Source organism: Colius striatus, chromosome 2 (assembly GCF_028858725.1).
Source record: "Colius striatus isolate bColStr4 chromosome 2, bColStr4.1.hap1, whole genome shotgun sequence".
Classification (NCBI taxonomy): Eukaryota; Metazoa; Chordata; class Aves; order Coliiformes; family Coliidae; genus Colius; species Colius striatus.
The window spans coordinates 15,121,326-15,243,221 of NC_084760.1; the positions used below are offsets into that span (position 1 = coordinate 15,121,326).

The 121,896-nt window shown below is 39.8% G+C and overlaps 1 protein-coding gene across 1 annotated transcript; it reads right to left on the reverse strand.

Moving 5' to 3' along the window:
- Positions 1 to 42,352: 42,352 nt before the first annotated feature.
- CD109 (CD109 molecule) lies at positions 42,353 to 120,840 on the reverse strand. The gene is made up of 33 exons (XM_061989786.1): positions 120,757 to 120,840; positions 120,160 to 120,320; positions 105,409 to 105,437; positions 101,223 to 101,453; positions 100,963 to 101,088; positions 92,148 to 92,187; positions 91,456 to 91,540; positions 89,031 to 89,127; positions 87,861 to 87,999; positions 86,882 to 86,991; positions 85,023 to 85,262; positions 84,569 to 84,670; positions 84,411 to 84,473; positions 82,407 to 82,583; positions 79,462 to 79,614; positions 78,672 to 78,746; positions 78,189 to 78,249; positions 77,514 to 77,649; positions 76,656 to 76,773; positions 72,663 to 72,776; positions 72,251 to 72,469; positions 70,337 to 70,481; positions 69,190 to 69,366; positions 65,115 to 65,196; positions 63,249 to 63,477; positions 62,548 to 62,713; positions 60,632 to 60,822; positions 57,050 to 57,205; positions 56,897 to 56,962; positions 51,841 to 51,977; positions 47,296 to 47,452; positions 46,774 to 46,876; positions 42,353 to 44,310 (listed from the first exon to the last, which is right to left on the reverse strand). The coding sequence occupies exons 1-33, from the start codon at positions 120,825 to 120,827 to the stop codon at positions 44,120 to 44,122; spliced, it is 4,347 nt and encodes a 1,448-aa protein (XP_061845770.1). The 5' UTR covers positions 120,828 to 120,840; the 3' UTR covers positions 42,353 to 44,119.
- Positions 120,841 to 121,896: the final 1,056 nt, after the last annotated feature.

Consider the following 121,896-nt stretch of genomic DNA (forward strand, 5'->3'; position numbering starts at 1 on the left):
TACAACTTAACAGAATACTCAAATTTATTCAAAATTCTGTCTCATTTCAAGGTAGTATCTGAAGACTTTTCAAAGAATGTTTCCCTGACTGTTTGAAAAAGAAAACTCAAAAAGGTTTGAAGGAGATAATAGTATTACTGTGAGTGAAAATTCAGTCCAGGGAAAGAGTGGATGAAAGAGCAGTGATAAATGCTGGTTTGATTAAATTTACTCAGACATCATTTTAAAGTCATCATTTTGAAGAGTTTGTGGAGGACAGCTGAGGATCCAGAAAGATGGTGAAGGGCAAATCAAAGGTCTTCCTTTGGAAAATGAGGGAAATGGGAGTTAGAGGATTAGAAGACAGTCAGTCTAACCTCAGGTTAGTACTATGATGAAAGTCTGTGTTATTTGAAATAATTTGAAATATTCCTATTGGTTGATAGGGCTGGGACAAAGGCTGGACTCGATGATCTTAAAAGTCTCTTCCAGATGAAACGATTCTATGATTCTATGAAAGCATTTAGAAAATAGTTAGGAGATGGTCATAGTCAATATGTTGCTAACAAATATATGAAGGAAAAGATGGTTATTAGGGAGAGTCAACATGGCTTCACCAAGGGGAAATCCCCTTTGACCAACCTGATAGCCTTCTGTGAGTGCATAACCGGCTGGCTAGATGAGGGGAGAGCAGTGGATGTCATCTACCTTGACTTCAGCAAGTCTTTTGATGCTGTCTCCCATAACATCCTCATCAGAAAGCTCAGGCAATGTGGCTTGGATGAGTGGACAGTGAGGTGGATCGAGAGCTGGCTGAATGACAGAGCCCAGAGGGCGGTGATCAATGAAGCTGACTCAAGTTGGAGGCAAGTGGAGTTCCACAGGGGTGGGTTCTGGGGCCAGTCTTGTTCAAAATCTTCATCAACGACCTGGATGAGGGGATGGAGTGTATCCTCAGCAAGTTCCCTGATAACACCAAACTGGGAGGACTGGCTGATTCCCCAGAAGGCTGTGCTGCCATTCAGCGGGATCTTGACCGGCTTGAGAGCTGAACCAAATTCACAACCACAACTACACTAACAGTTTATAACTAGTACAAATGTGTTAAATGATCATAGAATTGTTTTGGTTAGAAAAGACCTTTAAGACCACTAAGTCCAATCACTAGCCCAGCAGTGCCAAGCCCACCATTAAACCATGTCCCTAAGATGATGGAGTCACAATCCCAGGACCATTCCTTTGCATGCTTAAATTTTTCATGCAAATGTACCTGGAGACTACTTATCAGAGATTAATTGTGGAAATGGAAATCGTTAAGAGGCAGTAGAATCTCTGCTGGATCTACAATTGTTACCCTTATGATCTCAATGACAAAGAGAGCACTGCCACTGAAACTGCAGGTGATGTTGGAGTGCAAAGCACTCCTGGGAAGCTGGGAAGGCATAAAAATGCTGGAGTTATGATTGAAGTGAGTAGAATGGGAATTCTAATTATCTCCAAAAAATTAAAAATTGAGCTTAAAAAAATAAGATGCACCTCAGTAAGAAAAGCATTATGCATTTTACTAAGTCTAATTGGCTTCACAAAAGCTCAGCTAGTCTGTGGTTCTACATAAAAGAAATGAAAGTTTAAAATGATCTACTAATCATTTCAAATTTAAGTTGTCATCCAACTAATCATTAAAAAAGACAGGGCCAGTCTCATGCCAATATGTCTGAGTCTATATCACTGCAGCAGGAGTCCCTGTGTTCTGGTGTTACAGTGCAAGGGACCTTGGGGTAAAATTAGCCAGTGCAACACTTGAATATGCTGCCAGGTTGGCTGAGAAAATTAGACCATATCTCCCTCTGCTGCACAGAAACATCCTGTGTCACTTTTATTCTCAATACAGTTACCTTTTCAAGGCATTTATTTCCCTACTGCTTTCCCACTATTTTTTGATCCCTCCAATACCCTTCAGGCATCTGTGCATCTGAGCCAATGATTCATGCCTCTTTCCCAGGATATCCTCAATATGCAGCAGCTTTGTGGTTCCACTAGAACCATCTGAGTCTAGAATACCACAGCATATGAAGAAAAGACATGGAAACTGAGGAACGGGTAATGACAGACTGTATCTGATCATCTGCGCCAATAGCTGCTGGCTGAGGCACCATTAGCTCCTGGCTTACCACACAACTACACTTTTTAGTGACTACACAGTATATTCCAAGCTCTTTAGCAGATCTCCCATTAGCTATTATTAAATAGCAGCTCAAAGCTCACCATTCTGTTGATTCATTTGAATGGAGAATTTGGCTGCCTGGGCTCCAGTCCTAATATATTTAGCACACATCAGTGCCTTAGAATCCTGGCCCCCAGTATAGGGCTGGACCACAAGGGACATCTACCTGCCGGTGGGAGCTACACAATACCCTGAGCTCCACAGTTTAGCAGTAGCCTTGATGACCCTCTGGTTTTGCTCATGAGAAATATGACTGAACTCGCTAAGCAAGGAAGGAATGTAATCCACACAACTTCATTCCCAGATTGCCAAAGAACTCTGTAAATCAGATGTAACTGTACCTAAGCCCATTCAACAGACTAGAAACAACATTCTACAGATAATACTATATATTCTGAACTTACCAAAATCATTGGTTTCACCATGCCATTCGTACCATAAGCTATACCTAAAATGGAGAATCCCGTGAATAAAATGAGCAACTATTGCATGAAAAAATATCCAAATTTTAAAGGCACTCATCCTACCAGAAATTAATATTAAATATTCAAACATGTTAGTTTCAAAACACCATTTATACTCAGTACCAATGAAGTCCTGATACAAAATCCCTCTTCTTGCAAAGTATGGTTTTGTGTGAAGAAAAACAAAGCAAAACAAAACACAGGTGGAGGGAGGAATGTAAAACATCTTCAATGACTGTCATAGACTGTGGCAATATACTTTAAAACTATTACTATTTATTATTTATTTTACTATTATTCATTTTATTATTTATACTATTCATTCTATTGTATGGAATTTAGCATTTTCTGTCCCTCTAAGATGACTGTATTTTACATCAAGTAGGAAACATATGTTCTTCCATGTTTTTTTTGTTAGATTCTTTTGTATGACTAATAACTCACATAATTCATACAACTTCCAGTAAATATACAACTTCAGACTTTTCCCAGTGGTCATTCAGAAAAAGCTGCAGAATGTTTTGCAAACATCGGGATGACAACTACAGAGAATGTTTTCTTTTCTTGAAAAATAAATAGAAAGGGAAAAAAAACCTAGATGGAGACAAAACAGGAATAAGCATTTCTTCAAGTCATCAATACAAATGTCTCATTCAATATATCACACTCTTTTATAGTGCTTGAGAAATCTGCTAGAGAGGAATTCACTGATTCAGCAGTTTATTATTTCTTTCCATAAATGGAGCACACAGGCTAAGGACTCTGACCCATGTGCTTTTTGATTTTGAAAGCATAGGAACATTTTTAGTTGCATTCCTCCTTTAGCTTTTTGTTCCTGGAGTGAGATATAAAACTGCCATGGCCCTGGAGTTGCAGCAACAGGACAATCTGTTCTACAGGAGCAGAAGGGAGCCTCCAGACACTGGGACTGGGCAATATAGCAGTGGCAAATCTGCCAGCAACATCAATCAGTACACTGTAGAGTGGGAACAAAAAAGAAGTCCAAGTTCAGACCAGCCTCACTGGCAGCTCAATGGTAGGAGTGGCTCAGCCATTGATGCCTTGAGCCACGGGAAGCTGTGTTTGTCTTGCAAGATGCCCTTAAAGCATCTTTTTGCCAAAATTCCTGAGATACAGGTGATGGAGTGTCAGCAGTTCCTTGGTAGCTTTTTTGTTACTGCAGTCTATTCACAGAATCACAGAATCTTAAGGGTTGGAAGGGACCTTGAAAGATCATCACCCTCAGGATGTGACAGTGTGAAAATAATGTTTGACATTAATTGACTTTCCTTGTTGATATTTCCATGGTTCACATCAGGTAATAAAACTCTTCAATAACATTCACTTGAAATCTCATGGCTACAGAAATGCAGCATTTAGTCCAGATGGGTTCTGCTGCATCACATTCAAATTTCTACTGATCAAGAACAAACTCTGACAAATCATATGCAGACAAATGGCATATCACCATGCACAGAATTCACAGAAAACTCGTGACGATTCAATGTCTAAGCAATTCAATGTCTAAGCAAGCACAAATTCTAAGCTGTCTGATTAGTCATGAAGCCAAGGTAAGAAAAAGTTTAAAAGTCACCCACTTCCCTCTGAGTTCCTAGAAACACAAAATCATTAGTTGTGTACTTTACAGCAATTTTCTTAGAAATATTAGTTATTTGTGGCATATTTCTTGTTAAAACACAAAACATAAAATGCATGTATAAGTAGTTTTGGTTAGAATAACTTTTTCACACAAAGAGTCAACATGTTAAAGATCATACCCATTCAAGGGTAAAGGTGCTACAGAAAGATATATGTACTGAAAAATAAAATGTGACTGAGTTCTCCAGCCTTGTATAGAAATTGGACTCAACTAGATCATTTTATCATTCTCATAACCCTTTTCAAGTGCTTCAGACGAGCAGTGATGTGTCAGAATAGTCCCAGGTCCAGACCTTCAGCAATTACTGTTTCAGAACCCTTAACTTCCCAGTGCATCCATGGAAGTTTGGAATTACCTCCAGAGAAGTCTTGGAAATAGCATGGCAGAGCTGATGTGCTATTTTTAACATCATTTCAAGATATCATCTAGCTCCCTATATACCTGATACACTTGAGATACTGCAGAAATCTCTGAACAGTTGCTCATATGTCTCATGCTGGTTTCTGTTGCAAGACATGCTTTCTACTGTATCTTGGGTAGATACCGGCTGTGCTGCACTGTGAATGTGACATGAGACTGGATTAGCTCACAGAGACAAAAAAGAGAAAGGAAACTTTAGAAGGGACACCTCAAAAAAAGTTGTGATTTAGGATATAGCATTCATGTGGGCTTCTTCTGTGGTCAAAATAGAGCTATCTACCTGACTTACAATAAAATGAGATTAAGTACTCTCCACCTCTCTAGCAACAATTAAGAGAGTCTGAACAACTAATTTTCAGTAGATATTTTTAGATGGCTAGAAATAGTCAGATGAATCCCTCCTGGGCTGATAATTTCTAGCACAGAAGAACTCACATGTAACTAGGCTTGCTCGTTGTGTTAATGCAGAAGGGAACTAGGAGAGAGGTCAGGTGTATACAGTGAGACCTTCTCCTAAATTCAGGCTTCGGCTGACAGAGAGGACTGAAAATGGAAGAACAGAATATATTCCCTTCTGCTAATTATCTGTTCAAAGGCTGAAATACAACTCAAGAGCATCACCAAGTGACTGCAAATTAGAAGTGTATTTTAAACATAGCTGCAGTGTGTATTCAAAGGTTTCCCTCTGGGTATTTTCAGACATCCCCACCCATTTGCATTCTCTTTTTGATCATAGAATCATAGAATGGTAGGGTTGGAAGGGACCTTTAGAGATCATCTAGTCCAACCCCCCTGCAGAAGCAGGGTCACCTAGATCAGGTCACATAGGAACATGTCCAGGCAGGTCTTAAAGATCTCCAAGGAAGGAGACTGTACAGCCCCTCTGGGCAGCCTGTGCCAGGGCTCCCTCACCCTCACAGTGAAGTAGTTTTCTCTTGTATTTAAGTGGAACCTTTTGTGTTCCATCTTCCTCCCATTACCCCTTGTCCTGTTGCTAGCTACAATAGAAAAAGGGGATGTCCCAACCTCCTAACACCCATCATTTAGATATTTGTAAATGTTAATAAGATCTCTCCTCTGTAGCAACCATTCTCTAAACTGATTCCACTGTGACTTCATTCCTCTAGCAATACTTACAATACAGATTTGAGATAAAAAGGATAAAACATCAGAAGAGTTTTTTATCGTGTCACATAATCATTCATCTGTCACTGCAAGACATGACAAAGCTACATGTAGCACCGAGGCAGATATCACTTTACCTTGCAGTTGGCTAGGAAACTGGAAAAAAAAATCAAGGAGAAAATCCCAGATTTGAAGGAAACTCCCAGAGTATTATTCCCTCACTTCTAACTAATTCTTCTTTTCTGTTATATTAACTTCATTGCTTTCAACAAGTAAAGAAAACTTGAGCAAATTGACAGGACATTTAATAGAAAATCTGTGGAAAGCTCTTTCATGCATGTGAGCAGTTCAGTTTCCTCTCCGTTAATGCTGAGGGAATCAGCAGCTTATTATGTTTTGACCTCCTTGGATTTTCACGCAGTCATGTTGTGAGAGCCTCAAACTTTTAACACTGCTATTCTTAATGCAAATGGCTTATGATGTATGTTTGGTGATGAATAAGTATGTGCGAAAATTAATGAGATCACAGATATATCTCAAGTAACTTCTCTAATGCCAAGAAAACAAAATTCAGTTTTGCCAAGTTGTGCATCTCACTACCACAGAGAAAAGGGGGAAGTATTTTTCATTTTTTTATATAGTAAGATTCACTAAATAATACCACTTTGAAAATGTGTGCAGTGACAAGAAAAAGCTGCTAACAAAAATAAATTAACAAAAAAGGTAGAGGAAATTTAAGTTTGTAAGGTTCAGATCCTGCCGTCATTGTACCAAATCAACTCATCCTTTCTTGGTTGTGCTAATAGCTTTTATGAAACATATCACCTTAACAGGAATCTCTGGAGGGATAATGTCCTTGCTATAGAAAGTCTTTACTATACTTATTTACTAGCTGCTTACAGTCCACCCATAATCAAATCTGAAGTCTGACTGAGCAAAGTTGCACACAGGGATGAGAGAGGAAAGCAGCTACAATGAGTGGAAGCAGAAAGGAGAGTTGCTTAGAAGTAAAAACTGGGCTATTCAGCTCTCTGGGCAAATAAAGGTCAAAACTACTGATGACAATGTTTGATTAACTGTTTAGTCTTGGACAGTACAAGGCATATTTCTTGACCCTAAGGCTGCTCTGCTATGACTTACTTAACCAGGCAGAGAGCTTGTGAGGAGCTGCCACAACTCTCCTGACAATGATGACACTGTTGGAAGGGCATTACTCAACACACACACTAAAAATGGGGAGAAATACAATGTTTTCATTTTTCTTCCGTGTCCCAAACACAGCATGCTAAGAAAAATCCCCTGTATAAAATACACAACTGACATACTCTATGGAATTCCTTGGTATCCTGCTCACTTCTAAATTAATTAGCTTAGCTGCACTTTGCCATCCAAACAAGAAAAATGTTGGCGTTAGTATGCTGGAAAGTGAGAAGTGAATAAGCAACAGCTAGAACTCAGCAGAGAGCAAGAAGACACTGTCCAGACTGTCCTGGCGACACTGACTTGCAGGATTGTGCCCTGAGGCTGCCAATAATGATGAATTTTGGCATTCCCCTGTTATTTTTATATGGGCAAAACAATCTCATTCATTTCTTTCTGTGACTTTCTTAGAGCTTGTGTCATAATTTCCCATTCTGAAAAAAAATCTCAGAAGGAACAATTGATTCCTGGACTGTGGTTCACAAAAGATAACCTTGCTGAACATTGCCCTGACAGTTGAAAACTCATCCTTAAACACTTTATTGCCCTGGACTACTACTATCAAATGACAAGATATTCTTAAAAAATACAGTTAATATGAATAATCAGTTACATGGATACTACACATCTTATTTCAGAGCATAGAATCATAGAATCATTGTGGCTGGAAAAGACCATTAAGATCATCAAGTCCAACCACTAACTTAAATTCACACCTTGAAGAGGAACCATACTTAATCTGCCAAGCATTGCTTAGGGCAAAAACAATGTTTGAAAAGTCTCTCAATTTTGTGTCCATATCTTAGGCATCTTTGATGTTCAGACATGAAATCTTTCACTCCCAGCCTGACTTCAATGGGAAGTTACTGTAGTCAGCCCCTTACATGTTTCTTTCCAGCTGTCTAAATGCAAATTGTCCTGGCAAAGCAATTTGTTTCACTCTTAAACATCTATCCAGATATTTCTGCCCCCTTTTCTCAGTAAAATGATTCAAAGGGGATTTGTAGCTCATATCTTAGAAGCATATTACTGCTTATGCATAAAATGTTCCACTCTATTTCCTTTCTGTGTCTGCAGTCTGCAACATCACAGTTTCTGCTGCAAGGTACACGGCATTTCCCTAACCTCTGACAGCACCAACTTGTAGTATTAGACTGTCCAGCACCTCTGGAGAGTGCTGCCATCATGGTCTCCCATCTTTCCTGTTTTCTGCACCCTCTCTGTTACCAAGAACAAGCCAAGTAGTGCAAGCATGGAACTTAACAGCTAATTGAGCTGATAAGTGTTTTACTATTATCTTTCAACATTTGCTTCAGCTCTCCAGTGATACCATCTCCGTGTTCCATCCATTTATCATCTTTTTGCTATGTCCTTTGTTTTATGCAAATTTCTTGCTGCTTTTCTTTCTGAAGTTGATGTGAGCAATTGTTGCTTGTGGTAGCTGCTTTTCCTCTAGCACATCTATGCATTACTTTGCTTATTCAAACTCTAGAGTTGATCATATGGAGACTGTCAGCATTTGCTGCAACAGTTTAACAACATCCATCCACTCTTTAGAGGTTTGGCCATTTCATTTATTGTCCCCAGACTGCCCATCACAACATTTCACATAGCATTCAGGTGTGGTCCTGACACTGTGGCAGGATCTTCTAGAGCACCAAAACAAGTTTCACAGTTCCCCAAAAGTACATAATGCAGTCAAGTGAAGATTATGTGTCCCAATTCAAGAACAGGACTGTCATCTGTGTCATATGGGATATCTCTGACTCAGGCTTTCCTTTCCTGGGCTGACAGCCAACAGCTTCTCCCTTAAGAGACTTCTTGTCTCCTCTTGGTCTCCCTATTTATTACATCAAGTTAAGATGGAGCATCTGAGGGCAGTGGAATTCCTCTTCATCTTCCCTATGGAACATGGGGCTTTGTAAATCAGCATTTTAACTGCTGCTGATCTAGTCTCTTCACTCACAGTGTGTGGCAGTGCATAACATTTCCTAATTTTAATTTTCAAGAATGTTTTCAAGAATGGAGAGAAATAACTATATGATAATTGGCTTACATCATAGACGTGGCATTTCTCTTTCAGGAGACATAATTAATGTTCCTTTTCATGGAAGCCTCCCTAGACTGAGTGAAAGTTTTTATCACTTTCCAATCAGTCACTTTTCCTCAATACAAAATCAATGCTATATCTCAGTTTTCATTTTTGGATCACATTTGTCATTGCAGGCTTTTTACTAGCATTTTGGAGACCTATTCCTATAATTTATATCAGTTTGCTTCATCTTGGACTTCTCAGTCTTTACTCTGCTTTCTGATGCCTGTTCCAGAAAAGTCTTTCCACAACAGAGTAATTTTTAAAGAAATTGCCACCTGATGAGACTACATCCCTGGGCTGAAACATTTCTTGGGTTTCTCTACAATACAATGTTGTTATTCTATTCACAGCTTGAAGGACCTCTTGGACCTTCAGAGAAGGATTTCACCTCACCCTCATTCTTTCAACTAAGCTAAAGTAGTCTTGTAACATGAGGCAAAATCTACACCAGATAGTTCCTAGGACTGTGAGAACATCATTCTAAGGACACTTGTCAGGGAAAGGGATATCAAAATAAATCCTAAAGATAGCTTACATAGCAAGATTATTATCTACACATTTTCTAGCAGATTGTTTCCATGTAAGTGGTCAAAAAAAGCATAAAGAAAAAAAAAAAAAGAGGATTTTTTTCAGTTGTTGTCATTCAGGAGTGTTTAATAAACTATTTTGTGCTTCCTAGCACCAGACCCAACTCTAAAAGAAAATTATATAAAAGGAAGTTATACATTCTTGCTGAAAGGAAGAGCCCAGAGTACTTGTCTTGAGAAAGTCTTTTTAAATGCAAAGCCTAACCTTGCTGGCTAGCTAAAAAAGAAGCATGCTTTGGCAGCACATTGAAAAGACTTTAAAGACAAAAGCACTGTTATTTCCCAGGGGAGAAAATGGGACCAAAAATGCTCCAGAGGGACATAGAGTACTACGTGAGAACATCTAAAGCTTTCTGGTGACCCTTTAAGCTAAAGCCTGTGCAACAGTAAAACTGCAGAGGGATAGAGCAGGGTTGTGTTGTCTCCCTTGATGTTTTCACTGCTTAATTACTGTGTGCTCACAAAGACCTAGGAGAAGTAACTATCACCAGCAGATAGTCTAATGATCCTGAACCATCTGAAAATCAAAAGTGATCCACCTCTGAGATGTCACAGCTCATATAAATTGTTGCAGTTACAGGAAAAATCCCGCTGATGGTTTGAAGGTTAAGTGTTAGACAAGAACAAATTAAACAACAGTTTTCCAGTGAACCTCTTTAAATATGTGTGTGTTCCAACTTATGAATAACTACAGAGGATCAAGGGTGTTGTATCATATCTTCCAGCACACATATGTGTTAGGTCTCAATAGGCAGATTTATCCAATTTTGTTTGATCTTTGCTGTCTGGAACACACTACACCTGTGAGACAGACCCCATGTGCAAAGACTTGTAAATGAAAGCCAAATGTGACTGCAAATAGTGCTTGCAAGTCAGAACATGTATTTAGCTAGTGCTTTCTCCCAGACTTTTGCTGCTTGTTTCTTTAGGCTGCTTTTAAGTGAGCTATGTGTGTAGGTTTTCTTGAGTCTCATTACTGATCATTTTCTTGGTTCTAAAGTCCAATTGACACCGAGAGATGCAACTTACTAACTACCTATTTGGACCTCTCTGTTATGCCAGCCTTCTCTCTTAGAAATAAAAGTTTAATTTGTACACCTCAGTCACAGCAGCCTGGGGGAAGATGAGGCTTCAGTATTTATCAAATGTGGCCCTCTCATTATCAGCATAAGGTCAGTGGCCACCAAAAAAGGGTCCCTTGGTTTCTCCCTAAACCTTTATCATGAAGCATGTCTTGATGTCCACCACCTAGCAAAACAGGAGCGTATTTAATATGAGGAGTCACGTTTCTCATTATTCACTCCTGCATTCTGTAAGGAAGGTGAGGCTTCGAAGTTTTATGACTCTGCAGCCTCTTTTTTTCTTTCCTGTTTGGTCCAGTCTTCTAAACACAAATCTGATACACATATTTTTACTTCCACCAGCTGATTATCTGTCTCACAATAATCCAGTATTAAAACCTGCAGGAGCTATGCAAGCCCATTAAATTCAGCAGCAAGTACTTGGGGTAAATTAATTATACTAAAAAAATTTGTTCAGAAAAAAATATAACTTTTCTTAAGACAGAGTTTCTTCTAAGCATGAAGGTATTGTCATAGAATCATAGAATGGTAGGGGTTGGAAGGGACCTTTAGAGATTATCTAGTCCAATCTCCCTGCAGAAGCAGGTTCACCTAGATCAGGTCACACACGAACGCGTCCAGGCGTGTCTTGAAAACCTCCAAGGAAGAAGCCTCCACACCCTCCCTGGGCAGCCTGTGCCAGGGCTCCCTCACCTCAACAGTAAAATAGTTTTTCCTTATGTTTAAATGGAACTTTTTGTGTTCAAGTTTCTTCCTATTATCCCTTGTCCTGTCACTAGATACAACAGAAAAAAAGGGTGTGTGATTGCAACTATCATGAAGAAAATGCTCTAAACCAGATGCCCTAGCAGGTTTTGTATTTAAATTATTGCCCAAATGTCTCTATGTGCTGTTTAGAAAAACTGACTTGTCGTACACAAAAAGCTTCAAGTCTGAACTGCCCTTGTTAGTGTAGTTGTATGTGTACATGAAAGGAAGCCTCAATATTCTGAAAATCCTGGTTCTAATTCAGTAGGAGAAGTATGTGAACAAGCCTCCTAAAATTATAATTTTGCAGCAAGGAAAGGAAGAAACATTCTAATCTAGGGTCTAAATAATTTCTCCTATTGCAGCCCATGCCAGAGTTAAATCCTACATATTTTTCTTAGAATAAAATCCATATGAAGAAGGCACAAAAAAAGCTGATGAAAATACAAGCAGCAGAACAAACTGAAACAACTGGCCACCCAGACCACAACTTTTAGAAACTGAATAGAAGCCATTTCAGCAATGAAAGTCAACATGAGAAATGTACAGTATCACAGCATCTGCCATACGTGGTGGGAAGAATACCCTTTTCTGTCATCGCTATGTCCAGTGGCCTTTTTGGCCTTTGTTTGAATCACCTGCAGCCCAAAAGGAATGATTGCTGAGAGCAGGACAACTGCAGAAATTTTTTAAAGGCCATGTTTCATGGAATATACTTCAGTTGTCATCACAGGTTGATATCAGGGAGAAAGACATTTACTTGTGCTGTGTAAAATATTGCAGAAATAAGTTTTTTGCTGTATACACATACCTCAGCTAGATAATGTGCTTGTTTCTTTGTCTCTGGGAAATCAGTAAGACTATGAGATGAAGGGGGAGGCATGGGGGGATGGAGGAGTCAGGGGGGATTAATCTCTCTTTATAAGCTATTCAGACATTGCTTGAAAGTTTTTAAAGCTCTGGTGAATCGAAGGTCAGTCAGGGGTTAGATGCGGTAGTGGAAAAATATCTGGCTGGCATCGTCTGTGGAATGTGTTGCAATCGTTTTGAAAAACTCTGGAAATCCAAAGCCGAGGAATGTTATAGAAATGAAGGAGTTATTGGCAGCATTGTTACCAGAAGATGTCTGAGTGGAACGTCCTCACCCCGTGAGGCTGCGGCTGTGGCTGTGGCAGCCACTCCACGCGGCATCAGGCTGACAACCAGCGAGTGCGTCCCCGCAGGAGCGCTGGGGCCTGATGGGCTGACAGAGAGCACCTGGCCTGCTCTTGTTAGTTTTTAATAGAAAAGTACATTTTTGACTAGGTAAAAACTTTCCTGGAAATTTTTCTCTTGCTTTTTCACAAGAAACCACAACTCTTACCTCATTCACCTTTTTGAAGCATTTCCTCCCAACGTTTGACATTTTTGGCTGAAACCTAACCTGCAGTTTTCTTTTTTTTTTGAGGACTTTTTTTTTTCAGCTTTATTTTGACATTTTCCAAGTAGCTATATCCTCTGTCTCTGTCCCTGTGAGTCATCCATTGTTGCTCTGCCATGTAGATCTTCCTCATTACTCTGACAGTTCAGGAAAACAGAGCAGTGCGCCACATTGAGGAGTCACAGCTATATCAATTATTATTTGCCTTTGCTTATATCCATGGGCAATCTTTGGTAATATGCTTTCAGGTTGGACATAAGTCACAACTTCCAACCTGGGTGCCTGTGAAGAGGGTGAGGATTTATCTCCCAGAGAGAGGTTAACGGGCAGAGCAGCACTACAAAGCTCATTTCTCAGCAGCCAGTATGTGGCAGAGCTGCACCAGGGCACAACGTACCCTGTGTAATCTCTGCTTAGCGGCCCAAGAAAAACACATGAAAATTAAAGGTTTCTCTCCTCCCCCCAGCAACACATCTCTTCCCCAGGTGCTGGGTAACTCTCCAAGTGATGACTTTATGAATCCCCTTATAATCAAAGCCATCTTTTCTCTTTGTTCTGTACTTTACATCTGCCATTCTCATCCCCAAGTGTGACTAATTGCTTTGCTTACCAAAGGGTTTTTCCTCTCAAAGCCCTCTTCTGTGGCATGGTGGGGAGTCTGGCTGAGACCTCCAGCCACCCTGCTGCGGCAAGGCTGGACCTCCCCTACAGCCACCTCTGGAGAGGAGCCCAGTGCACACCATGAGAGGATGAAGTTCAGCTTCCCTGGCATCTGTGAACAGGAGTGATTTGAGGTTTCTTGTTTTCCAGTGAGCATTTTGCTATATTAAACCATTAGAGACACTAGGCAAGGAAAAGGAAAAGGAGTCATCAGTGCTGTAAGGTAAGAGATTGGGAAGTCTGCAAGCAGCTATGGGAGGGTGTACAGTGTGGGACAACAGGAAAGCCCTCCTCATCTCCATCATCTCTAAATTGGGCACTATAACAGATTGAGAGCTGTCTGTTGGCTTGATTTGCTGGCATAAGAGATCAATGTGCCTGACAGAAGAACAGACAAGTAATGGTCATCCCTGAAGGCAGTAAGTCCCTTTCTATACCAGTGAAACACCACCAGCAATGATATCCAGCTGTGGTGATGGCTCAGCAAGTCAATTTCTGACAATATAGGCCATCAACCAGAAGATCCGAATGCCTGGGTATAAAATTGGAGGAAGGCTGGTGGGACTGAGAGTTGCCTGCCATCCTGCCATCAGAGCCACAGGCAGTGAGCCCTGGGCACAGCTGCATTGAGGGCTGTACTTGCTCATTCAGAAACAAACTTGCAGGATGGCTCTTACCAACTGCTTTACTCTTCTTCCTTTTGCAAATGCCAACCATCCAGTATTCAATTGCTTTTACTTCATCAGGACCTCTGCTTGAAGGAAATAACATGTATTTAAGGCTGGGGCTGTAAAATGTATACTCTGGGTAAGGCTGTTTACAAAGCCTGAACAAAAGAGCTTCATTCAGCGGGAAACTGAAATATTGTTGAGAAGTTTCACTCAGCCTCAGATTTATTCATTCATATTCATCATTTCATTCTTCAGATTTATTCAACTAATAATATTATTCAGCCAATTGATTTGACCATAAACCTGTGTTGTTTTAAGAGCATCTGGGACAATAAATTGCATCATGTATAAGAGTTACTGAAGAGAGAACAAACAAGACCTATCTCAGAAAAAAAAGCACACAGATATTACACTAAATGACACAGGAGTTCAACTGTTGAAGAAAAATACATCTGGAAGAAATAATATATATATTGACAATAAATTTTTATTTCATTTGAATACATATGCACAGAAATTGCTGTGGTTTGCAAGTGTTCTTTGTCTCCTCCTTTCTGTACTACAGCAGATACTTTTTCCAGGCTTGTTTTGATGCATTTTTCATAGTGTAATTTCATTCCTGGAACTAGAGGAAAAATGAATGAGGAGCAAAATTCCAGCCCTGCTACACCAAGGAATTTCACCTTGACAGTGAAAAGCAGTTGGATCCAAGCTTGGACAGAGACCGACAAGAGGTCTAACAGGTGCTCAGACACATTATTTGTAAACCTTGCTTCCTTCAGCCAAAAAAAGAAACCAAATCTGTCCAGAATGTATTTTAAACCATAAAGAAATGTGATATTACTGGGCCATTGCCATTTTCCTGTTACACATTGGTCGCAGTCATTCAAAGTAAATCATCTTCTGCAGGGGAGTTGGACTAGATGATCTCTAAAGGTCCCTTCCAACTCCTACCATTCTATGATTCTATGACTATATTAATGAGAATTAGCAGTAGTAGACACAGTTTAAATACCTTTTAAATACAGGAAGATCAAATGTCTTGGCTGAAAAACCTTCATCAAACTTCCCAGCACTTTGTGGGACAGGGGCAGGCGGCAGTGGCTGAGTGGTTCTGTACAGTGTGGCATGCTGCCTGTCTGCAGGCACAGACATCCTGTTACCACTCCCGTTGTCCTCCTGGCATTTGCCCCCCACCAGTCTTCTGAGTTGAATCACATTTGATTGCATTCAAAGGCAGATTATCTTTGCTTCCTTGTCCCTCTGCTTGCAGCATCAGAATACCGTGATCATTTTTGCAGACTCAGAGCAGAGCTCCTTTGCCATGGCGGTAGGCCTGAAGTCTGGCTGTCTGAGAGGCAGTGTACAGGTGAAGTTAGGCTATTGTACATGCCATTTGTCTTTCTCATAGAATCATAGAATGGTAGGGGTTGGAAGGGACCTTTAGACATCATCCAGTCATACAGGAGTAACAGTGAACATTGGTGGTCTAATCCTCCCCAAAAGTTCCATGGTTCTTTCACTGGTGACAAATTCCTTAACACCTCAAAAATTCCTCAACAGTCTCATCAAGATCAAACAGGAGCAGAGCTTTCTTGGCTTGGAAGGAAAAAAAAAAACAACCAACCAAAGCCCAGCCAAATGCTGTGTCTGGTGTAGTTCCTCCCTAAATCCCCATGGGAATAAGATGGGAAATCACAGGAATGTAATGCCAGTTTTTGCAGTTACTCCACCCTCCATAACTGTAAAATGCTACAGATAGAACACCCATTTAGAGAGATACATAAGAAGCAAAAAGCAAGAAAATAAAATTTCATTTGTGAAATTTTATGAAAATTATTATTTTAATGAATTTTTCATAATTATGAAATTATGGGGTTTTTTCTTAAATGTCATGTATGAAAGTCTATAAACAGACTCTGTTTCACTTTTTTTGCCTTCAGTGCATATAATTAGAAATTTTTTAAAGGCCATCCAAGCTTTTCCTGTGGCACATGGACCTCCACAGGAAATTATGCCCTCCTGAAGAAGATGTGAGTTGCCTACTGCACTGCTGTTCCCTGGGCCAGGCTTCCAGAAGGTTGCAGCTCTGGAGGGCACAGTCCCCAGCCAAGAACAGCACTGGCCTATGGTGTACTGCTCTGGGACAGAGCAAAGGCAGAGGCAGACACAGGGTCTGCCCAGACCCAGCCTTGGGGAACTTGGCTGAGCTCTGCTATGGTCTTGAGTTTCACCTTGAGCTGCAAAGAAAGTCAAGAAGAGCCAGGAGCTTCCAGTTGCCAGCCTTGCTCAAAAGGCAGACCTGTCACTCAGAAGACTTTGAAAAGGGATGGACTGTTTTTTGTTGGTGGTACAGACTGCAAATGACATTGGTTCTCTGGCACCTCTCATCAGATATAAACTGGATATGCATAAGGATTAAGTCCAGGAAAAGTGTTCTGAGCCTCACAGGATCCAAATTTTAGGCATCTAAATTTTAGTTCATCTCACGATGCATGAGGTGGGCCAGGCACATCAGGACAGAAGCTTTGAGAAATATTCATCACTGAGTGAGGAACCAACAAATCTCACCAGTGATTTCAGGACAGGGCCTTCTACTCTTCCCCCATTCCTTCTGGTACTGCACCTTGACTCTTAGGATTTTCTCCCTTCTACCCAGAAGTCATAACCCTGAAGAAAGGAGGCTAAATGTTTTATTTTTTTTAAAAAGGAGCAATGGGTCACTTGCTCACTCCCTTTACCTCTGCTCCTCATTCCTACCTCTTTCCAGAGATGGAGGAAACGAAAGCCAGTTTCCTTCTCTGCCTCCCTCCCATCACACTGTCCTCTCACTGAGGATAGGACGCTCATAAAAGAGGGTCCGAGGTGTTGCTTTGCCAGTGCTATTTTCAGATATGTGAAGCACTCGCAACTCTGGTGGCCTCCAGACTGCATTAATGAACAACCATGGGATGTGGTGAGGGCAATGCAACCACGACAGTCAGCTTTAAAATCACTGTCCCTACTGGCCAGAGCTGTCAGCTGCATCTCATCAGAGCTGCCTTAGCGATGTGCTATTGCTGAGCCCCACTGTTGTAGGAGCAGGAGCTCAGCAGGAAATTCTCTATTAGGGCTCAATGTCTTGGAAATTATTTCCCCCGAGTCATATTCAGCCACTAGTCTCTGAGAGAGAATCATATTCCTCTCCTGTGAGGAGGTGGACGAGGATTGGAGGGACATAAAACTCTGTAGATGGCAGAGGGGTGAACTCATTTCCTTTCTCCTGATCTGGCTGTTTTTGGGGTTACGCTCAGGGAAATGCAAAGTGGCCACTTTTATACACTTCAAAGTCTGCCAAAGGTGCCAGAGCATTGGCAGAGTTTTGTATTATGAGCATCTATATAAACAAAAAGTCATACATTAAAAGAAAGGAGAAGCGGATTCTCAAGACTTTTGAAAAATAGATTTCTACCCTTGTTGTTACTGCATTTGAACTGTCATTCCAACATCCATTTCATTAGGGGCACGGGATGTGAGCTTTGGGGAGTAGGAAAACCTGTTGTTAGGGAGCGGGACTGGTAATGGGGTGGTTATTGAAGGACAACTTTGGCTTAGCTGTGAGACCAAAGCAGCATAATGGCTGATGTGAAACTGTTAAGAACAGGTTAGAATCTGTCAGGCACGACAAGTAGTCATGGAAGCAATGGAAATAATGATCAGCTAAAGTTCCTAGCAGCCCTGTTTTCTATCATTTCTGGGATGCTCTGCGATTCTTTGGTCAAACATATAGCACGCTTTTTAATTATGACTGTGTCAAATCTAGACAAAATCAATAAAATAGGATTATAATAGTAGAGCTGTTTGTATAGTAATTGGCTAGAATAGAGCTGGGAAGATATGTGTGTAAGGGAAATATGTGATATGCCGGGTGGTCTTTGCTCATCCTCCAAAAATGCCTTATGTTCCCAATTTGTTGACTATCTCTAATAATTATCATATTTATCTGAAATGGTTTTAAAAGTATAAAGCATTATGTCAATGGAAAAAGCTACTAGAGGTCTGTTGGAATCTTTCCATTTATGCCTCATCTACAAAAATTACATCAGACTGAGGAAAAGGAAAATGAGCTAAACAGAAAGGAATGCACAACAGGTGAAGAACAAACAGGGTAGCACACTACTGATCCCCTCTGTCAGTTACGGGACATGCTGCAGTGTGCCCTGAAGGTCTGTCTTTGCTGATCTTGGACCACAGAGGGGAATGGCACTGTCAAAGGGTCCTGATGGGAAATGATTTTGCTTTTTATTTCCATGGGGCACCTATCCATCTGCCTTCATTGCTCACATCTCCAACAGCATAGCAATTAATGGGGCAAGGGATTTTCAGCTGGGACCAGTGAATGACTTTTGAGTAATATCTGAACTGTTCTGGAGCTTATTTATTACCTCACTGTTATCTCTAAAGTTCAGTCAATAGAGCCTCCCTGTTACAAGCAAGTCTCTGTCTCTGAGACTATCAGGTACGCTCCCGTGTGTCCAAGGGCAGATGTCCTACATAAAGTGTGTTGCACTGAGTTCATCCTATGATGGCACGGAACACAAAGTGATCATGACAGATAGCATTGTTTAATTGTTTAGGAAAAACTAAGCATTGAAGACCCATTAAAAAAAAGTCAGTAAACCACACCGTTGGTGATCATCTCTTCTTGGAGTTGTTTCTGTCTGCTTTCTGCAGCCCAGCCCATATGCATAAATGGTGACCTTAGGCTTGATGTTAAAAGACTTCTAACAAGCAGATACAATATGGGTGCAAATGAGACTCCTGACAAAGAGACTATATGAAATGAGGGATGGCAAATTAAGTGAACTCCCACACTGTTCTTCAGGGAGTCCAGTCACCTGGCAGAAGGGATTATCAATGCAGTTAGCCGTAGATCAATGATCTAGAATACTCCCTTTCAGGGCTGTGTCCCCATCACCCTCTTGGTCTCAGTGCAATCACAAGGATATCTCCCAATCCTGCAAACCTCCACGTGCTCATCCCCAAGGAGATACAGACCAGGCTGTTACCTCCTCTCACCTCAACTAAAGGCAGAAGAAGATATAGTGGTTTGATATTGCTAGAAACCTCACCCTAAAGTAACCTCCATGACTTTAACTGCTCTAAAAGCCAGCAGGTGCAATATCTTTCACCCCTTTCTCCTTCAGAAACTAATCGTTCTGATTGTGTCTTCCTTGAAAATGGATTCACACTTATCCTCATGGGGTCTCTAGCCTGATTACTGTTTAAAAATAAAACAAAAAGAAAAAGGGTAGTGCATGGATGACAAGAATTAAGATAAACGATGTGAACAATAGAACAGCATGTGCTGGGAAAGAGAAGCATCCAGGAGCTTCTTCAAGTTGGCAATTATGCAACTTAGCAGAGGATGCTGACGACAGCACAGTATCATTAAAGAAAAAGAAGAAAAAATCCCACACCGTTTCAGCTGGATGAGGGAAGAGGAACAGAGATTTTTACTATCTATTCAAAACTTTCAAATCTGAAGAGAATAGGCTGAGCTCAATTGCTGTAGATATAAGAAGGGAAGTGAATAATCATTATAGGTGTCCACTTTAAAATGGTAAGGCTTGCATTGTCTTCATCACAGATGGCAAAAAAAAAAATGAGGAAAGTAAAAGAACTCTGAAAAGAGAAAATAAAGACAATCAATGGTCCTCAAAGCACTGATAACCCATTGTTTTTTTTCAGAGTCCAGCAAAATGAGTTAGAGGGAAAAAAAGCATGCAGTGACAGAAATAAACAAATATATGTTTTCCAATTATGTCCTAAAGAGAAAAATCCCCCCAATGGAAAGGAAAGAGAGGGAAAGAATATGAACTGCTGAGAGTATGCCAAAATATTAGTCATCCCTTGAGTCTACCCTGAAAGGTTAGTGTTATTTTTAAGAACACATTCCTTTAAGGAAAAGAATAATTTCCTAGCAGAGGTAATTTCTGGGTAGTCATAAACTCTCTCAAGAGAAGCAGAAGCCCCAGCAATGAAGTCAACAAAAACTAGGCAGAGGAAGAGGATGAGGAAATCTGCACAGGAGTCCTCAGGGTAACCCCAAGAGTGACTGACTACTGGAAAGGAAGAGATACAGAAAAGTCTGTCAGAGAGCAGCTGTTGAGTAGGTAAAGATCTGGGTGGGAAAATGCCTGCAAGGAAAGAGAACATAAACCATGTATATGCTTCCTAGAGACCACCTCAGGTTAGAAGGCAACAGAGAAGGCTGACTCTGTTGTTCAATTTAGCTTCACTTAATTTTAACTCTATGAGACTTTCATGAGGCAGGTTAAAATGTTGGCACCCATCCAGTGGCCCACAGTAAAGAATTTGTGAATTTTCAGCTTTAAAAATATTGAGGGTATGTCTAGAAACACTTGGTCAACTAAGGGCTGTTATGGAGACAAGTACCCCACTTCTGGCTCCATACCACACTCCCAAGCCAGTGCTCTCTCCAGATAGCCTCAATAGTTGTACTGAACCCTGACTAGTTCAGTGAAGAAAACATCACTGAATTTGTGACTTGAAAGCATCATTTTTTTTCCACATATTTTAATTTACTAAAAGACTATGTGTTTCATTAATCTGGAATTGCAAGTGGCAGCATGTTGCTCAGAAGGGATTCATGAGCTAGAGGGCAGATCTTTCCATCCCTGAAAGGAAATAATATAAGTAATATAATAAGCCCTATGCCAGTACCTCATCTAGAAGCCTCCAAAGTCACAAGTTTTGAGGACTGCTATGCCCTTCTGACATGCCTAAGAGTTAAAACTGACCAGCATCTCTGGATTAACCTCCAGGTACCATGAGAATTTGATCCATTGTCACTTGGAGGATACATCACTCCTCTCATTGAGTGACAAAGGCTGATATTTGTCTCACTGAGACCCCTTAATGTGATAAGTTTGATGGGAATTCTTTAAAATTGGGGAAAAAATAATAAGCTCAGTTATTTGACGTGCTATGAGGTAATGATGCTGCTTCTCAAGGTAACTGAAGACATTTCATATGAGTTTAGGAAGGAAGAAAGAAATCCTGTAATGTTAGCCTATGAATTCAGTTTATCAGTTCTAATAGGTCACTGCTAATACGAATAGACATGGAGACTCCTAAATAACAGATGTCATTCATTGCAAACTTACAGTTAAGTCTTTTTAATATGTTCAAGTTTCTTTTGCTGTCTGCCTTCTCAATAATTAACCATCTCTCAGTCTGCTTTTCAGTCTACAGTGAGCTGAAGGGAGGGAGTATTTTATGAGACAGCATACAGAGTGCTGAGCCCATTTCCAGTACATTTTCAGTATATTCATATTGTGGGAATTGGTGAGAAAATCTTCTTTGTGCAAGGAAATACAGTTTGTGGCTCCATTCCTTTAGCTTAATCCATAGAGGCAGTCCTGAAATGTGATCCATGTGACTCCTACCTTAGATGGAAACATTTTGTTGTGTAGGGACTAACTTGAGTTAGAACTTTTAATTTAACACCACTTCATTCGTACTCTTGAGAAGTCAGATGATGACATTATGTGATGTTGATACAACAAGAGAATTGAGACCAATTTCTAACACGTAGTTCATCAATAGTCTGACTGGAGCTGCCAGTTGAGAGCAAAGTATTCATCTGCTAATACTAAAGATGGTCTTCATTTTTTTTTGAGTTTAGAGCCATGAAATTGGAATTTTATGAACTGATAAACACATACTAGGCCAAAACCAACTCTTTCTGCTTGGGAGGTTTTGGGATTGGGGCTTTGTTTTTCAGTCGCTGTTTCTTCTGAAGCAACTACCTCAGTGCTGCCTCTCACCAGAATCCAAAGCTTTGTTTAATTTGAATGCCATTTCTTCCAGTCCTCTTGCGACTTTGATGCAAGTCTTGATTTCTTTGAGGTTTTTAAGGACAAAAAATATTTGTATTACTATAAGGTACAACTTTTGTCTTAATGGTTTTTTACAGAGCTCAGAAATTCAAAGAGCTCTGGAGGAGAAAAGTTTCTTTAATCCTCAATTACAATTTCTGGTCCAAAGAAAATGAGTCTATAAGAGGATAACAACAGCCAAATATTTAGTCATTTATTTGGAGATGGAGGTTGCATGTGATGTAGGTCTTAAAACTCATCCTTTTATATAACTGATGTATTTAGGGTTCCATCATATCAGGCATACCATCAGGCACTACCATAACTTTAATCTTCTAGATAATATCGTGAGAAAAAAGAGTATCTTTTTCAATATTTTCAAAAGGGTTCAAGGAAGTAAAAATACTCACTCCATCCTCAGCCAAGTTTCTGAAATATCAAAGATGAAATTGGTCTTGAGTTCATGATATTTTTATTGAATGAAGTCAGGAAGATCATTTCAGGAAAACTACCACAGCTTAGTGTATCTGGAATATTTGAATCAAATCCGAACCTCAGCTCACTGAAATTTCCAAGCTTCTGCTAGGTACGTTAGACTTCACAATTTTTCAAAAGTTCCAGCAATGTTTTATGGTCTTTTTTTAAACTTTATGGTGAATGACAACTTTTACAGAATGAAGTCACTGCCATAAAGTGCCGAACGATGATATTGCAAAGGTATGTAATGCACCCATGGTGAAGTGTTCTCAAAATAGAAACCTCTCAAAAATATCTTGGTTTGATAATTCACGTTCAGCATCAAAGCTGAAAAGAAAAAAGGGAAAGGAAGGGGAAGGGGAAGGGGAAGGGGAAGGGGAAGGGGAAGGGGAAGGGGAAGGGGAAGGGGAAGGGGAAGGGGAAGGGGAGGGGGAGGGGAAAGGAAAGGAAAGGAAAGGAAAGGAAAGGAAAGGAAAGGAAAGGAAAGGAAAGGAAAGGAAAGGAAAGGAAAGGAAAGGAAAGGAAAGGAAAGGAAAGGAAAGGAAAGGAAAGGAAAGGAAAGGAAAGGAAAGGAAAGGAAAGGAAAGGAAAGGAAAGGAAAGGAAAGGAAAGGAAAGGAAAGGAAAGGAAAGGAAAGGAAAGGAAAGGAAAGGAAAGGAAACCAGGATATTTTGATAAATTTCTGCAGATATCTCCTGGACTTATAAAGACATGACCAATATTCCTTTTATCTTAGTGCATTGGCAATAATAAACCCGAGACCAAAACAGCCATCTGAACCAGCATGAAATTTTGAAACTAGGCACTCAGGAGGCCCTCATGCTTGTGCCTCAGCTTGGCAGGTAAACCTCTCTCCTGAATATGTATGTCTGGGGATCTATATCCACTTCTTGCTTAATTTTCCAGTCGTTTCAAATTTCAGTCCTCATATACAAATACTCAGCTTTTGTAACACCTTCTAATAGACCTCCAGGCTTGGGAAAAAGTAAAAAATGATTGTCCCACCAATAGTATCTACTAGTTGTAGATGATCATACACATCACACACCGAATGCAGAGCAGTACCTACAGCATTCTGAACTACAACCAGACAAACACACATCTTTTTTACCTATACAAGAATATATGTTACCCTTCACTCAGATCCAAACATTTCCCACTACAGTTGGCTGCTAAAAATTTTCCCAGTCTTAAATTATTTTGTTTCCTCAGCCTTTGAAATGAAATAGGAGGCATAAAGCTGTTGGCTTTATAACATTACTCGGCAGCATCTGTGCCTAAGATAGAGGAGCTCTTTGAAGCTAATTCTGAACTCAACAGCTTTATCATCAATCCCCAAGTTGCAAAAAGTTGAGCATTAAACCACTGGAGAAATTATTCAGTTCTGATATTTCCAAATTTCAGGACAGGAACTCAGAAACTTTAATGAAGTTCAGGTTTAATTCAAATTTTCCAGTGTTATTAAATCTGGAATTCTCCCTTTCCTCACCACTCTCATCATTCTTCTGGACCTCCTCCATTCCTTCTGCATGGCAAGGCAGTTCCAAAATACCATAGTCATCCTTTCTATTTTTGAAGACAGTATTTGCTGAATAGCAGACGGAGACAGCAATTTTAGGGTGCTTTTAATTTTTTTCATAGAGTCATAGAATGGTAGAGGTTGGAAGGGACCTTTAGAGATCATCTAGTCCAACCCCTCTGCAGAAGCAGGTTCACCTAGATCAGGTCGCATAGGAACATGTCCAGGTGGGTCTTGAAGACCTCCAAGGAAGGAGACTCCACACTTTCCCTGGGAAGCCTGTTTTTCATTTCTCAGTTTGTTGTCTGATTTTTGACTCTCCAGTTCTGCACACAGAAGTGGAGCAGCAGTCATCCAAAAGGGACAAAAGCAAACCAGAGAAGTGTCATATATATTTAACCAACTTTATCTTTTAAAAAATACAACAATTACCTCTGCAGAAGTTGGACATTCAACTACATGCAATACCTAGCTTTGCATGGAGAAAGTTGAATGCAGTGATGAAACTTCTCTTATGGGTGACATTTCTTTTTAATCCATTTTAATGATATTTCCAGGATAACTATTTAGTTACATGAGGGAGTAATAAAAACAAAAGAAGGACATTTCTTTTAACATTCAAACCCAGAGGTATCTGTCACCCCAAACTTGCAATCACTTCAAAAGTTTATAGCTGAACTCGAATTCCATCACGGTTCTTCCTCTGAGCCTTAAAACCCACCATGACAACACTAAGGGGCCTAATTAAAGCAATCTTAATAATCGTTATGTGCATTTAAGGTACCAGGCAGACAAAACAGCACAAAACTCAACATAGCTAAATTAAGTTTATAGTTGTCAACTCTTTGTAGCTTTAATGAGATTCAAAGAGAAGATGTGAGGATTTAGTCCAGAATTTTGTCTACACCTGGGCTCTACCAGACACATACTATGGATCAAGATTGATCTCCCTGCTGCTTTGTATGTTGTCTCACTATTTCCTCATTTTCCTTCACCTGTTCCCATCCTTCTGTGTTGTCTCTGTTTCATATGTTGATAGTGAGTTTTCTGGAGTAGGGACCATATTTTTGGTCCATGATTGTACAACAGTTGGCATAGGTGGGTTGAGGCCACTGAGTGCTATTTAGATGTCTTACCTAAAGTAACAGTACAGTCAGTGACAATTGCATGTACAATAAGTCTTGACCTATCTGAGCATGCTGGAGTGACATCTGCTCCTCCACCTCACTTTTTAAAATTGGAAGTTGTGTATTCATGATTGAAGTTTTACAAATCTCAGGAAAAAAAACATGAATCATCCTATCTATGATCTGTCTAGAAGATTTCTGTTTGACAAGTTTTTTATTAGGTTACACTCAACTGAGGCTGGACATCATGTTCCATTAATTTAGCATCTGAAGGGCTGTCCAGAAGGCTGACCTGAAGTAGAATTTAGTTTCAGAATATTTATTTAGTAAATTAGTGCTTTTACAATCAGTTACAGGAGATTTTTCAAAATGGGAGTTTGCTGCTCATGGCAGCTGGGGAATAAACTTCTTGAACTTTTGAAAATCTTCTCTTTGCAAATTTTTTTAATGAGTGTATCTGAAATACTTCATCTGATATTCCTTTATAAAACCAGCTAGAAATTGTTTTTACAGTTACATTAAAAAGAAAACTCTGTTTAAAAAAAATCTTTGAGTACCAAACAGCATATTCTTTCTTTAATTAAGGGATCTAATTTTGTATCAGGAGTCTACACAAGGCTTACTGAAGTACTTGTAGCTCACCTGGAAGCTTGAAAGGAAACTTTATAAGTTCCTGTGGCTTCGTGACTCTGTGATAGGATGGTTTGCTTTAAATAATAAAAGGAAAAAAAAAAACCTAACAGTGTTGTCATTTGATCTTCCTACCGCCTTGATTTTTCTCTGCTTAACTTCATGTATGGAAAGACTTGCACAAAAACTGACTACTCTAATAAAAACAGATAAAATCCAATACGGGATGCTGAGTAGCACTAGAGTCACATTGGGCTATTTGATGATGTCAGGAGAAAGAGGATTTAAAAAAACCTTTTGTAACCTGTTTCTCAGACACTGCCAGGCTCATCTTCTAGGCATTACCTAAGCTATATCGACACTGCTTGTGTAGATCTTTTTTCCTTTTGACTATTGGCAATGTCATTTCCAATGTTAATCTGCCAGTAAGCCCTTACAATCATAGTTAGGTCACTGTACAGCAATGACCTCATTTTCAAAGGAGTAGATCACTTAAAGATCCCTGGGAGTCTGGGATTTTTAGAAACCAAGAACTGAAATTCATCTCCATTTCTGAAATATTCAATGTAAGTACTTGAAGATGGCCTAAAAAGTACATGTAACTGGCAGCTGAGCAGTACATCCACACTTTGAGAAGTGATTGGTGGTCTCCAAATAAAATTCCTCATACCCTGGCTCTGTGCTCTAATGCTCAAGCACACATGCAGCAGTTTGTGTTCATGTTTAGATTACTGCTCTCAGCAAGAAATAATATTTTTTTAAAAAAAAATTAATAAGAAGGCAGTTGATTTTTTTAAATGGCTGCAATCATTTGTTTCCCAGATGGTAAAATTACAATGGCCCAAGGGCAGTAGTTCTGGTATTTGTGGCTTCTTTCATGGGCATCTGCACCCCAGAGGAATGGAAACACAGAAAGTATCTGATGAGTGTGCATACCTTATCAACACTCGCTTGGAGATGTCCAATTGAACTCCTGCCAGGATATAGGACCTGCATCTCTTGGCATTTCACATGTTTGAAGGGATTTCAAATTTACATGCAGTTGCAAGCTGTAGAACAGAAAATAACAAACTGCTGTGCTTCTATTCCAGCCATACACATGTGAATATGCAAAGATAGTAACTCACAGAAATCAAAAATCTCTCTCTACAGTTATCACTGCTCCAATATAATCCTGCAAGCTTGGTTTGGTTGATTTCTGCTCAACAAGTATGTATTACCAGCTACATTTTCTGTTGTTCTCTCAGTCACCTGAAATGGTGACTAGCAGCTCTAGCAAGCAGTGATGCTGAACAACCACCACAGACTTTCTTCAGTTAATGACAATGGGATATTAGAAAAGACATAGAGCACTGCCAAAGAATTCTTCAAGAGAAGATTAGAGATGTCAGAAGATTTCTATATCCTTCCTCTTTCTGTCTCAAAGATGTCTTTGTGGAGGCAGTGACTATTCTCACCAGGAGTAGTGTCCTATTTGTTTTATTACTGAGGCCGTCAACTTCCTTCTTGCAATTGTGTCAGTATCTCAAGCAGCAAGTGTTGTTTCTGGTTTGAATAATTAGGCCAATGGTTGTCAGCTGTCATTGCCAATACCTATGTCCAGCAGCCAGCATCTCCTTCAAAGAGTGATTGAATGGTTGCCTTCATCAAAGGTCAATTCTCAATACAGTCTTTCTTGGGGAAGAATCTTCTTGATAAATATGAAACAATTACCCATAATAGTGCACTTTCCAGTACACCAGTGAATGTATTACATGTGACAGATATTTAGTCACTTAAATAATGGGCCATTTTGCTCAACTAACTCTATGTCAAGAAAAAATAAAAGCTGAAAGTTCATGAGGACTCCTAAGATTGAGGCATCCTAGAAAGGACCTGAGTCTTGAGGTCTTGCGCAGTACTGGACTCCTAAGGCCCCAGTCACAGCAGTTAAAACATGGAAAACTGCAAGTAGAGCAAGAAATAAAAGAGCAAGCATTGGGATCATGCCAGCCTCATCTATAGATGTATTTTAAAGGTACTGGGTGTAGAGCTGTGTTTCTGCCCAACATCCTGTCTTCAGCATACACTTAATTCACTGATAAATAGTTCATTTGTTCAACATGTGTTTAGACAAGCAAACATGAGCTTTGGTTTCATGAAAAAGTGTAACTAAAAATCAAAAGTGTTCTTGTTATCTGGATTATCACAATCTTGCTTTCTGTGAGTGTTATTATGTGCCAAAGGTATATTCAGTATCATTTTTCTGGTTTTGTAATCTTCAGCATTTTTATTTTGTCCTTGGGGAAGAAAATGGTGAAGAAGTAGGAAAGTTCAGCAGAAATATGATATGGAGGATAAAGCTTGGCACAGAATTGCAGACACTAATGAAAACACTCCCCGGGTAGCTTGCTCGTACTCTGCAAAGCTGAATCTGCACAGTAATATAGCAATACAGCTGTAAGCAGCACAATCACAAAGACATCATTTAAATCTTGTTATAATAAATGAAGATCTGGACTTTGAAACCTACAAAATCTATGATATGATTCAGTTTCACCTTAAGAACAGAAAGAAAGGTACCTGGCATGTGTTTATGGAATCATACATCATAGAATCACAGAATGGTTTGGATTGGAAAGGACCTTAAAGTTTGTAATTTTGGAATCCCTCTACCAGAGGCAGAGACACCTTCCACCAGACCGGGTTGCTCAAAGCCCCATCCAACCTGGCCTTCAACACTTCCAGGGATGACGCATCATAGCTTCTCAGGGCAGCCTGTTCCAGTGCCTCACCATCCTCACAGTGAAAAACTTCTTCTTAGTATCTAATCTAAATCTTCCCTCTTTCAGTTTAAAGCCATTGTCCCTTGTCCTGTCCGTGTATACTCTTGTAAAATGTCCCTCTCCAGCTTTCTTGTAGCCCCCTTTAGGTCTCCCTGGAGCCTTCTCTACCACAGGTGGAACAAGCCCAACTCTCTGAGCCCATCTTTACAGGAGAGGTACTCCAGCCCTCTTCTGATCATCTCCATGTCCCTCTTCTGGACTTGCTCCAAGAGGTCCATGTCCTTCTTCTGTTGGAGTCCCAGAGTCAGACATGGCACTGCAGGAAGTGTCTCATCAGAGCAGAGTAGAGGGGCAGAATCAACTCCCTTAACCTGTAGATCACACTGTTTTTGATGCAGCCCAGGATACGGTTGGCCTTCTGGGCCACAAACACACATTGTAAGGTCATGTTGAGCTTCTCATCAACCAACACCCCCAAGACATTTGCCTCAGGACTACCCTCAATCTCCTCATCCTCCAGACTGTATTTGTGCTTGAGACTGATTTGACCCATATACAGACTCTTGCACTTAGCCTTATTGAACTTCATGAGGTTTGCACAAGTCCACCTCTCAAGCCTTTCCAGGTTCCTCTCTGGATTTCATCCCCTCCCTTCAGTATGTCAGCTGCACCACACAACTTGGTATCATCAGCAAACTTGCTGAGGGTGCACTCAATCCTACCGTCCATGTCACTGACAAAGATGTTAAACAGTGCCAGTCCCAATACTAACCGCTAAGGAACACCACACATTACTGCTCTTCACTTGAGCATCAAGTCACTGACTTGATCCAGCCGTTTCTTTTATCACCAAGTGGTCCATCTGTCAGATCTTTAGTTAAGTTGCCTGCTCACATTTATTAGACACAGACAATCCCCGAAAGATTCGAAACTTCAGACCACTGTATCTGATACGTCCTTTAGAGGATGCTTGATCCAATACTTTCCAAGGTGGCATTTTCAAGAGTGGTTGTTTAATTCTGAAAATACGGAGAATCTGTTATAAACCAGAAGTCTGATGTCCCAGCAGTCCCACTGTGCTTTAAAGAATCAGCATCGACTGATGGAGGGAATTAGAGGATGGATTTTCATTTACACCGTGCAACCCGTTGTAATTCCAGTGAATTCAAAGCAGTTTTTCAACACCTACCTTAGCATCAGGAGAAAGTTACACCTTGCACATCTCAGTAGGTCTCTCATAAAAGCTGGACAAAGCTGTGTCCTTGCAGTGGAGCTTGCAGACATCAGCTCATAACAAAACAACACTGTAAAGGACATGGAGAGATTATTTATTCCATCTCCACCAGCTAGACAGACTTGTGTAGTCTCAGGACATGACTAGCAGATGTTTGTCTCCCACAACAGCCTATCCCACAGTTTATGTGTACTATGAGAAAGGTTCTCCTTGATGTTCAAACTGAAATTTTTTTTTCTGCAGCTTAATCACCTGCTTCTAATCTTACCCCTCATGATGACAGCAATTTACTGTCATCACTTTTCAAGGGTTTTTGATATAGCCAGACATAGTTGACAAAGAAATGTCTTATCCCACACCCCTACCTCCAGAGGCTTCAAACAATCCTGTATCATTTAACCTTCCCATGGTGACTGTGCTTTCTAGACAGTCCTTGCTGTCTGCCCTTGGGAGCTCCACAGCCAGATCACTGGTTTCCTGTTGCAGACCTCAAGAAAACATAGCCACAGCATTCCCAGCAGCTGAGAAGTGGAAGAGCATCACGCATCTCCCAAATGTCCTCAGGTTTAGCCATCAGACTCTGGTTTTTGCTTTTTTCCACTGCAGCTTGATGTTGTTGACTCTTGTTGGGCTTGTTTATGCTAGCGTGTCCTGCTCCTTGACATCCTTCACAGTGATCTACGTTATACACACACTGCACATGATGCAGAGCAAGAGATTCCACTTCAGGCCAATAAATGTGTTTGCAACCTGTAAAACAGATCATGTAATGTCAGCCTGAAGAGTCTATTTTGCTGCCACTAGGACAGAATAAATACTGCTCTGTACATCGATTTAGCATCAATAGCCTAGCATTAGCTTGATTAAAGTTTTGCTCCTTCTGCCTCTCTAGCTTTCCTCTTTCCACATAGCCAGCTTTCCCTATGTCTCTCAGAAATACTCACTTGCCATTACCAAAGGTATTTTTTGGCCAGCAAGCAGGCAGAGAGGCTGGCTGCTGCCCCAGATGGGAGACTGCCACTCTCGTGCCTGGGTGATGGGATGTGCAAACAGTAAATATTGTCTGCCAGGCTGCTTTTGCTCTGTGCAGCCACCCTGGCTCACTGTCCCTCCTTTTCTCACCCTGTGCCTGCAGCTGCTCAGGCTTGGGGAGCACAAGGTGGCACTTGCCTTTGTCTGCAGGCCACACAATGTATTTTCAAGCACTTTTGATAAAAAGGGCTAGGTATGAACATTCTGCAAGCCACATCTGCCCCACCAGTTGCCACGCTAAACTTTCTTGTCTAAAGGGATCTGAGGTTTAGGTTTGTATTTGAGAGAGTTCTTATATTGTCCCAGTCTTGCTGATTGCAATTGTCGAAGAATAAAGGCATTGAGTAAAAGGAAAAAGAGTGAAACTAGAGAAGCAGTTGAGGTAGAGCTGGGTAGGTCACACTAGGTTATGTTTTCTTATAACGTCCTGTTTAACGTCTCACACTCCTTTAGTAAGAGGTAACATTTTAAGACCACATGCTGTGCTTCCTCATGAAGAATTCACACCTTTGTTTTGGCTTTGCTTCTCCTATATCCTGTAATAAAAGTCTTTTAGACTGTGGTTGGTCTCTGTGTGTTGGAAAAATGGTGGATGGAGTTGAGGAAGGAACTGTGAAAGCTATAGCACCTCATTTTAAATGGAGCAAGTAGAATATGTAGCAACAGCCAACCCACTCCTTACAATTGTCTCAATATAACTTAATGTTGTTCAACATTACAAGTGTTCATATTTGTTATTATTTTAACTAAGATCAAATTAAAACCAGGGACAGAGAAACGAGAGGCTTTAGCAGCATGTGAACAACTGACCGAGGAAAATGATCGTGCGTGGAAACAAGACACACTCATCATATTGACTCTAGTCTAACATCCAGCCAACCCATTCATCTTTAAATAATCATGATGATGCATAGTTCATTCCTGAAATCAAACTGCAAACCATAAAGAGAAAAATCATATGGTACCTTGCTGATATATGCTCTTGTACTGGACTTAGAATACAATGTACAGAGAGATCTCTGGCTTAATTAGTTGCCCACTGAGCTAGAGTTGGCTGCTATCTTTTTTCTCCATATGAAACTGCAAAGCTTTGTCAGTACATTATTTCCACATGTGCTTATATTACTCTCCCTGCCCCTTGATCCAGCTTTTTAATAAGTGTTCATCTCTAAAATATATATATATATAAAGAAATGTTTATCCACTTACCTAAAGCACCTCTCAGCCCAGTCCTTCCTTTCCATCAAAATGAGCCAGAAGAATCCCCAAGGAAATCCATAGAGTCTTCCTGGCAGGTGGCTGTTGTGAATTTGATCAAGAGGCTCCTTTTTAGATCACTTTATTCCTCTTTATTAGGGATAAGATTTCTCATTCTTTGCTCTCGATATATTAAAATCTTCTCTTGCCTAAGTAGCAGTGTCTAAGGTCTCAGCTGGTTTCAGGACACGGACACCCTGCTAGTGCCAGACAGATGTGTGCTACCACAGCACAGGGAATGGGATACCGAGGTCTGAAAATCAGCACCATCAACTTGTGCTTTCTCAGCAAGTGGTCCCAAGTATTTTAAAGGTGTCCATGGGTCAGAAAAAAAGAAAGCAGTCGATACTTCTGCACCACTTACACATGCACCTGCCTGACACTTCCAGGACACCTCATGTAAGGAAAGACAGTATGTTTACACTGATATTTACACTTAAGCTTTGGTTTCTTCTCTGTTTTAACTTTTAGCCTGCACAAAAGCCACCTTTCTAGGAACTGGTTCATAGTCTACGTGTCTCATTTTCCCAGTTGGCTTTCTCTAGGGGTAAGGTCATTAGTAATTAATAAATAAATAATTAGATAGATAAACAAATAAATAAATGTGATGCTTTGATTGACAGTCAAAATTGATTTCAGATGTTTTTCCATGTTACAGTTATACAATCTCTTTTTGTTCATAGAATCATAGAATTGTAGAATGGTAGGGGTTGGAAGGGACCTTTAGAGATCAGCTAGTCATGTTTAATACAAAAATATTGACATATTATATAATGATTCACAAAAATGAAATTAACATTTACACACAAGTGACTCAGTATGGAGACCACATCAGCCTCCCATCAGCCTTCCATCAGACTGCAAAATTAACCTCCTATTATCTATGACCTGACAAATTTTAAACCATCTGAAAATGTAAATGTATATTAATTTCTTCTAATAATAAAATATTCTGAACAGTATTGTAATAAACTCAGTGGGTTTCCCGTTTCTTACATGCTTTCATGAACAATGAATCAGTTTTATTACAGTCATTGAGAATGCAATAAAAGTGTTGGCCCAGAAGATACATTTCTTGGTTTATTAATCTGTTCATGTATCATCTGGGAGATTATGGCAGACAATAGTGCATAAAACTACACAAAATGTAAGGTAAAACTACAAAGCAATCCTTGTAGTCAGCTTGGAAGGAATCAGCAGTATGGATTTCATAAAAGACTTCAATTGAAGGAAAATTAAGAAAATAAAACAGAGTACCAAATGTAACTGTCTCTACAATACAAGAGAAAAACTGAACATAAATTGCCAATAGAAATATAAACACAAAGCAAGTTTTGCATCTAAATAAGCCTACTCTGGTACACAACTGTTTATTCAAGTACTTGCTATGACCTTATAGAAGTAGAGTCAGTGAGAGTTTTCTGGACCCAGATAAATAACGGTGCCAGTAATCATGTTCACGCCTCAGGCGGTATTTAAAACAGCTCTTCCATGAACTTCCACACTGTCTAATCTCAGCCTTTGTTAGTCTTTGTTAGTTAGCACAGCACAGGCCTTCCTAGTTCATTTGTACCCAACTGCTCAAAAGCCTCACCATCAGGCTTTGCACTCTTTCACTTGTCCAGTTACAACAGCTGAATTTCATATCTTAGGCTTCCACAATACTGTTTAGCCAACAAGCTATTTTCAGAAACTTAAGTATTCAAGACCCTTTGACTCTTTTATTAATATCTAAACTATCCGCTCCTTGGTGCTGTTTAAATCTCTTTACTGCTTTTACTGTTACCATCAGAACCTTTATGATAAACTGTTACCACACTAAACTCCATTGCCCCTTCTGTAGACTAAACCATTGCTTTCTTTAACCCCTTCCCCATGAATCCTGTCCTTGAGGTCCCTGACCATTTTGGCTGCCCTTTGCATTCAGAGCCCCTTGTCTCTAGAGCTCCATGCCCAAGCAGGAGCAGCTACTCCAAGCCAAGACTGACACAGAGTTGGGTGGAGAAAGCACTGCTTCTCAGACAATCCTCCTGTTTACAAAACCCAGCACGTTTGCTTCTTTTTCGATAGCTTGACAAATGTTATCAGATGCAATAGCTTGGCTTCCATTCAGTGAATGATCCATTTGCGTCCCAGCTCTTCTTCAGCAGAATTTCTAGCTCATTAGTCACTCTCTGCTTTGCATCTGTGCAGTTCAGCACGGTCTGTCCCGAGCACCAGGCTCTTTTGTTATCTCTGCTAAAGTGGAATCCAGTTTTTTAGAGCATTTCTCCATTTTGTTGAGGTCAACTTGAATTCTGGTCTCTGCAGTGATGGAAGGCCCTGTAGTCTATTGCTCCCTGCAAATTGAATAAGGTATTTTTCTAGCTTTCCGAACAGGACCCCAACACAACCCTGTGAAACTAGACTCGGTGTAACTTTTCCTTCTGGGACTTCAAAAGATAATTCTTCTTCCACTGCAGCAGTCATTTTAAGGCTTTCAAATCCCAGTGGAGAATGGTAAGCAAGTGACAGTTCCCTCCACAGATTCTTGCACCATAACGACTTAGGGGTTGTGTTATAGCAGATAACAGCAGAAACACATCCAGCCTAGTCATGAAATCAGCAGAGGATGCTTCCAAAGAAAGGTATGAAAATTTAGCTGCACAGTAGTCTGTGTTACATCAAATTTAGTCCTGATCGCTCACAGTACAAGGCTATCTTTATCTCTGAGGCATGAGGTTTTAACTTCTCCTTTGCCCATGTAAGTACAGCTGCACTTGGTCACAGTGTCCTCGGAGGTAAAATCAATCCTGGAAGTCACAGCTGTGTTAGATTGCTTTTTTTTTTTTCACATGGAAAAAAATCTTACCACAAAGGTGGTCACAAGGCACATCTTGTTCAGGGGCTGCTCTACCTCTGACAGTCCCAGGACTGTCATGCCAGGGACTTGGGTCATTCCTAAGAAAAGCCAAAGCATGTGCTGGTGGTTTGTAACTAACCCTTTCTTTCCCTTACAGATATAACTCATCTCTCCCCCAGAATTACTGATCTTGATGACTGTGAAGATACTTTCACTAAGGTATCAGTCTCTAGGCTCCCTCTATAGCAGAAGCACAAATAGAGAGATAACTGAGATGTCTTGACTTCCTTGTTTCAGAAACCCATCTTCTTCCATCAAATATAGATTCACCTTCTCAGTAACTCCCCTGAGCTCTCAGTGCTGTCACCCTGCTGGAGTATGCTGTGTTTACTGGGACATGCTAGCAGTAAGGAGTAAACTCAAATGAAAGGAATCAAAGGGAAAACATGAAACAGGTCAGTTTCAGAGCATCCATCATTTTACATAATTACTTTATATTCTCCACGTTCAGCATTCAACAGTCTGCTGTATTAAAGATTACCATTAAAGACTACCACTTCTCAGTCCCTAACAACAGGGAGAAAGGAGGCAGAAAGGAAGCAAGAACAAATGGCAGACATTGGGCAAACATTGTTCTGAGAGCAAGGGAAAAGTATTTTTAGAAAACAGAAAAAGCATGACACTGCTTTCCACTTTGCAAAGTGCTTTTCTATTAACCGACCATCACCATAAGTTATGTGTTAAGGATAAGAACAAGCAGCTAAAACATATGGCAATAAGATTAAGCAGAGCATTTTTATTGCTTTACTATCTTCTCACACTGGGCAAAAATAAAACATAGACCCACAAACCTGCAGCTCTTAAAGCAGTTACACAGATGGGAGGAAAAAACCAAGAAACAAGACTGAAACATTCCATCTCTTTGTCATCTGCTGCCATCTGGAAATGGGTGTACTTTCTGCAAGGTCTGAGGATCGCAAGGAGCTCCAGGGGAGCAAAACCAATGATAGGATTTTTCTCAAAGCTAACTGACACAGTAATTTTCCTTCAGAGGATTACTGATCTGCACAAGTGAAGTATTTTAAATGCTATCAAAATATTTCCAAATGTATATTCCAAGGCTTTCCTGTATTTCCCCACAAAAGGATATTATTAGAATATAGAGTGAGAGGCCCTATTGCAACAAACTTGTACCAAGGCAGGAAAAGACAGAGGTGTTACCTAGGCTGCAAGAGGTCTGCTCTCTCACTAGAAGGGAAAACAAGATACACACAGGCAGAGGACACAAGAAACTGAAAGATGTTGGTCATCACAATAGCTCTCAGGTCCATGGAAGCACAAGGCTCGTCACACACATTATCACATGAGAAGACATAGCAAGGGAGACCTGCTGGAGGGGGTTGTGGGTGTATTGATCTGGCTGGTATGGAGTTCCTTCTCTTCACAGTATCCCATATGGTGCTGTGTTTCAGATCTGTGACCAAAACAGTGTTAATAACACACCTCTGTTTTCGCTGTGCCAAGATCTTCTCCATTCTTCACGCTCTCCTCCTAGCAAATAGTTCTGGGGTTGAGCATGAGGCTGGGAGGAGACACAGCCAGGACAGTCGACACAAAGTGACCCAAAGGGATGTTCCACACCATACAACATCACGCTTAGCACTAAAACTGGTGATACTTTCCAAAGTAGATACTGCTCAGACATTGGTCTGCTGGTGGGAGGTGGTCAGTGACTACCTTTGTATCATTTGATTTTTCTTTTCTTTTTTCCTATTTTTCTCCTTTCCCAATTAAACTGCCTTTGTCCCAGTCCATGATTTTTCTCATTGTCTTCCTGATTTTTTCCCCAACCCACTGTGGGCTGTATTACGTATGTACTGACCTCTGAGGTACCCCACAGGTGACTGCTCTCCTGCTGATCACAATCCTTTGAGTCCAGCTGTTCATAGAGTTTACAATCTGCCTCAGTGCCAACTCATTTAGCCCACACCTCATCAGTTTATCTATGAGAATGTAATGAAGGAAAGCCTTACTGAAGTCCAGAAAAACATGCACCGTTTCTCCTCATCCACACAGCAAATCCTCTCATCATAGAAAGCCGTTAGGCAGGTTAAATATGATTTCAGGTTCATAATCTGTGTTGGCAAGTTCCAAGTGTCCTTTATCCACCCTGAGTTTGAGTTGGGAACTATTTATCTGTGAGATCAAAAAGGATTTTAGTCTTGACAGGCAATAAAAGTTCTGAAGGAAAGGGTAGATCTGCAAGACGTCAGCAGAAGGGTGGTTGCTGAGCTCATGGGTGAGATAGTTGAGGTCAGGATAAAAGAGGTGACCAAGGCTGAGCAGGTCCTGACCTCAAAGCTGAGGACAAGAAGCTCTTCCAAGGGCAGGCAGGAGGAACAGTAAATGAATTAGGGAAAGGTAGTATCACAGAGGCCAAACTTCCAGAGCACAAGAAATGAAAAAAGCAGTTCCATTAAAAAAAACATCTACACATCAATTAAATTACATTTTTATAAAATACTTTGGCATAAACATTTCTTGGAGTTTTTTTACTGGCACTTCAGCCCCAGACAGTAATGAGCTCTGTACCTGAAAGGTTTGCACTTATTTGCAGAAACAGTACAGTTCCCAAGGCTCTCCACGATCACAAGGGGCTGCCTGAGCTGAGTTCATCCCACAAGACTGTTTATACTACTCCTCCTAACAATAACAGCAAACCTTCCAATAACTTCATGTTGAATAAAATCATATGCTTTTGAAATGAGGTGATCCTTGGTCGGAAAAGTCCCAAGTAATGATGTGCAGGGTCACAGTCAGCAGCATGGCCACAGAAACCACTGTTGCCTCCATTCAGATTATTAACTATTTCACTTATGAGGGTGACAGAGCCCTGGCACAGGCTGCCCAGGGAGGGTGTGGAGGCTCCTTCCTTGGAGACTTCACTCTTCAAGACCCGCCTGGATATGATCCTGTACAACCTGATCGAGGTGGACCTGCTTCTGCAGGGAGGTTGGACTAGATAATCTCTAAAGGTCACTTCCAACCCCTACCATTCTGTGATTCTACGATTCAAAACACAGGTGAGGCAGCCTCTAAGCCATGCTGAAGATGGGTGACGGGCAACAGTGCACAGAAAATGTGATCTACTACAGGTAGCTTTACTGTTACACAGGCAAACACTAGACATATATTATTAAAAGTCATCTTTAATAGAATTTAAAAACAGCTATTGCAAACTTTATTTGAAGAAAAATAAATCCATGACAATTTTCCAAAATCTTGCAAAACAGTCTAGAACCTTAACATTTATTTTATTACTTGAAGAGACAGAAGTCATTTGCATAGCTGGCATGTTAGTTCACCTCTGTTTGCTCAAAACAGTTCATAAAAGCATTCTTTTTCTACCATTTCTGATTTGATCAAAAGTGGAAATGTATATGATGATCCTAAACTAGATCAAAGTGGGTATCTGACTACGTCTCAAGGCAGTCAAGAAATTTAGTTCAAATTGTTTAAGGCCTGATATAGAGAAAGATGCAAGTCGGTAGGACAGCTAACGTAGAGTACATTACACCTGCTTATATGATACTTCCTTTGAGCCAGTGGGGTATTTTTAGTATTTTCTTTCTCATACTAATATCTCACCCACCCTAATGACCCTAAAAACCACAACAAAATAATCAATTCATATTATAACATCATAAGGTCTGAGGAAAGCTGGCAAAGCTTTGGGTAACCTTTAAGAAGAAATGAAATGCATCATTTGAAATGAGAGAAAACACTGGAATTCTGGTGACTCAAATGTAGAATATACGCAATTAATGTTCATAGACATCTGAAAAGAATTAACTACCCATTAGGAAAAGTACTCATTGGATTGATCTAATACAGCATACTGCAAGGTTTTATTGCACTGAACAGTATTAGTGCAGTACTTCCAAGTGGTACACAAAAATACAACAAATGGAATAAGTAACACTGAAGTGAAAGTTTCTAAATGGGGAAAAGGAGAATCTAACAATAGCTCAAAAGAATTGATTCTGTAACTACTGTTGCACTTTATTGATAAATTGGTAGTGAAAACATTTAATTTCACAATCTTCTGTGTATTTAGAGGATTAAACACATAAAGATGGTTGACTGCATAAAGGCAAAAGAAGAAAAGCTGTAACAGAAATAGAATGTTAGAATGAATACTCTTAGTGTTTCAGCTAGAAAAAAGAATGCCATTAGGCACCAGTTGCTTTCCAAATATAGTATCTCCTAAAAACCTAACTGTATATTTTGAAAAACTGAACACCACACAATGTTCTTGATTTGGGCACTTTGTGAAGATCTTGTACGCTTTTAATTGCACAGACTTTGCAAACTGCAGTGCACTGAAGTTTATGTAATGGCTACATATATACATACACTTTCTACAGGAATCTGCTTAAACCAAATAAGGTTTAACACTGTCAAGTGCAGAGTCCTGCACCTGGGGAGGAACAACCCCATGCACCAGTACAGGCTGGGGATTGACCTGCTGGAGAGAAGCTCTGCAGAGAGAGACCTGGGAGTGCTGGTTGACAATAAACTAACCATGAGCCAGCAATGTGCTCTTGTGGCCAAGAAGGCCAATGGCATCCTGGGGTGCATCAAGAAGTGTGGCCAGCAGGCCAAGGGAGGTTCTTCTCCCCCTCTACTCTGCCCTGATGAGGCCTCATCTGGAGTCCTCTGTCCAATTCTAGGCTCCTCAGCTCAAGAGGGACAGGGAAGTGCTGGAGAGAGTCCAGCGCAGGGCCACCAAGATGATCAGGGGACTGGAACATCTTCCTTATGAGGAAAGGCTGCGGGAACTGGGGCTGTTTAGTCTGGAGAAGAGGAGACTGAGGGGTGATCTTATTAACATTTACAAATATCTAAAGGATGGGTGTCAGGAGGTTGGGACATCCCTTTTTTCTGTTGTATCCAGGAGAAGGAGTAATGGAAAAAAAGCTGGAACACAAAAAATTCCATTTAAACATAAGGAAAATCTATTTTACCTTTGAAGTGAGGGAGCCCTGGCACAGGCTGCCCAGGGAGGGTGTGGAGTCTCCTTCTCTGGAGGTTTTCAAGACCCGGTTGCTATGTGACCTGATCTAAGTGGACCTGCTTCTGCAGGGGGGCTGGACTAGATGATCTCTAAAGGTCCCTTCCAACCCTATAATTCTGTCATTCTGTGATTCCATGAAATGTTGTCAATATTCACACCAGCTTGAACAACACATTTGGAGAAATATTGCTACAGTATTTCGAAAACTGACCAAAACCATTTTCTGATTCTAAGGTTTGATTTTCAACAGTGACTTTAAAAGCAAAGAGAGGCACATATTGTTGGACCTTGGCTCTTCTGTTTCCCCTGCATCAGTCTGGCCATTTTGTCCTTTTACCAGGTGCCATTGATGTGCACACACCATCAGCTCCTGCTGTGAAGTAAATGGTGGCACAGTAGTGCCATGCTGGGACCCAACCCAGCCACAGAGCTGTCCCATTATGCAGACTCCAAGGTGCTGCAAACCCCTCAGGCTGCACTCATTCCCTATTCTGCACAACACAGCTCAGTTCACAATGCTTCTAGACATCCATTGAGAAGTCTGCAGAAGAAACCTCAGCTAAGGGCTTGGATGACATCAAAAGTAAATTGCATTATGGTTTTGTTTTAAAATCAATCCTAAATAAATGACTATTTCGTACTGATTTCATACCATATCATTAATGGCCCCACACAGACCATGGCCACTGACAGCATGTGGCTGCAAGGGCTTGGGAAGTACCAGAGAACAGTCACATTTCAAAGAAACAGTGACCACACAGAAATGTTCAGGAAATGCAACACAAAGACTCCATCCCAAAATAACTTTTCCTGGCTGCTTTTAGCAGCCCTCTTTAAAGCTCTTTAGGAATTCTTTAGGAACAAGGTCCTTAAGGATACTTTGCTAAAAGACATCCTAATAACTTCATTGGGATCAAGGCCCCTCTAACTCTAAAACCTGATTTTACAGAGCAATGGGAAAAATATCTATGCTGAGCATTTGTGTAAAGATTCCTATATGCCAATGAGGAAAACAAAAAAAGTCACTATGCCACATAATCCTCCCTTTCCTCTGTTTCATTCACTGTCAAAGCACAATATACAAAATTTATCCTCTGTAGTTCATTCAAAGCACCAGACACAACTGCACAGTGACCAGGGGGGTTGGACTAGATGATCTCTAAAGGCCCCTTCCAAGCCCTACCATTCTATGATACTATGATTCTAATGTTAAAGGCCACCTGCTGTAAACATTTGTTCAAACTCATACAGTGCACACTGTTCCTTTAAAACAACTTTGTACAGAGGCAGATTTGGATGTCTGTAATGATAAGCCTGCTGTATAAAAGAAGGTGTTTATTCACAGACTCTTACAATTTCCATGGCATCGTGCATTATGACTGATGCTTCTTAGTGTGCAATGCAGCCAATACACATTTAAAAACATGTGCTGTTCATCTCAAAAACAAATGTAAGAGAATACTAATAAAAGCTGCACTGTCTGAAATTAGACTGAGCAGCTTAAATCCCTTTTTCTGGAGGACACTCAGGAATCTGGGGCTGCCTGCAAAATAAAACTAATTTATTCCTACTATCAACTGCAAAGGAGTTGTTTATCTCCAGTACACCTTGTCTAGAAAATAAGCTTCTTCATCCTAAGATTAACCAGGTATCAATGTCTCTCTTACAAGCTCTACATTTAGTAAAAATTGAAAATATGTGAGCTTTAGGTTCCTGAAATTATATTAAATGGAGGTAAATAACATGTCAAGACTGATGTCCCCAAAGGAAAAAGAAGACCTGTTTTCACAGGTCACCAAGAAATCAAACCCACAGCAAAACACATTCCAATTTACATCGTGATTGTTTTCTAGACCTTGCACTTGGCACAATTCAATCTATGCTCTCATGTATGAGTAAAGAATTTGAGACACAAAGATGCATTTCAGTTTGTATCTTGGTTTCTACCAGCTCTGGACCTGCGTAACCCAAGGGCATGACTTACATGTAAGATTCTTCAGTCTTTCCCTTCATGTGTGTCAGAGCGGCACAGACACTCATGTTAAGGCACTTAACCAACTTTTTAAGGAGCTAGATCCAAAGTGCATCAAAGACAAGTGCAAAGTGTGAACTGCCTACAAAGAACCAGGCCTCATTTTGTGAAAAATATTTTAAATGCTAAATATAGCTAAAGCAAAACAAATAAACCCACCTAAACTAGTTTTGCAGTTAAAAACCCTATACACCGGTATTTGAAGGCATCCACTTCAGGAGTTCAGGCCTATTCCCACGCAATCATTCACCAATTTCCTTTGTGAACCAAAGGATAGACTGTGAACAAAGTATAGATGAGCATAAAATAAAATAAAAAACATTTTAAGCAGTAACAAAATTTGAATAAAAATCAGAAATTGCTCAAGGAAAGTGACTGCCCTATTATTACATGTGCACATGTACACACTCCGTCTCAAAAAGCATTAAGGAAGGAAATTAACAGCCTTAAAATTTCTACCTGCTAGTTGGCAACTTCATTTCAGTAACTAGGAATGTTATCAGATTGGCTTTCTTATAGAAAAGAAGTAAGCATGAAAAGAAGTATCACAGGCAATGTTCAAGAAGGATAAATCGGCTGCCAGATAGGGAAGATGTTTACTCTACACACTCACTCAGAAAGAAAGAGCTTCCAAGCTCACACTTTCCCATGTTCATAGAGAACTGCAATGTCTCTCTATGTGCAAAGAGCAGGTTTGAATGTCTCTGTGCAAAGAGCAAGTTTGACTGTAAAAGCGTCTGCTGTTCTTCACTGTCCTCCTCCTCCATCCTACTTCAAAGCACTTAAGCATAAAAGGACGTGCCTAAAGTTAAGCAAACATGTCAATTATTGTGCTGGACTGAATGTATTTGTGGTCCAAACCTCCTAAAAGTCTCTCCCACCAAGCAACAGTAGTTGCATGCACAGATGGCATTCAGGGACAGCCAGCTGACATGGCACAGAGAGCAGTAAACAGATGTTTAGGGTTATGCCACTTAAATAACCAACAAGACAACACTGCAAATGCAAAATATAAATGATGTCCAGAGTGACATTTTTAAAAGACTTTCAAAAAACAGAAAAGGATCAAATCAGCTTTCACCCTTCTGGCTTCAAACACGACAGTGGACACCAACATTCTCACATGGAAAGAGAATTAGGTTTGCTTCTGAATAATCCTGGAAGATGATTTCACAAACATAGACTCCATCTTTGATACATTTACAGTAAAAGACTTTCAGAGTAAAAATGCATGAGAACATCCTGAAGCCTTATTTTCAAACATGATTAGCTTATGATTTGGCAAAAAATCCACCCAGCTTTTCTGTAATGATAAAAAAGGACTGACAATTTTCTGGAGCATTCAGCAGTTTCTAAATGCAGCACTTTTTGGCTCTGGGATCTGCTCTGAAGCCAGCTTTTTTTTTTATTTTCATATTATTCCCCATGAGAGTATACAGTGAAATTCAATATTCATGGTAAGTGTCATGCCTTCAGAACAGAACAAAGCAAGCTCTGATACCAAGCTCCCAGTGCTCTGCATACCAGCACTCCAACAGAGAAGCAGATAGCATTTCAGAAAACCATGGTAAACTAGCATACATCCCTAGGAAACAGGCACAGTTGAAAGATGGGATAAAAAGGGAGCAGGAACATGGCTCTAGGTTTGTATTTTCTCAGACTGCTTTCTCAGTAACTCTGTGCTTCTTCAGAAAATAACTTCAGTATGAAACTAACACTTGGAAAGTTTTTTCAGCAGACACTTAAAGTTCTGGCACAGCCAGAAATGTACCATATGGGCCAGCCCAGCTTTCCCTGAACGCAGCAGGAGTTTGGTCACTGTAATCACTAAAGACAAGCTGGTATCTCAACAAAAATTTTCTTTGGATAGTTTATGCAAACCTTAGATGTGAAACATATTCTGTTTCCTTTTACAACACCCAACTGCACAGCAAGTTTACGTGAAGGACAAACATCACACAGAACAAGGAGGCCAACGAAGAGTGCTGAAGCAAGGCTGGAGAGCCATCTCGGTGGCAAAGACTGCAGTCACTTTCACAGAAATCACAAGGGGTTATACTTTGCATTACTTCTGAATTGTAGCTTCTCACTGCTCTTCTCCCTGTTCGGAATGGTTACTTAACATTAGTGAATGAACTTTCGAGAACTGACCAAAAAAAGTAGCTTCCCCCAAACAAGCATTTTTAAAGGATGCACTAAACTCTGATGCAGGCCTTGACATACAGTGCAAAATACGTTCCAGAGTAGGTGTTTAAGGTCAGGAGTTAATCTTTGTTCTTCTCCCAAAACATGAAAATGTTCTAAATATATTCTGTCAAATGCTTGGTGAAAAGCACACTTTCATAGACTCAATCTCAACTGTTAGACCCAATCTGTTTTAAAAGGAATTTTGTCCCTACCTACACAGCAACCTCCATGACAAAGGAATTTGTACGCTTTACCTGGCAGGTTAGTGTCTATGACATTTAAGGGCTAGGTCTCTCCTAACTGATTCTTTCTCTCTCATTATTATATTTCAGAGCAACAGCTTCCTGAACCTGGGACTGCTCACCTCATCTAGCTCCCGCTCCTGCATTTTGTTCCCCCATTCCCTGAAGGGCTGCTAAAGAGCCAAACAGACTAGAAGCCTGGAAAATTGTATCCAATTCAAAAATATCAATACATGGTAATTGCTCACAGAACAAGCTTTTGCAAAATTTCATTCCCATAGTGGGTTTTTTTGGTTTGAAAGTTTTCATTTCAATTAGGGACATCACAATTTAGTTTTTTATTAGCAGTATTTTTTAACTGAAATGATGTTCAGTTTCCTTTCAGGCCTTGAGATATTAAAAAAATTAAAATAAAAGATGCATCTTTACAGGCTAAAATGGTTGCTTGATAACGACAACCACATACCTCTGAGCAAAGTGCAGCAGCAGTCATTTGAATGTGCTGGTAGCTGTGTATATTAGCCCTGTCAGATCTTGCTGGCACTGCTGTATTGGCATCCAAATCAGTATTTATGTCAGCTGTAGTATCTGCCACATAGACTTAACTTTCTTGATAAATGCCAAGACCTGAAAGCTCCTTACATATCTCCTAGCTCTGAATATGACATGAATCTGTCATCGTTACATAAAATATACACCTGCAACTTACGTCACCAACTATGAGAGTGATTGAAAATGACAGATTAAAATAAAAGCACATTCCTGTATTAGATAGGAAGCAGTTCTCTCAGAACTCAAAAACATGGCATATGTATATATGCTGACCAATAATATGTCTCTGTAATATAGCAATAGGAATGGTGTCTTGTAAAATAATATTTGAAGCAATCTTTTTCTTAAAGCCAAAGCTTTCTGTTGCAGCACAAATTTTAGGCCTTAAGGATATTAATTTGTATATTTAAATTAATATTGATTTATTAATTGAGAATTTATGGACACTAAATGTATTTAAATAGTATAAAAATATTTACACACGTGCATTTATATGTGACTTTTATATACACATATTCATCAGCCTATCTAATAGCATTCTTCTAAAAGACAAGGCCCTGAGCTCTTCTCCCAGGAACTGAAGCATGCAGAAATTCATTTTGGCCGTAGATTATAAGCGTTACGTTGTTTGCTGAAGTAAAAATTGCTGTAATTTGTTAAGCCAAATTTGTTAGGCCTTAAAACATGTAACTACATTGTCCATTAACCTATAACATCTGCTAATTTCCTACTTTAGTTTAAAATTCTCTGATTGAACAAGCATTTCAGCCCAAGAACAAACGAGATCTTCACCTAATTAAAGTAGTAGATATTGTTGCACAGTTTGTTGTCAGTTATCTAACAGAATGTGCTAAAATAATCCAGTAGGAAGAAAATTGCCTATATAACTTTTTTATGCCTTATCCCAAACCAAGCCCAAATCCTTAACCAAGTTTCAGCTAGCTGGTGTAATGAAAACTTCTCTAATACCTCCTCCAGCAGCTTGCAATCTTTATTTTGCTTTTCATTTTGCCCAAAAGCTTTGTACATTGCTGCCTTTCTCTAAAACCCACTCTACACAATGGAAAAACCCCAAAACAAACAACCCAAACAAAAAAAACTTTGAAATTGCTTTTGTCATGCACATCTTTTTCATGTAACTATAGAAATCAAAACACTGGCATTTTCTCCAGTGAAGGACTCTTAGCTCAAACAAAAAACATATGGAAATGCTACTTGAAAGGTAATAATTAACTTGGTGATTGAACCACAGTGAAATTGCTGCTTCATTTTGATACTTTAGGGAATACACTGGGATAGATTGAAGCCGATTTATACCAGCTGACAATTAAGTTATGACAATTCACACCAGCTGAGGAACCAACTCATTAGAACAGTAAACTTATATACCGGAAGACACTACTATTTATCAGACATTTAGGTATGTCAATGTCCAAAAAGGTTGCAATTCAATGAAAAAAAGTAAATTCCACTTTGATGTGGCTTTCTCTTCACTAAAAATTGTCCTATTTCCATAAAAAAAGAAGAAACTTTATTTTAAACTTATGAATCACTATGATCCATTTAGAATGACTGACACTTACTAGGTTCGTAGTAATCCACTACAGTCACTGAAGCATCTTGGATATTTGCAACTTTGAAGTCTCTGGTAGCTGGAATATCCATACAAACCTGTGTTTCATTTAGCTAGAAAAACAGAAGAGAAACATCCTGAGAACCCTGTTGATGGTGGTTTCATGGAAGAGGTAAGGACTTCAAAAGCTCAGCAGTAGTTCACTTACTTTCTAAAGACTTGGAGTTAGGATGCATACAAAGATGCTTATCTCATTTGTACTCATTTTGGCCAAATTATACACTTCTTGCAATGTCTGCCTTCTTCTATATGATTTTTAAGAGGTCTAATCTAGAAACCCCTTAAAAATATAACTCAGTTGAATCTATCCAATCAGTCTCACTAAAAACCACCGAAACTAATAATTCAATATGAATAACAGATGTTGATTTCCTCAAAGAATACAATCATGTCTTTCCAAATTTTAACCAAACAATGACACAGTCAAAGTTAACATCCCAACAAACATGTTTCTTCATTATTTTCAACTTACAGAGTCTAAGTATACGTTGACTTTTCCATTGTCCTTTTCAATCTTCTTAATTGTATTGTCTAATGGAATGAAATCGGGTGACACAGAGAAACCACTGAGTAAGCCAACCTCCATGAGGACCATACCACTCCTGGGAGCTGTGCCTGAACCCAAGTACCTTTGTAAAACACAGAAACAAAGAAACTTTTAGTAGAAATATAGTCCACTCTCCAAAAAAACCGCTTGATCAGTATCATGCTTTTGACACTGTCTCCCATAACATCCTCATCAGAAAGCTCAGGCAGTGTGGCTTGGATGAGTGGATAGTGAGGTGGATGGAGAGCTGGCTGAATGACAGAGCCCAGAGGGTGGTGATCAATGGCACAGAGTCGAGTTGGTGGCCTGTGGCCAGTGGAGTTCCACAGGGATCGATTCTGGGGCCAGTCTTGTTCAACATCTTCATCAACGACCTGGATGAGGGGACAGAGTGTACCCTCAGCAAGTTCCCTGATGACACCAAACCAGGAGAACGGGCTGATTCCCCAGAAGACTGCTGCCATTCAGCGGGATCTCAATCGGCTTGAGAGTTGGGCAGAGAGGAACCTCATGAGGTTCAACAAGGACAAGTGCAGAGTCCTGCATCTGGGAAGGAACAACCCCATGCACCAGGACAGGCTGGGGATTGACCTGCTGGAGAACAGCTCTGCAGAGAGACACCTGAGAGTTCCGACTGATAATAAACTAACCATGAGCCAGCAATGTGCCCTCATGGTCAAGAAGGTTGAGGGAGGTTCTTCTCCCCCTCTCCTCTGCCCTGGTGAGGCCTCATCTGGAGTCCTGTGTCCAGTTCTGGGCTCCTCAGCTCAAGAGGGACAGAGAACTTCTGGAGAGAGTCCAGCACAGGGCCACCAAGACGATCAGGGGACTGGAACATCTTTCATATGAGGAAAGGATGTGGGAACTGGGGCTGTTTAGTCTGGAAAAGAGGAGACTGAGAGGAGATCTTATTAACATTTACAAATATCTAAAGGGTGGGTGTCAGGAGGTTGGGACATCCCTTTTTTCTATTCTAGCTAGCAACAGGACAAGGGGTAATGGGATGAAGCTGGAACACAAGAAGTTTCACTTAAACAGAAGAAAGTGTGAGGGTGATGGAGCCCTGGCACAGGCTGCCCAGAGGGGTTGTGGAGGCTCCTTCCTTGGAGGTCTTCAAGACCTGCCTGGACATGTTCCTATGTGACCTGATCTAGGTGAACCTGCAATCTTCCAGTTTTGAAGATCTATCAGTAGCTGAAAGTAAATTGAATAAAACTATTTCTTTGTAGAGCTAGATAATTTTAAAAAAGGGAAGACTTTCTTTCAAAGCATTGTTGTTAAACCTGGCAGCACAGCTGATTGAACGCAGATATGACTTTGAAAGAAATACAGAATAACTGCTGACTTCAGTTGGCTCATGAGATTTGAAACAAATGAAACCATCTGTTGGATGACGTTCTGTGCCAAAGTAGCTGCTATTGAAAACAAATAACTGAATTGGAACTCGATGTAATTATTTCTGCATAATTACCAATAAGAGGGGAGGAAAATACCTAAGCTATCTAGCCAGCCTGGGGAGCTACCAAAATACTAACAGGTAACCAGTCAGCTTGGTGTTGTCAAAAAGTGAATAAGATATGTCTCCAGAAGTTATGAGGATCTGGCTCTCCGAACACCGAAAAGAGACAACCTTGGAGGTGGCTCCTGGTGTCATCTTTTCAATTCTATAGTCTTTTTAAAAAGGAAAAACAAATCACCACGCAAGAAGAATGACCAGTAAGACAAAGAAAAAAGACTTGAAACTTGTACCTGAAGAGAACTGAGAATGTTTTGAGTTGAATTTTATGTTTCATCTCTTCAGCAACATGAGATCTGTGTGAGACCCTCTCAAAGATGAGAGTGAATAGAACCATCAGTGATCAGTTTTCCATGTCTGGAAATAGCACGCAGGCAACAAGACTGATCAGAAAAGAAAGTGGCAGTCCCAGGTATGTGCCCTCCAAACACTGTGTTGAGGTAGCTCCTCTAACCAGGAGTCAGCTCCATTTGAATTAAGCATCATCTACTCCAGTGTCATAAAGAATATCCAGATGAGACAACCATGGCCAATTACTATGAAGCTGGTTTAAAGAAGGTGGAATATTCTGCATATTAGAGAAGGAAAAAATTGCAAAGCTAGAGCCTCCATCATCCAACTATGCATCCCCACAGCTAGCTAAACTGCTTGAGATTTCAGCAGTCTTTGCATAGTTGTCCACTTTGGTTTCTCTAGCAGAAAGCCACCTCATATTGTAAAGACAAATAGATCAACTTTAAACTATTTCAGGAATTTAATATCAATAATGCATATATTATATGCAATATATAATGAAAACTAAGAAGATGACTTTCAAGCCAAGCAATGAGAAATGAAGCCTCAGCCTGAAGAACAGAAACATGGACTTACTAGAATTTATACCAGTCCACTTTCCATCATAAGGGCTGATGGATCTTAATGTTCCAAATATTCTCCTGATGCAGTTTTATAATGCCACTAGATTTTCCCCTATCCTTTGAACACTTTGCAATTAAAACATCATCACTCTAGAGCCTTCCAGAGAAATGGAGCCTTTCCTGTCTGTATTCCCGAGCCAAAGATCTTAGCTAGAAAATCAGAATGCTCAGCCAAGACTTATCCCAGAGCCATCATGTAAGTCCTTTACATGTCAGGAGTTTGTGCTAGACTTTAGAAAGCTGTTGACACTTCATAGAAAACTTTAAAAGATAAAAAGTCCATTCTATTTCAAGAGCTCTCATGTATTTGAGTGTGCCTGCCCACCATCTGTATTACTGAATTGGTTACCAGAAACACATAAAAACAGGGCTCTGGCTTTGTGCCTGCTGGCTATTTCCCAAACAAAATCAATCCTCTCTGTACTAAAATCATATTCACATATTTACTCTAGCTGATTACTTGCTTGATGGTGTCACCTAGAGGCTCCATCTCCAGGCACAGCTCCTTTCTCGTAGGTAGAGCATAAAACTAGTTCTAGACATATGGTGTTTTAAGGTTTAAATAAATAACAAAAAGAGGATGTGGAGGAAAGGAATGCATGAGTAATTATGGAGGATCAGGTGGCATTTTGCTAATCTTGCCTTTACAAGGAACCTATTATAATGTCACAAGAAGAAAATGGTGTTTCTAGAGGAAGTATTCACAGACAAAATCATAAAATACAACAAATGTAGTCATCTTAACATCCTTGTCAATAATAAAAGATAGAAGGCAAAAACCCATAAATATATAGATATAAAGTCCTATAGGGTTTTCTGTGAAACATGCAGGGCTCTTTACTGAAGAAACTGTCAAGAGAACAAGCCTCTTTATATATTTCTTTTCACACATGTATCAACATTTTCACAGCAAGTAAAACTGAATCAGCAAAGCAGTCAAAGAAGCAATTGACTGACCTAGGAATATGCAATATGACTGTTCTATGTCACTGGTTCTCATCTGATCCAAATCCTACCCAGGTAACATCTGGTGGTTATGCTGTGGTCTCGGACGATATTCAGCTCAGTTCTTAGCAGATATTTAATAAACAAGAAACACCATACATCTCTGGGGACATTCAAAACCCACTTGGACAAGTTCCTGTGTGACCTGCTCTAGGTGGTACTGCTCTGACAGGGAAGTTGGACTGGATGATCTTTCAAGGTCCCTTCCAACCCTTGCGATTCTGTGATCCCTAATGATCTCTGATCCCTAGCCTGGCCAGAAAACTTGTCACCTCTTTCAGCTCTAGAAATGTGTTTACCAAAATATAGAATTATATTACCAAATTTGTAAGACACATTGGAAAAGAAAGACCACAAAGATACTTCAACAATAAGACAAAACTCTAGCTGAATTTATCATTACGTAAACATGGATTTTGACTCCAGCTAAAATTGTTTTGAGGAAAGTTTGTAAGTAGAGATGAAGAAAGAATTATTTCTTCCATTTCATGGTATTTTCAGCACTTCAGAACTTCCATCTCTCTTGACAAAACAAGAAGTATCTACTTACAGATCAGATGCAAAGCATTCTGTTCATCAAAGGTAAGAGTAATGGGCAGTTCCCATAGTCTGCTCACAGAAGTTAAAATGAATTGGAAGATACTCGTTCTGTTTTCAAGTCTGTCTCCAGTTCTCCATATAGCTAAGAAGCACTTGCACTAAATAAGTTTTTGAGTTTTTTCTTGTACTTCACACAAACTCTTCCATATTCCTCTAACATTTAACATACTATCATCTTTATATATATCTGTGAAAAAATATTGCCAGGCCAGCAACAATTTCACACAAAAGATCACTCTATTTATTGATTTATGAATTGATTCTTAATTTAACCACTGTTGTTTCTACAAGTATTTTTTATTCTGTTTAGTTACGAGTTTATATACCATAAATTAGTAAATCCATACAAACAAGACAATTTAGCTAATTTTAAATAATTTAAAAGCTATATAGACAAATAGGTGTATGAGATGCTCCAGTTGAATAATTTACCTTGTGCACACATTCAAAGTCAAATGGTTTTTATCATCTTTGTCATCCTTGACATCAACATTCAAGTCAAAGGCTTCTTTTCTTCGCACAGATCTGAGTCTCTGATCAGTATGTTTTGTGTTGTAAATAACATTGAGCTGTGGATTGCAAGTAGAAGCATTAGATTAAATATGTAAAGCAAATCTGTCTGGTTAAATAACTAAGTTTCTAACAGTATAATGCCAGAGGAGTGCTCACATGAGACAGGATACATGGCCTGGTATCTGACAATTGCACACATGAGATTCAGAGGAACTCTCTGAAAGAACATCCTTGCTCGATAGACACTGATATGTGGGTTTTTTGCTTCCTTCAGGGCAGTTTCATCCCAATCAGATACCAGCAGATGCCATATACCCCATCCCTCTGCCATCACTGCAGAAATTTGCTCCTGGCATTGGGCAGGAAAGAAGCACCTATAATCCAGGCAAGAGAAGATGATGATAAAGGGTTGGTATCAGGAGGATGAGGTGACACATTTTTCTGTAGTCTTCAGCAACAGGACAAGGGCAATGGACAGAAGCTGGAACGCAAAAAGTTCCACTTAAACACAAGGTAAAACTTTTTTACTGTGAGTGTGAGGGAGCCCTGGAAAGGCTGCTCAGGGAGGGTGTGGAATCTCCTTCTCTGGAGATTTACAAACCCACCTGGACACGTTCCTGTGAGACCTGATCTAAGTGGACCTGCTTTAGTAAGGGGGTTGGACTAGATGATCTCTAAAGGTCCCTTCCAACCCCAACTATTCTATGATTCTATGATCTGCTCTCTTAGTCAAGATAAAACACATGGTAGGGCAAGGGAGAATCTTTAATTTTGGTAGAAAAAATAATTAGAAAACGGCTCAAATAACTCCCCTTGCAAGTCCTCAACATGCACTCTGCTTGGCTAAGGAAAAGGGAACAAAGAGTGCCTCTGGAAAATCATAGTCCCTATACAACAGTTTCTGGCAGTAAATAAAAAACTGACAATCCACATTTAAAGATATAACAGTGAGTGTTCCAAGTTATAGGTTACTAAGTCAGTTATAGGCTAGCAAGTCCATGCAAACAGAGGAGTCATTAAATTCTGATTTTTGCTTTTGCTGCTCATTCCTTGATATGAAAGTTACACTCAGAAAGTTACTACACAGAAGATTCCTGTTGCCTTGCCCTGCATTGCTGTATGAGTACAGAGCCAATTCTATACTGGCACTAAGGACAACGGTGGTGCAACAGTGAAGATTTATCCTCTACAACTGCTTTGCAGGAGAAGGCAGTACCAAAGATGAAGTCAACCTAGAAAGCCTGCCAGTTAAAGGCATGCACAAAGTTTGGTAAAGACAAGCTGGCAGTGCCTCAAGATCTGTCATCACAGAAACAAAGCTGTTTTAATTTTTGCCAAAAAAAAGCTAATAAATGGGGATTTGCTGCCAATGCAAGAAGTCTGAAACCACATAGTGAACAGGTCAATCAGATAGTATTTTCATGGAATGAGTTATCGCTGTTACGGTCTGACTTTCCATATTTCTCATGACAATGAAGGAAAAATCTTTTTCACAACACAGTTTAATTAAAGTCTCCTTCTTTATACACTCTTACTTCAAGAACAGAAGGCTATTATACAGAAACTAGCATCAAATTAACAAAACGTGCAACTGTATTTCTCCTTAACCCTTTCAAAAAGTAGCTGCTAAAGGTAAAAGCAGAACTGGTCCAGTCTGCAAACAGTTCTGGTGAGAGGCCTGAGAAGAGAAACCTAAAGGCTATTCTGCATGAGAGAGATGCTTGTAACAGTATCTGACCCAACCAGCTGCACTACCTTTCAAAAAACATGACTGATTTATAACACCCTTATTGCTCTCTCTTTCCCTAACCTTTTTGTTTTTCAGCTAGAAGCACAAATGTGCTCAATTGAGGGCATGAATTTAATGAAATCATCACCAATATTTCTGTCCCTTTTTGACTTAGTATCCACTCAAACTGTAAGGAATAAATATGAGTACATGTCACAGTGTACCTTTTTAGGTACCATCACACTAAATAACATTCAGTCCCTTGCCTAAGTCTACGAAAATATGCTGTGGTAAAAAACAGTCAGTGCTTTTCAGAGGTGATTCTCAGTTTTTCCCTCACTTGCTCTCTATAGGAGACCAAGAGCTCACGGAGATCTTGTTTGCCTACCCACTTTGCCCATACCCATTCGTCTTGAGCTTGCCCACCCTTCTGTCATTGCTAGTCCAGTATTTCATAGGCATTCTCCTTCCTTAGAGAAGGCATGGGGCATACCAAATTTTTAATGCATTTGCCAAGCTCAGTTCACAGTGATTCAGACAACAGAGAGGTGTTTCTTCCAAGACTTTATGCAGGCCACCCAGGGATGACTGTTTCTTTGACACCTCTGTCAAGAGTTGCCTTTCATATACCCTAACTCTAAAAGCATCCTCTCTTCCCTCTTGCAAAGTCAGTGTCTTAGGTCATCCATAGTATGTTCCCACATAATGAAGGGATGAGCTGGGAGACTTTGCAGGACCACAGAGTTGCAAGTAAATGTCTGCTTTTGCAATTAAAGTATCAAAAAATAAATACATTTTATGAGATTCTGCAGGGTCAGGAGTGAATGCACTGTCAACCTGCACACACAGACAGTGAGATTTCACAAAATCTAAGAATCCATTCTGTTGGGAAAACAGCCTTTTGGACTGCTTGGACAAAATCCTTTATCAAATGGACCAAATCTTGTGTTTTGTGATACTTAAATTAATTGCATTTGGCCAGAAAGTTGAATCCCAGAAGAGTGAATCTTCACTGCATATTGGTGGGCCAAGGCAATGAAACCCTGCTGAAGAAATGTGATCACAATGTCATATGCTGTCTAATTTATTAAATGTGACCCAGATCTAGCTTGTGACTGAGAAAATAGAAATCTCATTCAAATGGCAAGAGTGCTCTTCCATTTAGAATACCAGAGCTGCCAAAGGATGCAGAAGGAAAGAACTGATCCCAGCAAAGAAAAGGCTTTGGAGAACCTACTCCAGTGTGTTAAGTACAGTATTTTGAATCAATTCACAGCATTTCTGACTCAAACTGCAGGAAAAAAAGGCAACAGCATGATCACCTAAACAAAGACAATAATCTGGAGTTTGTTCCTGAATACCAGTTATTTGGGATCACATTTGCATATTCATACAACAAACGAGGACCTTAAACCATGGTGCTATACACCCCCAAGGAGCCCTGTAATTGCAGAGCAAACTGCTGGCTATTCTGGGTGGAAGACTTCTGTACAGTCTTCACCAGACACGCTGGTTTGGATGCACAATTTTCTTTCTGGCAAAAATGTAATTGGAACCAATGTGCTTCCACAAAAGGCATTCATTTCAACAAATCAGAGTCTTCCAGCAAGAAACAATTTGCTGAAAAGTTTTTGACCAGCTCGCCTGACAAATTAGTTGACTTAATATCAGGGAGTATTTCTCAATTATTACAGTTAAGTAGTTTCTAACTGTTCTGGAGCCCTACTTTGTTACATTCCATACCCACACACACAGAAACCATGGATGTGTGAATGCAGTCCTGCTGAGATGTTCATTCCTATCTTGGCCTGCAGGTCTGAATCTAAATTATCCTCTGAAACTTCTGAACTCTGCTGTAAACTCGATCTGCACTTCTGGGAATTAATAAACACAGGTCATGATTTATGGCACTGTTGATTTTTCAGACTGGTGCTAAATGAATGAAGTGTATCTCTTGCTGTTGTTCACCACTGAAAGGTAGATGTGAAGGTATCTTTGTAAATGTCTGATATCCAAAAGCATATTTACCAACCATCACCATGCTTTTTTGTTTTCCGGATGCGTAAGAACACTGAAGTGAAGGTCAGGTTGGAAGGAACTTGAGATGGAATCTGACCTGGCATAAAACTTCAAGACAATTAAAGGCAGACTAAGTTCAGTTTTCCCAAGTATGATTAGAAGTCTGGTAGAAACTCTGTCTGCTTTTGTGATACAGTCAATTATGAGTTTATCGATATACTTCTAATAAAATGAGTTTCTCATGCTCAGAGACTAATACTTGTGTATGATCCATAGTTTTTCAAAGGTCTTCGCTTTTACCTGTGTGGTTCTAAGTCACTGTCATCGACAGGAAAGCAGGGAAGAGAGACTCATTAGTGATCATTTCAAATCAGATCTTGTTTCCTTATATGGTATTTCTTATAGGGTTAGGGAAAAACTTGGGGACAGAATTCCTTCAGAACTTTAATCTCTGCTATGGGGAAAGAGGAAGAAGCTGAAAAGGCTATTTATGGTTTGCTAGTTCTACAGCATACGCTGATCACACCATATTTGTTTAAATACAAGTAAAGATGTTTGAATTTACACTACTGAAACAGTCTTCTACAGGACAGGCAGAAAAGGGATAGCTATATCTCCTTCCACTCTTTTACAATGCCCTATTTTTGGCTGATGCTAAAGCATATATTACTGTTGGCAGTTTGCAGGATCCTTTCACTCTGCCTTTCATGCAATTTCAGAACAGTGTGAAAATTGTTGGAGAACCTGGCAGCAATACCCTTTTAATTTTTAGTGTTTCCACCACTGCTGTATTCTAAGGAAAGCAGCTCTAATAACTTACTATGAGTTTACTATGTAAATGAGGCATTTCTGCCTGGTCCACATGCCTTTTTTAACTCTGATCGTTGTGCCTGCCAAGGTACCCCTGGAGTCCCTTATCTTGCAAACTGACACTGCATTTGTGCAGGAGGACAAGGCTGCTTTGGGATGGCTCTGACCCTCACAAGTGCCCCAAAACTGTCAATCACCCAGCAGTGCTTAATGGCCAGGCCACCCAATAAAAACAATCACATGAGTATGTCCATTCACACAAGATTTGGTTCACAGCATTCTTTACTAATTAAAGTGCTTTAGTACTGATTTAAGACATTTCAGAAGATTGTTTTTATTAACATGTTTTATAAAGCTTTGAAAATACACCTTCCTAATAGACAGCATACTTTTAGCAACGATATCTCCATTGCATACCTGAAAAACAGCAAATCCTGTTCCCTCCGCTGCCACTGTAATTGTCATTGGTTGTGCAGGGGCAATCTGAAAGACAGGTCAGTAAAACAGTACTTTCAAAGTGCTTTCAGCCAACAGACTGGATGACTAAAGCATTGCTGCTTTCTACAGTACCTCCTTGGTCTGAAGCAGAAAACGGTTTCGAGTATCAATTGAAAATATTTCTGGTATTTCCAAGGAAGGTGCTGTCACTGTTACATCCACTTCTGTTTTGCCTGCCGTTGTGAGAGTTGCAAACACACTCAAGGCTTGCAGAGCCACCACCGTGTCCTGTGGAGAGAAACAAACCCTTCAGTACTAAACAGAAGATTGCATAGTGAATTACTTGTGTATAGGCCACGCCTTGGGGAGCTCACAGTCCCTGTTTTGTCCCATTTGTTGATTATCCCAGAATCTTCATGCAGCCACCTCCACACACCTCCACTGGGATTCCACTGGCATGAAGGATCCCCGAAGAGAAGAGGTATGCCAACACAGGACAACAAGTTCGCTACTGTAACATGCAATGGAAAAATGAGGTGAGAGCCAGCTAAGGAAACTTTCCTCTTGTGCAAGGTTTGTGAAAGATCTGACATGCTGGTAGACAAAGCAGTGAGAATCACACACCATACAGACAGCAAAGAGAAAGCCAATGAGGAAAGCAATGATACTGCTACTTTCTGTATATATTTAGTGACAATCACTGAAGCAAAAGCTATAGGTCTGAAAAACTATTAATGTTTATCTGTTAAAAAAAAGCCTGAAATGAGTTTTTATCACAATCCTGGCAACAATTTCAAAGGGGCTCAGCACAGTTTTTATACTCTACTTTTGATCAAAAGGTTTTGTGCAATTGTTTAACCACTGCAGAATATGCTTATAAACACATTATGATCCATATATCTCTAAAACTCTCTGTTTATCTTTGTGCAGGTTTAGGTCTCCACATTTTGAACACAAGCAGTTCTTAACCATTAGGTCCAGCACAGTTCAATGGATGAGAATGTTAACATTCACTATTTTCTGAAAAAAAATACAGTAATCAATTACAGATTTCTAATGCTTACCAGGGATTTTCCTGTTTGTGTAGTTCTTTTGCACTGATTTTTAACCAGCAACAGTAAAGGAACTGGCCTTGCAGGCTCAGGACACAGAGGTGTTTTATCCATCCTTAGGTTACATCTAGCTACAAAATTCTAACGTAACAGCAGCTCACTAATTATGACACGGTGACCATGCCACACCTTAACGTACCACCAGCACGTGCTACCTATTTACTCTAAATTATTAGAAACCATTCTCCTTCCCATGCTGTGTCCTTCTCTGAGAGGACCCACTTCACTGATTGCTTGAAATCCAGAAATAGAAGCTGACAAGCAACAGCACCAAAGTTGCTGGTACACTGAATCACTATAGCTGGGATTCCAAATCAAGTGCTTAATATGGTGTGACAATAGATGAAACTAGTGGGCTACAGGAAGATTTAATAGTCTGGAGTAAGTAATACACTTTTTCAATAGGTGTCCAATATTTACCCTGAAGAAATGCCTTTGATTACTCCTTTGCACAAGACAGTGACAAAACATTTGAATGACTCTGCCCTTACTCAGACTCACTGAATCATAGAACATTCCAGGTTAGAGGGGATCTCAAAAGATCATCTAGTCCAATATTTCATGCGAAATGAAGCCTAGACAAGATTATCTAATATCCTGACCAATTGCATCTTGAAAACCTCCTGTGCATGTCTGTTTCTGATGAAGATTTACAGCTTGGAAGCCCAAACTTACACAACTTCTTTCACATTGAAGTCAATTAAACTACAGCTACCTATCACATCTATATATCTGATCTGTCTTATAGACCTAAGGTTCTGTAAGAACTTGTGAAAGAATCCAATTTTAATAATTTCAAAGCAAAACATGCTGGCTGTTACCTAAGTTGTGGAAACCCAGGAACACCTTGAAGCGGGGTTTCCAACTCGTTACACTTACATTTCTCACATTTACATTTCTCTCATTAAGTTCACAGAGATTGCAAAACATCTAGAAATGCTATCTGCCATCGCTGAAGGTGACTTCAGAGCTCTCCTACATCCCAGGCTCAAACGACTCTCAGAAACACAGGTGAAAAAATGATGAGTGTTCCCCTTGGCCTGCTCTAAAGCAGAAGATATACTCAAGGCTGTTCCCCACAAAACACTCACAGCTGAAGTACAAAGCACACAGCTCAGTATCACTATGCTGCATCCAATACATAACTTAGAAAATTAAGGAATGCATTCTCAAGACGGGCTCATAGGCCTCTCTTGCACAGCAAGACAGGCTTTACAGAATTTGCTACTCTTCCCTATCATATAAATTTACATGGATATATATGTCATTTTTTTGGTATGAATTGTATTTCTATATGTACAAAATATTTAATTTTTATGCCAAACATTAAAAGTATTATAAGGCAAAATATACTGATTGAAAATGCATAGTAAGCTATACTATGTATAAAAATTGCAGTGAGTGATCATATCTTAACTTAGAAAACCCCACACATGCAGCTGATTACTCTCCTTCTTACAGTTTAACAATATATTAAGTTTCTAATGTAATAAATTCATGGAAGGAAACACTCCAAACATTCTTTTTTCAGCAATCTTAGAAGTTAAGAAAAAGTCTGGGGTCACTTCAACAATTTTAAAAAGGCATCTACAGAGACACTGGAGTAATTTTGAATAAAAATAATTTAGACTATGGAAGAACAAAAGGATTAAATAAATTTCTTAACTTCATCCTCAGGGGTAAATGGTACACTGCTGGATTTTCAGACTTTCGAATAAAAATGGTTTCTGGAGAATAGAGAAAAGCTTTTTCAACTCATTTACTCTTCCAATAACAAGCAAGAATTAACATATTAAGAAAACACTAGAACCTCAGGGAACCAGGCTGATTCTTAAATTGCATTTTATTTAGTTGAACTAATTTCTCTCAGTTTAATACCAACAAACATTTGAAAATATTGGATAGCTTGTACAGCTTGGTACCAAGCAGTATGATGAAATGTGACATTTTATTGTGATCAGCATTTGTAGTTAATTTAAAAGCTAGTTTAAACTAATTTCTGGATGCCAGCACAGCTTACAAGATGTGGTTTCAATAACATGGAAACCTCCTGGAGATAATGAAGATCTGCCAAATTTCATGGCCCATCAAAAATCTAAACAATAATGAGGACAAAGTACATTATTAAGACCAACTGCCAACAGAGGCACTAGGTTAGGTTGTTTCTCAAAAACCCCCTTTTCTTATCTTGGTTTATAGCCTTCCAGGAGTTTGAGGACCCATACGTGGAAAAAACAGAAAGAGGTTTCTCTCCTTGGAAAGAAAGTATGCACATACATTTCTCATACTTGCTTGGAAAATCTAGTTATCTTTTTCATGGGCATCACTTCTTAATATCTTTTATTATTAAAGTTTTATATAATCAAGGTGACACTCTAATTCTGTCTTTTCTCATACTTGCCAAAACACTAAAACTGGTAGTCCAGGCTTAAGATGTCAATGTTACAAAGAATGCAAGCTTGCACATAACCAAAGCTGTTACAGAAAACCAAAATTTGGTAATTACTATGTAAAAAAAAATGGTCCCTCCTCTCTTTTTCTTTTTTGAAATACACAATTCCATATAGGAAGTACAGCAAAGCCCCTTGAGACAAGATATTACCTGAGTAGATGAAAATCCCCCAAGGTGATTTCTTTGCTGACTTAGCCATTTCATAATAGGGATTCCTTCTGCTAATCTGTCCTGATGAAAGTGCGAGAGCAGAGCGTATGCTGCAAGTTCAATATCAATGGACCTCGGCTGCCAAGAGTCAGAAATTTCAGAAGCAGGTGTTATCCAGAAACGAAACTCTCCTGCAAAAGGAACCAAAAACAACCTCAGATCCACAGACTGACATCTTTGGACTTCCAGGAAAGATTTAAGGGAAATCTCGTAATTAATGTTTTAGATACGGGATCTATCAAGGTTAATATTGTCTTAATGTTTAGGCCCATAAAGCAATTCCTCAGAAGTGTCTGAATCTAGATAGAAAATAAGATGGAGTCCAAATGGTCACTTCCATTGATTTCAGTGAACTTTACACTTATCTTTTTGCTATCAGCCCAAAGGGCTCAATAAAGAAGCCCTTGTGAAAAGGTCACCTCGTTGCTGGGGTGCTCCTTCATCTTCAGGACTAGAGAAGGCACCTCAGGCAGCACACCTGCTCACTAGGTTCATTATTATAGAATCATAGAATGGTAGGGGTTGGAAGGGACCTTTAGAGATCATCTAGTCCAACCCCCCTGCAGAAGCAGGTTCACCTAGACCAGGTTGCATAGGAACATGTCCAGGCGGGTCTTGAAGACCTCCAAGGAAGGAGACTCCACAACCCCTCTGGGCAGCCTGTGCCAGGGCTCCCTCACCTCAACAGTGAAATAGTTTTTTCTTATATTTCTTATATTTTTTCTTATATAGAACTTTTTGTGTTCCAGCTTCATCCCATTACCCCTTGTCCTGTTGCTAGCTACTATAGAATAAAGGGATGTCCCAACCTCCTGACACCCATCATTTAGATATTTGTTAATAAGATCTCTCCTCCGTCTCCTCTTCTCCAGACTGAACAGCCCCAGTTCCCGCAGCCTTTCTTCACATGAAAGATGTTCCAGTCCCCTGATCACCTTGATGGCCCTGTGCTGGACTCTCTCCAGCAGTTCTCTTTCCCTCTTGAGCTGAGGAGTCCAGAACTGTTCATAGGACTCCAGATGAGGCCTCACCAGGGCAGAGTAGAGGGGAGAAGAACCTCCCTCCACCTGCTGGCCACACTCTTCTTAATGCATCCCAGCTGAGTAAAGCCTTCCAAAAAAGTGACTTCCTCCCTTCCCAAAACTGACTGTCCAAAAGGCCTAACTCAGTAAATACAGGGACATCCAAGAGGCTCCACTTCTAGGCTACAACAAGAATTCTTTCAGATTTTTCAAGAGGACAGTTACTACTTTGAGCCAAAACCTTCCAGTTCTCGTACTCTTTATGGTCTGGTCTTCCCCCAAAAATAGGGAATAAAATTCAGATCTGCTGAACTTGGAAAATGTTAAATATAATGAGACAATGCGTCCCTATAGAAAATGCAACAGACATCTGGATTGTCTTACAGAAAGTCCAATCCTTGAACTCTTAATTGTGATACAGATTATAACTATTTGCCTCCCAATACCCTCCTGATCTATCCAAACCACTTCAGAGTAGCTAACCTTATCTATCTCTCTTTAATCTTACAGGGTTGATCTTAAAAGCGCACATAACAACATGGGAAAACTAACAAATAATGCCCTCCAACAGCATCACAGTGCTGCAGTACATCAGAAACGCTGTAAATGAGATTGAAACGCTTAGCTTTGTTGTGACTTGTCATTCATTTATATACACTTTTCATGAAGGCTGTCTTGGAAGTTCTTAGCTTTTTCTCTACATCATGCTCAAAACAGATTTGAATTCAGAAGGACTCCATCTCTAATTCTACATGCATCTGTAGATATATGATAGGTCTTATTAAATTTGACAAAAATACTTCTATAGAACTGTGTAAGATCATTGTGCTTTACCTTGGTGTTCTGCTCTCTGGTTCAGAATATTCAGGGCTTCCTTTGCCTTTGTACTTTTTGCCCAGGACAATGCATATGTCACAAGTGCCAAAGTGTAATTATCCGAAATGCCTTCTTCTAATTTATCTTCCAGAAAGTTTGTAGCGCTCTTGATGACATAAGCATGCTGGAAATTAACATCACGTTGAAGAAGGCAGAGTGAACAAAATATATATTGAAACGCTGTCATTTAAAAGAAAAATTTGTACCAAACCAGAAACATTACTATCACCAAACAACAACCAAGAAACAGTGAAAATCTCTTTGAGCATCCCACGCACGTACCTCAGAGGCAAGCTTTTTCAACTGGCACTGTCTTTTATGAATGTCCGTAATTGCAATGAATTCATTTGGAATGACTTAACATCTCTAAGGATAGTTTCCCCCATAAATTTCTTTGCAAGTTCTTGGACTAAAGCCATGCAAATATTCTTGGAAAAAGCAACCACCTTTATAACTTGCAAAGGCACATAAAACTGAAGCGTCTACCAGCATGATTTTGTGTTGTCTCAGGTAGGTAAGGGAAGTTTAACAAAATCAGTTACATTTTGCCTCTGTTCAGATATCTCTCTGTTTCCTTAAACCACCAGTGTTTGCCAGGTGCTAATAACAATTTATGGAATGTTCCAGCAACTATTAATTCTATTTATGAATTCCAATACCTGTTTATCTGCAAACCCCAGGAGGGATGACATGATGTAAGCTGTGAGAGTGATTGGATTATTGGTGCCTCCTTGAAGATCACTGTTTAACACTTTCCCAGGCTCATTAAATTCTCCATTTAATTTCTGATGCCGGACAATCCACTTGGCTGTATCCATCAGTACATCTTGGTCAATATCTATGAATGGACGAGCTTGAAGGAAACATCTTAATACAAAAGCTGATAACCTTGAGGAAAAGGTTAATTAAATAGAACAAAATTAGCAACACATTACAGCTTCATCTGTTTAAGATGATATAAGAATTCTGTGATTCATGAGGTGTTCTACACACAACTCCCAAGCACAGAGGAAGATACATGCCTCATATAGACAAGCTTAACCCACCAAAAAATGAAGCTCTGTCCTTGTTCCCAAAGATGACCCCTTTTGCAGTTGTTATGTTTCAAAATAAACACAAAGTACAGACTCCAAGTCTGCCAGCACATGCACATCTTTACTCAAATGTTGCTCTCATCTTCCACTGCTACGCTAAAGTTACAAAAAAATTGTAGTTTACAATGTAATGCAGTTATGAGTGTGATGGTAATTATCTCAATTGTCCTGGTAATTATATCATTGAAACAATCGTTGTCTTATTGTTAGTAACTTCAACTTCTGCTCTGACTCTTTCTTTTTCCAAGCATGCATTTGTGGGAGATCTTATTAATATTTACAATTATCTAAATGGTGAGTATCAGGAGGTTGGGACATCCGTTTTTCTATAGTAGCTAGCAACAGGACAAGGGGTAATGGGATGAAGCTGGAACACAAAAAGTTCTATTTAAACACAAGAAAAAACTATTTTACTGTTCAGGTGAGGGAGCCCTGGCACAGGCTGCCCAGGGAGTGTGTGGAGGCTCCTTCCTTGGAGGTCTTCAAGACCCACCTGGATACATTTTTGTGCAACTGGATCTAGGTTGACCTGCTTCTGCAGTGGAGGTTGGACCAGATTATATCTAAAAGTTCCTTCCAGCCCCTACCATTCCATGATTCTATGATTCTATGATTATTTAAAGTACCAGGGTTGCCAGTACAGATAAATTATTTTAATCTTCCAATCCATTAATAATGAATTTAAGGCACATCCCACTGACATCAATGAAAGGTGCACACTGACTGCAGGAGTGACTCAATCAGTGGCAGAGTAACTGTGATGGTTCTATTTAAAGTCAGCAACACATACTGAAATACATTAGTATATTTAAACTAACTGAACATGGGTTAGCTGAACACAGTGCTGGAACTTGTCCCAGTTACCTATGTAGTGTCCACTGCTATGCTCACTATGTTTCTCAGGGAGAAATTCAGCACTGAAAAGGCCTTTTCAGCCGTATTTTCAGTCTCAAAAAAACGAAGTGTGAGAGAGATAGGCAGGAGAAAATTTTACCACCAGTAACTGTTCATCCCCTAGGAAACGCCTCAGTCAGTCCTCAACCTCCAGCATGGAGAAAACTCAAAATCTGTTCAAAGCAATGATGACTGCATAGCCCTAAACAGTGTTAGCCAACTGCAAAAAATAAGTCATTCAATTATTATTCTTCATTCCTTTGAGGAAAGCAACAGAAAATTTTCAGACCAAGCCTTTCTCCTGGCTAAAATAATTCATCATTCCTCTTTTCAAAATTAAAAAGCTTTGCCCTAATAATAGCCTTGGCAGCATGTTAGCCAGCAGAATGACCTTAGAGTTGGCCTAAACACATAGTGAAAATCAGGCAGAAGGCTAATACAACTGGAAATCTTTACCAGCTTCACAAAAATTTTTCAGTCGTGGGGAAAATATCTAAAATACTCAAATTCCACAGTGAATCTGCCAGAATTACTTACCATGTGCTCCCAGAGGGATCTTCATTTCCAAAGGCACTAAAAGAGCCATCATCCCTCTGGAAAAGCAGCTCTCTCTGATAGCCTAAAGTGGAGAAGCAGAGAGGTATTGAGCATTCTCCTCTCATGTGCGTCCCAGCACAAACTGCCTGTTGATGTGGAGTGAGGCACTTTCTAATGCTGAGAAGGGCAGAACTTGAGCTCATATTTCATTTAAAATCTCCCAAATATGTAGGAACACACAAAACTGAGCAGGAGATGATAAGCAGGCAGCAGTAACACGAAGGTTCCATCTACAAAAACAGAACCAGAAGCTCCTGCTCCCACTCATCTGCCATCCAAACACAACAGCACAGGGCAGAATGACCTGTTTCCACGTAAGTCGGTGGCTCCAGGGGCACTGCAGCAAGTTCAGAGTAGAGTAGCAGCTATGCTATACACGCTAGCAGTTGAGCTTCAGCACTTTGGGGAGCTGGAGTTGTGCACCTACAGAAATGCTCTATAGTTCCGGTAGACAGAAGCAAAATAAACAGACCTGATTTTGAGCAGCTTGCTTTTGCACAGACTAGCTATCAGAAAAAGGATTATTAAAGGACTAGCTATCAGGAAAAGTGTGATAGAAGAGACTATTCTGAAATGAATGAAAATTTTCAGCAGACCTGAAGATCCTCAAATGCTAAAAAAGATTAATATCATATTTCAAAGATTTTTCAGGACCCAGAACAAGTGCAGCTTTCTCCTGAACATTGACTGTCTATGATAAAAGGGCCCCAAGGACTCACTAGTTGCTCATGATCACCAGCAGCATCCTTATTCAATAGTTGACTTCAATAGAGAGATAATGTTCACTGAAGTTAGAAATGAAGAGCTTCCTATGATATGCAACTCACTGTAATTTCTAACATCTAAACTCTTCCTTCCATTTTTATTGCCAGAACAATATCCATAACAATAATAATATCAATTTATAGCATTTCACAAGATATCTTTTCTTCTTTCCCCCTTTATTGTCTTTTTCCTTGGTTTGACTACCTTGGTTATTGTAATTCAGAAAGCATTCTCATTAGTCTAACACCTGAGAGATACAGACACAATTCTGAATCAGACAGAAGGAAAGCCTTCAGGCAAATATCATTAACTCCCACACAAATTAATTGACAAATACATTCTGTGAGGTCCATCCAACTGCAACCACTCCCCTGCAAAATGTTCCTTGCTTTTACTGATAAAAGCTTTAGTCACCCACTTACATACTATCCTCCATGTAGATTCATAGTAGTGAACCACAGCCTTAACTACTGAGGAACAAATGGCCTAGTCCCTCAATCTAAGTCACAGTGTAAGATGAAATCCTAGTCAGGATCTCTCTATAATAGGAGAGATATAAAGATGTGAATCTGAACTGCTACAGTATACCAATGCATCTTCCCATATAAACTCTTACCTAGTAGCACTGGCTTTAGTTTATTGTCTCTTTAAAAGACTCTGAATTCCATTTAAATATAGGGGAGCTGTAAAGTATTTAGCCCACTGGCAGTGGTTAATTACATGATTAAAACTTGTGACAAATCTGTCAGCTCAGTTAATGATTTTGAGGAGTCAAGCATTCTTGAGAGAGAAAAAAAAAAGGAATGACTGGTGTTTCTCACCATGGAAAGCAAAAGTCACTGTCAAACTTTAAGCCTCAAATGTGCTATGAAGAACATGAACACATCTGTATATATACAAACAGATTGCTTCCTCTTCAAAAGTATCTGATTGCAAGGCCTGATAACTGAGGTCTTCTGCTTCTTTCCAGGGCAGGCAATATAGAGCGGTATTATAATCACCATCCCATTGGTAGTGTAAAAGCACTAAACTAAGACCAACAGCCTGCTTAACGAAGCCTGGTGAGCAACACTTACATAGAGATGAATTTATCTCAGGGATCAGAAAGATGAGCAGAACCAGAGGGAGGACAGAGGGAACACTCAGCTATTTCCTACAGTCTGCTTACTTTCTTCTCTATGCCAACCCTGCTGCAGTCACGCAAAACTCTCCAAACATGAGCGTATCTAAGGCGGGGAAGGCTGCAGAAATGCTGCAACAGGAGGCCTAGGGGCTGCAAACCACCACGTCCGTTCCAATGGACACTCACTCAGACATGAAAAACGATACTACAAATGTCAACACTTACAAATGGAAAGACAAGGAAAAGAAAGATTCTATTAGGAAGACGCACATCAGCACTCCCAGAGGACTGGCTGGCACCCAAGAGAGGTAGGAGGCTCGCTGAGCAAGGCTGAAAGGGGAGTGGCATCAGGATGGAAAGGACTCCAGAAACATGTGAAAGACTAAAGGTTCTCACATTTCAAACAGCTTAGACATACTGCTCAAACTCATTGCTTGCTTGGGGTCGAGCACCAAAGCTTACAGACCAACCAGGATTTTATTTCAAGGTGAGATCTGTCATTCTCACAGCTGAGGGAATTCTTTTAAATGGCAACTTTTCCTTTGCTTTTGTTCTAGGCAAGTAAAAGCTACTAAATGAAAAAATTGTATAGCAGTCTCAGTTATATGATCCCTTCTTCTCACAAGCATTTAGAGCATTAAGCCTTAATTATATTTACTTCAGATTATGAGGTCACATTTTCAAACATTTAGTGAACTTTGATATGTGAAACAAAGCCTGGTTTAAATTAAACTTCATGACAATTCTTTCAAAAACCGAGATTACAAAAGTTACATCTCAAACTAAAGATAAATTCCAACTTTAACATTATGTTTTTAAAAATCAGTGCAACAGCTGAAATCAGTTGTTAAAATAAAGCAAAACCCTAATACATTTTAGATTGCAGCTCTTTTCTATCTGAAGTTTACAAATACTTCAGCTTACCTCCTGTTTTGGCTACTGCAGTGTTAAAAATGTGTTCCTAAATTCAAAGCCCGAGGAGAAAATTAGGTAACACAATGCTTTATATACAAGTGACATTTGAACTCTAGAATTTTCAGTTTTGAAACAACTTTAATAAATCTGTTACTGGAAAACTTCAGAAAATTATGGTAGCAAAACCTGGGCTTCAAAAAGTGGTAGATTGCTAACAAACTTAGAGCAGGTGTACACGTAACACATCTCCCCACACACACCCCTTACTTTTCAACTATACTGTGCTGTAGGAAAGGTTTAAAAATGTCATTTAACTGTTTTTGATATAAAATTGAGATCTTGACAAAAGGAAAATCTATTTTGAGCTGTGTCTTTTCCAAGGAAACATCAACAACCTAAAAAAAAGCCAAAATAAAACCCCAAACACGTATAGAGAGCAAATAAAATTGGAAAAGGTCATTGTGGTGCCTTTAGGGTTGTAGCTGATAGGAGGATGGTCTCACTGCTCTCTGTGAACTAGGTTCTCAGTATGCAGACTGACACGTGGCGAGCATGGTACACAGCAGTTAGACATTGATATGTGATCCAAGGCACAGAGAAACATAGTGCAACTATGCTCTTCACACTTTGTGATGTCCTGGAGTATTTCCTGATTAAAAAACACAACAATTTCTAACTCAGGTTTTCCAGCTTTAATTTCCAGCACAGAGCTCACTTCTGACCAAGCTTAAAACTTGGGTGGGCAGAAGCGGACCGCCAAAGCAATTATCATTCCTTGAGCTATCATTCCTTGTCTACAAGGACATGACAGGAAGGTAGTGCTGTCACTGAAGACAGATACACACATGGGATTAATATGGTTCACTCTGCCTACTGATTAATTTTCAACTTCTGTACCCCAAGCAGTAGTCAAAAATGTTTGCTCACACATGGTTTTATCAAAGCTGAAGTAACAACCACCTAGGAAATCCATATGAATTACTGTCTATAGGTAACTATATAAAAACATCATGTTTTTTTCTGAATAAATTTGTCCTTATAAACAAAATCATTTGTTCTTTAATTCTATCAGCCCAGAAGAAAGAGGAAATGAAAAAGATGGGCTTTTCTTCCCGTTCTCATGACACCAAAAAAGCAGTACTTCAAAAAGTCACATTTATCTTCTTACTACTAAGATTCTCAAAAATCTAACACCTTTCTTTAAATACAGACCTTTTCTCATAAATGACACAGCTTTTGATTTAATATCCTCTCTCAGCTGTCTGGTTTTAGTCAGATATTGCAAAACGTAAACATTTGGAGCAAAGTTGATCATATTCTGTTCACCGCAACCATAAGGCATCTTAATCAATGACGACAAACCATTGATAGAAGGCCCAAGTAAATCACCTGAAAGATGAAATTTAATGAAAAAAAATTAAATCTTATTGCAAATAAGAACATACCTCACCCATAAAGGGTGGTATCATCTAAACTGGGAGAAAATATGATACATTAGGAACATTTGTACTAAAACATCACTACTCAGACAGAAAAGGTACTTCATCTTCTGGTCAACTTTAAGCTCACTGATCCATTTCCCCATAGACCTTTCCAATTATATAGTGATTTCAAATACTCACCATTAAAACAAAACAAAGCAAAGCAAAAGATAACAAAGATGTTGAATCCAGGAAAACATTTCAGTAACAGTACATATTTGAACCGTTCTGTATTTTTTCTTTCACCCTCAGTTATCAAGTCTAGGTGCCTAACACAATCGGTCGGGTTTTAGGTTTTATTCTGCAGACAATTAAAACAGGATGCTAGTGAACTTTGCAGGACCTTCCTTATTAGCATCCAATTACCTCTCTGACAATACCAATCAATACCACAATATGGTAAACTAAATAAATTAAAGGAATAACACACTCCCATCCATCAGGTCTTCCTCTGTTTAGTCTAATGCATGACGGTAAATTACTTTGAATTAATGATTCAATCTATTAATGTAGCAAGTAAATAAAAATGAATGCATCTCCTTAAAAAATGACAAAGTAGCAGCCATACTGGGCAAAATCATCTCCTTCACCAGGGGGTCTGAGAGAAGCTCTGGCAAATCCTGCTAGGGTAGCTCAGGTTACTACACACCAACCTCTCTGCTCTACTTGACAAGAGTTTACTACTTCTAGTTGCTACTGGCAACTGCTCTGTTCTTTAAAAAACATTTATGTCTGCAGCGCAAAAAATGCCAGCAGCTGGATTATGGACACATAGATCTGAGTTCAACAAAAACTCAGTAGGCAAAAAACTATTAAAACAAAAAAATATATCTGAAGAGCAAATAATAAAAATGGAAACAGAATAAAATAATCCTTACCAACAGCAGTGACCTGCACTCTCTCACTGCCACTTACAACATCAGGAGGAAAAGTGAAATCCAAAGTTTTTGACACTGCTTGTGGTTTATTCCCAGTCAAATCCAAAAGGACTGTCTGTGAATATGTCTGTTCAACTCCTTCAGCCTATTAAAATAAAGACAGGTTTATTGTAATCTCCAGTAGTTTGTTGCTTTTAGGACATGAGTTGTGTGCTTACTGTACTGAGGGGATCTAAAACACAGTTAGGTACTTAGGGCTACCTGCTGATACATCAAGTCCCTGGGTTATTTGCCCATTCACACCGACACACAATATTTCTCTTATCAAGACCTACTTCCACTATTTGGTTCTCAAGACCACATGTCAATTACAAAAATACATCTGCAAAATCAATGAGAAGAGCTCTGATTCCAGGGTGCTCCATGTCAAGCACAGAGCTCCATGGCTGAGCACATACCAAGGCAAAGGTTGTACCTTTCATGCTGTTTGCAATCCTACAGCCTGTCATAAAAGGAAGACTTAAACTGAAGTTAGACACACGACCATAAAGATTTTGTTTCCTCATGCATGCAAAATCCCTTGAGAAAATTTGTCATTGAAGCAGAGAAAATAAATGAGTTCTTTCCTCAGCCTACATCTTGATCTAACAGGCTTTTATTCTTGTTTGCATGGCTGCTGAACTCCAACAGAAATAGAAGTAAGTGGCTCCACCTGAAAACAGCTCAAAATCCTGCAGGACAGTGGTTTTAAACAGTCTAGGGATAGCCTGGAAATGAGAACTTGGGGAGGAAACTCATCAATGTACATAAATACCTGAAGGGAGGGTGTAAAGAAGATGGGGCTAGACTCTTCTCAGTGGTGCCCAATAGCTGAATAGGAGGTAAAGTACAAATTCTGAAGTAAAGGGACTTCTTTTTAAACACTAAAAGAATCACCTTTTTTTTAATTATGAGGGTATTTAAACACTGGAATAAGTTTCCCAGAGAGACTGTGAAGTCCCTGTCCTTGGGGATATTAAACACCTGCCTGTACACAGTTCTGAGCATCCTGCTGTAGTTGATCCTGCTCTCAGCAGGAGGAGTGGATTACTTCCTTCCAACCTCAACCATTCTCTAGTTCTATGATCTTAACTTTTTATTTTGGGATGAGATGTATAAATGTCTACCATCTTCCACTGAAATGGAACCTAACATGAATCAGACTTAGATGTCCAGAGTTAGGCAAGACTAACCATTTTCTGGTTTATCAGAAAGTCTGTGGGCTAAATTTCCACCACTGGTAAAAGACATGATTATATAAAATGGGCTTTGAACTAAAGCTAAGTGTGTGCCAAAACTGATTACACCTATCTATAACAAAACTGGAACACAAAAAGTTCCACTTAAACTTCAGGAAAAGCTTCTTTACTGTAAGGGTGAGGAAGCCCTGGCACAGACTGCCCAGAGAGGGTGTGAAGTCTTCTTCTCTGGAGGTTTTCAAAACCCACCTGTGTGACCTGATCTAGGTGGACCTGCTTCTGCAGGAAGGTTGGACTATATGATCTCTAGAGGTCCCTTCCAACCCCTGCCATTCTGTGATTCTGTGATTTGGCCCACTCTCCAGAGATTATTAAGTTAGTTGTAGTACCAGACGTTCACTGATGTACAAATATGTTTTATCTTGCCTTCAGAAACATTTGATGAACTATCTGTCGTAAAATAGATCTATGTGTTCATTTCTGGAAGAGGATCTGAAGAATTTTAAAGGAGAAATTATTTTAAAATAAGTGTTTTCTACTTAAAAACACCTGACTAAAAACAAACCTTACAGAGCAACAGGCAGTCAAGTTAATTGGTTTGTCTTTTTGCTGCACTCTGTTGTCTATTTTAGGGAACAATTTTTTCCAGGAACAAGCCAAGCTGCAGACTCTTTACCTTTACTAAAACTTTCTGGATGACAGCATCAGAAGCAGCAGATGATATTGCAGTCACTTTGATGGGAATCTCTCCCAGCTGTTTTGGCTTGATTGGGAATTGAACAGTTTTCCCATCTTCACTTGGTACAGATACAGACTGTTGATTTTCTGTAGCATTTATTTCATTGGATGTTAGAAAAATTTCAAAAGCATCGTTCATATCCAGGATCACAGTAACCTGTAAACACAGTAACATTTGCAATACAAAGTGTTAATTTTGAAAAAGTGCTTTTTTGTGTATATACAGAAATAGCTGTCTACCCAATGAAGAAGATATTAAAGTTCTCATAAGAGAAAAGTGTGATCTCCAATAGAGACAAAAACACTCCGGTGTCTATCGCTTTTAAAACACAAAGTGACTGGTATCTTACCTCAGCTTCTTCTTTCAAATAATTAAAGATGTTCACTTCCAAAACAAATTGTTCTCCTCTGATAACAGAGTATGGAAGATTGAGGAAAACGAAGAAAGGTTGAAAAGCTTCTAGCTGCAAAAAAAAGGTAATCGCTGAACACTTACATTCAGATACCAGAAGAAAACGTCCATACAACTTGTCTTCTGATCACTTTAAAATTCAGACAACAAAGTACATTTACTCGTATTCTACAGTTAACAAAATGTATTACTGGAGGGCTGAAGTAGAAATATCTTGAAGCAGAAGCCAAAGATGCTTCTGCTTGTTGTTAGCACCTTTGTGGGAACTCAGCAGCACCATTCAAATGAGGGCTGCTGACAGCTTTGATAGGGCAAGTTCCAACAGAGGCACCTGAAGTCCCACTAAGAGTCTATCATCTGGCAAGCTTTGAAGCTGTGATCTGTCCTGAAGTCTCATTAGGGTAGCTGTGAGTGTTTCGAGTGCACAAGTAACAGCTGATTAAGAATCAGTCAGCTGCCCTATCTCTGAGTCAATACAGAAACTCATGTTGGAATACAAAACAACTAACTCTCCCAAATTCTGTAATTCATCAACACCTTAGAATGACGGGTTATTTTGAAAGATCTTGGCGTAAGTTCTTTACTTATACTTCTAGAAATACATGTTTTCTTAATTAAAAGCAAAATTGTAGAAATACACCAGCAAGCAGTCGTTTTTATCTGTGAACAGAGGTTTTTGGATGAAGTCCTGGCTTTAAGAAGTTAGTGATAAGCTCCCATCAAGCTGAATGAAATAAAAATTCCACTGGTTATGTACATCAGTACGATAAGAATGGCTGAAGCATGATTTCCCTTAATATTGAAATGTCAACTAAAAATGGTTTTAATTTGGTTTTCATTAAAAAAAAAAAAATCTTCCAAATATTTTGAGTTTCAAACCCAAAAACTCTTTCTAGTGAAGAAATAGTCTAATGGGTTTAAGCTTGGGGTTTTTTTTAGTTGTTTGCTAAAGCTTCCAGTGTCAACATCTTCTTTAGATATCAGACATCAGTGAAGTTCTGATCGAGAAGTTTTGGTTATTTCTTAAGTGAGGTTATCCCTATGTACCTATTTTCTTTGTCTTTTTTTCTCCCACTCGTCTCTAAAACTCTTGCAACACTAAAGTTTTGCACTCAGGAACATTCCAGTATTTAACAATGAAATACAATAGGGTAAAATTATCAACGTTCTGTGTAGCAGAAGTCAAAAAAAACCAAGATGCAAAGCATTAAATGACATTAAGCACACACATATCACTTTTTATTTCTCCATTCCAGTTTTCATGCACTTCTTTTATTTGCCTCTCTGTATGGTACTGATTAACATGTTTCAGCCATATGGAACTCTAAGTCCAATCTAAACATCTCAACAAGGGCGAAGTACTGAAGAGTACATGTGGGTGATTATAGTTAAATAATAATCTCGACATCTGTTATACTTGTAGCCTTCTCAAATTTGAGAATGAGAGGCCAAGTATATATTTTCATAGAGTTTGAATAAGAAAACTATTCCTCTTTCTGTCCCATCTCTGCCAAGTTGAGTGAAAGAAACGAATCATGATTCCAGTCTCAAAGGAGTCTTAGCCACAAAATTCAGATCAGGCTCCAAATTCTGTGGTAGAGTTACGATCAGGATGTTCAAAGCACATGTTCCGTATCTGCTGTAGCAGCCAACTATGAAATCTGGATCTCGGTTTGGATCCCAAAAGTTGCCCCTCCCCAAGAATTTGAGAGTGTGAGAATTTAAATGGGTAAATGGCTGTCTCCCAGGTTATGCTTGCATTAGTCCTGGCATCAAGCTGGAGGTCTAGTCTCAATCTTTTTAACTTTATTCACTTAAGTGAAGTTTTCTCAGGAACATAGTTTCTCTAGGATCTCTACATAAGGAATGTAAGGAGATTACCTTCAGAGGAATAAAATACTAGCTAAAAGAGACTTCAAAAAGTAATTCCTGTTTTAAACAAGGCTAAATAACTCTCTAAGTAGCTGTTACCAGGAACACCAAGTGAGCCTAGAACAATTGCACTTGTATGCTGGGAATCCTCAGGTTTGAGATCTAGCCTAAAGAGTACTTAATTTAACTTATATTGCTGAACTCCTTGAACATTTGGAAATGTGGTTCTAAATCATTTGAGAAGATTTGGAGCCTCAAGACCTGGCAGCAAAAGCATCTTGTCCCATCTCTGGCTCTCAGTGTCTACTCCATTCCTCAAGCTAACTGACTGTCGTGGTTTAGGCCCATCAGGGAACAAAGGCCACGATTAGCCTCGAGTACCGAAGAGGCTGAGGATTGCTCGAGGGCAGGGAGGGCTTAATTGCCGCTTAAGGTTCAGGACAAAACAGACCAGGCTACTCGGTTTTGGGGAAGAAAACAGAAAATAATTTAATGCAAAATCAACCAAAACATAACCAAAATGAAACAACCCAGAGTAATACATCAATGGAGAGTCCAACCAGCCTTTTTAAGAACACCTTCTTGCCACCCCTCCCCTCTTCCCGGGTTCAGAGCCCTGATCCCGGTGTTTTTACCTTGCCCCCCCCTGAACGGTTCGGGGGGGGCAGGCGGGAAGAGGGGTTCAGTCAGTCGGTTTCCGAGAGCTTCTGCCGTTTGTCCCTCCTCAGGACGGGTGAACTCCACACCAGTCCTCCCTGCAAGTCCGTGGGGTAACTCACAAGCATGGCAGACTTGCACGGGCTGCTCCGATGCCCACTTATTCCAAAGGCTGCAGCTCCTCTCTGCCTCTCGTGTGGGGCTGCTCTGCGGCGCGCAGGCTCTCCAGCACGGCCTGGGCCATGGCCATCTCCCCACACAGTCCCCCGCCCGTCCGGGCTCACCCACACGGAGCTGTTGGTGGCTCTCAGTCTTGCCACGAATCTCCATAGGTTTCAGGGGCACAGCTTGTATTCTCGCCACGGCTTGCAGAGGGGTCTCCGGTCTACTGCTTCTCGTTCCTTCCTCCCTCTCTGGCTGAAGGGTCCGCGTGGTGGCCTCCATCTTGTATCACTCTCCACCTCCCGACTTGCATTTCAAATTCCCGTCCCCTAAATAGTGATCGCAGAGGCGCCAGATTGGCCCAGCCGGGCCGGAGGTGGGTCTGAACCTAGGAGCCGGGGGAGGGTCTTCACTGCAACCCGCTCCCCCTGTTACCAAGCCAAAAGCTGCTCCTGGCTAAACCAGGACACTGACTAAAGAAGTAGAACCTGTTTAGTTCAAGACTGATTTTGACAGATTTTTGAAATGGAGCCCTGGCACAGGCTGCCCAGAGGGGTTGTGGAGGCTCCTTCCTTGGAGGTCTTCAAGACCCGCCTGGACGTGTTCCTATGCGACCTGATCTAGGTGAACCTGCTTCTGCAGGGGGGTTGGACTAGATGACCTCTAAAGGTCCCTTCCAACCCCTACCATTCTATGATTCTAAAAAATGAAAGTGAGGCCAGAATTTTGTCTTTAAACAATTCTCCCATCCTCCCTCCTGGGACAAGTATTAGTGGAGTAGCACAGTGGCATGATCTTTCCAGCAGGCAATGTGTCTCTCTCAGCCCAGCCACCTCTTCCCAGCTAGTCTGTGCAAATCACCTTTCATGCATTCTGAACTCATGGAAAGTCCTTTCGGCGGAGCCAAGAAAACAAGGAAGCATGCCATCCTCAGGCAGTCATTCCCCCTTTCTACATACAGATCCTGAAGTGGGCACATCCTGAAAGTGCTCTAATAAAACAACTGCTGCAACAGAAATAGGCATCCAAGTGTCTGTGTAATGTTTGAGACACTTATATGTGTAGGAAGAGGAGGCAGATACAGTATCACATATGTCTTCAGTGATGATGTTTTCTTTACAGTTGAACACACACAGCCTTTCAACGACTTCATTAATATAAGCAGAGAGTTGCTGTTGGAACTGAAATAGCTTCCAGTAATAACCTACAGCATTTAAAGAACTGAGTAATGCCATGGTACCTCCACTGGAGCAGTCGTCACTCCAAGACCACTGTTTTCAGACATCACAAAAGCACTGGCTACCCAGGATGTGATGGTATCAGGTACAATGACTTCCATTGTGGTGTCTGTGTCAGATCTGATGGCAGAAGAGGAGAGGAGACTTTCAAAAACAGCCATTGACAGACATGAGTAAGTGGACACAAATGTTTAAAATGCATCAATAATTAAATCCATACTCTTAGCTGGAAAAGCTGCTGATTGTCTGATTTTGTTTTTTAAATAATTTAGAAATATTTATGATAGGATCAAAATGATTGAAAAAAACCCCAAATTATTTTAAATTACATGAATTGAAGGTGATGACATTGAATCACATTACATATAATCAATCTTTGCAGATCCCTTAGAACAATCACAGATGACAGCAGCTTTCCAAAGTTGTCAATTATGAAAGAACACATTTGTGCTCCACATCACTGGTCAGATTTCACCATCACGTTACATTTTGAACTTCTCATTAAATTAGGTGCAGACAGGCACAGATTTCCCCTTCTGGGCTAATCATCATCTTCTCATGTGCTGTAGAGAAAAATACTGTGTCTCCCTACCTGTAAAAGCAAGGGAGTTTCTTTTGTTTCCAGGATTTTTATCTAGTTTCTATTGAAACTCCAAGGCCTTCAATCTAGCATTGTCCTTTTTTTATAATGCCTCTTTTGGTGTGTCTCTAAACTCACTTGTGGCCTCTAGGTGGTAGCAGAACACAAATAATATTACATTTTTAAGCAGTGTTCTTCACATTAGCGCAGAATGCTACTAAAACCTACAAAATAATATCAGCAAGTCCAAATCAGTTTCCATTTGCTTTTAATCCAATACCTAGTTTTAGTGTCAATCCAAAGCCACGTCTCTGGAAAATGTGTCCTCACATAAGGATTGCTGAAATCAGGAGGTCCATTTTTAGATACTGGCATATCATCACCAAAACCATCCTCTATGGGTATCATTCCACCATCTACAAAACAAAAAATACTGTCCTACCTACAAATATCTAGGTTTAAGAAAAATCAAATTAATACAGGTAAGAAAAGTCAAATTAATACAGTGTCTGCAGTATTATCTGTAGCTTTTCTACATATGGTACTACTCTGTGACTAAATAGGATGTTTTTTTCTTGCTTGTTTTTTTTTTTTAAATAAAAGAAGGTTAACACACTTTTCCACATGGCCTGTCTGGAGTGTTTATGGAACCAGTGTAATATGGCTAAGCATGACAATCCACTGCAACGTCTATCAGCTGGAACCACCAATAGAAAGTCCACTCATCCTCATGCCTTTAACGGGTAGCGTTGCTCAGGACAGCAGCAAAATGAAGTTTTCAAAATACTAGTCATATGCAGTTTGTATATCTTGAACCTTGGAAACGGTAATGGTGTGCAAGGCTGGAATCAGCCTGCATGCAGTACAGTGAGAAGATCTAACTGGGGCCCTAACCCACGCACCTCCTTCTCCACTCAGAAAATTAGATTTGGCTACATTTATTTTTATTACTTACAAAGAAAATGCTCCTTATCCTCCTCAAGAATTGCATCAGTTGATACCCAAAGGCTGCATTTCTGGATAAAATTTATACAGTATATCTCAATAAAGGACATTCAAGACATCAGTAGTGCTTATCTCTTTTTCTTTTTAAGAAAATTAAGTCATCATAATAAAGCAATCAAGGAACTAAAGTAATATACAGGAACTAACAAAATTGAGATCATCTGAATCTGAATATTGTCTTAATGACTGAGAACTTGTTAACAGCAAGACAATATCAAGCATAAAGTAATTCACATTTATAAAAATATAAACACATTTCTTTGTATTATGAGTATTTACATATTGACAAATTTCACAATTCAAAACACATATAAGCCATGAAACCAGCACATTGTCTACAGTCCTGAACTTTAAAAAGGTCATTTTCTTCTAGCAAATGACGAGCAGATCACTAAGCACTAAAAAAACTCATCTTAGAATTAAAAAAACATACCTGAAAGACACCAAAAGAACCTCTGACTAGAGGGAAATACTGCATTGTGCTGTATAAATTGAGCTCATGGAAGACCTAAGACAAGAAAAACAAATTCATCCAAAGAACGAATGCAAACTGACAGTTGTCAGAACTTTCACTGTTCTAGATGCTATTTCAAGCAGCAGCTCACTTAGTTTTCATGTCGAAAAGAAAAGAATCCATGACAGGATGAAGGGGATTAGGCTGCAATGGTTTAGTGATCAATGGAAGTGACCAAAACTATGTAAACCCAAAATAGGACCAGGTGACCCACTATGGCACTTAGGCTATGACATCTGAGCACTTTAGGAATGATGTATACTGTCAGCTTTTTCAAACTGTTGATGCACTACAGCTTCTTCAAGTAAAGGGAATTAAAAAAAGATGAAAAATTTATTCTGCTCCTCAGAAAATAATTTTATTTTATCTTATTAATTTTAGACTGCACAAAGCACATATCATTAGAGAGTTTTTCTGGCTTTTTGTCTATCCTGAAAGAAGAAACTGCCAAGTGCTAACTGAGCAGTTTAACAAATGGAATAACGATAAAGAACCAGCTGAAATTACAAATCCTGGGACTATTACCTTGTAAGTCTTTTCTGCTCATGTTGATAAACTACTTGCAGAGGTAAAAAAATATTTGCATCACTAAGGACTAAAAATCCTGCCCAAAGAACCTTACTCATTCAGTATATGAACTGCAGCATTTCCATAACCATGTATCTTGCATACGCACAGTAAGGAAAATCCTTTTTTCCCGTTTACTTACAGAATCTTCTGTTATATCATTACTCTCTCCCAGAAGCTTTGTACTTTTATCAACAACTGCAAGTCCAACTACTGATCCTGGTTCTGTTGTACTGATTTTAAGGGAGACTTTCTCAGATGGCTTGACCTTATCTTTGCTCCAAGAGATCTTAATCTAGAAAAAAGTGAAAAAAAACAGCACTAGTTTAAATTATACAGTCACTAACAACTCTGAAGAAGCATTTTCTTAGCTTAAATGGCTATAGTTAAGGCTCTGGATTTGCTTTTCCTACACCTTCAGGAATATAATTCAGCCCTCAAAGACTGCAAATGTGTTCCATAGTGAGATCAATACAGAGAAGAGATATATGTAATAGGTGCATGGGTAAGGAAGAAGGAAATAAACAGGCTAATACAGCACCAGTTTGCCTTTCCCAGGATACTGAAGAGTCACCTTGTATAATGTATTTCTAAGGAATCCCATCTCTACTGCATCTGATGAAAATGCAGAATTTCCATTTGAAATGAACAATTTTATGCTGTTCCCTCACCAAAATGGCACTAATACAAAGTCTTGAAGTGGAATTCAGCTCCAGACTTAAGTTATCTACATTTAGCTGTCCATGTTTCAGTTCAGAGTTTAAGCTCCCATCTCTCATAGTCAAAAGAATGCAGACCAGATAGCAGTTTGGCTCACCATGAAGCATAAATTCAAGTGGTAATGAAGAAAACAGTCCTACAGGCTCCACTGACTCTACTGGCTGTGGATGAGATGAAGTTACATAAACACTGGTGCTTGGTGTCATCTTGGATGTTCAGAGGTATCCAAGACTCATCCAGTGTTGCTGCCAGACAGGACACATAACTTACCCTTCTGGAGCAAGCACCAGAGTCCAGGAAGATTAACTTAATCCACACTCTTTTGGGGCAACTGAGTCTCTGTAAATTGAGTTTAGATATGTAACTCACATACAGAGATGAGACTCAGTCACCTGAAGGCACCTGGAACCACTTGAGTTTTCCTGTAGCATGCTATCTGACCCTCAGCTCCTGTTGCATAAGTTTCCCCTAGAACCTTTGGAACATCTACTTGTCACATGATGACATCTTGAATACACTATGACCTCTCAGAGGACAACAGATCATGCTTAAGCAAATATATCTTGATCCTATAGTTTGTGCTTAAGGAAATATATCTTGATTGTACATATAAATACTTGCATTTAGATGTCTGAATCTACAGTCCCATCGTACCTCTCCTCTGATAAATCTGTGTAATGGCATCTTCCAGGCACATTCAGTATGAAAAAATCACAGTGCAACATCAAACACACTAATATTGCCATCATAAATGGGATTAAGGCCATGTGCTTCACTATAAACAGGCATCAGACTGATTCACACAGAAAAATGGTTTGTTTCTGGGTATGCTGTGGCACTGCAGGTCTGTATATTGGATTTTAGCAACCCATTTACAGAAACAAAATGTTTGGCAAGGCTACAAATTACAGAGGAAGTAGCTTTCCACTGTACTGAATTAATTTCAGCAGCTAGCAATGAAATAGTGAAATGGAAACAGCTCAAAATTTTGAAGCCTTTGAGATCAGTTCTTTTCTTACCTGATATTTTTTCCCAGTCTAGTGAAACATAGAAGATAGAGCAAGGTTGATATTAAATTATCATAATTTATCATCTCAATTTTTCATCTTCTCTATATATACACTGGGATCATGTTTTTCATCCATAAACTACACTTAACCAAACTGGTATTTTCAAGATCAGGCCTTAACTCATTGCTACAAAATATAATGCAATCTTATTTGTGGACACTGCAATCAGTGGAAAGACTTCAATTTGCTCCCAGAAGGCTGAACCAAACTATTATGCCTGTCTCATTAGAAACATCTTCCTATATCTAACCTAAAGCTCCCAAGTTTCAACTAAATTATCTTATTTGTTTTCTATTTATTTAGATTCTTCAGACACTGGTACATAATAACCATAATCAACAGACGTGTGCCTGCAGCTTTCTCACCATCCTGCCTCTCTCCTTCCTTATCCTGTGATAACAAAACTCATATCCTGAGTCATGATAAATCATGAAGCAAATGGGGAAACTGTTTCATGCAGGAGTAAGACAAGCAGCCTCCCTACTGATTTCTGATTCTAAGTGTTAAAAGTTTCCATAGGAGAGGAAGAATTTGAACCTATCAGAAGCCTTTGGGTGGTCTCACCTGTAAAAAGTCACAGAGGCTTTTATTTGCAGAAAGAACTAAATTTTATGCTCATTAGTTAGCTGGAAAAAGCAATTTATTGCTGCGACAGTAGTTCTTCCACTCTTTCTCAAGCTCTTTTCATAGAATCATGGAATGGTGAGCTTGGAAGGGACCTTTAGAGATCATTGAGTCCACTCCCCCTGCAGAAGCAGGTTCATCTAGATCAGGTCGCATAGGAACATGTCCAGGCGGGTCTTGAAGACCTCCAAGGAAGGAGACTCCACAACCCCTCTGGGCAGCCTGTGCCACCGCTCCATCAATTTTTGAATTAAAATATGCACAGTTACACAAATTACAAACCCTGGCCACATTCACTGATGACACCAGGCACAATGTGACCACTACCTGTCTAGAACAAGGTCTTCAGAGACATTAACAATTCCAGACTTATAAGTACCTTTACATTATATTGGCCAGAGTAATCTTTGGATCAGTAATTAACCAAACTACTAAAAACACAAGATGTTGTCCATTTGTTTATGTAGAAAATACAGGGCCAGCAGAAATTTCTTTCAGATATGCAATACTTGGACCCTAACTGCACCGCTAGTATCAGAATTCTCTGCAAGGACTTACACAAACTTCAGATTAGATCCTCAGTGTTTACATTTGCAATCCTATGATCTAAAATACTGTTTACCACAACAAACAGACAAAAATATGGTCTCAGCCTCAAGTTCAATTTAGTTACCTTGTCATCCAAAGCAGGCTGAATGGGGACAGTGAGCGCATCATTTACAACCACTCCATGCTCATCAATGTAGAATACAAGTACACATGCCGAAGGAGCCCAGGAATTTTCTGCTGTTAAAGTGAACGTTTTTGCAGCCTTTGTGCCAGAAGCCACAATTTGTTCCTTAGATAACACCTGAAAGAGAAAAATGAGACAATCTGTTGGTAACTCAATGTCACAAGCTCTGCAATTCCTTCTACAAATAGCTATTAAAAGAAGAGATGTATACCTGTGATTTTTTTTAATGAAGTAGTTGACCAGTTCTATGAGACTGGGTACAAAACATAAGGAGTGTAAGGCAACATTTAAGTATTAGAAATAGATTTTTTCCATGCTTTAATTCCTGTATCACTATGGACAAGTAAAGACTACAACGATGAGTGCTCAGCACAACATATGCTGTGACTACATACAAGTTAAACAGTAATACAGCTGGGTATTGTGGGTCATCTATAGTAAGTGTTTGGGTTTGGATTAGGAACATATTCTAAAAGCAAATCTCCCAAACCTCTCTACTTATCACACTTTGGTTTGCACCATTTTAGAAAACATAAATGAATGCCCATGTTTTATGCTGTCCTAAGGTTTTTTCTTATGCAGGCTACTACTAAAGTCTCTGAAAAAGAATTTTAGTTATTGAGATCACTATGGTGTAGATTACACAGGACAGGCAAGTGTTAAGGACAGGATGGGAGACTGAAGATGGTATATATAATAAACCCTTCAATCCAGATGCTGCAAGGTTCATAGAATCATTTCAATTGGAAGAGACATTTAAGATCATTGAGTCCAGTCTTTGTCCCAGCCCTATCAACCACTAGACCATTTCCCCCAGTGCAACATCCACCCATCTCTTAAACACCTCCAGGGATGGTGACTCCAGCACCTTCCTGGGCAGCCCATTCCAATGCCTGACCACTCTTTCAGGAAAGAAATTCCACCTCATGCCCAGCCTGAACCTCCCCTGGCACAACTTCAGGCCATTTCCTTTTGTTCTTTTGCTTGTCAATAGGGAGAACAGACCAATCCATGCCTCTCTACAACTTCCTTTCATGTAGTTGTAGAGAGCAAGAAGGTCTCTCCCGAGCCTTCTTTTCTCCAGGCTAAACAGCCCCAGATTCCTCAGCCATTCCTCATAGAAGATGTGCTCCAAATCCTTTCCTAGCTTGGTAGCCCATCTCTGGATCCTCTCCAGCACCTCAATGTCCTTCTTGTAGAGAGAGGCCCAAAACTGGACACAGTATTCGAGGTGTGGCCTCACCAAAGTCGAGTACAGGGGAATGATCATCTCCCTGCTCCTGCTGACAACACTGTTCCTGATACAGACCAGGATGCCCTTGGCCTTCTTGGCCACCTGGGCACACTGCTGGCTCACGTTCAGTCAGCTGTCAATCAACAGCACAGCATAACAGCTGAGCCATTAAACAAGCCATTATCTGAGCCATTTATTTTAATATGCTTCCAACGATGTTCCCTTGTTAACAACGCCACCATCTGCTTCCTCAGCAGGCAGGTCTTGTCACCTTGGGTCTGCAGGCTCAGTCCTGACAGTCCTGAATCTTTGTACAGGCTCCACCAGCCCCTTGCTTCCACCTGCCTGTGCAGGACATGCTGACAAGCCCCTTCTTGGGCTGCTCCTGGCTCATCCTTGCCCCTTCTTCTGTCCCAGGTGCTCTGCAGGCAGAGACAGTATTGTTCTCACAGTTATGCCTTGACTCGTACATCACAGGTAGAGATAACTCAACAAGTAAAACAGAGCCTTGCTTCTCTCAGAGAGCACCTCCTTACAGGGCCAGGGGATCATGCCTAGTGGAAAGGAAGGGTTTAGGTCACCTCTTTCCCAAAGCACAATAGAAAATGCTGACTCTTTCTAATGTACAATCATGTTCCACTCACTGGTGTATTTCTCAAGTTGGTAAAAGTCACCTTGGATTGTCTCCATATGTAAAATCAGTAACTTACCAGATAGTGGAACTCTCTCACTGGCTTGTTGCTTGCAATGCTCAGCTCAAAAGCCTTCCCAGCCTAGAAAAAAAATACAATTCATATGGATGAGTATGGAAACATGATGAATAATTTGAATGGTTCTTACATTGGCAAGTTTTTTTCTGAGACTGTACCTTTATTTCCTGGCTCTTTGTTTTAACCTGGAGATAAGTCTGGCTGGGGGAGCTGAACACATCATAAACACCTATGTCAGTCCTACTGCTGAGGAACTCTGCCTGTGAGACAAAGCAAATAAAGTTCTCAACAAAACAGCAAAATCCATGTGAAGTTCACATATAAAGTATTGTTTACAAGAGCATGGCAGCCTTAATAGCAGTAAAGGAGTGCTTTACTGCTTGCTTTGGGTTTCTTGTGTTACTTTTTTCCCTTTCTATCTTGGTGCAATTATTCATTGCATTTAGATAGGATCTGTCACTTTCCTTCCAGCTCTAATATGAATATAAGGGAAGGAAAATAACAGTAGGTGACATATCAGCTGTTACAGAAGGCAGGAACAGTATATCACTGACCACAGGCTGCTCAATTTGGTGTGTTGCTGCTCCAAAGCAATATATTACAAAGCAATACCTGAACTCTCAGAGTTTTTGTATCAGCTCGGATTGGAAACTCAATATCAATTATTCCATTTTCTGGAACTGTGTAATTCAGGACATGGACAGTCAGATTTCTCTCCTCTGTTGCCTCATTCTCAAGGTGAGAAAGTGAAGAGTGGTGAAAAAGCAGATCTGACTGTTGTGCAGTGATTGTGACATGATTCCGCCTCTCTTCAGGTGTCAGCTGGTTGCTATCAGAACGCATCACCTTGAGCTACAATAGAAAGAAAGAAAACACCCATAGGACAGAATAATGCTAAAATGCACAATGCATAACATGTAAAAATGTATTTGCACTCACATGATATGAAAAAAAAAACCACAGGTATCCTCAGATTTCTTGCTCATCAGTTATTCTGTTTCTAATCCTTTGTGAGAACTGTACTTAGGCAAGACAGCCAAGAACAAAATTATTCATAACTTGAGTGAGTGAAAAAAGAGCAAAAGCAAAACACATGGAACTGAAAGGTGACATGCCTTCCAGCTCTCCCAATTATTATTCTTGTTAAAAGTGCTTTTCTCTAAGGCAAATTGTATATATCCTACCCAAAGCCTGAATATTGTATTCTGAGCACTTGAATCCCAGCACAACAACGGACAACCTTGTGCAGGAAAATGTGTCAGATGAGTAGTCATCAAATGAGCTGAAGAAAAGACTCAAAATGGGTCCAAAATTGACAGTCTACAACTTCAGAATCCATCAATCAGCACCACAACTTAACATCAACCTTTGTTCCCTCATTTCAGTAGATTTTCACCCATAGTAAAACCACTCTCCTTAAAAAAAAAAAAAAACAACTTCTGTATTTAAAAGCACTGATCTAATGTTTCCTTTTCTTTTTCAATCCAGAGATCTGTCACTCCACTGTTTCTCCTTCTCTGCTATAATTTTCCTATCCTCTCTGTATAGTATATGCAGATCTCCACTTACTAGTAATAGCAGTTTTTCACTCACACTCCTCTGGGACCATAACTGACACATTTTCCTCTGCCAGTTGCAAGCATTGCTAAATGCTTCAGCTACCTGTCACTCAGCTTATCTTTGGGAGATGAAGAAGCAGGAAAATGAAAAGCAGGAAAACCAAAGACCCAAATTATCAGACTTGCACAAAGCTACGGCTTGAGCCAGTCTACTCTGAAAGTGTATATTCATCCTATTTCACTGGTATTTAGATCTGATTTCTATATAGTAAAGGCTCAAGAATTGTAAAGTTGATTCCCCTTTTCAAGCAAAACAGAGTGATGCAATATGCAACTTCTGCTAAATGTAGAAACACAGAACACAGACTACGGAGAACATGAAGAACATTAAATACTTCTATGAGAAGACTGCAGCAGGAATGAGAAAGACAGTAGGCAGAAAAGACACTTTCACTTGAGAGCAATATGGTTTGATGAGTTTTACTGAATTTTGTAACACCTGCTTAATTATACACAGGTGTTATATAAAGTTTATATTTGTATATATATATATTTGTATATATATACATACAGTGTATAAATATTATTAAGAGGGTTGAGACTCAATAGCTACACTAGTGTTTTAAAGCACAGTCACTTAATGGAAATCAATCAGCTAGAAACTGAAAATATTTTTCTTCCATAAGAATGCTGGCAAAGTATATTGAAATATATCCTGCCAACACTCCTGTCACTTTATCCTTTGCCAGAGCGAATGCCTCTGTGTTTAGTATTTGCCAGTAGGAATTATTAAAAAAAGGTAATTCAAAAGCAATTCTGTAAATTAAAAATCCTAGGAAAACTGACATTTAAGCAAAAACAGAGAAGCCACACATATTTAGGCACAGATCATAATAAAATAAAATAACTTACAGTAGCTATGAAGTTCAGAGAAGGTTTTATAACTCTAGAGTAGTCCATAAATTCAATAAAATAGTCACTTTGCTTTGGAAATATGATGGTGCTTGAATTTTGGGAGATTCCTGTTGAAAAATTGTATGTGTTTTAGACAACATGGTTTTGATACACATACTACTTTAGCAGCAATACTATTTACTGTTCATGATAATAACTCTCTTTTTTCCACCATTTCCACACATTACTTTTCATTCTTCCAGTTAAGGATTAGTACACTGGTGGTATACATACTGGTACTGTCTTACACAACACTAAATAAGCCATACCATGTAGTATTCTACTCCACACAAACTATGTCAGAATGACACAAGGAAGGAACATACGAATCCTGAGTCAGCCAGTTTCACCTTGCTGAGGTTCCTACAAAAAGTCTGTGATGAAATCTTGCTTCTGGGGCAGGCAGAAATTTTGTACAAATGTTTATGTCTTTTTTATAGTATGCAAGGTGCAGTAGAACATGAACTCACTAAAAGGTTCACTTTGCAAATCAGCTAGTCTAGAGAAGGGTAGACAACAGACAATATGGGGCCAGAAAACTCTTCCTACTGATGTGGTTTACAAACAAACAAGTAAGGTAAGTTTATAATTCAAATTAAGTTTGTAAGGTTCTGGCTAGTGCTAGTAATACTTTACACTTGCTCTCCTCATCACAAGTGATCAGTCGTTGACTTTAACCCTTCACCTGAATATATTTCTTGGTTACTCTGTAAATAACTCAGCATAGAACTGTGTTCAGTTGAGTTAACAAACAGTTAAACTATTTAACACACTAAGTAATCAACAGTTCAGACAATACATTTGCACTTAGATGGTTCATACTCACATCAACACACAATGCTTTTCTATCCCTCCAAGCCCTTTCACATAGCAGTAAGCTCTTCCAGCACTACCTACACTTTTGATTTCCCCCTGAAGACATCACACAGCCACATACCTGTAAGTGACTCGGTGACCACTGCAATAATTTCTATTGGCTCTGTGTAATAATCACTGTCACGTTGGTGCCACAACTGATCAGCATTCAAGTTTTGCAACATAAGCTTGTTACAAGTTACATTCACAGATCCATTCAACTGCAATGCAGAGAAAAAAAAACATCTTGCAAAGGGAAGTACTCCTTTCTACCTACAACAGCTTATTTCTGGTCCTGCAGCTCCCTCCACATACAAGTTCTGGAGTGTCAACACTGGAAAATTATGAATGCTTATCTATTTTTTCTTTCAGTAATCATTTTAATTAAATCCAGTAGTATTTAATTACTTTTTAGAGTCAACAATACCCTCTGGAGAAAGTTACTCTTTTTTTCCTAATATCTAGAATATCTACTTCTATATGTCCAGAGCAATGGTACCTATGCTTTACAGAAAAATATAATTAACAGGTCCCTGTCTGAAAAAGGGGAGGTACACTCTACCCAAATCCCTAATCTCAAAGTTTCTGTAGGCTAAATGCTACTGAAAGCACTGAAGTCAGCCAACTGCTGAAGTCAGCCAACAGAAAATGACAGGCACATCATTAGGAGAAACTGAACCTGTTTTAAACACAGTCCACAGCTCAGGAGTAAAACGCCTGATTTTGCAAAAGGATGCCATGAATTTATCACCACTTTTAAGTCTTCAGAACAAAACTGCATGCCTTTTATAAATTTCATGCTCCAAGTTACAACTAGTACAGTAATTACTAGGCAAAACACATTGGTCTCTACCACGCTAGGCCACCTAGAGAATTGCAGTGGTCTCCTCTGGCCTTATAACACAAGGCTGAATGTGCAGGGGCATACAAGAAGCCAGGGAGTGTTTCTGGGCATAGGCCACTCATCACCTGCACTGCCACTGCAGCTCTTGGAATTTTTTTTTTACCTGGGCCAATTAGCACTCTCCAAAAATAACTTCCATGGGACCACAGTGGCCAAGTATCATTCCCAACAAGCAGCCTGAATGTGGACACTTTATCCCGGAAATTAAATGAGAGTTTAATGCAAGTCACTTCCCAGACCATGCCAGCTGAACTCAACACTTGAGAACAGTCCCAGGCGTATTTAACCTACAAAAGGAGACACAGACTTAAAGTCTACAATACTACAAACTGCTAACAGAAGACCCACCTCCATAGTTGTAGTTATATTCCTCTTGTTTGTCCAGTAAGAGACAGAAAGGCAAGTAACAGTTACGGTTCCCTTTACTGGCTTTCCATACGTGTACCTGAAACACATCAGTCAAAGTCAAATAACATACCACTTCCAGAGTGTGGAGTCCTGAAGAGCTCTCAAAAAAAAAGACTCTACTTAAATATTTTTTCCCTGGCTTCAAATATGGCTAGAACACACTCGACTCGTAAGTTTTTGACAATGAGTCCAGTTTATCAACATTATAGTCAGAAGCCTCGAGAAGCCAGAGCACCTGGAGAAGATATACAGTGCTGCTCTTTCCTGCAAATGTGCTCCATAAACCTATTATTATGGGCTGTACAATGTAAGAAAATTAACTATATTAATCCAAACTGGAAGCAAGTAATTGAATAGAAAACCAGTGTACCATCATAACTAATACACAGTAGAACTAAAATGAGACGCAGGAAGTGCAACTGTTTTGCTTCCCAAATGCTGCCAACACAAAATGAGAGATCTCCAGATATTTGTACTCAAATTATTTAGTAAGCATATTCCAAAGAAATCACGGCATAATTGCACGGCAAACATAATTTGCAGATGTGTCAAATCTGAAAACTGTAACATATTCACTTCTTATAAGACCATTAGCAACCTGCAGTCAGTGAGCAGTAATAGAACTTCTGTAGAAATATTTTCAGGTTATACATGAAAGATACCGTGGCATTCTAGTCCATCAGTAGTAATACATTCAGATGTGATAACTGTAAACACTTTATATCATTATGGATTTGATTGGCAGACACTTAAGATATATCAAAGCTGAAAAGCAGAGGAAAAGAATAATTAAATAGCATATTTACAGGAAGAACTCTGACACCACTGTCTTGCATCTGAACTCAGTCTTTCCAAGCAAACCTAATTACAGTAATACGCTACCATTAACCTTGAAACGATACTGTCATTGGGCAGCATCCCCATACTTAATCTAATAATACTCCAGAGATGAGAAAGGAAAAGGCTTTTATGACATCTACTAGTGCAGAGGAAATATAAAGTCTTTGTACACAGAGGCTCTATGCCTATAAAAACAGTCACCAGAAATGAAGTCACTCCTTTTAAATAATTACGATGTATCAACAAAAACTTGACGCTGCTGGGATAGAACCTTAGATAATTCACTGGTGTTCAAGACTCGATTTATTGCAGCACTCAGGTACACTTTCAAATACCTTATGAGTATACCTAACAAAGAAGCCAAGTAACCTGTAGAAGAAGAAAATAACTTAGGGAACCAAATTCACATTAGTATAAAATGGATTCCAAAAGCAAAGCAGAATGAGGAGAAAAAAAATTAAGAAAACTATTTTTAAGAAATTGTCCCTTATGAGAATTCTAGATGGCTTATATCAGGTTGCATTGCTCTAGAAAAAGAAGGCTTGTCTCAAAAGTACAAACATTTCATTTGTAGAGCTTGATAAAAAAATCATGTCTTAATTTCATATACAAATGGAGTGCTTGTTTAGAAGGTATGTATTTTACTTCACAAACAAAAGACCTTTTAGTTCAGGTCTTCTTGAAAAGATCTATCAGGGAGCTCTATCTGGCTGTCATCCACTCAAAATAAAATGAATCTCTATTTGAGATTAATGCATACTAAATTTTTTGTCTACATATTTCTTCAGCTTAAAAATAAAACACTATTTATTCAAAAGTCTACAGTGAAGACTCTTGCATTTTTCAACAGTTTTTCACTCTTCATCCATTTACATGTATAGGTATTTTGACAGACAGTAGAAGCCTACACTTCAAATCCACAGTGTGGATAAACTGGATCAAAAAGGATGTGCATAGGAGTTTGCATAATTTTCCAAGTGGTCTAATAAATGATAGTTACTCTACCTACAGAACTTTACATGAAAAGTTGGAAAGCACCATAAAAGAAGAACATAAGCCCAGGGAGGGTGTGGAGTCTCCTTCCTTGGAGGTCTTCAGGACCCGCCTGGACATGTTCCTATGTGACTTGATCTAGGTGACCCTGCTTCTGCAAGGGGGTTGGACTAGATGATCTCTAAAGGTCCCTTCCAACCCCTACCATTCTATGATTCTATGATTCTAATGTTAAAGGCCTGAAAAGATACATTGTAAGCAAAAGAATCAAGAAGTTTTCTGAATAAGGCAGGTAAAAATGTCTTGGCTGTAGCCTAGAAATATTTTTATCAGACTAAAAAAACTAACTAGAAATCTGAAGATGTATGCAATATTGTTACAACAAAATACAGCACCTAGAAATGGATGCTAGCCAACTAATTTTGACTAGAAGGCATTCTTTTATCATTCTAAATATGTTTTCACTTTGACAGAGAATCACAACAACTTTCTTAAGAGTGAGAGTAACAACGGTATCAATTATTTTACTCACTTTGCAGTGACCACACCAGTTACCTCTTCCTCTCTCAAAGAGTAGTATAATGGTGCTGTTACCTTAACATCAAATTTTGGTAAAACTAAAAAAAAAAATTACAGATAGCATTAAATACACACAAGAAATAACAACTTTTCCTCTAAGTAATAAGTAAACAACATTATAGAATAAAGGCTACTACAGTTTCCTAAGGAATATATGGTAAGACATATATTTAACACAACCCTATGCATTCCCCAGACTAAGACTTTTTGCTGAAAAGAGAACAAGCATCATATGAGCAGCCCGCAGACAAGCTTGTAAGGCTAAAATATAGTATGTTTAGCTTATTCAGCCCTTACAGAATCGTAAGTAAGCTTCATGATCTGACATTGTACAGATATTTTGGGTGAACACACTGCTTGCGTGACTCTGGAAAAACAGGGCGAATAACTGAATCTCATAGGCTTAAGGTAAGTATTTTAAAGATGACATGACATCCTGACATTACATTAGTAGGTCGTCAAAGCTACCAAAGATAAACAGCGCTGCCGATAAAATACAGTCAGTTATTAAGAAGCAAGAGATTGGTAAATTAGGCTTTCTGGAAGTATTCAAAAGACTTGAGCTAGACAAGCCCAAGTGTCTAAATTAAAGGAGAATTAATCATCAATTTTGGTCACTACTAAATACCCTTAAGTGACACTTACCATACTCCATCACTTTAAATCTTTGATAATGAACTTGGCCCTATTGAAAAAAAATCATATGAGAAAACAGATACAACTGTGGTTATAACAGCAAGTTTAACATACCTTCTAGGATGAATCTCACCCATACTCAAGTTAAATTACAATTTTTGACACGGTGTGATTTTAAATCATGGCTCAATCATGAAAGCTGTTCAAAAAATCACAGTATTCAGACACACAAATCTAGCTTTTTGCTGTCTTACTCATTTGTTCTTTCTCCCTAAAGTGCAAATAATTCAGGTTGCACCATGGAAGGTTTAAATTGGATATCAGGAAGAAATTGTTCACCAAAAGGGTCATCAAGCATTGGAACAGGCTTCCCAGGTTGATTACCACCTCTGGAGGTGTTGAAAAGATGTGTAGATGTTATGCTTAGGAACATAGTTTAGTGGCAGATGTTGCAGAGTTGGGTTAATGGCTGAACTCAATGATCTTAAAGATCTTTTCCAACCTAAATGATTCTATAATTCTGATGAAGTGTATGCATAATTTGTCTGCAGACATATAAACCTCATTCAATGACTTTTTTACAGCATCAATCAAAAGCTGACATCAGCAAGAAAATGGCACAAGGTGATTTACCAGCAGCACCTAGAACTGGAGCTGTGAATCTCAGTTAATGTGCTTGATACAGAGATTACACTGAAGCAACGATTTTCCAAGAGAAAAAAATAAGATCATCTGGACTGGAAAAACCACTTAGTGAATGAGGGGGAGGCAGTGGATGCCATCTGCTTGGACTTTAAAAGCCTTCAACACCACTTCCCATAGCATTCTCATGGAGAAACAAGCTGTCCAGGCTTGATTGGACCTACTCTGCATTAGACGGAGAACTGGAAAGCTGCCTAGAGGAAAAGCACCTGAGGGTGTTAATTGACAGTGGCTAAACATGAGCCAGCAGTGTGCCCACGTGGCCAAGAAGGCCAATGGCATCCTGGCTTGTATCAGAAATAGTCTGACCCGCAGAAATGGGGAAGAGATTGTACCCGGTACTGGTGAGGCCACACCTTGAATACTATGTTCTGAACCACTCACTACAAGACAGACATTGAGGTGTTGGAGCATACCCAGTGACAGGCAACAAAACTCGTGAAGGGTCAAGAGAACACATCTGCTGAGGAGCAGCTGAGGGAACAGGGGGTGTTCAGCCTAGAGGAGGCTGAGGGGAGACATGATCACTCTCTACAACTACCTGAAAGGAGGCTGTAGTGAGGTGGGGGTTGGTGTCTTCTCCCAAGTACCTAGTGACAAGATAAGAGGAAATAGTCTCAAGCTGTGCCAGCGGAGCTTTAGATTTGATATTAGGAAAACCTTCTTCACTGAAAGGGTTGGTAAATACTGGAATAGGCTGCCCAGGGAGGTGGTGGAGTCATCATCCTGAAGATACTTAAAATATGTGTAGATGTGGTGCTTAGGGACACAATTTAGTGGTGGTCAAGACAGTGGTTGGACTTGATGATCTTAAAGGTCTTTTCCCACTGAAACAATTCTATGATTCTATAACAGTCTGAGAAACCAAAGGAGTTTTTACTTCTCAAAGGACCGGGAGAGGCTCTTTTTGAAAGTCTGTTTTGCCTCTTTGCTTTAAAGTCTTCTCGGAAACAGAGGAAAAATCAAGAAAGAAAACAGTCTGTCACTAGGAGGTGACTATGCTGAAAGGTCAAAATCAGCAGCTGCTGCTCAATCATCAGCTCATCAGCTGCCTGATGAGGTTAACATCGACGTAGATCTCAGAAGTCTGATTACTCTGATTATTCCTGAAAACAGTAACACTAATACAAGTTATGATATGCGCTGGAGTATCTTAGTGAGGATGGTTTGAAAAGAGGGGCAAGGGAGATTTAATATGGATAAATTTGTCAGGTAGCATCAAGATAAATCAGAGAGGAATGAGTGTCTGTGGTTTGAGAGGATAAACCGAGAAATCCTGGGGGAAAAAACCCTCGGATCATGATCCAAATTGGAAACAATTATGGCTAATTATTATGACTTTGCAAATTAGACCTCTCAGATTAATCTCCTTATACCTCTATATTTACACTTTTCCTAGCAAAAGATTTCTATTAAAGTAAAAATCATATTTCTGCCAATTTTATGACTTTCACCAACCACAAAAATAATTGGTATATTTATATTCCTAGGTTTGAAAAGATATATGCAGAATCTGCAGTTTTCGTACCTGTGCAGATGCTACAGGACAGACATGCAGTCCACCATCAGATTATAGTCAAGTAATCTTAGGAACAGGTATCTTAGAAAAATGACTTGCAGTGAATTAATCTCATGTCTAGTTCTCTGTACATCTTCTGTTTCCAAAGCTAAGCATATACATGTTACATTTGCCATTAGGCAAAACATGAACAGAATGTTACCACAGTTGACAAGATGAGAAAGCATCTCCCTTGAAAATGAGATTTTATTTCACATTACCTTAGAAGTTAAAAAAAAAACCCAACAACACTGAAAGTTATGAGAATTGTTAAGGAACAGAAAACAGATAATAAAGTGAGACTAGTACTCTTGGCTGCTCCTTCTCTAAAGTGACGATCTTTAAGACAGTAAGCAAGCCGTGTATCACAGTGTAGGGAAAGGAAAAGACCCTACTAAGTCATCCTGATGATTCAAACACCAAGCCAGATTTCCCACTAACACACAATAAAATGAGGAACATTTTAGTTCCTTGGGGCAGGCCTGCTCTGTGGCAAATATTGTCCAAATATTTTGATGTGGAAGTTGTTAAATCAGCTTCCAGGAGTGGTGACTTTAAGGACAAGCATTTAGTTATATATACAGCCCAAGTAAGACTTTTTTTTTTAAGACAGAAAGATAACATCATGCCTATTCTCCTTGTTTTCTGAGCTGCTTTATTCCAGTACACTTTTTGTCTTCCATGCCTTCTCCTCCTTCTTAAACAAACTCACCCTTTTGAGACTATTACTTTGCTCTAAATTAGCAAAACAGCTATTACACCCTGTGCACATTGCTCGGAGTATTAAGAAAACAGTGCCAAAAAGAAATCCACGTCAGTATTCTGAGATCACGAGGATGATGGAGCCTTTCTGCAGTTGAGCCTTAGATGCTATGGATCCTAACATCTAAGAATGACTAACACAACTACAACCCAGATTTTGCTCTGCTGTGATGAACCAGTTCTGTTTAAAGTCATTTGGATCTGAACCAATGAGTGAGATCACAGGAAATGTTCCCATAAATTTTTTTCTTCTTCTTTGGCAATCGAAAGTCCCTGAAATAAATCTAGTCTAGGTCTATTTTCTTATTCGTTCCTGACATGTACATGCGTCACACTTATAGCATCAGGAAAGGCTCTGGGTGTGGGCTCAGGGCTTTGCCCTGAAAAAGTGCAGGGCTGGCACCAGCTGTATTCCTGTGGCTACACCACCATCTCACGGCCCATGCCAGAAACACTCCTCCATTTCTGCTTTGCAGCTAAATAAAGCGGATTTTTCTCTAGACAGAACAAACAGAAGTATTTCATGAACATTTTCATGCTTTATTCTCACAGGCAGGAAATAAATCCCAAAATAAAACTCCGAATGAAGTCCCAAACTTCTGTTCAAATCCATCTGCACTGTCTCCAGAAACTAAGCAGAGTCCCACCAATGTCATCGCTATTCACATTATCAGATTCTGATTAAACATCAGCGCTCATTTGCAAACTACTGAATACACACACAATTCCAAACGTTTTACATACAGTCTGACTTTGAAGGAATGTGACACTTATTTTAAGCAATGAGATATACAACCTCAAATTCAATGTATCAAATGTGAAATCTGTAGCTGACACAGCAGCAAAACATCACAGAATTCACTGTGGATTAACTGTAACATGCATTAAATCTTTAAAGTTAAAAAAAAAATCAAAGTGTACACTATTTAATCAACCCCAGGTGATTCTGAAATATGCTTTATAAGCTGCAGCTTTTTTTAAAAATTATAGACTTTAAAACATTTTAGCAAGCCCTCATTGTAATGAAACATCACTATTCTTCAATATTTGATTGTAAATTCACAAATAACAACTTCCATAAATTAGATTACAAAATGCCTTGTAACTAGGAAAAACATCTGGTCAGAGATGCCTACTATGAAAACTCATCAACTAAAAGCCTCTCAGCAACAGGCTCCACAACAGGAAATATAAGATATCCAACTAAAATAGAAGGTGGAGACTTGGGAACCAGACTGTAATTACTCTGTCTTGAGTTTGCTTGGAACAGCTGTACTAACACCTGAACTCTTATTAAAAAGTACTACAGGATGTTTAGCAGCAGCAAGCAGCCAGAACCTGATTTAAAACAGGATTCAGAGGCAGTGCTTCCAGGAACCCAACCTCTGCATCCTTGGGAACGGATTTGCAATCACTAGAAGGGAAATGTTATTAACTGACTTAACACCACTTGTTAAAGACAAGAGAGAAATCTGAGATAAAACTATTTATCTAGTTAGCTCAGGTCATGGCATCAGGATAGCTATGTCTGGCAGAGATCAGCTTAGGTTCATATCTGAAGATGTTCATAAAGCCTTAATTAGATCCCTAAGTTCTGCTGGATGCCATGCAGATACAGGGCTAACAGTACTAGTTAAGGATCAGTAGCTATTAAAAATACCACACATATACTAAGTATTCCTTAACAGTAAATCTAAGCTCTCAGTGACTTCTGTCATCAGGAAGGGATTGGTGAATTTATGAAACTCTATGTATGACACACAAAATCAACTCTACCCCATTTGGACAGCAAAACAGCTGCAGAACAGAGAGGAATGTCTAGGCAATAGCTAGGAATATCCACTCAGAGGGAGCCAAATGACTGATTAGCTTTCACCGAACACTATCTAAATCTCCTCCATATCACCTACATCGAGACATCCACATGCCTTAAACCTTAAATTGAATCCCATCCCATATGGTCTTGTATTTTAAGGCATAAGCTCACTCGTAACCAAGAGAATAAAAAAGTTTCCCACCAGAAGAGTTCTCTTTCTTTATTCTGTAAAGTTTCTTGCAGGTTTCATTTATCCAATGGTATGACGTGATGTCAGAAAAATAATAATCCATGAAAATAACCCACAAGATAGACTTACTGTGAATATTGCAATAGTTACTCAATATACTCTGCATATGATAGCCTTATGCAATGTAAGATGCTGTGTAGGCACAGGCTACAGAAATAACGCATCTTGCTTTTTTTCATTATATTCTTTTAACACAGAATTGAAAAATTAATGCAGAGCAAGTGTGAGTAATGGAGGAAAAGAAGTCTGGATATAAGCAAGCTTCTGTGTGTGGCGCTTGGAGTTGTTTTATTCCCACAAGATAAGCATTAAAAGAACAGGTAGGTTTTTCTGGACCCCAAAGCGTACAACTTTTTTTTTTAATATATATACAATATAATGGGGAGTTTTCTCCTTTATTTTAATTTTCAATTCAAAGAGTTTATGTCCAAAGGAACCACTTAGTCTGATCTCCCAGATTTGGTTGCTCCAGTATTCAGCTATTCCAGAAATCTGCATTATTATAATGCATCTTCCAAAAAGGTAGCCATTCCTGATTCTAAAACACCAAGTAATAGAGAAGCCCTCACTCCTGGGGTTGTTTTTTCATTTGTTCCAGTAACTAAGAGCCTCAGTGATAGAAGACATATATATGCCAAAGAGAATCTGTCTGCCTTCAGTTTCTATTAATTGGTTCATACTATGCCTTTTTCCACTAGATTAAAAAGCCTTTTAAAAGCTGCAATAGTACTCACAGACTGTAATCAATAAATCCATTGATTCATTTGATTCCTTGATTTATAGTCAGGGATTTCTGTAGTCTCACACTGAAAAGCATTCTTTCCCAGCTCCATTCACAAACTCTGTCATCACGCTGTGTTAGAAACAGCCTTGTTGAGTATCCGTTGCCCAAAAATCAATCCATCCTTCTCTGAGAGACTTCACATACACTGTTGTTTTTCATTAGGATTTTGTACAACGAAAAGCCTTTACAAAAATCTTTTACCTTATTAGCCAAATCCATAATAGCCTTAAAGAACGTAATTCTTTATCAGTGGAATCCCAAATCACCTTTCTCATTGTTTTTCTCATGCCAGATGACAGGTCTATCATTTTGCATGTTACGTCATTTACTCTTTTCTATCAAGGATGTTTTCTTCTGATGTTTTTCTCAAATCTCCCCCTACTGAGATTCATTTAACCACTCAGACCTATCATCCCTATTAAATGTTTCCATCTCTGCCACATAATTACTGTATCCTTATGCTACTGGGACTCTGATGCCACTGAAATTTCCTTTATTTCTAGCAACCTTTAAAATTCTCTCGTACTTTTATAAGCTAACAAGTTTTCTTTGGCATTTTCACATTTCCTACAAATAGGCAGGAGTTCAGACTTTCATTTATATTGCTATCTACCTCCTAGTTACCCCTTTTACACTTATTATGGTGTTTCTTAAATATTAACCATTTCCTTTGTTGATGAAAAACAGAATCCCACTTTTGTTCTGCCCAAGTTCATTTTCTCCCAACAGAGCACTTTGTTAAATGTGTCAAAAGCATTTTTGCAGTACTTTGCAGATATCATAGAGTAATAAGCATTACCCCTGTCCCTATACAATTTTCATGCTGCTGAAGCATTACCAGCTCTATTAAGAAATCCAAACATTCTCTGCTAAAAACTTAAGTTTTTAAATTTAATAGTAGGAAAAATAAGGTGAAAATGTGGCAAAGACAACCTAGGAAAGGTTGTATCCTGGTAGATCTAACATGAAGGTCAGTATCTAGTCTTTGGAAGAAACCAAGGTTCAACACCTAGAGTTAACCAGAGTAGACACTGTGCCAGTTCAACACTCAGGGCTTTCCAGTTAACAGTTCTTAATGGAGTGTACTTCTGCAAATTTGTCCACATTTTTTGATCCCATCTGAGTTTTCAGTATTCACAGCACACACCAGTGTTGAGTTCTACAGTTCAGTTATGCTCTTTTAATTATTTTGAAATTGCTTTTTACCTACTTCACCTTGTGTCCTGTAGCTATGTATTGCAAGAGACAGTGAACAAAATGTTCCCTATTTACTTTCTCTTTGTTACTCATGACTTGAGAGACATTCCCACCCTGTCATATGTTTTCCAGGTTCATTAAACTTCTGTAGTAGTTCTAAGTGGCTAAAATTTAGAATACTATCAACTTCAGTCCACTGAGATGTCACTTGTTTGTTTTCTTGCAGTTGTTTCATTAGCCCAGATGAATCTACAGGGCACTTTTCTTTCAAGGTTACTTTTTTTTTTCTTTTTTGGGTTTGTTTCAAGAGGGAGTGGCAGGCATATTCAGATCCTGACAAAAACTGCTGCAGTTCCTTCAGCAGTGGCCTCCTGACTGCAGGATTACTCAAGAGTTTTCAGAAAGCTCAAGTAAAAAAATCACAAACCCTTTTCTGCCTAGCAAGCAAGTTGTTGAAGTAACCTGTCACTGTCACCAGCCTTTGTTCCTATGTCTCGGCCACACTTCCCCACCTCATGAAAGGACCTATGCAGCCATGAGTGGAGCTGTGCTGTCAAACAGATCAGTGAACTGGTCTGAGTTAGGCAAAGAAAAACACAGAGATCCTACTCAATCTGGGTCACTTCCCCAGCAAGCTTTAGATCTCAGGCTTACCACAGCTGCCTCAGTGTTGACAGAGAAGCTATTGAACAGCAGTGCAGGGATGGGAAGGAGCGGCCGAGCACAGGGACAAGGGCAGAAACAGCTTAAAACATTTTTCCCATCAAACACAATAGTAACGACTGCACACCCACATGCAACAGTCTTTTAAGAATCCAGTCTTGACACTCACTTGAGCACCACCCTCACTCTCAGTCTATAGAAATCTATTAAACATATAACTGGTACTGGCAAATATTACTCGCAAGTATTACATGACCACATGAGTTTTCTTCTACTTCCCACCCCATTACCTCCCTCATTAGGGTACATTAAGCAGTCCTGTTTGTACTTGCTAAATGACTCTGAACAGCCACTGCAAGCCAAGTCGGAAACGCAGTTCCCAAATTACAGGCATTTAAAGCAAGTTTAATAAATCTAACACACAGTTTTAAACAGCTGAACCTCTAGCTATTTTTGCAACATACTCCGTGGTATATGAGTGTACAGCTTAAAGGATTGGACTGACAGAACTCTTGCCAATAGCACCATGCAAACTAGATCACACCAGTTTCATTATGCAATAGTTTTGCTTTACTATTTATCCTTCCTATTTTACACTGCTATTTTTTTCCTCTGTAACTTCTCAGTCATCGTGAATTGCTGAAATGCCCCTAAAACTAGGCAGAGATTTGTAAACATGTCTTTGATTCCACACCCCTTGAGACAGTGGCTGACCACACCGCAGGGCACAATGAGTTTCTGTATATTTGCTTACAAAATAAATGTTTCACTTTCAAAAAAAAAAACCCCTACACAAGATCTTTATATTAAAATCAAAACTCCTCACTTTTAAAATAACATTTGTATTTTAGAATCAATACACAGACTTTCAGATAAAACATTTATGCTTTTTAAATATCTTTCCTCAGAAAGCCATATACTATTGAAAATCTTGTGAGGTTTGCATATCTTGGGTTTGTCATGAGGGAATGACATCCTCATCTCACGGTTCATGCTTATTTCTGGTTTTGCTTCAGCAAAGTAAACATGGTTTTATTCACATTTATCAGGAGAAATTAAATCCCCCAGTGATTTGGCAATGTTAATACTCACATTCACTTCCACCTCTATGGACCAGTCTCCTAGCGGAGGGTTCACTGATAACTGAAATTTTTTGGAAACTATGCCCAAATCACCCTCCTCCATCAACCACTGCTGAATCAACTTCTTCCGAGGGTCCTAGAAGAAAAGTCAGGCCGCGTGTTAAATGTGAGTGGTTTTGCTAGTAAGATTTAGGTATCAATATACATGATCATTATTTGTCACACAAAGTTGGAATTCCAATGTTTGACTAGGTTCCTGTGTATACTTACTCGGATATATATATTCATAGATGCTTTGTAAGGTTTAAGATCAGGATAGACGGTGACAATCCGAAACATCACATCTTGTCCTGGTTTATACATAGATTTATCTGTCTGAATGAATACAGAGATGCTCTTTGCCATGTACATCAAGTTGGTACGGTTAGAGAAGATGAGCTGGTCATCAGCATGGCCTTCCACCAGTAACTCATAATTCCCAGAAGCACTATTCAAGGGCAGCTAAAGAGAAAATAGTGACCTTCTGTTATTTATTCAAAATATTCTTGAAGACACTACTATTCCAAAAACTTCTGACATAGAGATCTCACATATTCCTGACCTTGTAAACTTATATAAACTTTCAAAAAGAGAGGATTTCAGGGCTTTAAAGTGTCATTTCAACAATTACCCCAAAATTAGTGTTAGCAGAAACATCTTTTCAATATATTTGCATACAATTTTCAGCAGTAATCATGTTGTCAACAATTTCAGTAACTGTGTATTCATACACCATTCATATACTACACACACACACACATACACTCACACATTTTGTACGCTCTCTTTGCACAGTTCTAGAGAAATTTCTTGGGTTCAATTTTGAGGGGGGGATTTTTTTTTCTGATCATCACTTTTTGAAAACAAATTTTCCAAAAATGTAAGAGCTGAAGAAGCTGTATTTGAGCAAGATGACAGTAAGGACAGTAAGAAAGCCTTGTAGTTCTTTTTACAAGCTTTAGGTTCATGCACTGTGGGGTAGAAAATTAAATTCAGAATCAATATCTCATGAGGAAAGGTTCTGCTTTTCAACAGAAACCTCATTGATTTTGTTTCATTTCAGTTTAATGATTCATAATTACAGCACATATTGCGACTTTATCTATAAAGTAAAATAATTATTCTTCCCAAAATATTAAGGAATAAAGGAAGAGATACGGTTAACTTATTTAGGATAGACATTGAAGCCTTCAGTGCTGGCAGTAAACATAGACAGATATCAATGGTGAGGAAACTTAGACCACATAAGATCAAAATAGAACAGGTCTTTGCCTCTCCAGTGGATAGAAGAAATCTAGAGCTCATCATTCAGATGCATTAGTTCATTTCCTAAAGTGAGGTGGGAGGAATTCCAGCCTCAGGGCTTGAAAGGCTCGTGCAGAGCTGCTACAGCACACCAGAATTCCACCTGAGCAGACCCCACACAGACAATGAATGATCCCAAGGGCATCCCAGCCCAGATGCCAGCTTCTGTATCACCATCTGCTTAGGAGCCTCTTTGGAGAGGGAAAATGGTTTTAATACAACACTCGGCTGATTCTAACAACTAGCCCTGCTAAAAAGCTTAAGAGTCACATGCTTCTCTTTGCAGTTACAACAACAAATCTAGAGCAAAAACTCTGATTTCAAGGCATTTAAAACAGATGGCTTTGCATTTTTCAGCATGACATATGGAAATGATGCACTCTTCTTGCACTGCTAATGAAAATTGCAGCTGTTAACTCACCAGGCACGGCACTTCAGAAGTACCCTACCAAGCTCTATAACGAAAGGCTGTTGTGCTGTCAAAATTCATTTTAAGAGTGCACAGCAAGGAAATAGAAATTCCCAAACAGGGAAAAATGTCACAGGGTGACAGAAGAGGTAGATGCAAATGTCTGTATTGAATGCATTTCCTTCTCTGTTTACCTATTAAGAGGAGTCAACTGCAATTTGATCCCTCTCTATTGCCTTTCTATTTTTAAAAACAAGTCAAAAAAAAAGGAAGGGAAAAAATAAGCAAGTTTTCTTCACCCATGAGTAAGTGTTTGATGACATGGGAAGAAGAGATTCCTTTTTTAAATTTTGGACTTTTATAACTAAATTTTGCGTGCTAAGCTCCAGACACTGCAATAGATTCTGCATTTTCTTCAGCTGCAGGTTTTTGTGTACACATTGCCAAGAACACATGATTCAGATATTTCAACATTATCCAACTCCAATGCCAACTATTCTGGAATATATTAAATAGGAGCAACAGCCTTGGTTACTACATCTGTCAAATAACAACTCAAAATTAATACATTTACAAATACTGTAATTTATTAAAGTAGGAGTAGTCCCTAAAAAGCAGATAGAAGTAGTAGTCCAGGAAACATTACAGACATTCAAAATCAAAAAGAGAGAAAAACAAACTTGTTTTGTCTCATCTTAACAGTGAATTTTGCTCTTACTTTCAAGGACTTTAAAAGTCTGGAAATGCCATTTAGAGATCTCATTTATTTTTCTGCATCTTTTTTCCTATCATGAATAATGACAAATAGCATGGGTTGCTCCCCTGATTTTCACTTTTTATATTTCAAAATCTCTTTCCTTCCTGCAACACAGTGACAAAACTGCCTCTTGTACTTTTCTTGATGGTAAAAGCCAGAGGAAATGAAATCTGTGTTGCCACAGCAGTGTATTAGGACAGCTGAAGTGTAAAGTAATCAGCCTTCTGGTTCACACATTTATGCTAACAGATTGCACTAATACAATACTTCCAGAAGGTCACTGCTACAAAAATGGTAACTGTTTACCTCAACCCCATCAACTCCTTCTCTAAAGAAAGGGCTGTTTCTCAACTCAAATATGAGCAAGGCAGCTTTTAACAGTAGATAGTAGGAACTTGCTGTGATATTTTATCTTAGTCAACACAAGCTCCAAGTGAATGGTAGTACTATCCCCACTTTGGCACTTCTAATGTTAGGTAAAAAAAAGTCATCTCACATACTTCTGACCACACCAGCCACCATCACGAGCACCTCAGACAAGGACACTACTGTTTCCTCTGGAAAAGATGATGGCTGAAATCAGAGGCTCATTACCCACCTTCTGCTACCAGACAACTACACTTTGGCCAAAACACAAATCTACCATTGCTACATGACTGAAAAAAATACCTTACTATTTAAAAATGAGTCAGTTCTCATTACTTCAGACAGTTGCAAGAGAGGGAGGAATTCACCTCGCCTAGTTTTATGAGTTTAAACACTCTAAGACTTTGCCAGATCATATTAAGAATCTTGTTAATCTCATCATTTTTATTTCTAACTGAATTTTCTATGTGCTAATTTACAGTTTGTACAGATGCATTTCCATCTAGTATTCTTCATAATGTTGAACTGCTGATTATCATTAATCATCCATCTGTCAAACATTTCAATATTATTTTGTCAGATATAGTTTACTGGAGATCAGAATTTAAACCCACTGGATTCAGGGGTACTCATACTTACAGATGTTTAAAAACACGAAGACTTTGGTAAAACAAATTTGTGATTCTTTAGATGGAGTTCTCAAGATAATGCCCAGGATTATTAATGAGATTCAGGACCTCATTAATATTTACAAGTATAAATATGGTGGATGTCCAGACATTGGGACATTCCTTTTTCTATTGTATCTAGTGACAGGACAAGGAGTAATGGGGATGAAGCTGGAACACAAAATGTTCCATTTAAACATAAGAAAAAACTATTTTGCTGTTCAGGTGAGAGAGCCCTGCCACAGGCTGCCCAGGGAGGGTGTGGAGTCTCCTCTGGAGGTTTTCAAAACCCACTTGGAGGCATTTCTGTGTGATCTGATCTAGGTGAACCTGCTTCAGCAGAGGGGTTGGACTAGATGATCTCTAAAAGTCACTTCCAACCCTACCATTCTACGATTCTATGATTATAAATTCAGGACTTATATACAACACACAATTCAATATTATACATTTCTGATGACTAGTTAGCTTATTATGTACTTTCAATGAAGTGAAAGTTCATTTCCAAATCCTTAAGAAGACTGTATAAACACACTTATATTTTAATATTTCTCAATTATTGCTTTGCACAATTCTTTCACACCCTTGTGGTGCATCTGAAATAGTGATAGAAGTATCAATCAGTCAATAAAACCACAGTCGGTCAATAAAACCACAAATCAAAGTTCTGTGCTCAAGTTTTATGACAGAGCTTGTGCTGATACTGGCAAAGAGTTCCCAAATCCTGTAATTAGTTGTGACAAGCTGCAGAATACTTGATCTGAAAATGCTTTGTCTTACTGGTCACTAAATACACTCATCTGAGAACATGAAAATAGCTAGGACTACATACAAAATACATCATGTCATCAACACCAACTGATGAAAAGTTATAGTCAACATTTTCTGAGGAAGGAGAAAAGAAATACTTACTACTGGAAGAACAAGAGTCCCAAATGAATCTGAATAAAAAAAAAAGAAGAAATATTGCACTGTCAGAAACCTTACAAAAACTTAACAAAATATCAACATTATCGGGTTAATTAGAAAAGCAGTGCTCCTCCCCCATTGCCACACTGCCTGTAATATCCATCAGACAACTGAATACCCTTGATGCAGCTGCTCTGGAGCTCAGGGTACATGGACCATCCAGCCCACACATATGCAATGGCTGCAACTGGCTGGCCAACACACACATGCTTATCGGCCAGCTGATTGCTGCCAAGCATCACCTGGATGTGAAAATTAAAAATACACAGCCTGGAGCAACTGCTGCATTAGTCGGTATTGACACACTGTGTTTATACTTCATTCAACACCTCAATCCCGACATTTATCCCTCCCAAGTCTTCTCAAGGCTACAGTCAGCATCCATCAGGTTATGGGATAAGCAGCTCATCTCAATAGACATAGGAAGGAGCATGAAGGACAGCAGAGAAAGGAACCCCAATAACACTCAGCCCCATCCCAGAGGAGCACTCAGGCCATCACACATCCATTATCACCAAGCAACAACCAGTCAGCGTAGAACCACCCAGAAAAAAATGAAATACTGTGCTCCAATTAAGTGATGGTCTGAGAGCGCCAACAGTGTCCTATATGGGAGCTACCTGAACAAGGAAGGTATGGTTTGGCACTGCTGTCCTTGAGAATGACTTCCCTCTCACGTAAGACTGACCAAAGCATCCCTCCATTTCTGCAAAGAAGTTGATTCTGCAACCCCTTCATATGTAATCGAAACCTGAGATACTTTGTCTCAATCTCTTCTACAGTTTAGTAGGTGACTACTTTTGCAGTCATTTTAATCAAGATTAACAACTTTTCTAAAGGGAACAAAAATCACAAAGACTTTAAACTACACCTTATTGGAGAAAGGCAAAATGGCAAAAGCTGTCTGAATCCTGGTCATTCCCTCTAGCACTAATCTCCTGCCTAGCGGATTCACTGCTACAAAACAAAGTCAGCAGCGTGGCAGTGCATCTATGCTGAGCCATCACCTCTACAACAACCGAAAGTTGCTGCTTCACAGGGCACTGGCTCTAATGCTCTCAGCCTCCTCTACCAGATACATCTACTCCACTCCTTCCTCCCTTATGTGTTTGACAGAAGACTTTCCAGAGCTGCAAAAGTCTGAACACCAGCAATGCTACAACTCTGCTTAGTGTGGGCTGATGTCCATGCTCTCACCTGAACAATTTTTCCTTCACATTCACATAGACAGAAACACGTTTACAATCCCCTACTTCATCCAGGTTATTTTTTTCCATTGATCCTGCAGCTCAAACAAAGGCTGAAATTTTCAAAACCATGCACAAGATTTACCTCTCTCAAGCAGATGAACACTCAGAATTAACCATTCTCACTGCATTACATCACCATGGGAGTAAGATGCATCTTAATGTATGTGTTAATAGTATATTAATTAATAGTAAAATGTTACATTAATAGTAAGTTATATTAACTTACTATTTTAAGTATTTTAGATCATGTGGCCAGAAATACTTTTAGAATCCAAGTAAATGTGCTGTTAAGCACCTGGATATCATTGTGTCAAAGTGCTTTCAGTGCCAGATCTTTTATTTTCATTATGTGTTTTAGAATAGAACAAAACATAATTATTTCAGTTGGAAGGGCTGACTATGACCCAACAGCGTGCCCATGTAGCCAAGAAGGCGGCAAATGGCATCCTGGTCCATATCAGAAATAGCGTGACCAGCAGGACCAGAAACACCAAGTCCCCTTGTACTTGGCACTGGTGAGGCCACATCTCGAATACTGTGTCCAGTTCTGGGTCTCTCTCTACAAGAAGGACATTGAGGTGCTGGAGCATGTCCAGAGACAGGCAACAAATCTGCTGAAGTGTCTGGAGAACAGATCTGATGAGGAGCTGCTGAGGGAGCTGGGGATGTTTAGTCTGGAGAAGGCTGAGAGGAGACATGATCACTCTCTACAACTACCTGAAAGTGGAGTTGCAGTGAGGTGAGGGTTGATCTCTTCTCTCCAGTAATGAATGACAGGATGCAAGGAAAACGGTTCAAGTTGCACCAGGCGAGGTTTAGATTGGACATTAGGAAGAACTTCTTCACCAAGAGGGTTGTTAAGCATTGGAATGGGCTGCCCGAGGTGGTGGAGTCACCATCCCTGGAGATATTCAAAAGACGCATAGATGAGCTGCTGAGGGTTATGGTTCAGTTTAGTGAAGAGCTTGGCAGTGTGAGGTTAGAGGTTTGAACGTGATGATCTTAAAGGTCCTTCCCAATCATAATGACTCTATGATTCTAGACAATAATCATCTAGTTGAACTGCCTGACTACTTCGGGGCTGACCAAAAATCAAAGTATTTTATTAAGGGCATTATCCAAATGCCTCTTAAAAACTGACAGGCTTGAAGCATCAACCACCTCTCTAGGAAACCTGTTCTAGTGTTTAACCACCCTCTTCTGTAAATAAAAGTTTCCAGATGTCCAGTCTAAATCTCTCCTGATGGAGCTTTGAACTGTTTCCACGAGTCTTATCACTGGGTATCAGAGAGATAAGCACCTTCCTCCCAGCTTCCCCTCCTCAGGAAGCTGTAAAGAGCTATCAGGTGTTCCTTCAGACTCCTTTTCTCCGAACTTGATAAACTCAAAGTCCTCAGCCACTCCTCATAGGACATTCCTTCCGGTCTTCCACCAGCTTTGTTGCCCTCCTTTGGATGTGCCCAAGGACCTTCATATCCTTCTTAAACTGTGGGGCCCAGAGCTGCACACAGTGCTCAAGGTGAGGTACACCAACACTAAATCCAGTGGGATAATCACCAATCTTGATTATGTTGTGTTTGATGCACCCCAGGATGCAGTTTGTCCTCTTGTCACACTGCTAGGGCACACTGCTGACTTATATTGCCTCATATTTTCTTTTGCTGATTCCATTCAGTTAGGCCTTTTTAAATCTCCTAAAAAGCAATGGGTTCACACTTATCTTTTACTCATTTGAAAAAAAATTATGTCCTTCATGACCCTGGACACAAAAAGTGTTCCAAGGTGAAGTAAATACTTGACCTGTGAGGTCGAATAAACATTAGTTTTAAAAGTCAAGAAGTACTTTCCTGTGACAGTGGTGAACTGAAGGAAGGTTTGATGGACTGAACACAGGTTGTCTTGGCTGTTGCCAGAGTGCTAAAGGAAAAATCTCATTCAGTGTGTACCAACTATTCAAATTATAACCCGAGTTAAACCAAATGACTCACATCCTACAAACGAAGTTTGTGGGTAGTACAATCCAGTACTTCATTCTGGTATTCAAAACCTTATGGGGGATGGGTGGCATCAGGCCCTAAGCAACACAGTTCTTTCCACAACATGTTTATGCTACTGTTAAAGCAACCATTTTTTTTTCATATCATCCCTCTCTCCACTTGAGAAGCAGTCCATGCAGCCATTGACTCTGAGCAGTACCACCAGTCTTTGAGGTCACCCAGACTGGAGTCTCAGGCAAAATACACACTTCTTTTCTGAGAAGCCAGAGGAGAGAACATCCTGCCCCACTGCATGGTGGCAGTGAGCCCCTTGCTCAGCGAAGCTTGCTTGGCAGACAGGACTACAGGACAATCATCAGCTACAGGAGAAGAATTACAGTCCTAAAGAGTACCTGACTCATAGGCAATGTAAACCTCTCTGGACTCACTGATGTTTTTATTCCCAACATCTACCTAGACACCTCCATGCCCAAACAATCACATTGAGACACCATTTTAGATAAGTAAAACTTAAGTCTTCCAAACTCAGGAGAGACAGAGTTAGTTAACTAGGAAGAATTTTAACAGGTTACGATGTTTCACAGGTAAAAGAGCCTGGATATAGGATAACTAGCAACAACAGAGATGGCAGAAAGCTACCTCCTGAATCTTCCCTCAGTTTTATACTAAAAGCCTAATCCTTCTCTAGTTCTCACTCCTCAGGAGTATGGGTGGTAAAGCTGGAGTTTGTACAACAATAACCCATGACACTATCACCAGAAAAAAAAATCAAACCTTTGTCAGTGATGACACTTGGTTATTAGCAAGGAACAGAAACTTAGTTTTATTTACCATGAATGGATAGGCACATGGTGAGTATTGCTACACTAGCTTAATCTATCCAATATAGCTAATCATAGCAACAACTATAGCAGTGACTCCAGTACATTGGGAGATAGTAAGCACTAATATTCATACCATAGCCCACACTATGGAGTTTCTATTTCCATCTTTACCTACACCAATGCAAACACACTAGTACACACGCACGAGAAGGGCAGGGTGACGGAGACTGCTATGCATCTCCCTGCATAGCATCTACCTGCTTTCAAAGCAGCCTTTCACATAACACGGCAGATATCTTGCAGCTCTCTCATCAGGGCAGTGTCCACTTGCCTCCACCTATTTCAATAAAAATTAGCATGAAAAAGACAGAAATCTTAAGGTAGAAATAGTGGGTTTCTTCTATGCTACCAAGCCTGGGAAACCTAACCTCAGTTCTGAGCCAGATACAGCCATGATGCAGAGGCAGAAGCAGTTGGGGAGGAGGGAGATTTAAATCACAATTACTTTTGCTTTGTGCAGCTCAGAAAGCACTTAACTTCTAAAGTGCTGTTAGGGAGCTATAGCCTCCTTATTTGCCTTGATAAAGCCCAGAGCCCCGTGTCATTCCCGGCCAGTGAAAATCATAGGAGGCTCTGGGGCATGAGGTAATCTTCCAATTCATGTCACTACATAATTATTTTGCTAGGAACTGAGCAGACTAGGCGGATCCAAAACTCTTTGGCATTGCAGCAAATTTCCCTGTCATGCAAGACCTTCCCATGTTCTCAGAGACTACCAAACTGCAATCAATCCCCTGGAGCTCTGCTCAGACATGCCTGGGGATGGCTTTGGATGTGCTCAAGTGAGAGCCACAGACAAAACATTTCCTTTATGCCATTGCTGAATTGATGAAATTCCCCACATTTTTGTGTCCACTAATCACACAGCAGTGTCAGGTTTATAAAGAGTTAACCACGGTCCAACTGCTAGCACTTGGCACTGCTCTGCTGGAAGCTGGACTAGCCTGCAGTGTGGAACACTTCCACATAATTTACAAGTCCACTGTCCCTAAAAAGTGCAGCAGCTGTCACCCTCCTTCAGCATATCCCTGCAAGTGATCACTTCAGTTATTAAATACAGCTCCCAATGATTACAGGTAAATCCAGGCAGTAAAAGCAAGTTTTGAAAGGAGCCCAGAACAGCCCAAGCATTGCAGACCATAAAAATGCTTCCTCCTGACTCATCACGCCTGCTCTGTACAGCAGCAGACTAACCAGTAACAGGCCATGAATGGGAAAGATAGCACAGAGAGAGCACGGGTCCTTGCTATCACAAGGGATTAAAGAAAACTCCCAGCTGGGAGCCATGCCCTAGCTGCAGGGAGAGACAGGAAATACTCAGTGGACTGTTTCAGACTCAGCTTGAAGAAAATTTAAAGAAAAATAAAACAAAAGAAAAAACCCCATCAAAGAAGTCACATAATCCTTCAAGAAAAAACATCCTTCCCTGTCACTTGCAAATCATTTCTCTGACAGAATTCTTGAAGCTTCTACTGTATTCATTCACTAAATAATGCATTGAGGAAATGCATGGAAACACTGTAGAAACAAGCACCACATTGTCCTGCACTCGTTTTCCTTCAGTCTTTGGCATTCAGGGCAGTCCAGCAGAAGAGGAATCAAAAGCATTTTGGAAGTGACATGCCACTAGTCTAGACAGTAGAGGGAAATGAAGTCATATTTTAAAATATCATGCCACCATGCCGTTATTTGGAGGTCTAATAGTCTTGTTATCAGCAAAGCAAATAGGAGAAAATTCTACAGAGACAAATACATGGTTTTTTGGGGTTTTTTTTAAGGAGAGCTGCACAAATGATGGCATCTTACATTCTTCCCATTGCATGGGCTTGACCCAAATCCAGAAATTTATCATAGAATGGTAAGGTTGGAAGGAACCTTTAGAGATCATCTAGTCCAACCCCCCTGCAGAAGCAGGGTCACCTAGATCAGGTCACACAGGAACATGTCCAGGCGGGTCTTGAAGACCTCCAAGGAAGGAGACTCCACAACCCCCCTGGGCAGCCTGTGCCAGGGCTCTCTCATCTGAACAGTAAAATAGGGGTTTTTTCTTATATTTAAATGGAACTTTTTGTGGTCCAGCTTCATCCCCTTGAGCTGGCACAACCAGCACTCAGACTAGATGTAAATGTTTCAACTTCCACTCCCCAAAAAGGACAGAGGTTCCAGAAAAATAGCTGCATGGCTTGGCACAGTGAAGTAGAGCTTGTGCCAATATAAATCACTACAGCAGCACTTCAGCCTCTAATTTACACAAACTCAGATCTTGACTCTATATTCTAGTTCAGGTGGCAGATATCACGTACAAACAGACTTTCTCACCTAATCTTTTCTACCTATGTCCTCATTCCTTCTTAGTCCTGTGTGAGAATGGAAAAATAAAACTGAAATGATGCCACGTCTTTCTTCTGGCAGCTGTGCTCACATATCCATGCTTAGGAAATGTTTACAGAAAAGCTTTTTTTTTTAAAGTGGTTAAGTGGAATTTTTTCTACTGTGAAGTCTATTTCAAAAGCTCACATCAGAGAAATAAAAAGTACTGTTCTTCCATGTTCTTCCAGGTTTTTCTTCCTAGCCAAAATATATACTATTTTTGTGTTTTCAATATAAAAAATAATTAAAAAAAAGGAAACATAAACACCAAGGCCCAAACTGTCCAGGGGAGGAAAAAACATCTTTTCTTCATAAAAAAAGCCTGCAAATCAAGTTCATAGTTTTCTTTAAATGTGTTACAGTCCTCATCTATTATCCTAAAATTAGTACCCAAACTAGCCCTGGCTAGTTACACAAGTAGCCCTAAATACATATTGTGAGCCACTGTTCTTAAGTTATGGCTAAATTTGGGGCAGATGAGAGAAGGAGGGGCAATACAACATTCAAATACATGCAGCAGGGATTGACAGTGAACAACAGCACACATGCTGATATACAAAGCCAAATGAAGCCAATAGGCCTGTAGCACCGGGGTACAGACTTGCTTCATGAAGCCTCCTACACCCTGCCTGTACTGCATACACTTCTCTCCACACACACTCATTATCCTTCTCCCTATTTCCACTACCTCTTATTCTTTTCAGTCCTTTTTGCCATTTTGGAGGCTAAAAGCACTCCGAAATTTAAAAGGGAGAGAGACAGGCAGAGGAGCAGAACTGGCTATGGAGAAAGGTGGAATGAGATTGCAGGAATAATCTAAACTGGACCAGAATTTATATCTTGAGGGTTCGGTCAAGAGACAGGACACTGCGGCTCTAGAGGCCAGGAGAAAAGCAACATGCACAGATGTTTTTGAGATTAAAGTCACATTTTAACCAAGCTCTACAGTCACCTGCAAGTTCTAGCTTCATTGTGCAATGCAGTGTATTGATATTTTCCAGACAACCAGGACAATTCATGACAAAAAAGCCTTCTCCAGCTAAATCCAAAGGTTCTTCCCCAATCTGCTTTCATGATCAGTGGTAGAACAGTGGTGGAAAACCAACCGTGGAAAAGCCCAACCAGGAACACTTGTGGTCAACAGAGAATAATTACTGATTTACCAGAAGGCATGAAGAGAAGAGGTGCTGACCTTCTCCTCTGCCTTCTCACCATGGCACTCCCCATGTCTTCCTACTTTATATGGCAAAGAAGCCCTGGTACCTCCCTGCTTGTCCTTTTTATCAGTTCAATCACTCTCTCATCAGCACTTACAGATCCACCATGCCTGAGGAAAATCACCATTCCCCATGTCCTCAAACAGACACACTGCCAATGCTGGGCTACCCGTCCCTTGCCCTGATGCATCCACGATCCTTTCCACAAGCAAGCACCAACTTTCCTGCAGGCTGACCCCTCTAATTTCTTTTTAGACCATCATTCAGACATTTAATTCTCTACTCAGTGCTCTAAAGTAAAACCACAAACTCTACGGATTGTACTATTATTACCACTTTCATCTGAGTGGTTGAGGAGCAGCCAGTTGCAAGAATATACTCTGTGGTTTATCTGAGACACTGCATGCTGGGTAGGAAAACAAAACAGCTACACATTTCTAAGACTAAATCAGAGATCTTCTGACAGCTATCCAGCAGCTACCATCCCAGACACTTAAACACAAATACAGCCTCTTTTCAACTTTTTCCCAATTTTTTGTCACGCACATGACATTATCACTGCCTACTGTACCCAAACAACTACATTCCCAGGATTTATAAATTGACAGCTGTTAGCAAGATGAGCTTTGAGTGCTACAGAGAAAACTTTCTTGATGTCAGATCGAGCCTACGAAATGATGTCGACAATACAGAATGACTTCAGACTTAAGTCTTTTAAACAACTAAATGGGAAATTAATTTCATTCACTCTATTTTCCCTTGGTGGCTATACACACAAACTCATTGGCATCTGCACATCCTGCTTTCAAGGCACTACTGGCCATCATTATTATCCATTCTGATAGCCATGAAACAAACACCAATAAGTCACTATTAGCTGTAATTTAAAGCAGCTGCAGTTTTCACCCCGACTCAAAACACAGGAAAATCATACTAGGACACAGTGTGGCTAAGCCTGTCTACACCAGAGATTTGGTGGTGTTAATACCGCCCTCGTCAAATCAATTTCTGCAACTAAAACAAAATTCCAAAGTCAAGCCTCCTCTCAAACTCATTCACTGCAAATAAAACATTCAGGAACTATTTCAGTTTCATCTTGGAGGGAGTGAAAGAAGAAGATGTTTTCTCATATTGTTTTTCTTCTATTTTCTGAAATACATTCAGAGTCAAAATACAATGTTTTTGAGATCATGACATCTAGATAAATAAAAATATTACTTGAGACTTCCCTCATCAGTAAATAAAGGCAATATAAATCCCTAATCATACAAAGTAATGCACCTGGACCTCCCAGATGCACCTCTAGGGAGCTGAACAAGTCAGGGAGAAGGGGTCTGTCGCTCTGGCCACGTTTTCAAAACACATACTTATTTGGACTGCAGTGAATCTAGGTGAACCAGCATCATCTCTTGCCACCATATTGTTCAACCTCTGCAGATAGGATCTCAACTCTGACTTTATGTTCTTTATGTTCTTTCCTATTCATGGTTTGGCCTTTATGGTTTTGTCCTTTCTTGCCCTTACTACTCCTTCAAGCTCGACCTTTGTAATCCAATCTCATTTTCAGTTTAAACACACAGTTATCCTTTTTTCTGTTGTTTCTTAGCTGTGATCAGTTATGTTATTTCTTACCCTTTTGCTATGTTAGGGTAATGTGTACTTATCCATTTAGAATTAATCCCTCAAGAGCTTTATCCCTTTGCTCTAATATCATCTTCCCTCCCAATTTCTCATTTATTGGCATCACTTTCCCTGTCCCCTTCCCCAAATTCACAGCTTTTATTTTGTTTTTCCTTTGTTTTTCTCTTTCCTTCCTTTCCTAAAAGCTATAAAGTTCACAGTAGCAACAGGGAACTCCATGCTGCAACATGTAATATTCCCTCCTCCCTAAGAGCTGTCCCAATGACACAATTTCTACTACAAGTGAGTTATTCCACCCTTTCATGAGGCACCGTGAAACAGCCTGTAGTGCTCTATCTTCCACACTTTCCTTTGCTTGATATTGGCGAAGAACTTGATGACCAGAATGACCTCTCCTATGAACACATAAGACCTGAACCACAGAAGGATTCTTTCTCTCAAATCTCAAACAGCATCTTATCTGTAAGATGAAGCTCAAGTACTGGATGGGATGGATACTTCCATTTCCCTGCAATCTACTTAACAGGCTTGTTAGTGCAATGGATTCAACAACAAACATAGAAACCTGGTTTTTTTTGTTACATGTACTCCAGTCATACAAAAACCAGTAAGAGTACACTCCCTTCTCTACTAGCTCCATTGTCTCTGGATCCAGACCCAACACTCCTTCAAAACTGTTCCTTCATTCTTATTTTGCATAGGTTATCTAAACGTGCTGACTATTTGCCAACTTATTTTTCACAAGGCACTGCTACACATACGTTTGGAGGTGGAGGTTATGGACACAACCTCAAGGGATTCATGCTCTCTTGCTGATTGGCTTTTATGGCATTGATGCAGAATGAGGCAGAAAAGAGCTGTCCTACTAAACTACCATAAAAATTCTTTACCCCTTCAGTATAGATTTGTGAGTCAGATGTTTTATTCTGAAATAAGGTACAGATGCAACTCAAGGTTAAGAAAATGGACTGGTGTACTTAGGCCATTCATTCCCATTTAGCTGTTACTTTACAACTTATTTCTTCTAGCGTTTTTCACTGTTTCACATACTAATGTGATCAGAATCATATTATTAAGTATGCAAAACATGCCTTCCAGTAAAAGCATATTTTCCATTGTCTGTATGGATGATCACTACATGTCTGAGCTTGACAGACATTCTCACAAACTCTATCATGTTTCGTAAATCCTAGCTGAGTATTTACCACATTGTAGCTCAGTATCCTCTGTTAAACAAGTACATTTACTCTTCTGTAGAAGTACAGAAAAACAGTGCCAATTAATTAACACATACAATTAATTTACAGAGAACTCAAACTACACAAGCTATTGTAAACAAGAGTCTTCAGTTTATAAAACAGTTCTCATTTACCTTGCCTTAAATACATTTCGTTGTATTTTAAATACCAACAGCTATAGCTAAATCTTAAGAATTAAAAATGTTCCCATAGTCATTTAAATGACACTTCATTACACATGAAAGCATTTCTTAAAACTAGTTTGTTTTTTCAGCTTACATGCTACTTACTCATTCCAAATCATTCTAGCACCAACAAGAAAAACAGACTTTTCAGAAGCTCTCACAATTACGGTATAAGGTTTCTCACACTAACACACACTGCAATGTCTGGGCAGCAAACTCTTTAAGACTACACTTCTTGCCAATTAAAACTACATCTTTAATGATCAATGACTGGATAATTATGCATGGCAAGAGTCACCCTTCACAGTAACCACTGAAAATCAAGCTATTCACGCATAAAATTTAATGTGCTGTTATTCTCATATTTTTCTCTGTGTGTTTTTGACCCAGAAAGCCAACAGCTCAAATTGCACATAAGCCATTGTTATCTTTTGCAGTCATTTTCAATCAGGGTGAGGATTTTTCTGATGCTACATCTCCACAGAAAATGTGTCAAGGCTTAATACAGTGCACAGAAACAGCTTTAGTTAGTGCTTTGTGTTTTTCTGGAGTCTGCTGCAGACAATGGAAACCTATTCTCTCTTTGACCTCTTTTTTTTTGGCTGTGTTTTTCCACACAGTTTACCTGAAGTAGCAACATCCTGCTTGCAGACATCTATTTGGTCTTTTTGCATCACATTTAATCTAATTAACTTAATTTCTGCACCAAAACATTGGTCTTAAACAATCTCCCTCCCTTGCTACAGTACATTTAGATTCTGGAACGTCGAGCAAAGCTCAAAGTATCAGCACTTCTTTAAATTTGTGCACGTTCACACTTGATTCCTCACTCCAAAGAATAAAAACTAGCAACTTATTAATATTTTTTCACCTTTGTTACATGAAAAGCATGATAAAGATGTGAAACAACCTCCACTGCTAAAGCCTGTCTCTAATTGACAATTTCCCAGTAATCACTCCAATCTGATACCGAAATTCCACTTCCAGTAACTTTACAATGGTGAATGTTTATCAACCATCAGAGGGCAAGCATTTTTTTTCTTATACAAAGCAAGAGGTATACTATATAAATAAAAAATAACAGTGCCTCTAATTCAACAAGATCCTTTTATAGAGCTTATTCAGATATTTAAACCAGTACATGTACCACATTGAGCTGCTACTAGAGAACCAGAGCGCATTCTTAACTTTAAGCAACTGTAGATGCCAGACAGGTATGTAATAGCTCTAATGCTTAGGCACCCTGCTGAATTCAGCCTGCAGTAGATTAAACAACACTGAAAAACGATGTCCTCAGACCATTCTCTGTCCCTGGCATCCAGCTCTCAACTCTGTACCCATCTCAGTTCCATTAGCACAAAAGTTTGCACGTTGAACCAACACATGAGCGAAATAAAAACTTTGTTAGTCAGATCAGTTTCTCAAAGCAGTTAATCCTCTGCTTTTGCTGTCACCATGTAAGGAAAAATACAGAGCATAATTGAGCCAACTTAGGCAAGTGTAGCACTGAATTTGCAGCCTAACCAAGGCAGATCAGTTCCAGCTTTCTGGATATTCAGCACAGTCAACAACTTCAGCTACACCCTGCCTCCCTTAATACCATTTTGCACAGACACACAGCAATAAAAGTCATCAAACTCATGAGCACCACAGGAACAGTAATACCACTGTATTAGTCACTCTGTCTAACCTCATGGGCCCAAGTGACAGATAAAGCAACATTTTCCAGGCACTAATATATGCAGCAGTGATGTCATTTAAAGAAGGTTTTGTGTGCCCAGAGGTATGTTTGGAGTTTTTTCCTCAGCTGCAACAACTGGCCTAATAAAACTTCCCCAGCCTTCCTTCAGTCACATTCCTAGACTAATATAGCTACAACAATATTGCTACATATTTTCTTCAGGTTGTTTTGTTCCTCAATGAAGAATTTAAAGCATTAGAATCTTATTCTGATAAACTGCTTTCTCTCTGAGCAACTCTATTCACAACTGGTCCGCTCATGTATACTTAGGATAAATGCCTTCAACACTACATCCTCTGTTACAAGGCAGTTCCTCTGCACCTGGCCCATAACAGTTTTGCTTACATATTTGTTCACAGAGAACAAATGACTAATAAATTAGGTATCTTGACTTTAAAGAGTGCACAGACACGTACTAAATTTTAAGGTATTTGCAAGAGGAAATACATTATATGCTCAGCATCTTTATTCCTTCATTTATAAAATTTAAAAGCGTAAAAAAATCAAATGTGTATTTAAAATACAGTAAAAATATTTTAAAATAATAATAAATCCATGCACTTCCAAGTAATGCACTACAGCATTTCTCCTTCTTCCTCACTGTACCCAATCTGATACAGTGTCATAGCTGTTCCAAATCACTCACCTGTTCCCTCTGACTTCAGCAATGCCCAGTGTCAAACACAGTTCTATGTACTTTGCAGGTCAGATACATCCACACTCTTTCACACCCTTGGCATTAGCAGTTGCTTGTCTGATTTTTAATATTGAAAAGGACCACAACAAACAAGTTGAAACTCATGCAGGGCTCACTGAACTTGATGTTAAGCAGAATGGAAGCAGATCAGGTGTATAAATTGGATTTAAATCGGAAATGAACATTTAGATATTTTTTTAATTAACCCTAGCACTACAGGAAATATGCCTCACGTGTATGCTTTTACACTGGCTGCTCGAGGACATACAGCTGATAACAATATAAAATTAGAGTGGATAAACAATACCCAAGCTGAAGTAAAGTCTGATGCATACTTCTAGGAAACTTTTTCAGAATATTTGAAATAGGAAGAAGAGTTTTGATGAGATGTGCCTTTCTGCATCTAATGGCCATGAATTTTTTGATACAGTCAGACACATTCCATCATATTCAAAGTCTCAGTCCTCTCTACAGGTTGTGTAGAGAGATGGACTTTCATCAAGGCTTTGAAATGAAGGTGTGATGCTTCCAATTATGGCATTTATATTAACTATAAGATATTAATAGAAAAATTATCTGACACTAACAAGAAGAAAGTACATTACAGCAAAGGAGATTTCTGTAGGATCTCATATTGTCCTCAGACTCTACTTTTGACACGTAAAAAGTTAGAGTTTAGGTGTCATTTATGTTGCCTCACTTTAAAAGCAGTTTGATAGCTAGATTATCCAGACAAAATATTTTCTTTTATATGAGGTCAAATCTCAAGTAGGACATCTCTATGCTTCTGTTCCCAGACAGTCTTTATTAAAAGGAAGCAATGACCAGGATACCTCTGTTCACCAGCTACTCAGAACTGCCACCACATCTTCTACTGATGCCCAGGGGCAGACATTAAATCAGCCTGCTCTAATCTAAGATCCTTAAAAATTTCTGGTTCCGCAAGTCCACAGAGCTTCAAAGTAACGGTGTCTGACATGGTCATCTCCACTTTCCTATTGTCCTCAGGTCCTCCTTTCTTAGGGCATGGGGAGAAGCAGCCAGCTCCAGATGCTGTATTGCCTTGTTCGTTTCACATTTGCCATTATCCCTTCCGCATTTACCATTATCTGACTTGCTTTCACCTTGCATCACAAGCCTACCTCTTTGTCTATTTCCTCAGTAGCCCTATACTATATTTTAACAGAGTACTTCCTGGCTCCTCAGAAACCTCACATCCATCAGACTTTGTTACTATCTGATTAGTTTTAGAGTTTATAATGAGTTAGTACACCCATGCAACCACTCCTACCCAGCTCAGTCACCTACCTGCACGCAGAGCCAGCAGAGTAGAGTTTTCCCCTAAGTTACTCCTACTTGCTAAAATAAAGTTCCTGTTTTAGTACTGTTTGGAAGCTATGATATTTTTGGAGCAGTACAGTATCTGTGGGAGAAGGCAAATGTAAATCCTAACTGGACAACGCCATTCTCTTACCTTTCTCAAAGACCATTTCCCTGCTCAAGATGGTCTTGTTATCTCTGATCACTTCTCCCTTCACGATGACCTGTGCTGGGCTCTCCGGCAGTAGGGCCACCCCAACAGTCACGTTTGCTCCAGGCCTTATGTTCCAGGGAACTGCCACAAGGAACGTAGGTCTGGAAAATCCAAACGGGCAGAGGGAGAAAGGTCAAGGAGTGAAGTACAGCCCCCCAAAAAGTGTGCACACAGTAACGTAAGGCGCGTGTTGGCGAAGCTCTCCTGCCGCGCTCCGCTGCGGAGGTGGGAGGTGATGCTCACTTTCCGGGCGCTACCGAGCGCAGGCAGCGTTTGCAGGATGGGACAGGGGGCCAGGCGGGGGCCGGGCAGCCCCGGGGAAGGGGCCGCCAGCCCGGGGAAAGCAGCTCGCTGCCCCGCGCAGTCCCCGACGGGAGAGGGAGAGGGAGAGGGAGAGGGAGAGGGAGAGGGAGAGGGAGAGGGAGAGGGAGAGGGAGAGGGAGAGGGAGAGGGAGAGGGAGAGGGAGAGGGAGAGGGGACGCCGCGCCTCACGCAGCCGGACGCCCGCCCGCCTCCAGTCCATCCAGCCACACGTACCCGGCCGCCGCGGAGCTGTTGACGAGGAAGAGGAGGAGAAGAAGGCTGAAAGCTCGGCAGGTTCGCGCCATGGCGCTCCGTGCGCGCAGCCTGCAGCCCGGTGGCTCCGTCGCTATGCGCAGGGCCGGGACCGGGGCCGGGCGGGAGCCTCCTGGGCGGGCGGGGGAGGGACGGGAGAGTCGGCGCTGCCCCAGCACCAGGCGAGCTCCGCTGGCAGCAGTCGCATCAGCACCCGCGGGGCGTTCCCCGGGCAGGCAGCGAGGTATAGGCACATCTGTATGCGCGGGTGCGGTTCTGCTCCCCGCAGCCCTCGCACTCCACGTCTTCTGGCAGATGCAGCTTGGGAGTGGGTGATATTCTGGGACGAACACAACATAGAATCAAAGAATGGTAGGGATTGGAAGGGATCTTCAGAGATCATCTAGTCCAACCCCTCTGCAGAGGCAGATCCACCTACATCAGGTCGCATAGGAACATGTCCAGGTGGGTCCTGAAGACCTCCAAGGAAGGAGACTCCACATGTTCCCTGGGCAGCCTGTGCCAGGGCTCCCTCACCTCAACAGTAAAAGTTTCTTCTTATCTTTAAATGGAACTTTTTGCGTTCCAGCTTCATCCCATTACCCCTTGTCTTGTTGCTTGATACAATAGAAAAAATGGATGCCCCAGACTCCTGACAGCCTCCATTTAGATATTTGTAAACATTAATAAGATTACCCCCTCAGTCTCATCCTACGAAATACACACCGAGAGAGGTGTTTTCTGCCTGTAGCATCGAACAGAGTGGCAGTGTGCTGTTGGGAACTTCCCTTTTATCCATCAGGCTTTGAATTGCAGAGACTTGGAGAATCTTGGAGAGTCGCTGAGGCATGTTGGCATGAGGCTTCGGCTCAGGGACAAGTCAGGAACCATCCCGGGTTTCCACGGGATGGACAATGCTGGCAGAAGTTCAAGCAGCCTCGTAGCTACTTAAACCTGAACCAGTTGTCAACGTAGCTACAGCTGGACTGTCCTCTGTGCCCAATCTGCAAAGTCGTATCATATGCCACAACCCACATTTGTAGTCCAAAAGTGCACTGAAGCACCTTGGGTGAGATTCTGCTTCTTTAGCCTGTTGATTGTAACCATGTAGGCCAGGCACAA

What these genes read in the sequence shown, in the direction of transcription:
- CD109 (XM_061989786.1), bottom strand. Translation starts at nt 120,827, where the DNA reads ATGGCGCGAACCTGCCGAGCTTTCAGCCTTCTTCTCCTCCTCTTCCTC. An exon ending in ATGATATAACAGAAGATTCT is followed by an intron (nt 78,747 to 79,461) that starts GTAAGTAAACGG and finishes TTCTTGTCTTAG; the next exon opens with GTCTTCCATGAGCTCAATTT. An exon ending in TGACGACTGCTCCAGTGGAG is followed by an intron (nt 72,777 to 76,655) that starts GTACCATGGCAT and finishes TTTTTTTTGCAG; the next exon opens with CTAGAAGCTTTTCAACCTTT.